This window comes from Tasmannia lanceolata, unplaced genomic scaffold, assembly GCF_043159265.1.
Source record: "Tasmannia lanceolata isolate RefF3 unplaced genomic scaffold, GAP_Taslan_0.1 ptg000011l, whole genome shotgun sequence".
Classification (NCBI taxonomy): Eukaryota; Viridiplantae; Streptophyta; class Magnoliopsida; order Canellales; family Winteraceae; genus Tasmannia; species Tasmannia lanceolata.
The window spans coordinates 5,294,626-5,438,804 of NW_027518688.1; the positions used below are offsets into that span (position 1 = coordinate 5,294,626).

The following is a 144,179-nucleotide window of genomic DNA, read 5'->3' on the forward strand; positions in this document are numbered from 1 at the left end:
CACTTCTCCCCCTTTTGTCATCGACAGAAAATGGTGTAAAAAATAAAGCAATTTAGGAGTAGATAAAGATTGAGTTAGGTACTCCCCCTAAATCAATGCTTATGGTATAAAAATATATAAAAATATATATAACCAAGTAATGCACATATACTTGTTCATGATCGAGATGTTGACATATGTCAAAATGTTAGGTATTTTAATTAAAGTGAAAGTACCTCTCCAACTTAGAAAACTAAGAAGGCTAAGAGTACCAATTGAGTGATTTTTAAGATTAATATTTGACATCTCATTCATGCAGATACTACCAAACAAAGATGATATATATAAATACTATATAGATAAGCTGGTAAAAGGCACAAAGTATTTATTTGGCAATTTCTTTGACTTGATCCGCACTCCAAATGTTTAAGGCACTTCGGATATAACAAATTCTATCATCACTAAGGGGTTTTGTAAAGATATCCGCTAATTGATCTTCAGTGTTGATATACTTTAAGCAAATATCCCCTTTTTGTGAGTGATCTCTAATGAAGTGGTGCCTAATCTCAATGTGTTTTGTTCTTGAGTGTTGTATGGGGTTCTTTGTTAAGCTTATAGCACTAGTGTTGTCACATTGGATGAGAATATTTTCCATTTTAATGCAATAGTCCTTCAATGTGCTTTTCATCCATAGGACTTGAACACAACAAGCTCCAGCTGCCACATATTCTGCTTCTGTTGTGGACAGAGCTACTGAATTTTGCTTCTTGCTAAACCATGAAACAAGTGATTTGCCCAAGAATTGGCAAGTCCTACTAGTGCTTTTCCTATCTACTCTACATCCGGCGAAGTCTGCATCTGAATATCCGATGAGAGTAAATGAAGATGATCTTTCATACCATAGTCCTAGACTTTGGGTTCCTCTTAAGTACTTGAAGATCTTCTTGACTGCCGATAGGTGAGAGTCCTTTGGATCTGATTGAAATCGAGCACAGAGACAGACAGTAAACATAATGTCTAGTCTGCTGGCTGTCAAATAGAGTAAGCTACCTATCATACCCCTATACATCTTCTGATCCACAGATTTGCCAAATTCATCCTTTTCTAGCTTAGCAGTAGTACTCATGGGAATTCTTGATGTCTTACTGCTATCCATGCCATACTTCTTTAATAACTCCTTTGTATATTTTTCTTGATTTAAAAATATTCCATTTTTGTATTGTTTAATTTGGAGTCCTAAGAAATAGGTTAACTCACCAATCATGCTCATTTCAAATTTATTTTTCATTAAAGTTGCAAATTCATCACATAATTTTTGATTAGTTGAGCCACATATGGTATCATCCACATATATCTGGACAAGGAGAATATCTTGATTTTCTCTTTTGATAAATAATGTTTTATCCACCTTTCTCATCTCAAATCCTTTTTCAACCAAGAAAGTGCAAAGCCTCTCATACCAAGCTCTAGGAGCTTGCTTTAACCCATACAAAGCTTTATCAAGCCTGAAGACATGATTTGGATGTTTGAAGTCTTCAAAACCTGGAGGTTGCTCAACATACACTTCCTCTTGGATATTGCCATTTAGGAAGGCACTTTTGACATCCATTTGATATAATTTAAATCCTTTATGAGATGCATATGCCAAGAGTATCCTAATAGCCTCCATACGGGCAACAGGAGCAAATGTCTCATCATAGTCTATTCCCTCCTCCTGATTGTACCCTTGGGCTACAAGCCTAGCTTTGTTTCTAGTGATAATTCCATTTTCATCCAACTTGTTTCTATACACCCATCTCGTGCCAATGACTGGATGATCACTAGGTCTAGGCACTAGCCTCCACACCTTGTTCCTTTCAAATTGACTCAACTCTTCTTGCATAGCCATCAACCAATATTCATCATTTTCGGCTTCCTTGATGGTTTTAGGTTCTAATTCGGATAGGAACGCCAAATTGTTACTCACACTACGATAGTATGATCTAGTTCTTACCGGCGATGTGGCATCACCTAAGATTTGGGATTCAGGATGATCTACCAATGTTCTCATATCCCTAGGCAATGAGTTATCATCTACATTTTCTGCTTCCTCACTAGGTAATGTATGACTTGTAGATGCATGAGGAGGAGCACTTAACTTAGGTAAGAGATTTTCATTGGGTTCATCCTCATCATGTGGCATTTCTTGAGGTGTTGGCTCTCTCTCATCAAATGTCACATGCATGGATTCTTCGACAACTAGGGTTCTTCTATTAAATACTCTATATGCCTTGCTATGTGAAGAGTACCCTAAGAATATTCCATCATCCGACTTCTTATCAAATTTGTGTAAGTTATCTTTAATGTTTAAAATGAAGCATTTACATCCAAACACTCTAAAATAGCTTATATTTGGTTTCAAGTATTTCCAAAGCTCATAAGGTGTTTTCTTAGGAATTGGCCTTAAATATACCCTGTTTATGATATAGCAAGCGGTGCTAACCGCTTCCGCCCAAAAATATCTAGGGAGATCATTTTCATGCAACATAGTTCTAGCCATTTCTTGGAGAGTACGATTCTTTCTTTCTACAACTCCATTTTGTTGAGGTGTTCTAGGTGCGGAAAAATTATGTTTTATGCCATGTTCATTACAGTAAGTGTCAAAATGTACATTTTCAAATTCCGTTCCATGATCACTTCTAATGTAAGAGATAGCAACACCTTTTTCATTTTGTATTTGATTGCACAATGTAAGGAAGTTTTCATAAGTTTCATCTTTGTGTGCTAGAAATATGACCCATGTAAATCGTGAGTAGTCATCCACAACTACAAACACGTACCTCTTTCCACCTAGGCTACTTGTCTTCATTGGTCCAAAAAGATCCATATGAAGTAGCTCCAAGGGGTAGGAAGTTGAAATCATATTTTTAGGTGCAAATGAGCTCTTCAATTGTTTTCCTAATTGACAAGTTCTACAAATGTGATCTTTGGTGTATTTGAACTTAGGCAATCCTCTAACAATTTCTTTTGAGGAGAGGGTCGAAATGAGTTCCATTCCGGCATGACCCAACCTCCTATGCCATAGCCAAGAATCCTCACTAATGGCATTAAGACAAGTCACATTTTGGAGTCTAAGATCATCTAGTCCAATTGTGTAAATGTTATTGTCTCTAGAACCTATGAATTTTACTTTTCCATCTATCTTATTTTTAACAATGCATTTATCGGGACTGAAGACTACTTCAAACCCATTATCACATAATTGACTAATGCTAATAAGATTATGGGACAAGCCATCAACAAATAGTACATCATGTATGGGAGAGGTAGAGTTACCTATGGTGCCTTCACCTTTGACTTTTCATTTCTTATCATCTCCAAAGATAACGTCTCCACCATCCTTGAGTGATAGGGATGCGAATTGAGTAAGGTCTCCTGTCATGTGTCTAGAGCATCCACTATCAAGGTACCATGTGTTCTTCTTGTTATGGCTTTTAAGACATACCTACATATGAATAGGCAAGTGAGATCCCTTAGGTACCCAAATCTTCCTAATCTTGCTATGTTCATTTATTTTCACTTTAGAGTTCAATTTGATTTTATCTTGTTTAGCATGCAGGCAAGAAACCTTGTAATGACCTTCTAGACCACAATAAAAACAAATCTTGGTACTACTAGAAGAAGCATTTTCAAGTTTGTTTTTATAGTTAGATATTGTAGTATTCCATTTATGTCCAAGTCCACTTTTGTCACTTGACATTCTTTGTATACTAACAAGCTTATCCAATTTCAATGAACTATTTTCAAATTTTTCAAAAAGTTTCTTTAGTTCATCATATTCAAAAGATAGTTTACCATTTTCATGATGTAGCTTGTTGTTTTCATTAGAAAGTTCTTGTCGGTTTTCATTTAAGGTTTTGATAGAAGCATTTAACTCATGAATTTCTACTTTGTATTTTTCATTTTTATCATCTAAAAATTCATGATCTTTCTTTAACCAACCAAATTCTTTTGTCATGTTAGCAAGAGAATTTTCAAGTGATGCAATTTTATCAAATTGAATTTCAAGTTCATCATTTGCATTTTGTAAGGAATTTAGAACTTCTTTTAAGACAATGACATCATTTAAAGTGTTTACCTCGTTATTGTCGTTTGTTGAGGCCATGAAGCACACGTTCCTTGCTATCAAGCAATCTTCGTCATCATTTTGTTCGCCTTCGCTTTCAATTTTCTCATCCCAAGTGGCGGTCATTCCTTTCTTGCCTTCTCTTCTCTTGAAGCGGTTGGTTGAAGAAGGCTCATTATTGAGTAGACAATCCGGGCGAATGTGTCCAAGCTTCTTGCAACCGTAGCATCGGGGTTGAGAAGATCCATCACCAAGTTCTTCTTTCTTCTTGAATGGAGGATTGGTCCTTCTATTTCTCATGCCTCCCATATTCCTTTGCAAGAATTTGATCCTTCTTGTTAGGAGGGCAACTTCATCTTCCATGTCTTCCTTTGCATCTTCATTTTCACCTACATTACAAGCAAAAGCAATTCCTTTTCCTTTTTCAATTTTAGTTTCAATTTCGGGTGCTTTTGTTTTGAAAATCATCTCATGGGTGATCAAGGACCCTATTAGTTCATCTAGGTTTAATGTACTCATGTCCTTGGCTTCCGTGATTGCGGAGGTTTTGGATTCCCATGACAAAGGTAGGGACCTAAGGATTTTGGTCACTAAATCTCTATTAGAAAATTATTTTCCAAGACCCCTTAGTCCATTTACAAGATTGGTGAATCTAGTGTACATGTCGGCAATTGTTTCATCGGGTGTCATTTGAAAGAGTTCATATTGCCGAAAAAGATGATTCATTTTAAATTCTTTGACTTGATTGGTTCCTTCATGGGTGACCTCTAAGGTATCACAAATTTCCTTAGCCGAATTCAAATTTGATACTCTATTGAATTCTCCGGGAGATAGAGCACAAATAAGGGAATTCATAGCTTTGGCATTATAATTTGAAGCTTGTTGTTCGGCTTCGGTCCAATCATTTAGATTTCTTGTGGGTAATGTGTATTCATTATTAATTGCTCTCCACATTTGATAATCTTGGGTTAAAAAGATTTTCATTTTAGTTTTCCAAAAACCATAGTTTGTTCCATCAAAATAGGGTGGCCTAGTGTTTGAGTAACCTTCATGGTGTTGAGGATGGTTTGCCATTTTAGAATCTTTACTCTAGACCGGTTAGGGTTTTTTTTTAAAATTAGAGACGAGGCTCTGATACCAATTGAAATAAACAAGAGGGGGGTGAATTGAATATTAACACAAAATTATCCCTTTTGAAAATTACTTGTGAACCTAGTTAGAATTTTTCTTCTTTAAATTAGGTTTTTGGTTAGTGCAAGTAAGATTGAAAACAAAAGATATACCAAACCAAAAACAAGAATTGAAAGTACAAAAATGAGAGATGACACACCGATATATAGTGGTTCGGGCAAAACCCTACTCCACTCTTCTTAAGATCGTCCTTAAGGATTTCCACTATTGGAGACCTCCACGATGCCCGGCTCCGAGGCGGTTACACTTCCAAGGGATATTAAATAAGGATGCCTTTACACCTTTACAAAAGACTCTCATTCTCCGCCGAGTTCTAAGCGGTGCTCCCTAGGGTATTAAAGTAGGATGCCCTAGCAACCTTTGCAAGAAATGAAGATTGAATAGCTTGGCTTCTTCTTGAAAGCTTGATGCTCTTTGTAGACCCTTGATTGCTCTTCAATGATGGTAGTTGCAAGTGAAAGCTCTAAATATCCCAACTCAAGAAATTTGCAAGTGCAAGGCAAGTGTGGGAAGAAAAACAAAATCTTAAGCAAAAATGGATTGCAAGTTTTCTTTAATGCTCAAGGAGGTTTTCAAATCATCAAGAGAGAGGAAATGAATCCTCTAGATGTTGTATATATAGCCTCTCCAAATAATATGACCGTTTGGGGGTGGCAATAACAAAAATCACAAATTTATTCAAATCCCAACGGCTATATTCTCACCTGTCGCGAGGTTCTCGGAGCTCCGAGAACCATTCTCGGAGCTCCGAGAAATTCTCGGAGTTCTGAGAAATATTCTCGGAGTTCCGAGAGAACGGCCAGAAGAACAAAATATTCTACTGGACCATTTCTCGGAGTTCCGAGAAAATGGCCAGAAGCTACTGGACCATTTCTCGGAGTTCCGAGAGAACTCTCGGAGTTCCGAGCTCGGAGCTCCGAGAAAAATCTCGGAGTTCCGAGAAGCCTAAAAAATCAGCAGTTTTTGTATTTTTTGCTTATTTGATTTTTTGGCGTTTGGAACTCAACTCCTATGATAATTATGGAATGTTTATGAGGATCCCAACATGTTGGTCCACCACATAATCATTCACTAAACCTTTAAAGTTCTTTAAGTGTTCTTTGAAAAACATTTTGAAAATACTTTGCCTTGACTTGAAAATCTAAAGAGAGGATATGTACAATGATACCTATGCAACCTTCAATTTCTCTTTAGCTTTGGTCTTCAAGTTGATCTTCCATCTTTGTATGCTTGCTTGAGAGATGATGTGAGCTCCACTTAGCTCCTTTGACTCTTGTTGGGTACATCTTCAAGCATGACCATGTTGTGTGTTGGTTTCTTCAATGATCAATCCTATCTTAAACACAACACTTCAAAGCAAATTGATTAGTATTCAAAAACACAATCAATTATGTTTAGAATCATCAAAACAAGATAGGAGAGTAGACCCTTGGGCTTACATAGACAAAAAATGAGAGACTCGCCAACAGACCAATGTCTCCCCTCAGGTCAAAGGACATGTAAAGGGTCCTGTGTGGTATAATAGCTCAATTATCTTCTGTCCACAAGCTATTCTAATATGATCCTATTCAGTACACAATCTCATTGTCGTACCCATTCTATCTTGTTAGGGTCCACTACTCGAGTGATTGAGATAAGTCACTCCACATCTCGTGCATGTTGGTTAAATAGATGCTAGTTGTATACAGGAGGAGGTGTCCAACCTCAACCCCAACTAGGAATTATTAAGATCTGCAAAGAACCGGAATCCCAGATCTCCTTGCTCCCTAGGATCTATGAATCCATGAGCATGGGTTTCCTACTTTGCTACCTAAGGCCAAATATGTGTCAATGATAAGTAACATGTCACACATATTTAACTTTTAGTACCCATTAATTGTCATGAAAAGAAACTTTTATGCAAAATATACTCGGTTTTAGGGCACCAACTCTAACAATTCATAGATGACATCTTAGTATATTCTAAGAGTCAGGAGGAACACGAGCACAATCTTAGAGCAGTTTTGCAAATCTTGAGACATGAGAAGTTGTTTGGTAAATTGAAGAAATGTGAATTTTGGCGAGACAGTATATCTTTTCTAGGCCATTTAGTATCGAAAGATGGTAATTCTATAGATCCAAAGAAAATCGAGGCAGTTGGGCAGTGGGACAGGCCTAATAGTGTAGCTGAAGTTAGAAGCTTTCTGGGGTTAGCAGGGTACTACAGAAGATTTGTTGAGGATTTCTCATGTCTAGCTGCCCTTTTACCCAATTGACTCGAAAGGAAGTACGCTTTTCATGGACAAATGATTGTGAGAAAAGTTTTCAAGAACTAAAACAACGATTACTGTCTTCACCCATCCTTACCCTGCCAGTTAGAAATAAGGGATTTATTGTGTATAGTGATGCTTCTAAGAATGGATTGGTGTGTACTGATGCAGGATGGGAAAGTGGTTGCTTATGCATTGTGCCAACTTAAACCATATGAAGAGAACTATCCCACCCATGATCTAGAGCTGGGAGCTGTAGTTTTTGGCTAAAAATTTGGAGGCACTATCCCTATGGTGAGACGTGCAAAATTTTCACTCACCATAGAGTCTAAAGTATTTATTTACTCAAAAGGAATTGAATATGAGACAATGCAGATGGTTGAAACTTCTTAAGGATTATGATTTAACCATTAGCTATCACTCTGGAAAAGATAATTTCGTGGCTGATGGCTTAAGCAGAAAATCTCCTAGAAATATAGTCGCCTTGATCACTTCGCAGACACACATTCTAGAGGATTTAAGACGGTTGGATATTGGGATTTTTCATTCGAACAAGCATGCCCAAATTTCAGGTCTACAAGTACAACCAACTCTATTGGAAAGAATCTAAATTGCCCAAATTGAGGACCCACAGTTACAGAAAATCAGAGATAGATTGGAAACTTGGCCAGAGTCAGAGTTTTGAATTCATTCAGATGGTTCCCTCGGATATGGTAATTGCATCTATGAACCAAACAATTCTGAATTGAAACTGGAAATTTTGAAGGAAGCACATAGTTCGAACTATTCAGTTTATCCGGGAAGCACAAAAATGTACTGGGATTTAAGAGGAAACTTTTGGTGGAACAATATGAAAAGGGAAATAGCCAAGAACATGTCTCAGTGTTTAACTTGTCAGCAAGTCAAAGGGCAACATCAGAGACCCACTGGGTCATTGAAGCCTTTACTCATTCCAAAAATGGAAGTGGGATAGAATTACTATAGATTTTGTTTTCGGACTTCCAAAAACGCCTAGTGGCTATGATACAGTGTGGGTAATTGTTGACCGATTACCTAAGTCAAGCTCATTTCTTACCCATTAAGACTGGTACGACCATAGACGAGTTGGCCAAGTTTTATGTTAAGGAAATTGTTAAGTTGCATGGAACACCGGTATCCATTGTATTAGACACTCCGAAAGAACAATACAAATTCTAGAAGATATGCTTTGAGCGTGGGCTCTTGATATGAAGGGTTCTTGGGATCGTCACTTACCCTTGGTAGAATTTTTCGGAACTGGTGCAGCAAGCAGTGGATAAAATTTGAATCATCCGAGAGTGCCTCTCAGTCGGCAAAAGAGGTCAGCAAAAGAGGTATGCCGATGTTAGAAGAAGGGAATTGGAGTTTCAGGTTGGAGATAAATTTTTCCTATAAGTGTCACCTACCAAAGGAGTGATGCAGTTTGGAATTCCAGGGAAGTTAAGCCAGAGGTACATTGGACCTTACGACATTCTTGATAAAGTGGGGACTTTTGCTTATAGACTTACTCTGCCGCCTTCATTAGCAAATCTTCACACTGTGTTCCACATATCCATGTTACAAAAATGTGTGACAGATCCCAATCACATTGTTGAGCTACAAACCATTCAATTACAAGAAGATCTATCTTTTGAAGAACGACCGTAAGGATAGTAGACAGCAAAATCGGTTCTCAGACGGCGTACCATTCCTTACGTCAAACTCCAATGGCAAATCAGTCGGAACGTGAGGCCACCTGGGAGCGAGATGAGAAAATGAGGACCAAATATCCTTTTTTGTTCGATGACGCAGGTACGTTATAGATCAAATTTCGAGGGCGAAATTTTTGTAAGGGGGTAGAATGAAATATCCCAAAAAGACCCCTGTATATATTCATCCCCCTTCGAATAAATGATGGCATTTTTGTTCTATATTATTAGAAGTGGAATAGGGTTTTTTTTTTTTTAAAGCCTATAATTTCTACTTTAAGGGTTTTGGGAGACTAAACTAAACCCTAAACACGTTTCTGCATCCCTAGGAGGAGGTTTTCGAGGAGAAAGAAGAGAAAAGCAAAATCGAGGTTCGGAAAACGTGAATCGAGGTAAGATTTTGTTTCATGGATGATTGATGTGTATTAAAGAAACATAAAACAAGGATTACTGTAGTTGGAATATGTGATTTGATGTTAGACTTTGCTCAAGATGAACTCCATTCTTGATCTTGGATTTCTTGTGGTTTACCTTTTTCGCGGATGTCCAACGAACCCAAGATCAATCTGTTTAGACTAAGGGTGTCAATTTTGGCTCGGGCTCGGAAGCTCGCTCGAGCTCGGCTCGAATCCTTAACGAGCCGAGCCTAAGCTTAACTAGCCGAGCCCGATTTAGGCCAGGCTCGGCTCGGCTCGTTAAGGCTCGTTAAGAATTTAATATATTTAAATATATATATATATATATATATATACATATATATATATATATATATATATATATATATATACACTAAAAGGGTTATCCAGGGAGGGAAAGGGGGAGGCAAAATATGTCACTTCATTTTTTGGAACCCCATTTGTTACTTGGACCACCCCCCATAGTGTAAAAAAAGTAGTCAAATTACACTAGATAGGGCTGTCCAGGGAAGATGAGGGGTGTGAACTTAATATAACCCGAGCTCGGTAAGGCTCGCGAGCCGCTCGCGAGCCTGGCCGAGCCTGACCTAGCCGAGCCTGGTTCGAGCCCGAGCCGAGCTTTTGAGCTTAACGAGCCGAGCCGAGCTTGGCCAAGCTCGGCTCGGCTCAGCTCGTTTACACCCCTAGTTTAGACTATTAGAATTGGATTTATGTGATTTTTGACATAAACCCTAGATCTAAGTTCCTCCTCCGATCGTTGTCGAGGAGGATTCTGGCAAGGTATTCAACCTCTTCTAAAGTTCCTCACTCTAAGCTTTCCAACGAGCCTGGCCATGCCCAATTCCGCCGAACAACGAATGAGTTATGGTCGTTTTAGTACTACAACTGTGAAAAAATTGTGTTTCAGGGAAACTGGGTCCGCGTAGGGGACGACGTCCGGAGAAACAGCGGTCTTCCATAAAAGCGGTGGGTCTGATCTCAAGCAGATGCCCTGCAAAAATCCCAGACGTATGGCAAAAAACCCCGGACATCCGCACGTCAGTTTTTCCTCCCAACAACTCAACTTCGGAAATTCATAACTTCTTCATTTCTCGTCCGTTTTTTATGCTCTTGTAGTCTACAGACATGCCAAAAAATGTGTAATTTCTCTTAAAATTAGTTTTAAAAATATTTGAAAATTATATAATGATGATAATTCTAAAATACTGAAAAGAACCCTAGGACTATTTACCGTTTCTTTTCCGATTGGGCATCAAAGGGTGTCTTGTGTTAGTGGGAGGATGTATATATGCCTAATAGGATTGAGATTAATGATGGAACTCATGGGGAATATTCGTACTATTGATTGCAGGTGACCAAGGCGTACTGTGAAAAGGATTTCGAACTTCAATCGAGGTGAGTAATAGGGAATCTAATGTGTTTCCTTGGAAATTTGATATAAGCCCAACTTTGTTGTAATGGTTGCATGACTCCATCTTCTATTGGTTTAGGAGATTGTATTAGCACAACCATGTCTTATTATGCGCATGGTTCTAGGCCATCCTTTCTTATCATTTGGTGCACAGGAAATGATGTCAATCCGACCATATTTTAACATAGGTGCAACCCAGCTTGTCTTCCCCTTTTGATGAGTTGGCAAAAGCCTTTTGAGAACTGTAATGGACTCTTGATAGCTCTTTGAATGATGTCAGATTAGATGTTTTAGTGCAACTATCAGAGCATACAAAGTTGATGACATTTTCCATTCAGTTCAGTTATGTTTTGATTATTACTTGCTCCAGGCTTATATTCTTTTGTTTTCATATTGCTTAATTCTTTCCTTATGGAACATACCGATCGAGATACTTCATATGTTACTTTGTTGGATTGACTTCGTTTCTTATGAAATAAGTTGATCGAAATGATTGATCCATCTTGGTTGAGTCGAGTTTGTCTCACATAGAACAAGTCAACAACAAACCCCTTACCATTTACCCCTCATTGATCCTTCAGATTTGCGTCAGTGTTCGATACTATTGAAGGGTTTCTATGACCTTCATTGATTCATAGTTTCTCTAAGGTTTTCAGGATCTACTCTATCTATTGAGAACTATTTCAGTTCTTCAGGATTGCTCTTTACACACTTTCCAGGATTCTCTCTTTCGAGTCTAGGGATTCCATCGATTTTGGGAACATTTTGCCAGGTTAAGGTGATGACAGACGGAAACCTCTTGAGTCAAAACCCCTTTTCAAAGCAAAAGGGTTAAAAACATAAAATAAACTAAAATAAATAAAAATAAAAAAGGGCAAGGATGGTGATCACCATGTCATCCGGAGCCCAATTTTCCATCCATCTTCAATTTTGATCGTGGTTTTTCGCTGGTTTTGGGCGACATCGTGGTGAGTTCGGCACCCGATGTAGGGATCGTTCTCATTCAACCCATAGGCGAGGACCTTGCGGGACTGTTTCATGTTTTCAGGATTACTCTTGTCGAGCCCAGGTAATAGGTGATGGCGATGCCTTCCCGAGCCTATCGTTCCTTCTCTTTTCTTCTTTTTCCTCTTTCATTTGTTTTCTCACATATAAGTGATTTCTCGATATCTTTCCTTTATTACATATTGTGACTTATTGTTTTTCAACTTTTAGTTAGTTTGTGTGTGTTTACTTTTCAGCATGTGATTGGTTACTACTGTTTTAGCACTGTATCTTGCTTAGTTGTAGTCGGAGACAGGTATTAGAGTCATGCAACGTTGGAGTTGCACTAGCTCCTCCCGCCTCCCCACCTATTTGAGAGATTACTTGAGAGTTATTTATGTATCATTTGAGTGATGTACTATATAAAGTTGGGAGACGGCGGATTCTAGTGTTCCATCTAGGGTTGGATGATGATACAGTACATCACTCAAATGGGACGGCGAATTCGCACAATGAGACGGCGAATTCAAGTTCTCTTTGTAGGGATTGTTAATGGTATCTCTCAAGGACTGAGAGGTACTTCTGAAAGGCTTACAGACCACACAGGTCTCATTTGCCACAACCCCCGAGCAGTTTATAAATTTGGCATCAACAGTCAGAGCATCTACCGCCTTGTCATTTTTTGAGCAAGATCTGACATCTGAGGGAAGAAACCATTCTAGACCTCTCCTCATCACAGTATAGTGCAATGAAAGGAAGTTACCAGCCACTCTATTAGATAATGGATTATCACTGAATGTTTGCCCCTTGAACACAGCAACAACAATTGGGTTCAACCCAGGTGACTTTACTCCGTCCAATCAAGGCATCATGGCACATGACAATTCATGCCGCGATGTGGTCAGAACTCTTGCTACAACTATCTGTCTCGGAGGCGAAGACTTCGAGGTCGAATTCCAAGTACTAGACATCAAATCCTCTCCCTTTACCAAAAGCTCAAGTTCATGAAAAAATAAGGTTTTCACTGTCAGAGGTGATGTTGGTTTAGAAGTTGCTTCCATCGCTCCAGATCCGAAGGGGAAATCCGTAGAAGGAGATGTGTATTTGAACTTGGATGTTACAATGATCAACTTGAAAGAAGCAAAGGAAAAGATGGTTCCTCTGTCGTACGACATCAACCCGGTTGTATCCAAGATGCTCAAAATCAATGGTTTTATTCCTGGAATGGGGTTAGGATAAAACAACAAGGGATCGCCTAGCGGGAAGAATAGCCAAGAGTCATTGGCACTTTCAGGTTAGGATACAAACCTACAAAATATGAATTCACTCAGATGAAGCTCAATATTAAACAGAGAAGAATAATCTGTCAGGAAGTAGGTGTAATGCCGATTCCACCTATCTGAGAAACTCTCAACGACCATTTCGTCAAGGGGAAGACTTTCCCTACTATGGTTTTCCAGAATGGTCCTACAACTATAAGATTAGAGAAACGGTACCCAGGTACCAAATTTTCTTTTCTATCGGCTGGTTTTATGAAGGAGAACTTCTGAACGACCAAGAGGTCTTCGCCAGGTCATACGAAGATATGCCAATGATAAGTGAGGGAATTGTACAATACTATATCTCTTTCTTTCCGGAAGTAAAGCCAAAAAAGCAGAAACTTAGAAGGATGAAGTCAGAATGGGTTCTCAAGATCAAAGAAGAAGTAACAAAGCAGCTAGACACAGGTTTCCTTGAAGTAGTAAGATACCCTGAATGGTTGGCAAACATCGTCCGGTTCCTAAGAAAGATGGAAAGGTGTGAATGTGCATTAACTTCAGAGATCTCCACAAATCCAGTCGGAAGGATGACTTTTCTCTGCCTCAGATTAACATTTTTGTCGATAATACAACGTGCCATACATTGCTCTCCTTCATGGATGGGTTCTCAGGTTACAATCAGATCAAGATGGCTCCCGAAGACAAAATCAAAACCGCATTCACCACGCAATGTAGCACTTATTGTTACAAAGTGATGCCATTCAATCTCAAGATTGCTGGACCAACTTATGTAAGGGCTATGACTACTCTCTTACACTACTTGATCCACAAGGAGGTAGAGGTGTACGTTGACGACATGATTGTCAAGACCAAGACTAGATAAGGACATGTCAAAGCTTTGAGGAAATTCTTCTTTGAAGTACCAACTCCATATGAATCCTAGCAAATGTGTATTCGGGGAGACTTTCGAGAAGCTGTTGGTTTTTTTTTTGTCAGCCAGAGGCATTGAGGTGGACCCCATCAAAATCAAGGCCATTCAAGAGATGCTGCCTCTTCTAGAGCTGAGAAAGAGATAAGAGGGTCCTTGGGAAGGGTCCAGTATATGAGCCATTTCATAGCACAACTTACGAATACTTACAAACCGATCTTCAAACTGTTAAAGAAGACCGAGTGTCAAGAAGCCTTATAAAAGATCAAAAAATGCATGTTGTCTCCTCCATTGTTACCACCAGCAGTAGTCGGACGGCCCTTCTTGGTTTATCTCTCAGCCTTCGATACAACTCTTGGATGTATGTTGGCTCAGGAAGACCTTGAAACATAGAAAGAAATGCTACTGTCTAAGCCGGAAGATGCTGGAATATGAGAAGAACTACACTCATCTGGAGAAGGCCTGTTTAGCATTAGTGTGGGTCAACCAAAGGCTTACGCACTATAAGCTATCAAAAAAATTCTCTTATCGTGAATGGATCAGCTGAAATATTTGTTTGAGAAACTAGCTCCCATCGACAGGACAACCCGTTGGCCCTTACTCTTGTCTGCATTCGACATCATCTATATCACTGGGAAATCCGTCAAAGGAAGAATCGTGGCAGAGCATTTGACCAAAGCATCCACTAAAGATACCCATCTGACTTAAGAGTTCCCAAACGAAGTGATCATTGCGATTGAAGACAAGCTTAAAGGTACCACTTGGATCATGTACTTCGATGATGCATCTAATGCCAGGGGCAGAGGAGTAGGTGTAGTGCTAATCTCACATCGGGAAGAGCATATACCAATCTCCATTAAGTTACAATTTGAATGCACCAACAATGTGGCCGAGTATGAAGAATGCATAGCTAGTCTTGAAGCTGCTCTGTCATTAAGAGTAATGAACATCAAAGTATACGGAGACTCACTCTTGATCATTTGACAAAAAAGTAGATTGGGAGACTAAGTAAGAGAGATTAACCCCGTATCATTCTTATCTCGGAAAGTTGGTAAGTGAATTTTGAACCATTAAATTCACGTATCGACTAAGAATAGATTTATTGTCGCTCTCGCAACACTAGCTTCCAAGGTTGATATCTCTACTGGTGTGAAAGTCAGACTTTTAACAGTCTAACAACAGTCAATTCCGGGATACGTACATGTGATCGAGATATTTGCTAAATGCCCAGACAGGTAGCCCTGGTATTATGACATCAAAAATCTTGTCTCTAGCAAGGGGCACCCCCCGAAGCATCTACAATAGTGACCTAACTTCATTTCTTTAATTCTTGGTGGGCGTGACTAATTCGGATCTTCTTGGTGGCTGTGGGCTATTGGAATTCTTTGGGTGGCCGAATTTTGTCCCTCTTATTCTCAAAGCCTGGTCGAATTTCTACTCCAATAAGGTATGTCTTTTATATGGTTCTAGAGTTTTAATCTTTGTTCTTACATGTTTTGGGTCATTATATTTGATTTCCACATTTAACAATGCCATGATCAAAATTACATTATCTAACAAACCCTAACTAGGAAACCTGTTAGGATGGAATTTGAATTCATATAGCTCTAGGAAATTTCGGACTTTTTAGGCAAAATCATTTAAAATTGGTTTTTAGTTATAAAATCCAATAAAAATTGAATTTTTATTATGAAAATCATTTAAAAATTGAATTTCCTTTATAATAATTAATTAAGAAATGAATTTTCTTAGTAAAAGACATTAAAATATTGGATTTTCTTAATTATAACTATAAAAGATTAATTTTGAAAGAGGGTTTCAATAAAAGTTGTAATAAAAACCAATAAAGATTTAAATTTCTTAAGGAAAAGCAATAAATAGAGCAGTTTTCTTAATAAAATAATTGAAAGATTAATTTTCCTTGTTAATTTCAATGAAAAATCAATTTTTCATGATAAATTCCAATTAAAAATCAAATTTTCATGCCAAATTCTAATTAAAGAAAATTTTCCATAATAAATCCTAATTAAACATTAATTTTCCATGTTAAAATAATTTAAAGATTATTTTATCATGAGGAAAATGATTTTTTTGAATTTTTAGTTACTGTAAATTAATTAAAAATAATTTTAATTGTTGAAAAATGAATTAAACATAATTTAATATTTCTGGAAATCAATTAAAACAATTAATAATGCTGAAAATTCTCCTTTTAGCAATTCTCAATGTTGGAAATTCAATTCTAATAAATTTTTAATGATGAAAATTCAATTTAAATATATTTTAATATTGGAAAATAATTACTTATGAGTGTTTAATGATGGAAATTCAATTTTCCTGAATTTTCATCATGGAAGATCAATTTTCATGAGTTAATGAACTCAACATTGAATTTTTAGGAATTTTAAGGCAAGAAATTAGAATTTCATAAGTTTTTAATGATGAAAATTAATTTTTGTAAGCCCAAGGGTTCTCATGGTTTCAATCATTCACCTTACCTTCTTGTTTTGATGCTAGCAAACTCAAATTGATTAGTATTAATGGACTAATGTGTTGCCTTGAGATGTTGTGTTCTATACAGGAATTTGATATGTTATATCGCCATTACACAACTCGTCCAACACATGGCTTGCAGATCCTCATACACAACGATCAAAGAGCTTGCACTCACAGTGAAGACATCATCATTTGGAGGATGTTCAAGCCAAGAAGCTCGAGATAAAGATCCCACAAGTGGCCTACTTAAGTGTCAAGTAAGAAGCTTGGAGATGAACATGTCATGATGACACCTCATGTACCTTTCAACATGCTTTGAAGATTGGAGGGAGACACAAGAGCCAAAACAAGTTCACGAAGTTCACTCACAAGCAAGGGAGTCCAAGAAAGTGCTAAGGAGTAAAAACATTCCAAGAAGACTCAAGGTTTACTCTTTTAGATTATATTTAGAGTCCTCTTGATTTTATGTAAATTGTACTTTCAATAGGTTTTCAAATGGTTTTCATACTTAAACTTTTACATCTTTGGAAACCATACACACACTCAAAAATGTGTATGAAAATCTAGGACTAAAGCCCAAAGACCATGGCCCAAAACTCCTGAATTTTCAATGTTAAAAATGAATTTCAAAGAGGGCCGGTCGACCGGGGTGTCCCGGGCGACCGCAGAAGCAGTTCTAGAAATCCAGCACTTATATTCCAAAGGCGGGCCGGTTGACCGAGGTAATCCGGACGACTGCGGAAATGGTTCTGTTGAAACAGAATCATTCCAACATGGTTTAGGGAGGGCGACCGCCATGGGCCGGTCGACCGCGGATAGTGTTTTGAGCAAAAATTTAATTCAAAGAGATTGCCCTCCCTGGGCGACCGCGACGGTTTGATTTTTGAAAATAAAAAAGGGAGCTTGATAAGGGCGGGCAACCGCCGTACCTCAGTTGACCACCGCGGCCTGGAAAACTAGCCGTTGGGGCTTGCGGGGATTGACTTTTTCAACCCAATTTTTTACAGTTTTACCCTGAAACAGTCATATTTCCTTATAGGCTATATATACATTATCCAAACCTTTCTAACTAAGATTTTGAACCTTTTGAAAGATCAAATCCCATCATTTTGAGCTAAAACTTTCGTATCAAAAGTTTAACCTCTTTGAACTTGTATTTTTACATTCTATCAAGAGGATCTTCATTAGGCTTTTACATTTTCTATCCTTGGAGAGTTTGTGAGCTACATTGGTTGTTCCGCCTATCAAGAGGCAAAGAGAGTTTTTATTTTTAGTCCTTCATTGTATTAAGGGTCTTGGATTCGGCCCGGTAACAAATGTGAATCCGGTGTAAGAGGGAGTGTCCCCTCACAAGGCTTCGTGCAGAAAGGGTTTGTTCCCTTTGGAGATTGGAGAATGTGGTGTACGGCTTGGAGATTCGCTATTGAAGAATCTCATCTTTTAGTAGAAGTTCCCAAGGAGATAAACTTGGAAGAGTGGAGTAGGTCTTATGATAGACGGAACCACTATAAATCTTATGTTCCTTATAGATGCCTCTTCTTCTCCTTCTCTTACTCTTGTGGTGATTGGTAAACTCTAACCCTAACTTGTATTTATGATTTAATAGAACAAGGGATTAATGAATGCATGATAAAGTAATGTCCAAACCCTAGATTTCATTATTATGCTTATTTGAACAAGGGTTAGACTAATAGTTACTTAATTAGTAAATTAATTTTAATAATCCACCTAATTAAGCCAAGACTTTTTAATTAGCCAATTCACCCCCCTCTTGGTTTGTCATACTTGCATTTCATTTGGTATCAGAGCTCAAGCTCTTAAAGAGATTTTTAATTTCAAAATCTACAAGAGAAAATATTCGTGACAATCCAAATGGATTTTGAGAAAGGCCGTGCCGCTCTAATTCCTCCATTTTTTTATGGAACGAATTATGGAGCTTGAAAAGTGCAAATGCTAGCCTATCTCAAGTTCAAAGATTATGACATGTTAGATGTCAATGAAAATGGGTTTTCTTTATCAAGGAAATGTACTAAAAAAGATTTAAATCTATTTTTCTTGAACTCAAAGGCAATGATTTTATTGTGTTGTGGTTTAACTCTAAATATTTTTTAGAAAATTTCTACATATAAAAATGCAAGCATTAGAAAATATTTTTGAGAAAAATATTTGTCTCTTTTCAAATGATAAAATTCTTGAACCAAAATAGACATCACAAAAATATTTTGCAAATGAAAACCTTTTCCAATATTCAATCTCCGATTTAGAAATTCAAATAGATAATTTGAAATTGGAAGTAAATAAAAGTTTGAAAAGAAATGAAAAATTAAGTTAATTGAGCAAAATTTTGATAAATAAAAATGATGACTTAATCCAAAGATACAATGCCTTTGATAAAGAAAATAAAAGCCTTGAAAACACAAACATGAAATTAAATAAAAAATATAAACGTGTTTGTGAAAATGAAGAACAATAAAAAATTAATTCTTCTAATCTAATAGATCATCTTAAGAATCAACTAAATGAGATTGAATTAATAAATGAAGAACTCTCTTTACAGAATCAAAGACTACAACAAGAAAAAGATAAACAGGTTTGTTTATTTTCAAAGATTCTATTTGCTCCTCATTTACCAAGTGTTACTCTTGTAATTATTGTGGTAGATTAGGGCAACACAAATCTAGGTGCAAACTTAGATTTGTAAAATCAAGCAAGTTTGTTTGGGTAAGAAATGACACTCCCGTAAACAAACTTGGTTGGAACCAAAGTAATTTGGGTTCCATAGTTCCCCATTCAAACTATTCATTGAATATGTTAATATAATGGGTTGTGCTTAATTGTAATATCATATAAATTTCTTCTAGATACTTCATTTTATTGCATAAATCTTTATATCTAGATTACATGAGCTTCATTGATATATCTTTTTATTCTTGAATATAGATACTCATAACTATATACTTTGAATAGAATGTATTTATGTTCATAGTACTTAATGATCACATCATATACTACTAATAGTCTGTAAAGATAACAAGAAAATGCATCTCTAGACTATTGTTGTGCTTAAATGTTTACATCATTTAAAAATTACTTGCTAGATATCATGTGTTTAATGTTTAAATATCATATACCTAGCCAATGTTTATTAGATACAACACATTACATGAATCTATGTTATTGTATCTAATCATATTGTACCTAAAGATCACTTCTTTTTTAAAAGTACACTATAGATACACACATGTCACCTTTGCTTGATTCATATGTATCTATATTTAGGTGTTCATACTATTGATAACATGATATACTATATTAATATCTAAAAGCTCATGTTATTATGCATAATAGATTACACACTCTTGTTTTGGTATGATTATGCTTATTGGTCTAAGTGTTGGTACCTCATTTGAAACCTCCTCATTCACTTAGTACCCTCATTAACCCATAGGAATAGCTTAGCTTGGTTCAAGCTAGATTCCTATGTATTATCTTGATAGTGCTAGAATTCACTATTTTAAAAAATTGTTAATCATGTAATTTTAGCAAACATAAAAGAAAAACAATAAAAATTCTAATTAAAAGAAATGTTGAAAAATTAAGAAAAATACATCAAAAGTAGGTCTAAGCAAAATCATTGTAAATTAACCCTTAAACCTCTTTAAACAAAAAAGATTAGGTCAAATCATAAAACTTAATGAATCTACATTCACTTGGTTAAAATCTTAAGGAGTTCATAAGTAAAAATGATTGTATTTGCCCAATGTCTTACTCCTTAGTGATCATTCTTGAAATTCCTTAGCCCTTAAGAATATTCTCTAGATCTTGAAGTTTCATTTGTGATAAGAGAAATTGCAAATGCAACTTAGTTCAATGAAGGAATCATGATTCATCCTAATTAAACTAAGTCATATGTAGCAAGTCCATAACCTTGACTTGTCATTCATCCTTAGCATGCAAATCAAATGAGAAAATCACTTGTTCAAAAGAACTCTAAGTGGAACCTCAAACAAACAAACAAGTGAAATTTAATTAAAGGATATGAAGTGCTAAGAAACTTTGATTATCTTAATGCCTTCACATCAAATCTATGCGCACTAGAAAACTAAAAATCTAGTTAAAATCTCTAAGCCACACATTAGAACACATTGTCATTATGGAGTGTGATATTTGGTTATCTATATCATCCATATGACATTAATGAGTTCACAAAGTAATTAAAACTTGAAACTCTCTAGATTTGTGAACTTAAAACTTAAGTGGAATCTTTAAATATTATGATTATTAAAATTCACTTAGTGAGAGGGATGTGTATACATAGATGGATGTGTATACATGCATATACACATTATGCCTAAGCATGTGATCTATGTACTTCAGAGTGAAGACTCCCTAGATAGATCACTATAAGTTTGCGCTATTTGAAAACATTTTCATCACTCACTCAAACTTATACCTCATGAGTTGATTGCAAATTGTGAACATTAGTAAAATTATGAGACTTTGACTAAAAAGCCACAAATATGCTTAAAATTGATATATGTATAAAATTAGCTTTAAAAGAGACAAATTGAGATAAAATGTGTTTTAGCAATCATGCTTAATCATTCACTTAAAGTTCAATCAATCAAAACACATCTAAAAGGCTAATAGGAAATAGAAAAATGAAAATGAAAATGAACATTCCCTAAAAGTTAAAAATTAATTTGTCTTTGCAAGAAAACTTAAAAGAACTAGTTGTCTTCACAATAGGATATGGTTGCTTATCCTATGATAGATTCTTAAATTCTTGTCATCATTAGCTATCCTTGGTATGTGTATAATTGTCTATTTGTATTGCACTCTATACATATGTGATATCCCCTTGTATGGTATCAGCTGCATGGTAAATATGGTAAACTTGAAGTTAAAAGCAACTCAATTGGTGCTTTTAGCCTTCTTACTCGTTAAGAGGGAGATTGTACCTTCACTTTAATTAATACATCTAATCTATTTGGCTTCTTGCCAGCATCTTAACCATGATAAGTCATATATGCTTTGAAGTGTTATATATATATATATATATATACCATATATGCACATAGTTAGGGGGAGCATGTGTTGCTAGGATACCTCACCATCTCATTTGATATCAATTGAGTATCCTTAGCAAACATGTAGTTGTAGCCCAAGGGTTGTTGTTCAATTATTCACCTCTCAAACCCTTGGTGACTCTGTTTTTGGACAGCCCTTTGGATTCATACTTTGTACGAGTCACTTACAAAGGGATAGCTATATATGTTATATCTGTCCTTCTTCCATCTTAACATATGTAGGTTGATATGGTTATTACATTACATATGATAAGTATACTCATTTGGAGCCCCATTGCTTCATTTGTGTGTGTTTAGGGCTTGTCTTATGCTTTCATTTTGAGATTATCTCTCATTTATGACAAGTACCTTAGCTTAAGTTGCAGTATTATATCCATCTTAGGCTTCAAACTTATCCTGTATGGCCTCATGATAGTTATCTCATTTGCCATTGATAAGTTTCTATTCCGTGTGCCTTATCCTATAAATCTATTAGAACTCTCATTCATAGAATAGTATTTGAGTTGATTATCTTATTGTATATGAATTCACCTCTTATCATGTGCTTTATAAGTCATTTACACTCACTCACCATGATAAGATCCATTGGCTATGCTCTTACTGTCATATCTGCAGCCATTCTGTACTGTCATGCCTTACCTTATAGGTTTTACCAAAGGCCAATGACAAATACTTAGGGGGAGAGCCAAATGGTTTCATATTTGTATTTATATGGACCATAGTGATATGATCACAATGTCCATTGCCCCATTTATTGTGCTTCACATGTATATCTTTAAGATCAAATCAAATAAAATATGGCTTTTCATAAACTTCCCTTTGTTTTTCTTCTAAAATCTCCTTGATAGGCATCATATAAGCTTCAATGTAATATCCTATACTAGGTACATAGCTTAGATAAGCTATTATTAACCTTGACATTCACTTTGCACTTTCATTATAAAATCCTTTCTTTTTGCTGTTGCTAAAAGGGAGAGAGTTTTTTGAATTGATTAGGCAGTCCATGTTTTATATGCACCTTATGCTTTATAGTCATACATTACAATTGTGCATATAGTGAGGGGGAGCATTGCTCTATTGTTTATGTTATTTCTATCTATCTCCTACCTCCATAATCAATTTGTTTGTCATCATAAAAAAGGAGGAGCATGTAAGCCCAAGGGTTCCTATGGGTTCAATCATTCACCTTACCTTCTTATTTTGATGCTAGCAAACCCAAATTGATTAGCTTTAATGGACTAGTGTGTTGCCTTGAGATGTTGTGTTCTATACATGAATTTGATATGTTATATTGCCATTACACAACTCATCCAACACATGGCTTGTGGATTCACATACACAACGATCAAAGAGCTTGCACTCACAGTGAAGACATCATCATGTAGAGGATATTCAAGTCAAGAAGCTCGAGATAAAGATCCCACAAGTGGCCTACTCAAGTGTCAAGTAAGAAGCTTGGAGATGAACATGCCATGATGACACCTCATGTATCTTTTAACATGCTTTGAAGATTGGAGGGAGTCACAAGAGCCAAAACAAGTTTAAGAAGTTCACTCACAAGCAAGGGAGTCCAAGAAAGTGCTAAGGAGCAAATACATTCCATGAAGACTCAATGTTTACTCTTTTAGATTGTATTTAGAGTCCTCTTGATTTTATGTAAATTGCACTTTTAATAGGTTTTCAAATGGTTTTCATACTTAAACTTTTACATCTTTGGAAACCATACACATACTCAAAAATGTGTGTGAAAACCTAGGACTAAAGCCCAAAGCCCTTGGATTTTCAATGTTAAAAAGGAATTTCAAACAAGGCCGGTCGACCTGGGTGTCTCGGGCGACCGCGGAAGCAGTGCTGGAAATCCAGCACTTGTATTCCAAAGGCGGGCCGGTCGACCGAGGTAATCTAGGCGACCGCGGAAATGGTTCTGTTGAAACAGAATCATTCCGACATGGTTAAGGGAGGGCGACCGCCATCGGTCGGTCGATCGGGCGACCGCCATGGTCCGGTCGACAGCGATAGTTTGATTTTTGAAAATAAAAAAGAGAGCCTGATAAGGGCGGGCGACCACCGTACCTCGGTCGACCGCCGCGACCTAGAAAATAAGCCGTTGGGGATTGACTTCTTCAACCCGGTTTTTTACAGTTTTACTCCGAAACGGTCATATTTCTTTATGGGCTATATATACACTATCCAAACCTTTCTAACTAACTTTGAACCTTTTAAAAGATCAAATCTCATCATTTTGAGCAAAAACTTTTGTACCAAAAGTCTAACCTCTTTGAACTTGTATTTTTACATTCTATCAAGAGGATCTCCATTAGGCTTTTACATTTTCTATCCTTGGAGAGTTTGTGAGCTACATTGGTTATAATCCGCCTATCAAGAGCCAAAAAGAGAGTTTTTATTTTTAGTTCTTCATTGTATTGAGGGTCTTGGATTCAGCCCTGTAACAAAGGTGAATCCGGTGTAAGGGGGAGTGTCCCCTCATAAGGCTTTGTGCAGAAAGGGTTTATTTTCCTTTGGAGATTGGAGAAGGTGGTGTACGACTTGGAGATTCACTATTGAAGAATCTCATCTTTTAGTGGAAGTTCCCAAGGAGATAAACTTGGAAGAGTGGAGTAGGTCTTGTGATAGACCGAACCACTATAATCTTGTGTTCCATGTGGATGCCTCTTCTTCTCCTACTTTTGTGGTTATTGGTAAACTCTAACCCTAACTTGTATTTATGATTTAATTGAACAAGGGATTAGTGAATGCATGATAAAGTAATATCCAAACCCTAGCTTTCATTATTATGCATATTTGAACAAGGGTTAGACTAATAGTTGCTTAATTAGTAAATTAATTTTAATAATTCACCTAATTAAGCCAAGATTTTTTAATTAGCCAATTCACCCCCCTCTCGGGTGGTCACACTCGCATTTCAATTTTTCATAATGAAATCGAATTAGGGATTCATTTTCCATGTTGAAAGAATATAAAAATGGTTTTTCCAATGTAAATTTGAATTAAAAATGAATTTTCAATGTTGAAATTACATTAAAGATGAATTTTCTATGCTAAAAACTAATTTTTCTTGAATTTTAAATTGCTGAAATTAGATAAAATAAACTAATTAAGTGCTGAAATTGAATTGTTCATGATTTATTGTTGCTGAAATCGAATTTTTCATAAATTATTATGATTGATGTTGAATTTTTCGTAAATTTTAATGATTATAATTGAATTTTCAGCCTTCTCAGGTGGGTTTTTGTGCGTGCAAGTTGACCTTCCAGAGGCAGCTCAACGTAGGTCCACTTCTGAAGTCCGTCCAGATTTTAGTGGTGTTACCACCGAATAAATTTTTACCGCTCGAATTTATTTTACCACTGGTATTTTTAGAAACTTATAAAAAATGGATTTGATAGGCAATTGTGCAAAAAGTCATTTCGATGTAACTTTTGCAAGTGAGAACAACCAACTAAGATAAATTAAATGAATAAGACAAAATCTGTCAAAAAGTGAACCATTGTGGCTGTTCTCACGTGCAAAAGCCAGCTGCAAAATGGCTTTCCGGGAAATTGCCTAGCAAATAAAAAAAGGAATTTCCAGGCAATTTCGCACAAAGCCATAAGCTAACTTTTGCATGTGAGAAAAACCAACTAAGATGATTTAAATGAATAGGATAAAATCTGTAAAAAAGGCAACCATTGTGGCTGTTCTCGCGTGCAAAAGCCATCTGCAAAATGGCTTTCAGTGAAATTGCCTAGCAAATCTCTACAAAGAAGCAAATTTGGTGGGAACAGTCAGTCCTCAATTGTGCTTAAATTCTGTTTTTCCAATGCCATTTCCAAAATTTGGAGAGAAAGAAATTCTCGAATCTTTGACGGTATAAGAAAGCACAAATCTCTCATCCTGAAAGAAATTCTCCTTGAAGCCAAACTTAAAATAAACTCTCTGAATATTATTGATACAGATACTATAGAAAACCAAAGAATAGCCTCCTTATTTGGGTATAGATTGAATTCGCCAAACCTGAGTAAAAAATGATGTTCCTGGATCCCTCCCTCTCTTGATGAACTGAAAATTAATGTGGATGCTTCTTTGGATGATGATGGAGGCGGAATCGGTGGGTTGATTCGAGATAACTCAGGTAAATGCATTTCTCTTTTCTCTCAAAATGTGGACAAAGAAGAAATTTTCGAGCTTGAACTTTATGCAATTGAAAAAGGTATTCATCTGGCTTCTGCCCTTAAAGCGAGAAATATTTGAGTGGAATCTGATTCCAAGTTTGCAGTTGATATCTTAAACGATTCCTCGGTGATCCCATAGAGACAGGTTAAAGAATCAGAAGAATTAAAGCAGCATTGTGTGCTTTTCTTCATCACAAGATTTCCCATATATGGAGGGAGGCAAACTCAGCGGCTGATTACCTCTCAAAGAGAAACTGCCCTTTAAAAGGTTGGAATTTGCCTGGTTCGGGATCCACTTATGAGCTTATCAACATTATTGATGAAGATGGTAAAGGATCTCAGTACCATCGTCTGTAACTTTCTCTTCATGCTAGCTCTTTATTTTCCTCTGTTGTTACTTCTTATGTGTTTGTGTTGCCCTTGTGGGGCCCCCTGTATCTCTTATCTCCATTTTTAATATATCTGGAGGGGTCATGCCTAACCCCAGCTTGCCAGTATAAAAAAAAAAGAAGGAAATTGTTGGCAATATCGTAGAAAGCCATTTCGCAAGTGGCTTTTAGTAGGTGAGAACAACCAACTCAAATGAATTAAATGAATAAGACAGGATCCATCTAAAAGTCAACCATTGTGGCTGTTCTCAAGTGCCAAAGGCAGCTGTGAAATGGCTTTCCGTGACATTGCATATCAAATCCTCAAATCCCTATTAAAAGTTTCTAAAAGCCTCTATGCCGTATGCATTTCCCAGTACAAATGTAGCGCCACAAATGTCCAAACCAAACACACAAACCAAAAAAAAAAAAGAACCAAAATAAAAATTAAAAAAGCGAAATGATATTCCCCCTTAACGGATAAAATCACCCTTTTAACGGTTTCTGTGAGAATGGTTCACTGCTTAAGGATAAATTCACCCCGTTTAACGTTTTTCGTTGGCGTTAAAACTAAACGAATAACGTTAAAGGGGGGGATTTTATCCGGGAGAAGGGGGGGGGGGGGATATCATTCCCCTAAAAAAACATTGTGTCTCGTTGAGAAGCATAGATCGTAGATGTGGAATTTCTCTATTTGGCGGTTATAACGAGTCAAGGATGTAGACGCGTGAAAAATTGAATGACTTACACCCATTTTGTTCTCCGCTGAATAGAGCGGTAGAGAGAGAAAATCGATCTGTATTGAATTTCTTCATTTCCCAATTTGCAGCTTTGGCTGTTAAGCCTACAAGCATGGCAAAAATCTCCGTACTAACACCTACACAAAAATACGCTGCGGGGGCTCTCCTCGCTCTTGGCCTTCGTCAGGCCCAAATCCACCAAACTCACCCTTTGGGCTCCAATTTCCCCCTTGAAGAACCTGAAACCGAAGACGGAAATGATAATGATGATGGCAGTGGTAGCGGCAGTGGCAGTGGCAGAGGCAGTGGGGTGAGCAGCGCGAGCGTAGAAGATTTTACTTCTGATGATGCCCACCTCTGGACTCACCCTCGTTGTGGCCTACTTCGACCTGTCTTTAGGTATCCTTTTTAGTCTCCCAATTGAAAAATTGAATGCATTGGTGAACTGATTTGAAAGTTTAGTACTTTAGATATACGGGAATTGAATGATTTCATTTGATGGTCATTTGTTGAATTTAGGGCATATGGTGAACTAGTATTGGTACTTTGAATATTTTAGAGATATGGGACTTTAATGATTTGATGTGATGTTCGAACTCATTTGTTGAATTTAGGACATATGCTCTAGGTGTCCTTTTTAGTCTCCCAATTGGAAAATTGAATGCATTGGTGAGGAAATTTTGGTACTTTAATAATTGAGCTAGATCCATGACATATATTAGAGCATTGGGAACCCATTGTTTTCCCCCTTTCCCCTAGTTATTGTCTCTAGGGTTAGTTCGAAGAATTTGGATCACCTGAGATCCTTTGGTTCCCCTTTCTTTAGTTATGGTCTCTAGGATAGGGGTGGTGCTTTGTGCCCTTGATTGTAATATTTTTTTTTTAATATTAATACACTTATGCCTAACCCTAGCTTACCTATCAAAAAAAGGGATTGAATGAATTGATGTGATGGTCGAAATAATTTGTTGCATTTAGGGCTTATGATACCGGTGTCCTTTTTAGTCTCCCATATGAAAGATTGAATGCAATGGTGAACTAGTATTGGTACTTGGATATTTTAGAGATATGGGATTTGAATGATTCGATTTGATGCTTGTATTCATTTGTTTAATTAAGGGCATATGTGATTCTGTTTAATTTTTGAGTCATTTGGCATGGAATCGGCATGGTTTACGCTTGGAAATGAGCTTACTTTATGTAGTCATTACCAGTGAATTGAGGGTAATTCTTTTTCTTGAAATTTGCAGGTTCCTGGAGATTGACTCTAAAGCCTGGCGCGGACTTGAGGAAACTGCATTGCTGGTTCCAGCCAAACATCACATTGGGGCTGTATGTCTCTTCTTAGTTCTTAAACATTTTATCAGCTCTATGAATTAACTGAGCCAGGAATTTTCCTTATACTAGCTTGTGAGATTGCTTCAGATAGAGTCTGATGGTTCTTTATTATAACTGAATTATTCATTGCATGTTGAGGAGTATCCTGTGAAGCTTGATCTTTTATTGCTCAAAGCTTGTAAACAATGTAATTTTAAAATTCAGATCTGAAAATAGCAATAATTTCTGTAAGATTTTCAAAGAACAAGCACTGGAATGCAATGATTTTTAGGACTGGTTTCCAAAAACAAAATCATAATTTTATTTCTCTCTTCAAACTAGAACTGAAAACGAGATATACAAACATCAACTTCATGATTCATACAGAAATTCACAAAATCTAAGGATAGGAAATGAAGAAACACAATGTATCTCAGAAGATCATTGCTGATATCTGAAGAATGGAAGGTGGAAATACAAAACCTTGCACTCGAGGCTCTGGGTCCCGCTCCTCGGCAAGCAAACCGTCACAATGGTGAGGCATCTGCACATCGCTCGACACGAGCAGTGTTCAAACTCCATTGGAGGATTCCTCTTCCCTTCTTGGATCTCCTCCAAGAAACTCCAAGGCTCCGTAAATTACAACTCAATCTCAACTCTCTTAAACTAAACTAACACTACCCCTAGCCCCCTATTTATAGAAAGAACTCCAGCCCCCTTAAGTGGATAACAACTCATCGTTATGGTGATGTGGCATTCCACTTAAGCGCGCGCGCGCACACACACACACACTTAAACTTTACATACAAGTAGTCACAATACATGCTCATCCATGGTACACCAATTACACCACATGCCTCACTTGCCCCCACGTCCACTCCAAATCACACTCTTACGTCCACGCCCAAGCTGATCTACATCAAAACTGTTGTCTTATAGTTATAGACATACCCCACTACTTAGATTCCTGAAGGGTTTCACTATCTCACATTTAAGTAGGCTGCTCCGTTTCAGACTTTGACATTGTGATTTCTACCTTGCTATTGCTTCTTGACGTTGCTCGATTTTAACCTTGCTGCTGCTTCTTGGCCCTAGGTATCACGTCCTAACTCCGACATAAAAGCATGACAATTATTGGGTCAGTAAACCTTGTGAATCTAATCAACATTTTCTTTTGACCACTTACGTATTGATTGACTTCTGTTGGAATATGTAACTTGCCTAAGGGCATTTAGGACTTTGTACATTCCTTTATGTTTTAGTATAAAGATATGAGTCAGGGGGAGATAACCCTAACTCATTTATTTTCTCTGTCTAAACTTTCGGCTAACATGGTATCAAAGTCTTAGGGTTTTCTAATCCCTAGGGTTCTCTATCAGCCTCCATCTTCTCCGCCACCCCCCACCCCTCTCGCTACGTTTCTCCTCCCCTGCGCATAGCTCCTGGTCCTGTACCCCCGCGCAGCAACCCCCCACACATTTTCTACCCAGGACGGAAATTATTTTCCAAGAACGAAATATTTTCTTCCCAGGTCCAAGGATTTGCACCAACCCAAAATTTTCCAAGAAAATATTTTCTCACCAACTCGGAAAACCTTTTCCAGGACCGAGGATTTGCACCCCCCCCCAAAAAATCACTTTCCTGGAAATAAGTTTCCAGGGCTGTGTTTCGCCTTGCATTGGAATTTTTTTTTTTCCAGCCCTCAATTCCTAGGTTTGTTGGTAAGCCTCACACCCCAAGTTTTTCAACCCACATTATTTTTCCTCCTCTTCCTTTCATCCCTTGGTAAACCCTACCACTCTTTTCTCCTTGTTATTATGTGTTAGATCTTCATCTCTTACCCTACTTTGATTCTAGTTTGTCTTTGCGACTCCCTTCTGTGCCTCATGCCTTCCTTCTTGTGAAGCTTCGTCGATGCCCGTCATTCTTGGAGCCGCGTCTAGCTTTCTTGGCGTATCCTAGTTTGTCCACCTATTCTGTTATCTCCTGTTATTCGTCTTGGTTTGGATTGTCTGTTTATTTCTGGCTCCTGTTGTTCGTCCGACACCCTCTTTGGCGTCTTCTTCGTCATCATCTCTCTCTGTGGATGGATCATTCCCACATATCACTACTATTAAGTTGGATGGGACAAACTACGTTACTTAGAAAGCAGCCGTCGAGAAGTATCTTATTGCCTGTGGGAAAGCCTACGTCATTCGTCCTGATCCTCCTCCTACGACGGATCCCACCTTTGATCGATGGGAACAGGAGGATGCTCTTGTTTGTACCCTTCTGTGGCAGAGTATGGCCCCTCACGTCTCTGGGTCCTTGATGCTTCTGCCTACTGCGAAACGGATCTGGGATTAGGTTACTCTTCTTTACTCTGGCGTGGCAAACATTAGTCGGATCTGCTCTACCTATTCTGAGTGGGTGCGTTTTCGCCATGGTGATCTTCCTCTTGCCACCCATTACAGCCAATTCGTTGGCCTCTATCAGCAGCTTGATGTTTACATGCCGCTTACCACGGATCTCACAGAGGCTGCCCGTCAGAGGGATCAGATCCGTGTTGTGCAGTACCTTGAGAGTTTGGGTCCAGAGTACATGCATCTTCGTCAGCAGATTATCGGTTTTGGCGCTATTCCTTCCCTTACTGGGGTTTACTCCCGCGTCCAACAGTGCTCTCCTGGTGATCCAGTGATATCTGTTCCTATTGATGATTCTTCTCTCGCGACCTATGATGGCAGTAGTCGCCCGCCTCGTGGTGGAGCCTCCTCTAGTCGTGGCTGTGGCCGTGGTGGTGGTCGTTCTGGTGGTGGCCGTGGCCGTTCTTTTTGCACTCATTATCAGCGCGAGGGACATTATATTGACCATTGCTATACCCTGCATCCTGAGCTTCGTCAAGCATGCTCGGCTCACATGGGTGCTACTACTGCTTCGGCTTCGGATTGTGCTCCCTCTGCTTCTGTTCCTGCACCAGCTGATTCCACCTATACATTATCCCGTGCCGATTATGAGGAGTTCCAGCGTCTGCGGCTCAGTTCTCGTCCTCCCTTTGCAGGTTTCGCCCAGCCAGGTAGTTCACCCACTACCCTTCTATCTAGCTCAGGGTCAGGGATCATTGACTCTGGCGCATCCAATCACCTGACTGGTAACTCTTCTCAGCTTCATTCTTTTCGCTCTTTCTCGTCTCCCTCTCAGTCTATCACCTTTGCTGATGGGTCCACTACACCTATTACTGGTGTTGGTCATATCTCCCCTCATCCTGCTCTTACCTTATCTTCTGTTTTATGTGTACCAAAATCACCATTTAGTTTACTTTCAGTTAGCCAAATTACTAAATCTCTTCATTGTTCTTTCTCATTTTTCCCATCTTACTGTTTGTTTCAGGATCTCTCGACTGGGAAGATGATTGGAACGGGTCGTGAGGTAGATGGACTCTATCGTCTTGACTGCCGGTCGCCGCCTACTGTCTTACATACCTCTGTGGATACATTTTAGTGGCATTGTCGCCTGGGGCATCTTTCACTTCAGCGGCTGCAGCAGACTTCTCTGGTTCCCGGACCTTTTTCTAGTTTTCAGTGCGAGTCCTATGAACTCGGGAAGCACCGTCGTGTGTCGTTTCCGTCCCGGATTATTAGTCGAGTGTCTAGTCCATTTGAATTAGTCCATTCTGATGTATGGGGACCCTCTAGGGTCGCGTCTAGTACTGGCTTTCGGTATTTTATTATGTTTATTGATGACTTCTCACGCATGACCTGGTTATATTTACTGAAGAGTCGATCCGACGTGTTCTTTGCTTTTCGCACATTTCATTCTGAAATTAAGAATCAATATAATTGCAATATTAAATGTCTTCGTACTGACAATGCTAGAGAATATTTTTCTGATACTAATGGCTTTCAATCCTATCTCTCCCAACATGGGATTTTACATCAGTCTTCATGTGCGTACACTTGTCAACAGAATGGTGTTGCTGAGAGGAAACTTCGTTATTTGCTTAAAGTAGGTCGCACTCTTCTTTTTCAGATGAGTGTTCCTAAGGCATACTGGAGTGATGCCCTTCTCACGGCGTCTTTCTTAGCAAATCGCCTTCCTTCCTCTGTCTTAGAAGGTGCCTCTTCTTTCGAGATTTTATCTCCTAGTAAGGAACAGTTTCCTCTGACACCTCGTGTATTTGGATGTGTTTGTTTTGTTCATCACCTTGGACCTGGCGGTGACAAACTTGATCCCCGGTCTGAGCTTTGTGTCTTTCTGGGGTATTCCCGTACGCAGAAAGGCTATCGTTGCTATAGCCCTCGTCTGCGTCGCTGGTTTGTCTCAGCCGATGTTACGTTCTTTGAGTCTGAGGCATTCTTCCAACATGGCGCAGCATCTTTCACCCCTTCTCTCGAGCCCGAGGTTTCGCTTCCCTTACCAGATCTACTTGCTTCTCTTCCGTCATCTCCTATTTCTGTGAGGCCAGCTTCTGCAACTTCTACTTCTTCTGCCACGTTGGAGAAGCCAGCTCCACCTAAAATTACACAGCAGTATCAGCGGCGCCAAGTTACAGATAGGTCTCTTCTACCTCCTCTCGCATAATCATCTTCTGAGCCGATGATCCCTCTCTCCCGCTCTCAGGTATCTTCTCTTCCGCCTTCCTCTGTTGTTTCTGATTCTCCTAATGCATCTCGTACGAGATCCCGTTCCACCGCACATCCTATTTCGAATTTTGTTTCTTATGATAAGCTCACCAGTACCTTCCAGAGCTTTGTTTCCTCCTTGTCTCATATGTCTTTACCACAGTCAGTGGCTGAGGCTCTTGACCATCCTGGTTGGCGTGATGCTATGAACCTAGAAATGAGCGCTCTTCATAGTAATGATACATGGGATCTGGTTTCCTACGCGCTGGTGCCCGTCCTGTTGGTTGTCGGTGGATTTTTTCCATCAAATACCTCTCTGATGGTACCGTCGAGCGCTTAAAAGCACGGTTAGTCGCGAAAGGATACACTCAGACTTTTGGTGTTGACTACACTGAGACCTTCAGTCCCGTTGCGAAAATTCCCTCTGTCCGTATGCTCCTGTCTCTTACTGTTAATCATAGCTGGCCCCTTCATCAGCTGGATGTGAAGAATGCCTTCTTCCATGGCGACCTGACTGAGGAGGTGTATATGGAGCAACCACCAGGGTTTGTTGCTCAGGGGGAGACTTCCTCCTACGTGTGTCGCCTACGCAAGTCACTCTATGGCCTCAAACAATCTCCGCGTGCGTGGTTTGGGAGATTCAGTGATGCAGTCATGCGCTTTGGCATGAAACAATGCGCAGTGGATCACTCAGTCTTCAGTTATCACTCTTCAGCTGGGTGTATTTTGTTGATAGTTTATGTGGATGACATAATCATCACAGGGAGCAATTCACAAAGTATACAACGTTTGAAAACCTTCTTGCAAAAGGAATTCTCTGCTAAGGATTTGGGTCAGCTCAGGTATTTCTTGGGGATAGAGGTTGCTCGTTCTTCTAGAGGCTTGTTTCTATCACAGAGAAAGTATGTCTTGGACTTGCTAAAAGAAACAGGCAATCTTGGAGTTAAACCAGCTTCTGCACCCATGGATCCTAATGTGAAACTCGTTCCAGAAGAAGGAGAGTTGTTGGAGGATCCTGGCAGGTATCGCAGGCTTGTCGGTAAACTTATATATATCTCACGCTTACTCGGCCAGATATTTCATATGCTGTTGGAGTTGTCAGTCAGTATATGAGCTCTCCACGTACTTCTCACTGGGCTGTGGTGACACAGATTCTCAAGTATTTGAAGGGGCTCCAGGGAAGGGATTGATGTTCAAAAGACATGGCCATATGAAAGTTGAAGGCTTCTCTGATGCAGATTGGGCTGGATCCCCAGCAGATAGACGGTCCACCACTGGGTATTGTACATTTGTAGGTGGCAATCTTGTTTCATGGAAGAGTAAGAAGCAGGATGTTATAGCTAAGTCCAGTGCAGAGGCTGAATACAGGGCAATGGCACAGACTAGCACGGAACTTATTTGGCTACATTCACTTCTTTCTGAAATTGGCTTCATTTCAGCTTCTCCTTCGCAACTTTATTGCGACAACAAAGCTGCAATATACATTGCCAACAATCCAGTCTTCCATGAGCGCACCAAGCATATTGAAGTGGATTGTCATTTTATCCGTCAAAGAATCCAGAAAAGAGAGATTTGCGCTGTGTTTACTCGGTCAGGGGACCAATTAGCTGATATGTTTACAAAGTCCTTAAATAAGTCAAAATTGAGTGATATATGTAACAAGCTAGGAATGTATGATATCTACATTCCAGCTTGAGGGGGAGTGTTGGAATATGTAACTTGCCTAAGGGCATTTAGGACTTTGTACATTCCTTTATGTTTTAGTATAAAGATATGAGTTAGGGGGAGATAACCCTAACTCATTTATTTTCTCTGTCTAAACTTTCGGCTAACAACTGCTAGCCATAAAATCCGCATGCAACACTTACCTACACCTTACTCGTGGCCTCTACAGGTTATACTGAAAAAACTCATCAGAAAGTGGGCAGGTTACACATTAGGGATCGTATTTGTTTTTACTCAATTATCAGGAGTAACTTTTAATCAAATCAATAACTCTCTTTCTGTTTAATATTGGGAGTTTTTTTTTATGTCGTACTGTTACTTATGTTCCTATTATTTTTGATATTAAGATAAACTCTCAATTTAATCAGTTTTGCCTATAATGTTAGGCAGAAATATTTAGGTCTCAAATTTGGAGGCAGTGTGCACTGTAGTTATGGACGCAATACAAGTCAGTCTTTATTTGAAAGATGTTTGTTTTGCATTCCAATGATGCAAAATAGTTTCTCATAATTCTTATCTGAAATTTCTATATGCCCCCCATCTTTAATCAGATTACTGTTAATGGGAAGAGTGATGGTCGCAGAGATTTTTATTGAATGCTCAAGTGTTTGTATCTCCTTTTGCAAAAACTTTTTTAATTAGTTTTCATTAGACCATAGTTGAGAGCAAGGTATTTCCAGCAAGAAGGAAACATTTCACCTCAGGTTGTTGCATCTATGATCCTAGGAATCATTATTATTATTATCTTTATTTGCACAAAGGCTCGACATCATCTATGATGGGTAGAACCATCCTGTTCTGAAAATCATGGAGCTTAGCATTGCCTCCCCACCATTTTTTAAAAATTTCGTCCGAAATCCGAAATCAATAAATTTCGGATTTTGGTTTCAATTTTGCCCGAAATTAGGTCTTTTTCACCAAAATTTGAAAAAAAAAAGGGGTTTCGGTAGGTGCCGAAACCGAAAACACATGCTCCCCACATATGTGTAACTTTATGATTTTTAAAAACTACAAATCTACAATGGCTTTCCCAAGTTGATATCTTAAAGTTACTGCCCATTTTCATCCTTTTACTTTCAATAAAGAATATTGATTCCTGTCTCAATTTTTTTATCTGTTTTACAGTTTTTGAGGATACTGTCAGAAGAAACTGACGAATCTTCTTCGGAAAGAATGGATCAGGAACTTGCTTTGGCAAAAGGTGTCGATGCTATGGCAATGAGTTTGGAATTTACTACTGTTTCACCTAAGGAATCCGAGGAGAAGCACCATGATAATGAACCTGAGAGCCATCAGAAAACTTCCACCAGTGAGATGCAATCAGTTTCTGAAGTAGGAGTTGTTCAGTCTGAAACATTTCAAGTGACAAATTCTACAACACAGTCCAACCTGGAATGTGATGAGAAATCTGTGCTAGATGGGATGCAGTTCACCTACCAGCGGAAAGTGGCAGTTTTGTTTGAGCTTCTTTCTGCCTGTTTAGCTGATGCACCTAAAGATGACAAAAAATCTTCTAAATCTTCTCGGCTGAGAAAAGGCTATGATGCTCGCCATCGTGTCTCTCTACGGTTGTTGGCGACATGGCTTGATATCAAGTGGATAAAAATGGTTTGTCTATTCAAACTGGTCGTTTTATGCAAGCTAAAATTTCTAATATACCGTTGTAGTTGCTCTTTAGTGTTGATTGATTGCTACACATGTTATGACAGTTAAACATGTTTAGTGTTCTTTTTCTTTATCATAGGATAGTGACATTAGATTGACTTAGTCTGTGTTACCATCTGTAACTCCTTAATATCCAACTTCCCAATACTTTTCTCGCTTATTCAATTTCATTCAAAGGATTTTATTTTATACAATTATAAATTCTATTAGTTTTCCATTTTCATTTTGAACATCAACGTTCCTTTCATTCAAGGTTACTTTTATTTATTTTATCCAGGATCTGTGCCTATTTCTTCGATGTTAATTTAATTAATATAATGTTTATTTATGCTGACCTTAATACAACAGGTTGAGGACATGAAAATATATCTGTTATTGTTGGTGTTAAAGGTGCATATGGACACATTATGTTTGTGGTATTTTTCTGTATTTGTCAAGGGTATACTTGTGATGTCCTCGGAGCATTCATATACCGATTGATCATACTGGTAGCATATGTGACGTCAGGACCAGTCAATGAAAAGTGTAGAAGGCGACCCACCAATCTCTGAAGCTGCCCATTATCTTGTAGCACCTCTCCATCAGTTTCACTTAGTTTATAATTAGGATCTATTAGAGTCTTTGTAGCCTTTGTTCCAAGTTTCACTGTCATTTAGAAGATAAAGAGGGTACTTTCTCTGCAAAATAAATGAGCCTTTGACCTCACTACTTCAATTCCAAGGAATGCGTTAGGCAAGGCCCTTTAAACTTGTCCCATACCAGGCTAGGTCCCACCCAGTCCCATACCTAGGCGGGCCTCCACTCAGGACCGTAACATATGTCTCCTATCCTACATGCCTGGTTTCAAATTTTGGCTGAGATGTCTCGTTTCGGCTGAAATCTGTTGATTTCGGTTGAAGCCGACATGGAATTTACATAGAACTGGAAATTTACAGGAGTTTGCCGAAATTTTGTTTTCACGCTTATTAACGAGATTTCCATCAAAATTTCAAAGATTTCCACCAAAATTGCTGAAATTTCTACCGAAATTTTTAAAACACAATTTTTTAACTGAATTTTACATTATTTCAACCGAAATTTCCACCGAAACCGAAATATTTCAATATCGGCAGTGGCCGAAACCGACACTGAAACCGAAATTAAAACCTTGCCTACTGTAGACACCCAATTTCCGGGAACTGGCTCCCACACCTACGTGTAGTGGATGGGGGCCATCAGTAACTTGGACTATGTCTCGTCCTAAAAGTAGTTGATACGAAGAAAAGAAAGGAAGAGATCCAGTCATATGATTAGAAGCTCTAGAGTCAATGACCTAGGAGGGAGAGTTGGTATGGTGTGCGGAGGCATGAATACCAGACTGAACATGTTCAGATGAGGCAGAGACAAGTGTGCGGAGGCATGAATATTTTTCTAAACATGAGCAGATAAGGTAGAGGCTGGTGTGCTTTCCATCTGAGATAGAAGGGGGCTCAGACACATACTCTCTGTCCTAACTGAAGCTAACATCTCAGGAGATGTGCGTGTTAAAGGTACTCGTCTGGACAAGTGGAGTGGTGGCTGCCATGTGTTGATTAGGTTTCTGAGACTAACCCCTTTTAGTTACCCACGTAGGCTTCCCAACCGCGCTACCGCGAGTCTCTTTTGTATGCCAGTCTTCCCACAGTGAGATCACCTCAGACTATCCTTTTCCTCCCCCCTTTTTTTGGTGCTGCCCCTACCACTTCTTCCTTGTGCAAAGGCTGTCCTATCACTAGGGGGTTGCTGCATCACAATCCTTCTACTTTCTTTACTCTGTATTAAGGACTAAACTTAACCCAGACCAAGAATATCTCAGCTAAGAATCTGAATCCTAGGGATTTAAACCTACCGTGAATTCATGTATCTGATTATGCTCAGTCAATTTTCTAAACTCTTCTCCTCCAGGCACATCCTTCCATTGTATATGGTCTGCTAGTGATCCAATTCTTCCCACTTCCTCTAAAGAAATGCAAAATACTTGGCAACATTTTTCTCCCCTTCGCAAAGAATCCCAATAGCTTGCCTGAGTTGATTAACTCTGGTAGGATTCTTTCTCTGGGAATAAAACTTGGTCACACGATCCCATATCAGTTTGGCAGTAGAAAGAAAATATCAGTGTGGTAGATAACTGCCTGGAACTAACAAGCATGACATGATCAAGTTCTCCTGTTCCCACATGGCATCAGTACACAGTTTCAGTATTTGCCCAGTCAAGTAGCCTAACCTTCCTCTCCTTGCGATCCTGGCGATTTACATTTTTTCCATCTAAGACCACTCCTAGTAGTTCGTTCCATCTAGTTTAACTGTTGTAATCATGGTATTGGGGGTATCACCCATCCCTTTTGCACCATATCCAATTCTTGGGACCTCGATTGGCCTACTGAACTCACTGGAGTTGGCATCTTGGCTGTCAGACAATTCAGCCAACCCTAGTTGAGAATTAAACAGTATCTGGTCACACCCTATACATGATCCAACCACCACTGGTCGCCTTACTGTGATCTACGAATGAAACACACAATGGGGCCATTAAATGGATGGAGAAAAAATCACATCTCCGACCATTAAAAAAATACAGCTCCCTCCACACATCTCCAAATCCAGTGAAATCACTTTTATTCTCTCAGGTTTTTTAGTCCCCTCAAAACTTCACCATTTTCGCTTGAAAAGTTCTTGATCAAGAAAATTACATCAATTTTTGTAAAAAGTTTTTGAGAAAATGTCAGAAACAAATATTTAAATGATCTAAAAAAATAACAGAAGTCTTGAAAAAACCTGTTTTGTCGACTTGTAGCATTGCTTGGCTTCAAGGCATTGCCTTCCGGCTATTGACATAAGTCTATATGATGATATCACTCTTTTGTGTGAGAAAGAAAATAAAAGAAAAATGGAAAATATGAGCGAAACCAGTTTTGATACCGCATAGAAATGATAAAAATCACTATTCAAAAAAGAAAAGAAAAAGAAATGATAAAACCAAATGTAGACGAGAACGACTCCCCGTCTATGACAAATTTTTATTAACATAAGAATGCTGATAATTACAAGTATACCCTTATGACCCTCATAATTACAATTATACCCTTCCACAGGTACTAAGCATGTTGATATGCCTATGGATCTGAATGTTAAGCTACCGAAGGATCAAGTAAAGATCTTTGAGGAGCCTAGCAGGTATAGATGTTTGGTTACTTGTAGCATTGTTTGGATTCAAGGCATTTCCTTCCGGCTATTGACGTAAGTGTACATGATGACCTCACTCTTTTGGTGCAAGGGAGAAAATAAAGAAAAAAAAATGAAAATATGAGGGAAACCAGCTTTGATACCATGTAGAAATGATAACAACCAATGTAGAGGAGAGCGACTCCCCCTCTAAGACGAACTTTTATTAACATAAGAATGCTCATAATTAGAAATATACACTTTTGACCCTCTTATTACAATTATACCCTTCAATAGGTACTAAGCATTGTTGATATGCCTATCGATCTGAATGTTAAGCTACCAAAGGATAAAGTAGAGTTCTTTGAGGAGCCTAGCACGTATAGATATTTGATTGGGAAGCTTATTTACTCGTACTAACATTGCCTTTGCAGTAGTGTGGCAAGTCATTTTATGTATTCTCCCATAATTTCTCACTAACAAGTAGTTCAGTGCATCTTACATTATTTCAATGGTGCTTCTGCTAATGGCTTTATTTTCAAGTGCAACTAGTTGTTTGGGTGTTGAGAGTTATTCTAATGATGATTGGACATTATATACCTCAGATAGTTGATCCACTAAAATATTTTACATTTGTTGAGGGGAACTTCTCATGGAAAACTAAAAGCAGAGTGTGGCTGCCAGGTCGAGTGCAGAGGTAGAGTATAGGAGCAATGGCTCATATTACTTGTCTGTTTTGATAACTCCGATGTTTGAGATGAGATTCAATGCTGAAGAGCTAATGAAGATGTTTTGTAACAACCGAGCAGCTACTTATATAGTAAGGAATTTAATATTTCATGAGATGACTAAACATATCGATGTAGGTTATCATTTTAATCGGGAAAAATTCTTAAGCAAATAAATATTTATTTCATATGTAAAGTCAAAATACCAGTTGGTAGCATAGTTATTGATTCTTTTTCGGTGGGCGTTTTGTTTTGCTCACTGGAATGGAACCTTCCAATACCTTGTCCATTCTGGGGTTTCTTTTGGAAAAGATGCTACAACCGGTGGAATCTTTTTTAAATAGTTCAAAATTTCAAAGAAATGGGCTTTGCAAAAGTGTGAAAATGAGAGGTTGTGATGTGTTTTTAACCTCCCATTCATTTGGGATGGTTAAAAGATATCAAATGCCTCTCAAATGTCTATAAAACTATCACCAAGTAGGATAAAAAGGAAATCCCCAAAAATACTACATTTATGATTTTTTGGCAAAATTCCTGGAACGAACCGTAATAAACCAGACTTACTAGAATTGACTGGAATCATGGTTTTAAATTTCCACCGAAACTGACATGAAACGCCCGAAATGTTTTTGTTTCCATCCTCTTCGAAATGATACCGAAACCAAAATAGTAAGTGCATTAGTAGGATATTATATCAGTACGTGTTACATAATTATTTTATGATGAATTTCTTGCGAAATGTGATTTATGTATTGTGTATAAATATTTATATGAATTATATGTGAAATGTGGTATGAATTGAATTACCTGACATGCGCAACTATGAATGTCACTAAGTGTTCGATGTTATTAAACCATTATGGATGCTTGTCTAGCTTATGTAGTGGTTTCGAAGTATATATTTGTGCTTATTCTATCATTACCTGAAGTTTCATCTTAAAATTGTATCATTTGCTTATGTTTCCACACGTTTCCGTAATTTTATAGTGCTTCCACTAAAGTTTCCAACCGTAACCAAACCCGAAATTGAGATTAAAAACCTTGAATTGAATAGGCTTGGACAGAACTAAACACAAATCCTAATGGTTTGTTCTGCATTCTATTCCGTTTTCCATTTCGAAACAGAATGTTCCAGGCGTAAGAGAACGACATTTATAACTACGACTTGATAGACATATTTACTAAAGCACTTGATGATGACCAGTTCTAGAAGATTTGATCCAAGCTAGGCGTGAGTGACTTTTATGCTCTATCTTCAGGGGGAGTGTTGAATTTTATTTTCATTTCTTTATCTTTATTACTTATGATATATGTTTAGATTAGTCATTTTCCTTTTTCACTTTTGAGAGTCCTAGTATGGAATTTCTCATTTGCTATATTAATAAAACATGAGAAAAGTTGTGAGGCTTGATTGAACATTTCCCTCAACCTCATGACTTTTCTCTTTTCCCTCTCTTCTCTTTGTTTTCTCTCCTCCTTCTCTCTTCTTGTCTTCCATTTGCAATGTTCATTTATTTTTCCTCTCTTCATATATTCTAACTTAAATAGGATATTTAAGAAATAGGTTTAATGTGAGAAAATGTCGAATATAGTTTTAGTGGATGAAAATTACTATCGATCCGTATTTAAAGTATAATGGAGTTACATTTTCTCTCTTCAAAACTCCTAAAGTGTAAGTCCTCAAACGTTATTACTTTTACTAAAAAGAAGGATACATAAGGAATATGGAGGGGTTGTTATGGCCAATAAAAAGAGAATGCAATGAAAAAAAAACGAACACATCACTAGGGAAACACCTCTCCTATATAAACATTTCCTACTAGTACCTTAAATTTCTTGAGAGTTCACTACATCATTAGTGCTTTGAGGCTTTGTGCATCAGCATTGAGGTTGTAAGTTCAGTGCCGGCTGACCTACCAAACAAATAATAGTTCGTCAAGGGATTTGCGCAAACCTGGGAGAGTTCCCGACTCAAGTCAAGTATCTCCACATTGAAATTTGCCCATCTGCAAGGGTCAAGTGATCTTTGATGCCCAAATGCTTGCCTCAGATGAGCTTATCACCAAACAAAAGACTTTGGAGAATTTTCTATAACTACACAAAGACCAAAAGGAGGGTGAAAACTTCTGCTTGAATTCAATATTCCAATGGGTGTAGGAGAAAACTTTGATGATTTCGAAAACAACATCCATAAAGGCACCGGCAGTGGCGGGGCTCAGATTGCCTTTAATGCTCTCGTCAGAATACGATTTGAGAATATTAGGTGGTTGCGAAGACCATGTGGCGATATTCTTGTTGGCATTTGGATGTCTGCACACAATTTCCTTTCATATGCATAATAGATCTACAGGTGACAACCCCCGAAATTCCTTTAAATAAAAGCCCAACTGGTCATGTATAACTCATTGTCTACAACCAAGTTCTATGGGGACTTCAAATATCAAATGAGAATTACTGTATTCCTGTCAATCCACTTAGTCTTAAACACCATAAACAGCGTGGTTCTCCAAAGAATTTTACCTTTGCCAATGAAATGGTCTTTGCTCCACCCTTGCCAATGAAAGTGTCTCTGCCCCAACTGACACGAAGATCTATGACGGATGCCGGGAACATCCAGGGTACAATAAAAAATATCTTCAAAGAGATTACTAAACCTTCACTGCAACCTTGTAATGAATAAAAGGATTAAAGAGTTACTCTTTATTCAAAGAAACAAAAAGGATTATCAAGTTACTCCTCTTTCCAACATAAGAAGCACATATTTGCAAGACAATTCTTTCTCTTTAAAACTTAATGCTATGAAGCACGGGTACGGGTACGGGGTGCGGGTACGACACGACACGGGTACGTGGGTACGTGATTTGCCAAAAAAACTGGGTGCGGGTACGTTCGGGTACGCCGAATATAATAATATATTTTAATATTTTATTATATATTTATAAATTAAAAAATAATAATTGTAGAGCAATCAAATAACAATAACATCACCAAAATATCTTCAAAGAGTTGACTAAACCTTCACTGCAACCTTCTAACGAATAAAAAGACTAAAGAGTTACTCTTTATTCAAAGAAAAAAAAAAGGATTATCAAGTTACTCCTCTTTCCAACATAAGAAGCACATATTTGCAAGACGATTCTTTCTCTTTAAAACCTCATTAATATTTATGCCTGACCTCCAATTTTTACTTGTAAATATAAAACTTTTACTGCCCACCATCGAAGAATATTCTAGCAGCTCTCTATTAGTTTTGTTTGGCTGTCCATCTGTTTACGATTTTATTGTTGGATCAGTATTAATCCATTACCTACGAGAAGAGGTTGGTTTTACCTCTACATAAGAAAAAATAATCTATACTATATATAATGGGAAAACATGGGTGACCCCCGAGATTATTTAGATCCTTATAAATGCAAAGTCTCCTTTAACTATTACAGACCTTATCAATGTAAATTTCTTTATCACTATTAAATATCGTATGCACGTAAATTTCTCTATAGCAATCAAATGTCTGAATAGTTGTTTAACACCTAAAACTTTTAAGCTCTAGATCTATTTTTACCTCCTAAGAATTTATTCTTTAAAGCTTTTAAGCTCTACTTCTATTTTTACCTCCTTAGAATTTACTCTTAAAATCATACATTTTTCACATGAATTGTGCATTGCACATGCTATTTTCCTGTAATAATGAGTCATTAATTTCATCTACCTCAAGTCTGGAAATTTAACTTTCTAAATGGCTTAATATCACCATTGAAATTCACCTGTATCACTCATACTTAAATGTTCTCACCAACATAAAAGAATGTGACAATATAGTAAGTAGTAACCCTTTTTTTTAGGAAGCTATGGAGGTAATGGTTGCTTGCTCTGCAATGGCTGTGGCAAAAGAAGAAGCTGGTGCAGAAGAAACTGAATCCACAAAAAGCACATGGTCGAATTGGAAACGTGGTGGCATCATTGGTGCAGCCGCATTGACCGGAGGAACATTGCTAGCCATTACTGGAGGTATTATATGTTTGAATTTTCTATCAAGATCTAGAAATCAGGTTTTACATCTCTTAAACAAATGCCTAATAATTGAGTGCTGCTATGGAGACCGAGAGTGGAGCCGGGAATGGAACCTAACAAATCCCTACATGCCACATGGCATGAGAAGGGTAGTTTTGTCATTTCAAGGGATAAAAAGCCAAAAATCAAGGAACAAGATTGCTAAAGTGTAAATAGGCTATTTGTTCGGTTCCACTCTCCGTCCCCTGCTCGGTTTCCATATCATCATTCCTAATAATATGATTTTTTTTTGAATGGTAATATGATTGGGTTAACCTTATAGTTTGCATTTTTTTCTTTGACAGGTTTAGCTGCCCCAGCAATTGCCGCAGGATTTAGTGCTTTAGCACCAACATTAGGCACCCTTGTCCCTGTCATTGGAGCAAGTGGGTTTGCGGCAGTAGCAACTGCTGCAGGATCAGTTGCTGGTTCAGTTGCTGTTGCTGCGTCATTTGGAGGTTAAGAATGCTTTACATTGATCTATTCTCTTATTTGAACTGTTTTTTTTAGCAAAGAACTCTCTACAGGCTTTTGAAACCCAAACCATGCTTGTCTAATCATGAAAAATCAATCACGATGTTTTTGAATGGAATTCTTTTAGATCAGATTGCTTAGCTACGTTGGAATCTGTAGCCTCACTGCCCGGATATTTGCTTCCATCAATTTGATGTATTTCTTATTAAACGAGGAGTCGTCATGAGATGGGAATTGGGTTGGGGGTGCCATAGAAATGTTATATGATGGTTTACTGTTTAATTACGAAGACATTTGTTGATTCAATATTTTCATGTGAGATGAATTGTAGTTTTCAAGAAAAATGGATGACATTTTCCTGATTTAAATTATCGAATAGCCTTTTTCCTTAAATAAATATGACTGTACTTCTCCTAGTAGGTAAAGTTCGTATGAAAAAAATATTTTTTGCAACTGAAGGAAGAATAGCTAGTCTCCATTGATTAAAGGTTTTAAAAGGTTATAGTACTATGGCTTCTGTGATACCTAATGCACATTGGCTCATCTTGGGGCTGAATCAGCCCACTTCAGGTGGCGAACCTGCTCTAGAACTCTAACAGAACTTGAGGGTGGATTCTTGTAGGTAGTGTACTTCACCTTCTGTAGGGAAAACGACCCATCACTGTTTGAAATAGTTGTTTTTATGCATTATGTTATACTTTGTACACACTCTTGGGGTATGGCATTTTGACCTTTCTGTTATTGTACTCATGTATGTGTTTGTATTTGTTTTTAAAATTTTGTTCTTTCATTTTGTGAAAAGTCCTTATTAAAGGAAAAACTAGAAAATACAAAGAGACAAAAAGATTACGAACTGATCTTGTATTGGGTGATTAAGATTTTTCCAAACAAGAGACTACTCAAGAATCAGCTTCTATGGCTGACCACTTGACGTCATGAGGCTAGATGACCTTGTAAACTGAACACAGTCTACCGTGATCTGTTCGTTTTTTTTTCTCTTCTTAACAATGGCTCCCTCCATCATACCGCAACCCAAATTGCTCTCGGTTTGCAAGCAGAAGCTCTTGGTCTGCTTGCAGCAGCTATTGATTTGTAGTCAAAGTGCTAAACAACTCTCGGGTCCACAATGATAAGCAACTCTCGTGTTTTTTTATAGCTTCAGGCACCAAGTCTTGGCTCTTGCAGAAAAAAACTCATGTCTGTAATCGTTTGGAAATGGGAGAGCTGCCTCCTTTCCCGTTTTTCATTTACTTGTAGCAAAAGTAGAACACATAAAACCAATAAAAAAGACACCTTTGTCCATGCGAACTAATGCCCATTTATACATCAACTTCTAAGAGAGAAAAAAAGGTCTAATATAAATCTATAAAAGACGTCTACTTGTTTTTCTGTTTTCTAGAAAATCCAATAAACGAACTAGACGTTTTCTCTTGAAGTGTTTCCCAAGGTGGGAAAACACCTTGCTAACCAATTTTAGACAGCTAGGAAACTATGTAGCCTTCCCTTATCCTTTTGGGGACTATTATACCAACGGTCGTATTTGGCCATAAACCTCATGGATCATGGCTCCTCCCCCCTTTGGGGAATTTTTCTACTGCAAAATTAGCAATTGAGATGGGGAGGCCTGTTGGCCCCACATATCTACATGCCTACCTTGCTTGGCTCGGTTGGGTCCCCCATTTCCCATCGCTTCACCTTCTGCTTAGGACCTTCTATCAGCCTTCTTTTGTTTGAATGCATCCAAGCTATTTCTTGCGTCTGAGAACTGCCTTTGACCCTACGTTGGTCATGGCTTTGCTTGTGCTTTCACCGAGTTTGTTCTCACTGTGTCTTGGCCAACGGTTACACTGCTCCACTAATCTCCTTGGAGTTACATCTCGGTCGGCGATGATGTTCCTTCCTGTCAACAATGTCACATGAGTTTCGGCTTTTAGCATCAGCAACGGAAATTTTCTTCAGGCATTGACCATCCTCTTATCCTGGGTTGCCGAGATAAGGTATTTCACATCTCCAATGATTCGGTTCGCTTTGATGATATACTCTTTTCCATCTTTCACGAGCTTTTAATTTTTCTCCCTTCAACACATAATCACTTCTCTACCCCACTGATACGGCCTACCGAGGATTACTTGGCAAACATCCAATGATACAGGCTACGGAGGTTTTTTCAAATCGCCGATGGGCTTAAAACAAGGAAACCCTCTCTCACCCTCCTCTTTGTTATTGTAGCTGAAACCTTGAGTAGTCTTATTGAGAAAGGAAAATCATGTGGCCTAATTGAAGGAATTAAGATCAGGGAGAATGGAACACAAGTTTCCCAACTTCAGTTTGCTGACCCAACTTCAGTTTGCTGACCATACCCTTTTGTTTAGCTCTTCTAATGTGATGAAAGTGATGAACATGAAAGCCATTTTACGATACTACGGGCGAATTTTCATAAATCCAGAGCATTTAGGATACACTTGGAGGAAGAAGTGTTGCATGGGTTGGCGTGTGTTATGGGGTGCAAGGTAGACTCTCTCCCCATTTCTTATCTTAGCTTACCTCTTGGGGTTGGCAAAGCCAAGAAGATGAGTTGGGATCACTTAGTGGAAAGGGTGGAAAGAAGACTTGACACATGGAAAAGAAATATGGTGTCTAGGGGAGGAAGGATTACCCTCATTAAAGCAGTGCTAGCGAATATTGCGATCTATCAATTGTTAGTTTTTAAATGCCACATCAGTGTGGTTAATAGAATAGAATAAATTCAGAGACATTTCTTTTGTGTGTGTGTGAATGTGTGTGTGTGTGGGGGGGGGTTCAGATGACAAGCGAGGTATTTCGTTGGTCAAGGCAGAGTCCTTGGAATAAGTTCAGAAATGGCTGTGGAGATTTGGTTTGGAGGAATTGAACCTTTGGGTTAGAGTAATTGAAGGTAAATATGGATCGTTACCAGGCAACTTGGGGATCAGTGGATAACTTTAGATATCATGGGCTGACAATATGTAGAGATATTTTGAAATTCAGTCACTTGTTTGAAGCTGGCATCAAATTTAGAGTTTACTTGGGGGATTTTTTTTTCTATTTTGGCTAGATAAATGGTGTTCAAATCATGGAAGCAGGATTCTTCCCTGGGAGCCTTTGATTCCCGCTTCGATTCCCGCTTTCAATTCCCGCTCTGGCAACCTTGAGTAGGATTTTTTCCTGGTAGCCTTCGATTCCCGCTTTCGATTCCCGTTTTGATTCCCGCTTTCGATTCCCGTTTTGATTCCCGCTTTCGATTCCCGCTCTGGCAACCTTGGTTCAAATCGGTCTCTTAAAGAAATGTTTTCGGTTTTGTTTTCTATTTCAAGGTAAAGGATGGATTGTGAAGGATAATATGGCGAGGAGGAATGTAGTAGTTTGGAAGCCTCTATTTAGAAGTAATTTCTTTGATCATGAACTCCAATCTATCGCCAGGATGTTGGAAATGCTTGAGAATGGCTACATTAAACAGAATGGGGAAGACAAAAGGATATGCATATGGAATACATCCTGGAGACTTTTCTGTAAAATCTTTTTATCATCATCTAGTGCCTCGTCCAGTATCCTTTAGAGCAGCTATAGTGTGGATATTCCAGGATCCTCCTCGGGTGTGCACTTTGGGTGGGTGGCTCTTCGCGAAAGAATTCAAGCGGTAGACTTCTTGTGCAAAAGAAGACTCTTATTATTTATCACTGTCCATTATGTATAGAAGCAAGAGAAAGCGTAAATCTTCTCCTAATGCATTGTAACGTTGAAAGAGATATTTTCGGAAAATTGCTTAGTAGATTTGGCATCAATTGGGTTTTTCTTGAAAAGCTCATTGACCTAATTCAGGGTTGGGCGGCAGCTACATGGAAGAAGAAGGGTAAGATCTTATGAAATGCTACAGTATTTAAGGGGAGTTCTAAAAGTTCCGCCTTTTTGTTTATAAAGGTAATTGCCCTTACGATATCTTAGGTAAAATCCCTTCCCGCTTATGGGTTTGTTTCAGCCTATGATCTATGGGAAGCGTGGAGTGAGGTGTGTAGCAGCGTGGAAATAAAACATAAGGTGGTTCAAGATTGGATTCCCCCTGTGCCAGGTCTTTTAAAACTCAATTTTGATTGCTCAAGCTTGGGGAATCCGGGGCTGGCCGGGGATTGGGGCCGTATTGCGAAATGAGCGAGGAGAGGTTATATGGACTTTTGTGGGGTCCCTTGGGGTGGAGGATTCATCGGAAGCTGAGGTGCACGCAATGCACCAAGGATTGAAGTTGATAGTGAGAGATAATCTGAACAAGGTGTTGTTGGAAGGGGGCTCTTTGAACGTTATTCGCTGGCTAAATGGGTTGCAAAAGCCGCCTTGGAGATTGATAAATTTTTTGATGAGAGGTTTGATTGGAAGAGTTTGTTATCCCCATCTTTTTGGCATGTCCGCTGATTAGCTAACTCAGTAGTGGAGAGAAATATTTTGCACGTTTTCATTGGGTTGATACAGGATAATGTAAATGATAAATTTCATTTCGAGGAAAATTTTGTTCTTGTTAGCAGACCAATTTTTGTGAATTCTCGAATTAATTTTTGGTTGTTATGTTCCAATTCAGTAGAGGTTTTGACTTTTATGCCCGCCCCTTCGCCGTTGACCCTGCAATACTTCTTGCACTCGACAAAATAAATGAATTATTTATTAATGGGGAGCAGCAATGATTACACTCTTGTTGGAGTCGAAATTTTACAAAGAGGGCATAATAGTAAAATCCCTTATTAAAATGAGAAGAGAGAGAAAAGGAGTGGTTATACATCATGTTATGCCTTAAAGTAAAAAGGATAAACATAGAAGTTAAAATAAAAAGGAGCCCACGACTAAAGGAAAAGAAATCCCTAAGTTTTAGGGAGCAAAATAACTTTCGCAAAAGGAAGAGATGAGTAATCCACTTTTTAAAAAGGAGAGAGTTACGTTAACTCCCCACAAAAGAGGAAGTGGAGATCGTGAAGTTCAGAGATAAGGGGTGATATGGCAATTGCCTAACTACTTCAAGAGAATTCTATAAATAGAGGGAAGATCCTTCAGCAAAGGATAGGATCTTTTGGGGAGAAAAAGCTACACGAAAGGAGAAACAGAAGAAAGAGAAGAGAGAAAGGTGAAAAGATTTGGCTAACAATTTCTTTTTTCCTCTTTCTTTTGCAGTCTTTTGGGGAGAAAATCCTATGCGAAAGGAGAAACAGAAGAAAGAGAAGAGAGAAAGGTGAGAAAAGATTTGGCTAACAATTTCTTTTTTTTTTCTTTCTTTCTTTTGCAGATTTTCTTTGGGGAAGAAGACCTTTCTCTTTCATGAGAATGATGAAGAAATCCCTTTAGAATCTCTCCCAGAGACTTTCTAAAGGTCCCTTTAGGATCTCTTCCTAGAGACTTTCTAAAGAGAGAAGACCTTTCTTTTGTGAGAGAAAAATGATAAAGATAAAGGGAGAAGACCTTTCTCTTCCAGGAGAAAGATGATAAAGACGGCGGTTTCCCCACAAAAGATAAAGACGGCGGTTTCCCAAAACGAAAGAAGACTTTTCTCCTTCGAGAGAAAGAAGAAAATCCGTTTAAAATATCTTTCCAGAGACTCTCTAAAGGTCCATTTAGGATCTCTTTCCAGAGACTCCCTAAAGTGAGAAGACCTTTCTCCTCCAGGAGAATGATGATAAAGATGACAGCTCCCCAAAGGGAAGATGAAGAAAGTTTGAAAAGATGAAGAAAGTCCTCAGGACACCGAAATTCCATTCGAAAGGATTTGTTGACAAAAATCAGATCTTTCTGTAGGATAATTAACTAAAAGTTGTATTTAGATAGGGAACCTCTTGATGGATAATCAGAGGTATTTTCTTTCTTCAAGAAATGTAATCAACGGCCAATAAAGCCGGAAGTGTACGATCCCTACCAAAATTATTAAAACCTCTTGTCGCAAGAGGGAAATTTGATCCCAATGCATTTTATGTGTGTGATTCTCATTTTCATGCATGTGAAATTTGTTGCGAACAACTCTTTTGCATTAGTCAATAAGCTTGCGAGAGATGCCGTGTTTAAGGAGGTATTGGCTTTGTTTGATTGTCTCCCTCCTTGAGCATTCCCCTGTTGTTTCTTTAAATTCATGTTGTTGTTTCTTTATATTCATGTTCTTTGTATTTCTTTCTTTCTTCTTCTTCATCATATCATGTACTGACCATCTCGGTCTTACTTTTTCTAATAAAGTTTGGCTACCATATTCAAAAAAATAAAAAAAATAAAAAGCCACCTCGCATGTCCCCTCATCCACCTATTGCTCAGTGACGGAGAACTTGAAGATGCATTGTTGAGTAATAATCTTCATATCCACATCCTTCTAGATCAGCCCAGAGGATATGGCCATGGGTGAGTAGTTGTCAGCCCCATGTTGTCCATCATTGCTTCAGAGATGAGACTCTTTTTTTTTTTTTTTTTTTATATAAGAGATCAGACTCTTTTGATTCCCTGAATCGATGATGGGACCCACCAGGCATTGCTTCACTTGGATCTGCACATAGAAAAGCTCCTTACATTCGTCTTGAATTGATGGTGCTTTGGTAGATCTGGCCATGGGTGCCAATTTCTCGTCTGCTGCAAGTAACTCTGGTAATTCTTCAGCTTCGACAGCATGTAGGGTTGCTTTGGATATTACCTCCATGTCCGTGTTTTGGCATCTCTTCGGTTGTGACTTGGACTGTAGTTTCCAACAGCATGTAGAGTTGCTTTGGATATTACCTCCATGTCCGTGTTTCGGCATCTCTTCGGTTGTAGCTTGGACTGTAGTTTCCAACACTCTTCAATCGTATGTCCAGTCTGTTTCCATTGATCACAATACGCCTTACAATTTGTGTTGGTGTATTTGGTCAGCTTTGGTTCATACATAGATTGCTTTCATCCGGCCATCGTTCTTCTTGCCCCTATGATCTTGATTGTCGATCACCATGGCTTTGATGCTGACCTCCTTGATGTTGTCGATGGGGAGGAGATTCAACTCTTCTCTGATGTACTCATGTTGTCTGCCTAGGAACTTCATAAAGGTACCCCCATTCCTCTAATGAGATCCCAAGCACTATAGCTTGTTTGTGGAATTCTGTAGTACACTCCTATACCGTCAGTTCGAATTGTTGTCGTAGGTACTGCCAGCGTAGCTATCGTTCCTTCTCGTATCCAAAAGGGTAGAAGTGCTTATGAATCATCACATGCACCTCCCTCCATGTCACGTCTGCCAATGCCCTTTTCCCGGCATAGGAATTCCACCATGTGAGGGTGTGGCTAGTCAGTTTCAGTTAGGCGAAGTCCACCTTCTAGTTGTATGTGTACTAGTAAATCGAGATAGCTTGTAGAGTTAATCGTCCAACTTTTCCTCATTTACTTTGCCATCTTACAATGGCATTTCAATCCTTGCCTCTACCTTCAAGTGCTAGACTGGTGTACTCTCACTGGAGCCAGATGTTTGCTGTGCCCGATCATTTGAGTGTCTGATGAACCAATTTAGGATGGTTATCTTTAAATACTTACCCTGAGATCAGAACAAATTCGCAGATGCACTCTCAACCTTGGCTTCCTTGATAGTGATCATGTGGGAAGGGGAGTTTAAGCCCATTGCCATAGGGTGTAGAGCCATCCTACATATGTTTGCAATACTTAAATCCTAGGCAGAGCTTTCAGCGGAGAGCCATGGTATCATGACATTCTAGAATTGATTGACAATCGTAATTACGAGTAGGAAGCTTCTGTAAAAGAAGGGAAGTGTTACAACGTCTAGCCTACCATATGTTGCGCGGGAAAGCTATATAGAATATCATTAAAATTATATGCAAATAGTTTTCAAAGGTATCCAAAGAGGACCTAAAGTTAAAGATGAAAATGAAAACCCCAAAATTGAGACAAAATTAAACATTTAAAATCTTTAAAACAGAAGTCTTTAAATAGAAAACTTTATAGCTCAACTTCAAAAGACAAAACAAATGACTTGTTAATCTCAGGAGCATACAATATAGTTTCCCTTGCAACTAGTTTTCTATAGGGTCATCCTTATGCGGTATTTCTACTCAATGGATGATAGCTGCATTGTCATGATTACATGATCCTGTAGCAACTGCTAATAGTGAGTAGAATTCAATTGCTAATACTAGGTCATGTAATATCGTTACCAGTTTCACAAGGAGATTAGTATGCAGAAATTTCTAGTTCCACAGCAATTCAGAATCCACTTTGTGATGCTTTTTTTCTCGTCAGTTTTTACTTTTTACAGGTCCGTCAATATTTCCTTGACGTTAAACTTTTCATATGGTATCCTTGGGGAGCTTGGTTCTTTAATTGTGTATGGTGGAAATAGCCTGAAATAGTTTTTCCATGATAGATCTACAAGCCAAACAACTTTTTCATTCATAGAAACTTGAAAACACGGTCATTTCCCTCTAAAGAAGATCTTATTTTCCTAATTGATTTTTGAAATGGAATCAATTAGGAAAATAAGATCTCCTTTAGAGGGAAATGACTGTTTTTTCAAGTTGATGCCAGCATCTATCTTGATTTTTTAACTTGTAATCAACTGTATTAGGGTGATGTGATAATACTATGTTTCTGTTCCAAAAATAAAATAAAATGCAAACATATACATACATAAATTATATCACCACTTAAAGCTTGGATTATATGCCTCTTTCATTTTTTCTACAGGTTTGTCTTGTCTATCAAATTTAACCGTGCTAATCCTTTGGTCGTAGTGGTGTGTAACTCAATTTAACTGCATTGTTTCCCATATATTGAGATCAATTTTGTTGATCTTATTACTAAGACTTTACTTTTGAAATTCAGCTGCCGGAGCTGGACTTTCAGGGACTAAAATGGCTCGTAGAATCGGAGGCATTGATGAATTTGAGTTCATTGCCATTGGAGAAAATCATAACCAAGGCGTGAGTTTCCTCCATTTATTGTTTTATTTGCTTTGCTAAAGAATAATGTGTTTTTAATATTACGTAAGTCAGATGGTTATGTACACCCAGTAAGTCACCAAAGCCATGGATCGTGACCTTTGTAAACCAGCACCGGATTTTCTAGCCACTTTCGTGGAAAGCCATTTCCTGCCTGGCTTTTGCATGTGATGACAGCCATGCCAGATGAATTAAATGACTAAGACAAAATCTGCCAAAAAGTCACCATTTGCGGCTGTCATCACATGCAAAAGCCGGGCGCGAAATGTCTTTCCACGAAAGTAGCGAGCAACTCCCAACCAGCACATAACCTTTTAATACTCTCACCTATTGCAATCAATGAATATTCTATTATACCAGCGTCTAGCAGTTGGCATCTCAGTCTCTGGGTTGGTTTTTGAGGAGGAAGATTTTGTGAGACCTTGGGAAGGACAAGAGTCTAACTTGGAGAGGTATACCACATTATGTTACCATCTTGTTTATATTGGAAACTTCAAATGTTTATGATGATTTTCTCCAGCTGTCTCCTGTTGTATAATTTTCATCTTTATTTGTTTCATGTATTTAGCATACATTAGTAATTAACTTTTTTGCATTAAGCATTTGTATTTTAATAATATGCTGTTTTTTTTACTACGGTCTTATCTCATTTCGTCTTCATTATGTCAGTTTTGTGTCTGGATAGAAACATTATGTGAAAGCTAACTATTTCCTCCGGTTTCTGTATCCCTGCTTTTTCATCAGTTGCACATCGGCTGAGCTAAGTACGATTGTCATTCTACTTTTAACACATGATAGTTATTGGTTTTTAAATCTAGTGGAGAGAGTGATGTAGATTTTTTTAAAAATTTCTGTGGCTAAAATAGCTTGTAAGGCAAATCAAATAATGGGCATAGGAATGTACAAAATGAGATGGCCTAATCTAGCTGAGCAAGCTTTCCAACAAGGATTCAAACATCAGTTTCAGTCCGGACTTCGGTCTCCACCGAAGTGGAAGCAGTTTGTGGAAGCTTATGGAAGCCCATGGAAATCTTGTAAATACCATAGATGTTTATGGGAACGATGGAAATTTAAAATACATCTTCAGGAAATACTAGAACAGGCACAAATACACACTTAGAAACCTTCACATACGCAAGACAGCCATCAATATTGTTTAACAAGATTGAACACCTAGTAAAATTCGTTGCCACACATATCTGAAACCGAAACAGCAAGGCTCATTTTAACCATAGTTATTTTACGTGTTTTGATTGTTGATGATCATACCATTTCTTTTATTTTTCAAGCTCATTCAACTAGGATGTTAATAGCTATAAAAAAAATCTATGATCCAACTGGCACTTTGAAATTATTGCAACACACGTGTCCTGCCTTGTCCGACACGACACGCTTGTCCACACGCGTCGACAGTCCTTTGGACACTTTAAGATATTGCTAGAAGTGTTAGACATAATGTGGGCGTGCAGGCATGTTTTTGTACCGTGTCAAGTGTGAAATTCAGTTTTATTATTGAATATTCTGTTTACCTTTTTTAATATTATGTCTTCTTTTATTATAAACTCTTCTTTGAGCTCTTCTTTAACTAATATTTGCTGCTATATCCCCTCCCATAAACCTAAAACCCTAAACACACTCTTATTTCAATACTATATTCATGGTATCATATTGGTCTCCCTTTTCTCACTGTATACTGGGGACAGAAGAGATCTAGATTAAATTGATAAATGCGTTGTTATTTGATTATCTCATATTTGTTTTAGATTATACTTAATTGATTCTTTGCTTTTTGAAAATGAGTAATTGATTGATTCTAAAATTTATTAGTTTTTAAATGAATATCATACATATCTTGTTATAAATTATGATAGTAATCAATAATTTTATATGTATGTACAGGTCACCATTTTTAGATTTTTAGATGTTGCCATGTCAGACAACTTGTATCCGTGTCGAAACTCAACACACGAATCCGTATCTACATATAATGATTATATATACTTTGTATTTTAGCTGTTTCCCCATTTCTACATTTTTGGGGTTTGCCGTGTCTGACTCTCCATGTCCATGTCGACGCGCAACACTCGTGTCCGTGTCCACAAATCATAGAAAAAATGCTTATATCTATGTTGTGTTCTATGTATACATGTAATGTGTCCAACATTTTAATCATTTTTTTTGTATTCTTATTTGGTATTTATAGTACATATCTATGCTCTGTATAAGCATAGATCCCCAAGAGGACCATTTTCTTGAAGACTGCTCTATTCATTTTTTTCTCTTAAAACTGTAATTTTATTTTTATTTTTATTTTTGAGGTATTTATTTATTTCTTTTAAAAAATAGCTGTTTTTGTTTGATGGTAATTATGGAATATGTATATATCTGTTATTTTTCCCTCTTACTATTTTGTCTTTTATCTCCAATTGTTTTTTTAGAAGGGTAGTTTAATCTTTCTCATTATGTAACCCTAGTTATATATATATATATATATATATATATATATATATATATATATATAGCTGTTTTTGTTTGATGATAATTACGGAATATCTATATATCTGTTATTTTTCCCTCTTACTATTTTGTCTATTATCTCCAGTTGTTTTTGTTAGAAGGGTATTTTAATCTTTCTCATTATGTAACCCTAGTTATATATATATATATATATATATATATATATATATATATATATATATATATATATTTTGAATGGTAGCCAAATTTTGAATGGTAGCCAAAAATTATATTAAAAAGAAAAACTGAGATGGTCGAAGTACAAAGAATTTAGAAGAATATAAAGAGCACATGGCTCAATCATAAATACAAAAATCAAGGTGGAAGGGCATCAAACAAGGCCAATGCTTCTTTAGAGATTCCTTCTCTAGCTAGCTTATCCGCCTTTGAATTAGCGGATTGACGAACATGATGGAACACTACAGGAGAACATCCAATTTTATCGAGCATCTCGTCAAAGAATCTACCAAATCTCCACGGGTGGTGTTGCGAATCTGTAACGACCCGAATTTTTACTGCACGGATCACTACGGGCAGCAAAACATATTTATTCCTGTAATTACGCAGCGGAAGGTTACAGTACATCCTGAATTTACAAAAATCCCAAGTATGACATATTTAAAATCTTTTTACATCTGAGGAGCTTGACTAGGTTCTTCATTTCCGTATTTCCTCAAGTGGCTTTTACACCTCATAACTAAGGTTCCTCATTGACAAATACTCTCGCATCCAAATTTTCAAATCCTGGTGGGAAAAAGTGGGTTAGGAGAGCAGGTATATAGAAGCTTCGACAAGTGGCTGAAATCATTAATAAGAGACAGTTCTATAAAAATATGCAGTATTTTGTCTAGAACATAATGAGTCAAAACTAATTCTAACAGTATATTTGGTAGAAACAATCAAACCAGATAGTGAAAAAAACAAACCAATTAAAAGCCAATAGTTTCCAACAGTTTCTATTTCCTAAGTTTCCTGTAACGATCAGCCTCCTCAACGTATTGTCTGCTTTGGCCTTTGCCCGCTTCCGCTTTTGGGTAAGTCGACGGCTCTGAGGTACAAACACGTCACACGAGAGATAGACTGTCGCACATTTACTTCTTCCATTTCTTTATTTTCTCATTTTCGTTCAAACTTTTCGCGCATATGAAATCCAATATTTCGTTTCATTTTTCAAGAACATTTCATCTTTTTGAATCAAACTTGATTTTACCAGAATCAAACAGTAAAACAGATAAGAAATATCAAAACAACATATAATCATATTCCCATCACTTTCATTGAGAAAAGATACAAGTCGAGTCTAGCTATCACCTGCCTTATCAAACCTGTGAAGTGGGAAATTGAAGATGCTTGACCTTGAAGATGACAATGATCAGAAAGAAGTGGGAATTTGAAGATGGCTGACCTTGAAGATAACAACGATCAGGGAAAGAAATGAGGGAAATAGTAACATGTGAATAGTTTTTATGCGTAATAACTGTTATTTTTACCCGGTATTACAGAATCCCTTATCCATCGATTGACATTAAGTGTATATATATATATATATATATATATATATATATATATATATATATATATTACTCTAGATGGTCGTAGTACAAAGAATTTAGAAGAATATAAAGAGCACATGGCTCAATCATAAATACAAAAATCAAAGCGGAAGGGCATCAAACAAGGCCAATGCTTCTTTAGAGATTCCTTCTCTAGCTAGCTTATCCGCCACTGAATTAGCGGATCGACGAACATGATGGAACACTATAGGAGAAGATCCAATTCTATCAAGCATCTCGTCAAAGAAACTACCAAATCTCCACGGGTGGTGTTGCGAATCTCTTATATATATATATATATATCAATATTCTGTGAGTTGTTAGATTTCAACTCTCACTTTTCTCCATCTCTCTTTCTCATATCTCTCTCACTTTTCTCTTTCTCCATCGTTAACATGGTATTAGAGCTTTAGGGAAAAGGATTCTCCGTTTTCTTGTTCACTTCTTCTTCACTTTTTCTCAAGAGTAGAAAGGAAAAGAGGGAAAATGGCCTAACCCTAGGGGAACCAGCCGAGCGCCCCTAGGGTCAGGTAGCCGCCCGTCGGATTTAGTTTGTTTAGTTCATCATAGGAACAATGTTAATAGTAACATGTGGGTTTAGTATGTTTTGTTGCTTAAAATAGTTCTAGTTCTGCTAGAGCTAGAAGCCTAGAACTCTTTTAGGGAAGTAAGGGAAGGTTATATGACTAGCTTTGTTTGGGGTATTTATTTATTGAAATAAAGTAGAAGTTTAGGGTTCTGTTTTTTGGAGAAACATCTTCAGGTTTTGTCGAGTAGTTGCTACAAGAACATATTTTTTGGATTTTTTCTTGGAAAGAAATTCCACTTTTGAGAGCTTAGCTTTAGATTTGGGCAAAATTTCTTTGGATTTTGATCTACATTTGTAATCAACCTAGATCTAATTTCTTTTCCTATAGTTCTTTATAATTCTGGTTTATGATCGAAGGAAAGGTCAATTATAAAATTTGTTATAGATATACTGAATTGCCAATCCAACCATCATACTTGATTGTGCATCCCGATTTTTTCCAGTCGAACTCTTCAATCAGAAGTGCATTATTTTCAACTTCTCTAGGTATTATATTCCTCATGTAAGGTAACTTGGGATCTTTAGTCTTTACCCTAGTTACTCATTGATTTAATCATTGAACAAAAAGGACTTTACAAGGTTAAATGCAAGTGCATTACCATAAGAAAAGTCTTGCAATATTGTTTAGAATATCCTTACTTTCAGGATTGGTTAAGTGTTGCTTGTTTTAGATTTCCTTTATGCTTTCCATAACAATGAAATCATCCATAGATATTCTCCCATTTTTCTTTAGCCGCATGTGCATACTCTTTGAGCTCTCTATATTAGTTCTAAACCTGGCCTCTCAAAAGTCATGCATGGCATCATATTTCCTTTCCTTTTTCTTATTTCCAATCCTCTAAGAGCACCTTGAATTTGTCAACCAAATTATCAGAAAATATCATGCATTCCATTTCATTACTCTTTGTTCAAGAAATTTGATGTTTCACCCAGAAAACTCCTCTCATTTATTTCTGTTGAGAAAAAGGAATGGAGAAAATGAATGAGTTGGAGAGACATCTTCCCCTCACCATCATATTTATATAATGAAGCAGGTACAATGACTATAGTGCCCTCAGGCTTACTACGTACATCTAACACTCCCCTCTAGCTGGAATGTAAAATATTATACATTCCTAGCTTGTTACAAATGTCATTGAGTTTAGCTTTGCTTAAGGGCTTGGTAAACACATCTGCTAGCTGATCTCCAGATCGAGTGAAGGCAACTTGAACTTCGCCCCTTTGTATCCTCTGGCGAATGAAATGACAATCCACATCGTTATGCTTAGTCCTCTCATGAAACACTGGATTGGTAGTAATGTAAATGGCAGCTTTACTATCATAATAAAGTTGTGATGGCGATGACGATGGAAATCCAATCTCATTTAGGAGAGGTCGTAGCCAAAGAAGCTCTCCACTCGTGTGTGACATAGCTCGATACTCTGCTTCTGCTCTAGACTTAGAAACCAGATCCTGCTTTTTAGTTCGTCATGATATATGGTTGCCCCCAACAAATGTACATCAGCCTGTGGTGGATCTCCTATCTACTGGAGATCCTGCCCAATCTGCATTACAAAATCCTTCCTCTCGAGTATGTCCATGTTTCTTGAACAGGAGACCTTTCTCTGGTGCCCCCTTTAGATAACAAAGGATCTGAACTACTGCTGCCCAGTGAGATGTGCGTTGTGCACTCATAAACTAACTAACCACCCTAACTACATACGAAATGTCTGGGCGAGTAACAGTGAGGTAGATAAGCTTCCCTACTAGTCGGCGATATCTACCAGGATCATCCATCAAGTCCCCTTCTTCGGCCATGAGTTTAGTGTTAGGGTCCATAGGTACAGTAGCTGGTCTCATCCCTGTGGAACCAATCTCCTCCAATAAATCTAGGACAAATTTCTTCTGTGAGAGAGATAAACTAGTACCAGAGTATGCAACCTCAATCCCCAGGAAATATCGAAGGCGTCCAAGATCCTTTGTAGCAAATTCTTTCTGAAGGAACACTTTCAACCTCTGTATGCCAGTAGAATCACTCCCTGTAATGATGATATCGTCTACATAAACAATGAGTAGAACATGTCCTCCAGAAATACAACCGAACACCGAGTGATCCACATCACACTGTCACATACCAAATCTCATAATCGCATCACTGAAGCGCCCAAACCATTTTTTTTGGGATTGTTTTAGTCCATACAAGGACTTATGAAGTCTGCAGGCTGAGGAGGGCATCTCCCCCCTGAGCAACATACCCAGGGGGTTGCTCCATATAAACCTCCTCAGTCAAGTGCCTATGAGGGAAAGCATTCTTGACATCTAGCTGATATAGGGGCCAGCCTCGATTGGCAGGGAGGGAGCTAAAAACTCTGACAGACAGAACTTTGGCCACTGGGGAGGTCTCTGTGTACTCCAGTCCATATGTCTGTGTGTAGCCCTTAGCAACAATGCGCTCCTTCAGTTGCTCAGTGGTCCCATTTGGCAAGTGTTTTATTGTAAATACCCAGTGACAACCAACGGCTTGACCTCCAGAAGGAAGAGCAAGCAAATGCTGCAAATCCCAGGTATAATTAGTCTGAAGACAAGTGCCTACTGGACATTCCTGGGTAAAGAGATAGAAGACAAGGAAGAGACAAAACTGTGAAAACAGAAGGTGAGATGCTGATAAGAAACAACATAGGAAATAGGATGAACAATCTGAAGAGATCTCGTACGAGTTGCAATAGGGGAATCAACTGAAGTAGTAGGATTAGAAACAATAGGTACCTGAGAGGTAGCAACTGGGATATCTGTACGGGAGGAAATCTGCTTGGGCACGATATCAATTGCCGTCTGTTTCGCTCGACAAATGTAGACCTTAATAATAGGTTGTGAAGGACACGGTGCTTCTGTCGGTGGAGGACGGAGGACTGGGGTGATCAACAGGATCTGGAAGGACAGGTATGGGAAGAGGAATCGGCGGCTCTGAAATGACAGAAGTATCCCCTGGAGATGAAAGAAAGAATGGCTCCGATTTGAAGTTGACATCAATTGATACAAACATCCATCGCAACCGTGGACTATAGCAACGCTAGCTTTTTTGGGTACGAGATTATCCAAAAAATACACACTTTTCTGCCTTTGGATCCAATTTATCAATATATGGAGTGAGATTATGAACAATACAGACACATCCGAACACTTGTAGACTCAGAGAAAATGGCTCACCCGTAGAGCCATCCAGAACGGATGATGGAAGACGGTTAGCCAAGAATCGGGCAGTGAGTACGGCATCACTCCAATAAGATTTAAGAATGCGCATCTGAAACAACATAGAACGAGTGATGTCAAGAAGGTATCACATCTTGCGCTCAGCCACACCATTTTGCTGTGACATATGTGGGCAGGAAGACTGTGCACAATACCACGATTGGAATAGAAGTCCTTGAAGTCAGTAGAGAAGTATTCCCAAGCGTTGTCAGTGCGCAAACATTTGATAGTACACATGTATTGGTTAGCGATTTCAGTATAAAATGTACGAAAAACACGAACAACCCTGAGAGCGATCCTTAGCAAATATAACCAAGTAACATGAGAATAATCATCCACAAACATAATAAAATATCTGTAACCAGAATATGACATAATCCGTGAAGGACCCCACACATCTAAATGTACTAAATCAAAATGACTCATAACACGACTAACAACTCTAGAGGGTAAAGACACACAACGATGCTTCTTGAGACGGCATTCCAAGAAGCAACTTCCTTAGGTATGGGATGGTCCCCTATTGATGAATCAAATCACTCGAAAGAAAGTAATTTCACCGCTCCGTGGGCCGGCTCTATTCTATTCCGCAAAACTCGTAATCAAGAGACTGAATAGTAGAAGACACAGCGGATGATTGGCGAAGTTTCTACAGAGAAGGGTGGCCTAAGCAACAATGCCACAATTAAGATCAGTAGAACTGTGCAAAATATGATGAGGCGAGCTACTGTCCAGTTGGTAGAGTCCATCGTGCTCACTATCCGAGCCAATCGTCCTCCTAGTCGAGAGATCTTGAAGGACACAATAAGATGGAAAGAATGAGACGGGGCAGTTTTGTAAGCCCAAGGGCTCCTCATACTTTCACCCATGTTTTGATGTTAATAAACGCAAATTGATTAGATTTAAAGGACTAATAAGTTGCCTTAAGTGTTGTGTTGAGACAGGAAAAGACTAGCATATTACATAACACAACACAATGCATGACTTGGAGATCCATGTGGATATTACATGTCAATCTTGATGGGAGCAAGCTCAAAAGGACATTTGATGGATGAACCTACAAGATGGAGTAAAGATTTGAAGATCTCAACCAAGTCAAGCACTGAACGGAGCTCATTGAAGATCATGTTCAAGATAAGACTCAAGAGATGCAAAATCCGATCATAGGTTGTATCTCTAACACTCTTGATGTTTTCTTTATCAAGGCATACTCTCTTGGACCCCCTAAAATTATGTTTCTAATGTCCAAGAGAGAACCCAAAAGGATTGCAAAAGAAACACTGAAAATCAACTAGAAAACACAATTTTTGCATCTTCGGCATAAAGTCACGGGTTTGCTCCCTGTTGACAAGTGTTCGAATCCCGCCCCCGACTTACCTGATACACGTGGTGAGTGGGTCGTTGCGTGTATCCGTAGGGACTAGTCCTACTCCCGAAGGGGGTGGGGACATCCTACGTCATCAAAAAAAAAACACAATTTTTGCAATCGGCGGTCGACCGACCCCATCACCCCTGTCGACCGGCCATTTTAAAGTGGTGAAAGTGAAACTGGTCAGAAACCATTTGGCGGGCGACTGTCCCCCACACGGGCGACACCTCGATCGACCGAGATAGTTTGAAATTCGGTTTTAAAATCTGACCAGTGCATGGCCCGCGGGCGACCGCCACACCCTCGGTCGACCGCGACCACGCGAAAATAGATAAGTGGGGCTTCGCGTGCTGTTTTCAAAATGACACAGTTTTTACCCTTTCGCCCTCCGACGGCTATATTCTTTCATGGCTATAAAAAGGAGATCCTAGCTTCCATTTTAACTCGATGAAATCATTTTTTAAATAGCCAATCATTTTTTAAATAGCCTAACACCCACTAATCTATTTGGTTTTCATTTTTGGGTCTTCAAACCTCTCACCAAACACTTGTGCCTTGATCTTGATTACATCCAAAGTGTTGGACTTAGAATTTCCTTGTATATATTTGAGAGAGCTTGCACTGAGCTTTGATTGTCTTATTTGCCTATTTAGAGGAGAGAGCTCAAATTTCTTTTATTATTCATTGTACTTGCGAAGAGGAGCTTTTCCCTTTGAGGCGGTTTGCAAAGAGGGATCACTACCTTGGAGGCGGTTTTGCGAAAAAGGATTGTTCCTTAGAGGTGGTTTGTACTAAGGAGGTTTGTCCCTTGAAGGAGTCAAGTTGTAAAGCCCGGAGATTCGGAGTGCGGAATCTCAAATAGTGAAAGAAAATCCCAAGGAAAGATCATGTACTTGGGTAGTGGAGTAGGTCCGGTTCTGACCGAACTAATGTACATGATTGCGTCTGTTGGACCCAAAATATTACAAAAAGGACATAATAGTAAAATTCCTTATTAAAATAAGGAAAATAAAAAGGAAATAAAAAGGAAAAGAGTGGTTACGCGTTACGTTATGCTATCCCTAAAATAAAGGAATATAAAAAAAAAACACTACTTTGAAAAGGAGAAAATTCCTAAATCCACTAAAGTTGAAACTTTCGCGAGAATCACCCTCGCTAAAAAAGAGGTTACGTAGCTTCCCATAAAATAGAGAAGTTGAAATCATGAAACTAAAAGATATGGGTGAGGTGGCATTCACAACGACTCCAAAAAGAGAAAGTGGAGATCGTGAAATTGAGGATAAGGGATGAGTTAGCAGTAACCAATTAGTATAAGGAATCTTTATAAATAGAAGAAAGGTCCTTTTGAAAAGGGATCCTGATCTGATCCAATCCTGGCGTGAAAAAGCTACGCAAAAGAGTTCGGATCTTTGCGAAAGAAAAGCGACGCGAAGAAAAGAAGGAGAAGAAAGAAAGGTGAGAAGAGATCACTCGCTAACAGGATTTTCCTTTTTTTTTCTCTTTGTAGGCTTCTCCCAAAAGGTTCCAGAAAGGAGACCAAGAAGAAGACCTTTTTCCTTTGGGAGAAAGAAGAAAATCCCTATAGAGAATCTCTCTCTAAAAGTCCCTTTAGGATCTCTTTCCAGAGACTCCCTAAAGGGAGAAGACCTTTTTCTTCTAGGAGAAAGATGATAAAGACAGCGGTTTTCCCCAAAAGATAAAGACGACGGCCCCCCCAAAAGAAAGAAAACCTTTCTCCTTCGGGAGAGAAGAAAATCCCTTTAGAATCTCTTTCCAAAGACTCTCTAGAGGTCCCTTTAGGATCTCTTCTTAGACACTCCCTAAAGGGAGAAGGCCTTTCTCTTTCGGGAGAAAGATGATAAAGACGGTGGTTTCCCCAGGAGATAAAGACGGCCGTTCCCTAAGAAGAAAGAAGACTTTTCTCCTTCGGGAGAAAGAAGAAAATTCCTTTAGAATCTCTTTCCAGAGACTCTCTAAAGGTCCCTTTAGGATCTCTTCTTAGAGACTCCCTAAAGGGAGAAGACCTTTATCTTCCGAGAGAAAGATGATAAAGACGGCGGTTCCCTTAGAAGAAAGAAGACCTTTCTCCTTCGGGAGAAAGAAGAAAATCCCTTTAGAATCTCTTTCCAGAGACTCTCTAAAGGTCCCTTTAGGATCTATTCTTAGAGACTCCCTAAAGGGAGAAGACCTTTTTCTTCCGAGAGAAAGATGATAAAGACGGCGGTTTCCCTCTCAAAAAAGATAAAGACGGCGGTACCCCCAGAAGAAAGAAGACCTTTCTCCTTCGGGAGAAAGAAAGAAGAAAATCCCTTTAGGATATCTTTCTAGAGACTCTCTAAAGGGAGAAGACTTTTCTCCTCTAGGAGAAGGATGATAAAGATGACGGCTCCCGAAAGGAAAGATGGAGAAAGTTTAGGGAATTGAAGAAAGTTACCAGGACAAAGAAACTCCACCAGAAAAGATCTGTTAATAAAAAATTAGATCTTTCTAGCGGATAATTAACAAAAGTTGTATTTAGATAAGGAACCTCTTGATGGATAATCAGAGGTGTTTTCTTCTTCAAGAAATGTAATTAACGGCCAATAGAGCCGGAAGTGTACGATCCCAACCAAAATTAATATAACCTCTTTTCGTAAGAGGAAAATTTGATCCCAATTTATTTTGTGTGTGATTCTCTTTTTCATGCATGTGAAATTTGTTGCGAACAACGTCGTCTCCTATCTTTTTCCTCCTTCATGTGGTGATTGGTAATATCTAAACCTTTCATTTATGTTTATGCTTAATTAAACAAGGGTTAGATCTATAAATGTTAAATTGGTAAAATTAGTTTTAATATTACATTTGATTAAGTTAAAATTTTTAATTACCCAATTCACCCCCCTCGTGTTGTCTATTGGGATTTCAAGTTTAAATGTTTTGTAATCAGACTAATAGAAATTAGATTAAAAGGAGATTTAGGAACACACAAAACATAAGATAAAGTAAGTCCAGAATGGGGTGAGAGAGTACTACTACCAATACCCGAGATAGGGTTGGACGTCCCATCAGCTAAAGTGACCGAGTGGAAATCAGAGGGAAAATGGCAAAAAGTAATGAGAGAAGAGGAATTACCAATGAGATGGTTGGAAGCCCTAGAATCAGATGGAACAGATAAAGACTCCTTTTATTTTATGCCGGAGAACTATCTGGCTGGGCAAAACCCGTAATGGCTGGACGGCTGCTCAAACGAAGATGTTGAAACCCATCATTATCGGCTCGTGAAATGGTAAGGGTATCAGTTTGAGGTGCAGTAGCCGAATCAGATGGAACAGATAAAGACTCCTTTTATTTTATTGAAATTTTATGTTACAGAATAAACCTAAATTAATACTGAATTAAACGATAAACATAGCTAAATCCACTGAAGTACTACAAAGAGGAATACGATGAATTGTATCAATATCCGTATTATTTTGTATATTGTATATATATGAAGTTAAGGATCGTTTTCTTGATTATCAGGTAGACTAGAAGCAGTAATGTGTGCCAAGCGAGGCGGTCGAAACTCGGCTACATGCTGAAAACAAATATCAATATGGTGGCCCTCTCACTAGCAATGAGTACAAAAGGAGCGACCAGGTCCGCCACCAAGATGACCACCACCACGGCCATGTCTGCGGCCAAAGGAGGCACCATCACGGCTCAAACGACTACTGCTGTCATAGGTTGCTAGAGCCGAGCCATCAACAGAAACAACTGCCGAAGAGTCACCAGGAGAGCACTGTTGAACATGGGAATAGACCTCTGTGAGTGAAGGAATGGATCCAGATCCAATAATCTGCTAAGGAAGATGGGTGTATTCAGGACCCAAACTCTTAAGATAATGAACTACATGCATCTGGTCCCTCTGGCGAACAACAACAGTAAGAGGGAGAAGTAGAAAACCTGTAAAGGGGAGAAGCCAATCAATCTTTAATCAATCTTTATTCATCCAAAGTTTTTTTCAATAGAGCTGTAAATTGGCCTATAAATAGGCTTTTAAGAATCCCTAGAAGACAAAGCTTCCTAATTCTAAATAACATGGAAAATAAAATCCTGGAAACTAAAATAACATGCAAATAAATATCTAGAAGTCCTATTGGGCAAATATGCCTCTTATTGGGCCTACAATCTGCATCATTCTCCCTCGCTTGAAAAGAACTCGTCCTCGAGTTCTAGTTCGCCTGGATCAAAGATGTAGATGATCAACTGAAGAAGCACAAGTCGCAATCCGTCGGAAGCGTGCTGGATGTCTAAAGTGAAGTATCAAGAAGAATTTTCATATCATATAACAATAAAGCACAATCCCATATATCAATAAATTCAAATAATGATTTGAGTGGGGGACTTTGGAACCCAAATTACTTTGGTTCCGACCAAGTTTGTTTGCAGGAGTATCTTTTCTAATCCAAACAAACTTGTTTGATTTCACAAATCTAAGCTTACACCTAGATTTGTGATGCCCTAATCTACCACAATATGAACATGAATGAGCATGGGTAGATGAGGGGCAAATAGAACCATGAGAATACATATGATGACAAACATGTTTGTCATTTTCTTCTTGTATTCTTTGGTTATTTATAGAGAGTTCTTTATTGACTAATTTAATCTTATTCAATAGATTTTCTAAGCAATTTATTTGTTGAGATAAATTAGCTTTTAATTTTTCTTCATTTCACAGACATGTTTATATTTTTCATTTAATTCCATGTTTGTGTTTTCAAGGCTTTTATTTTCTATTTCAAAGGCACTACATCTTTTAATTAATTCATCATTTTTATTTATCAAAATTTTGCTCAATTGACTTAATTTTTTATTACTTTTCAAACTTTTATTTACTTCCGATTTCAAATTGTCAATTTGATTTTTCAAATCGGAGATTGAATGTTTGAAAGAAGTTTCATTTGCAAAAGATTTTTGTGAAATATCTTTTTGTTCAAAAATTTTATCGTTTGAAAAGAGAACTATTTTTCTCAAAAATATCTTCTAGAGTTGTCCAAATATCTTTTGCATTATACATTTAGAAATTTTCTCAAAAATGTTTGGAGTTAAACCGCAACATAATAAGATCATTGCCTTCGAATTCAAGGAAAATTGTTTTAAATCATTTTTAGAACATTTCCTTGAAATAGAAAATCCCCTTTCAATGACATCTAACATGTCAAAGTCTATGAATTTGAGATAGGCTAGCATTTTAATTTTCCAAGCTCTAAAATTTGTTCCATCGAAAAATGGAGGAATAACAGCGGATTTGCCTAGCTCAAAATCCATTTGGATTGTCACGGATCTCTCTTGTAGATTTTTGAATTTAAAAATCTCTTTAAGAGCCTAAGCTTTGATACCAAATGAAGTGTAGGTGTGACAATCCGAGAGGGGGGGTGAATTGGTTAATTAAAAATTTTAGGCTTAATTGGTGGATTATTAAAGTTAATTTATTAATTAAGCACTAATTAATCTAACCCTTGTTTAAAAGATCAATATAATGAAAGCTAGGGTTTAGATATTACTTTAAGCCTATTTGCCCTAACCCTTGTTCAACAAAACATAAATATAAGAAAATGTTAGAGTTTACCAATCACCACAATGTGCAAAGGAAAGGAGGAGAGAAAGCATCCACGAGGCACACGATTTATAGTGGTTCGGTCTATCACAAGACCTACTCCACTCTTCCAAGTTTATCTCCTTGGGCGCTCCACTAAAACAATGAGATTCTTCAATAGGGCGAATCTCCAAGCCTTACACCCAACTCCTCCAATCTCCAAAGGGGACAAACCCTTTCTGCACGAAGTTTTGCGAGGAGACACTCCCTCTTACAACGTCTTCTCCTTTCTTAACGGGTTGAAGAGTAGACCCTCACAATGTCTTCACCTTTCTTAACGGGCCGAAGAGTAGACCCTCAAATACAATGAAAAAAATAATAGAACTTTCTTGCCTCTTGATAGGCGGATTACAACTCTTTCGCTCACAGTCACTCCAAGGAAGATAAAATGTAAAGCGAAGTCTTGTTTATAGAATTTCATTACATATTTAGAGCATTGCTCAGCCTGTCCTAAAATTTCTGATATCAGTGATGATTTTTCCTCCAATATCAAACTACGATGGAAATAGCATATTTAAAAACCTATTCCGAAAGATATCCTTGTTTCTTTTTCCTCCAGATTAGGAGTTTGAGAAACCCCAGCAACCTGTTTCCATAGCTTGTAAAATTAAAACATGACCCTATATTTAGTCAGAGAGAACTAACCCCTATCCTTAAATATAATTCAATTAAGAAATAAAACATTTTAAGCTCATTGTTTCACCTAATCATGGTTTGAAGCGTATGTTTCGAGCAAAGAGAACTAACCCATACCCTTAAATATAAATTCAATTATGGAATAAAATAATATTTTAACTATGATTTGTGGACACGGACACGTGTATCGCATGTCGACACTGACACGGAATGTCGGACACGGCAAACCCCCAAAATTTAGAAATGGGGACACGGCTAAAATAGAAAGTATATATGATCATAATTTGTCGATATTGATTAGTTTCGACTTGGATATGAGTTGTCTGACATGGCAACATCTAAAAATCTAGAAGTGGTGACACAAACTTATTGATTATTGCACAAATACGTCCCAACACACCCACATTAACTCTAACACTCCTAGCATTGCATTTAAAAGTGTCCAAAGGAATGTCGACACGTGTGGACATGTGTGTCGTGTCGGACATGGCACGACACGTGTGTCGGCAATAAATTCAAAGTGTCGGCTAAATCATAGCATCTTAACCACACCGTTTCTCCTAAACTTGGATCGAAGCATATGTTTCGAGCTATGATTCGTGGACATGGACACGAGTGTCGCGTGTCGACACAGACATGGAGTGTCGGACACGGCAAACCCTCAAACTTTAGAAACGGGGACACGGTTAAAATGGAAAGTATATGTAATCATAATTTGTGGATATGCACTTGTGTGTCCAGTTTCGACATGGATACGAGTTGTCCAAATGAGGTAAACCCAATATTCAATAAAAAAACAGAATGCCACACTTGTCACGATACAAAAACATATCCACACATCCACATTAAGTCTAACACTTCCAGCAATACAAGTAAAAGTGTCCAAAGGAGTGTCGACACGCGTGTCGTGTCGGACACGGCAGGACACGTGAGTTGGCAATAAATTCGAAGTGTAAGCCAAATCATAGGTTTTGAGCAAAATTCTTACGTTCTCAGAAAACAGTCATACGTTTAATTTTATCTCTTTTACATACAATTGTACGATTAGGTTCAATTGGCATAATTTAAATCATAATTTGTACGAATTTAAGAACTATAATCCAAAGGACATGCATTATCCCCACTTCTTCGTCATCTAAATAAGTTTTGATGAAACTATTTGGCTTATCACTATATTGGAATTCTTTTAGGGAAGCAATGGAGTGATAATGCCCACCTCCTCATCATCTAAATAAGCATGGACAGGCATTATCCCCATCTCCTTGTCTAAATTGGGCTTATCACTCAAAATTGGGCATTATCACTCCATTGGGCAATAAGATCTAAGTACCAAATTAGTTGTGACAGGCATTATCCCCACCTCCTTGTCTAAATTGGGCTTATCGCTCAAAATTGGGCATTATCACTCCATTGCGCAATAGGATCTAAGTACCAAATAAGCTGTGATAGGTGATAAATTCCATTGGAAATATTTTATACTTTTCCATGCTGTTGTTTCTGCTTAATCTGATTTTTAAATGGAGAGATTTGTCTTCATTCTATACTTTCATCAAATGATTATCACCTTAGGGGCCGTTTGGATATGCGGATTTTAGAATTTTGGATTTCTCAAAATCATAGATGGGAGACGATAGAAGGAGACCAGCCGACAGTCGTCGTTTTCTGAATTCTCGCCCTTCTTTCCATCAGCAAGAGAGTACGAGATCATCCCATGTTTCCAGGTTTTAGAAGTCTCGGGATGCGGGAGAGATTTCTAAAACTTGGATTTCTTACTAAAAATCTAAGATTCTAAAGAGAAGCGAAACAGATGGTCTCCTTCTTCTCTGGTCTTCCATCCAGGATTTTGAGGAAATCCAAGATTCTTAAATCTGCGTATCCAAACAGCCCCTAAGTATTGAACATTTGTTTTTCCACAATTTGCATGCAACCATGTGTCTTAAATCAAGAAACAGGAGCTTTATAGTTGCAACATATGCTTTTTGCTCGTTTTCAATATATATATATATATATATATATATATATATATATTCTTTTTCCTGTCATTTTGTACTTCCGATAATTTTTAGCAAGTCCTTAGGTATGCCCTGCAATGGGAGTCCAAGAATTTGATGGCAGTGAGCAACGCAATCCGGGACTGGCTGACTTCAAGTAATTGGCTTGGACTTCATAATTGCTACTATTTATTCATTAGGACTCTGCTACAATTTCTTGTGACGTTGAGAGTACTCATTCCGGTTGCAGAAATTACAATGGAGTTGATGAAGCAAGGTGCCATGATGACTGTACTAAGCTCACTCTTAGCAGCATTGGCCTGGCCTGCTACATTACTTGCGGCAACTGATTTCATAGACAGCAAATGGGCAATTGCCGTCGACAGGTATTTTTCACACTTGGCTGGAAAAAGAAATAGAACTTTATGGTTCACCAGTGATTGCTATATTAAATGTTGAGTTGGGTGTATTGAATTAAACCTGGTTGGAGTCCGAAATATTGCGTGCGACCCGGATGCCCGGCCTGTTTTTAAGTGATTTTGCCCCGATAAGAATAAGTGATGGCCCGCTTTATATAAAGGGGTTTTAGTGCTTATTTTCTTGTCTTGTCTTTGAGATGAGGGTTGAGAGCTCAAAAAGGGTGAAAAAGGGTGTGCTAGGGTTTCTTGGCGGGTTTGGTGTGAGATACTGTTTTTCTCTTGTAATCTCCAGTTCTTATAGTGAATTTTTCTTGTTGCCTCTGACGTGGATGTAGGCTTTCCCGAACCATGTATATCTTTGTGTCTTTGTGCGTTGCTTGTGTTTGGTTCTTTCATTTTGCTTTGCCATTGAAATCGGGACTCTATAGAGGGGTTTTTCACAAAATTAAAATCTCAGCAGGAGTGTTTTGTTAGATGGGTCATTATGCTAGATTTTGCAACTAATTTAATTTGGCATTATTCAGATCTGACAAAGCAGGGCAGCTCCTGGCTGAAGTATTATTGAAGGGATTGCAGGGAAACAGGCATGCCAATTAATGAACTCATTTTGTTTCCTTATGAACCATTTGAATCACATGAATTGATGGAATCATTTTCTAGGTTTTCTATGAATCTTTTAGGCCTGTGACCCTCGTTGGCTTTTCATTGGGAGCACGGGTGATATTCAAATGTCTGCAGCATCTAGCTGAAACAGGAGATAATGGTAGTTTATTCTAATCATGTTGTAACATAGTTGTATTTAGGCCGAATTGATCAGCCTTCCTGATGGATTCTACTCATTTTGGCAGCAGGGATTGTAGAAAGGGTGGTTCTCCTTGGAGCACCAATTTCAGTCAAAGACGAACTTTGGGAGACTGCTAGAAAGGTATTCATTATCTGAGATATGTATTATTTTCTTGATGATATTCACATGGAAGCAAAAGATTTGTTGAATTATCTCTTTTGCCACTCTTAATTGCTTTGCATCGCATTGGTTAGATTGTCAGTGCATATACATATGAGCATTTTGTTAGAATCATCCGTTTTTTAGTAGTATGTGTGTGCATGTGTGCTTGCAGGCCTGCATGAAGTCACATTATTCTCATTTATTCAGATTGTTGGATAAATATACTAGTTGAGTAAATGCCATGACGAATCTAAACCTTATGCAACATATAGTTTTGATAATCTTTTTGTGAGCTTCCAATTGTTTGAGAGAATCATAGACTTTGTTGTCATTCTTTACATCACATCATATGGTTTCTCTTCTTTTGCTATATAAAGGAGACTTTAATTTAAAAATACTCATGTTAGAGTCTCAGAAACTTATGTTTGTGTCCCTGATGGGGGACCATCCACGACAAGAGGGAGAAGACAAAGCAAAGAGCATTCATATGGGGACCACATGAAGCATGGGTCCACTTCTAGGCTAGGAATTGATGTCGCTAGGTTGGGGTTGGGGGGCGGAGGCACTTTGCGGCAAGGTTTGGTTTTATGTGTTTGTTTTTTAATTTTTTCAAGCGTTCACGTCTTTTTTATTTTTCCAAATGTTGAAGTTAGAATCTCTTGGTTATCAAGTTAAAAGTCAATTTCCCAATTAGTTGGCATAAGTTTAGACAGTCAAGTCTAGTCTTCTGTTAGAGTTAGATAATGAGAATGAAAGAGTTGGAGCCTTGCTTCCCCTTACTATGATATTTATATTATAAAGACAAGTACAATGACTATATTGCCCTCAGGCTTATTACATATATCTAACACTCCCCCTTAAGTTGGAATGTAGATATTATACATTCCTAGCACGCCAGCCAGGGTGAGCCTGTGCATCTTGGACATTCCTGGGCAAAGAGAAACAAGACAAGGAAGAGACAAAACTTCGAAAACAAGGGGTGAGATGCTCATAAGAAACAACTGAAGAAATAAGATGAGAAGTCTAATGAGATCTCGTACGAGATGCAATAGGTGAATCAATTGAAGTAACAGGACTAGAAACAACGGGTACCTGAGTGGCAGCAGCCGGGATCTCTGCCTGGGAGGAAACCTGCTCAGGCCTGACATTAGATGCTATCTCTTTTGCTCGTCGTCGGTAGACCTTAGTAACAGGCGGTGGGTGATGATCAACATGATTGACGTGATCCGACCGTTGGATCATCTTTTTCTTTATTCGATTTTTATTTATGTTGGACATTATTATATTGGACTTTGGTTTATTTTAGCCTATATGTGGGGGTTGTCCACATAATTTAGGGCCCACTCATACACATGCACCACTCATCATTCACCTGTTATTTCTGTTATTGCCCTCACTTATTTGTTTACACTCTTTGCAGCTTGGGGGCGAAGTGGTCCTTTCACATTTAATTAAGTCACTTAAGTGACTAACAGGCTATTGGTGACACAAGAGGGCCCACCACACCTCACAACTAATATAAGGGAGAAAGGGGAGAGAAAAAAAAACTAGATTTGGAATCGTTTGTGAAAACCCAACAAAGGAGCCGCAGCCTCCCCTCTCACAGACGTCATGAGCGTTCTTCCTTCCCTCCAAACGAGGTAGTCTCTCTCTATCCCTACATCTTTCTACCCTATCTCTCTATACTCCACCCTCTCATCTCTCAGTTCTCTCTCTCTCTAACCTATTTCTCTCTCTTCGTATCTCCATGTCCCTCTCTTGTTTCTCCCTCTTTCTCAGTCTCTCCCTACGTCTTTTCTCTCTCTTTCTCACTTGCAATCTCTCTTCTCTCTCTTTCTCGCACTCTCTCTTTCTCTTCCCTCTTGGTCTCTCTATTTCCCCCTGTATTTCACACACTTTCTTGATTCTTATCTCGTTACCTTCCTCTTCTTGATTTCCTTCTCTTATTCTCTTCTCTCATACTCATTCCATCCCTTACTTGGAGGCACACTGCTGTCCGGAATTTCGGAATGCGACCACGGGCTTCTCCCCCATTCTCTTGGTCTCTTTGCTAGCAAGATTCGAAGTGAAAGAACTGCTTTTTTCCTTGATTTCAGCCCTTTTAGGACCCCTTTCACCTTTGGAAACCCATAGGAACTTTACCTGTTACACTAGCATATTTTGAGCCTTTTGTCATTTTCTAATAAATTTTTGGGCCGTAGATCTTTCTTTTATGCTGTAGACAGCAATGAATCAACGAATAAAGTCAGTTATTTGAGCCTTAAAATCCTATCTTTGAGTCATTTATTTGATATGTTCAATAATTGCTTGAAGTAGAAGTATTTATCATTGATGGTCCATTGCTTATAGTTCATTTCATGCTTTATTTATGCTGAAATTTACCATTAAATGTTTCTCTATTTGTTTATGGGTTATGGATGGTTGTATGGATATGAAGATTTGGTCCCATTGAGCTCCTAAAATCCTAGTAGTCATTCGCGAGCCTCCGGGTTTGCACCAAAGTGGTATCAGAGCACAGGGCTCAAGTTTGTCAATGTTAGCACACCAAGTGTTCGTTGAAAGTCCTGAAAGAAATCTTCTTTAATTTCGAGTCCTAGTTAGCTTGTCTAGTGCACACCAAGTGTTAGGTTAAATTCCTGTTAGATTCTAGATTAGTCAGTCTTGTCTTGTAGGGCATATTTAGGTCATAGTGTCAGTGTAGGTCAGTTTCGTAGCCATCCAGTGTCTAGAGTTTTATTTCGTGTCACTTGAGTTTCACCTATTTCTTGCACTTCTGTCGTGTTTTCCCATGGCTTGTAGGGCTAATGCTTCACATCATGGGCAAAGCCGAGTCCAACCTCGAGGAGCCTAGGAACGGCACACTCAGTCTACGTTGGATCAACATTCGGACATGTTTGCCAGGATGAGAGTTACCCTGAATCGCATTAACCTACATCTTGGTATTAAGGCTTCCAAGGATGCCATGACTCCTAAGGATACTCTCCTAGCCACTCCACATGTGCAAGGCAAAGCGAGGTGAAAGGAAATTGACAGTGTCCCTTCTACCTCAACCAATAGAAGCTCAATGCCTAGTCGCTTGAACCCCACTCTTCATCTTAAGAGTACGACCATGAGGCGTGGACTTCTGAAACATGAACCACACGATACTACATTCAAATACTATACAAGTGGTGAACAAGATCATAGGTCATCAGATTGTCTTCCGCCTAGGACATTCAAACCTCAAACTAATATAGTAATACCCGTAGGTGATGAGGATAATGTGAGGACAATTTGTATGACCTAGTCCAGTGTAACTCAGTCCATAAAAACTCAAAGTCCAAGCATTGTCATGAATTTGCCTATCATTAAGGAGATGCGAGTTCATCTTTATTATTGTTGAGAGGTTCTTAGATGTGTCTTGTTTCATGTCGATTTGTGTCGCTAGGTTTTCAGATGTGTCTATTCTCTGGAGAACTTTATGGAGCAAAATGGGAACCAAACTTCAGTTCAGTAGTGTTTACCATCCCCAGACATATGGGCAAACATAAGTGCTTAATCGCAGTCTAGGGAATTTATTAAGATGTTTAGCTGGCGAGAGACCCCATCAATGGGATTTGATTCTACCTCAAGAAGAATTTGCGTATACCAGTTCCACTAGTAGATCCATAGGTAGATCCCCCTTTGAGACTATTTATGGTTATCCCATTCCCCACCTACTTGACCGTACCCTCATACCGTACCTTGGGCGTAACAGTGCTGAAGCCGAGGATCTCGTTCAGCACATAAAAGAGGTACAACAAGAGGTGTTGGAGCGGTTGCGTGAGAGCACTGAGAAGTACTAAGCAGCAGCAGATCAGCATCGTAGAGATCAGTCTTTCAGTGTGGGAGATTGGGTGATGGCTTACCTTCGTTGAGGGCGATTTCCAGTTGGAACCTACGGCAAGTTGAAGCGGAAGAAGTATGGACCTTATCGGATCCTCAAGAGGTTGGGTCCTAATGCTTACCTATTGGACTTCCCTGAGGATGTTGCGACTTCTCCAGTCTTCAACGCCGCCGACCTGTATCAATTTCATGGAGACCCGCCAAAGCATGCACCGGATGATGTCAGTACCTTGCCATTTCGAGCGACCACTTCTTCAGAGGATCAGATTGAGGATATTATGGATGTACGGACGACAAATACTCGCCATGGGTCACATCGAAGGTACCTTGTTCGTTGGAGAGGCCGCCCACTTACAGATTGCACCTGGATCGACGAGGCCGAGTTACGGAGACTCCGAGAGGACTTATTCCAGCGCCTTACTGATGTCTACTCGACGGAGTCGAGTTCTTCCCACCCGGGGAGAATCTGATGTGATCCGACCGTTGGATCATCTTTTTCTTCATTTGATTTTTATTTATGTTGGACATTATTATAGTTTATTTTAGCCTAGATGTGAGGGTTGTCCACATAATTTAGGGCCCACTCATGCACACACACTACTCATCATTCACCTGTTATTGGCTTATTTCCGTTGTTGCCCTCACTTATTTGTTTACTCTTTGCATCTTGGGGGCGAAGCGGTCCTTTCACATTTAATTAAGTCACTTAAGTGACTAAAAGGCTATTGGTAACACAAGAGGGCCCACCACACCTCACAACTAATATAAGGGAGAAAGGGGAGAGAAAAACCCCTAGATTTGGAATTGTTTGTGAAAACCCAACAAAGGAGCCGCAACCTCCCCTCTCATGCCATGGACATTCTTCCTCCCCTCCAAACGAGGTAGTCTCTCTCTATCCCTACCTCTTTCTACCCTATCTCTCTATTCTCCATCTTCTCATATCTCAGCTCTCTCTCTCTCTCTAACCTATTTCTCTCTCTACGTAACTCCATGCCCCTCTCTCGTTTCTCCCTCTTTCTCGATTCTCCCTACCTCTTTTCTCTCTCTTTCTCATTTGCAATCTCTCTTCTCTCTCTATCTCGCACTCTCTTTCTCTTCCCTCTTGGTCTCTCTATTTCCCCCTGTATTTCACACACTTTCTTGATTCTTATCTCGTTACCTTCCTCTTCTTGATTTCCTTCTCTTATTCTCTTTTCTCGTACTCATTCCATCCCTTACTTGGAGGCACACTGCTGTCCGGAATTTCGGAATGCGACCACGGGCTTCTCCCCCATTCTCTTGGTCTCTTTGCTAGCAAGATTCGAAGTGAAAGGACTGCTGGGTTTTATGGTGAGATTTTTCCTTGATTTCAGCCCTTTTAGGACCCCTTTTGCCTTTGGAAACTCATAGGAACCTTACCCATAAGTTACACTAGCATATTTTGAGCCTTTTGTCATTTTCTAATAAATTTTTGCGCCGTAGATCTTTCTTTTATGTTATAAACAGCAATGAATCAGCGAATAAAGTCAGTTATTTGAGCCTTAAAATCCTATCTTTGAGTCATTTATTTGATATGTTCAATAATTGCTTTAAGTAGAAGTATTTATCATTGATGGTCCATTGCTTATAGTTCATTTCATGCTTTATTTATGCTGAAATTTACCATTAAATGTTTCTTTATTTGTTTATGGGTTATGGATGGTTGTATGGATATGAAGATTTGGTCCCATTGAGCTCCTAAAATCCTAGTAGTCATTCGCGAACCCTCTCGGTTTGCACCAAGGATTGTGAAGAACAGGGATAGGAAGAGGAAGTGGCGGTGCTGAAATGACAGAAGCATCCCCTGGAAAGGGTGGAAAGAACGGCTCCGACTCAAAGAAAGTGACATCGGCTGCAACAAACATGCATCTCAACGGTGGGCTATAACAACGATAGCCTTTCTGGGTACTAGAGTATCCTAGAAAAACACATTTATCCGCCTTAGGATCCAACTTATCAGCATTTGGAGATAGATTATGGACAAAACAAACACATCCGAACACTCGCAGATTCAGAGGAAAGGGCTCATCCGTAAGATGAAGAAAGAAAAAAGGGATAGAGCCATCCTGAACGGAGGATGGAAGACGGTTAGCTAAGAAACAGGCAGTGAATACGGCATCACTCCAATAAGACTTAGGAACTCGCATTTGAAAAAGCATAGAGCGAGTGATATCGAGAAGGTAGCGCAGCTTGCGCTCAGCCTCACCATTTTCTCCGCCACATTACTTGTCAGGAGTGGTTCATTTCTTTATCGTTCTTCATGGATAATGTCTTCTCTATCACTACGCTCGCATTCCATACCACTTTCACAGACATCACGAGCGTTGTATGGCATTCTTGAGTTCGACGGATTACGACTCATACTACTTCAGTGGATGGTCTACATATTTGATCCAGGTGGGGACTAGAACTCGAGGTTGAAGTACGTACTGAAGAGGGTGTCGCACGGACCTCATGGGTCACACCGGAGGATGGATTCTCAATAACGGGATCCATAAAGACAAACAAAAGAGGAAAGAGACAACCCTGGCGTAGACACCCCATTTTGACCGTGCCCTAAACCTCCATATTTGTGCAAAACCCCATCAAATTAATGAGATAGGACCCCAAATTGCACCCTAAGCTAGGTTAGGGTCTCACCAAGGTCCCTGCAAAATTTCAGCCTGATCCGAGCAAAATTACCAAATAAGACAAAGCGAGTAAAGTACGCAGTGTAAGCAGAAGGGGGTGGATTATCCTGGAGAGGGCCGAACAGGGGCCATATAGGACACGCAAAACCGCGTGCCTATTAACTTTTGCGCAAACCGTACGCTTATCAAATTCGGTAGTGCCGATATCAACACCCATAAAAGCTATAAATACCAATTTAAACCATTAGTTTTGGGGATCTGATTTTTTTTTTAAGAAATTAGAGAGAGAGAGACAGAGAAATCTAGGGTTTTTCCTCGCCCTTCATCTTCTCCGGCTACATTTTTTCATCGGAAATCCGGTCGGCCATTAGCAACCTTCGAACGTCTCTTCTGCTGATTTTCTTCTTTTTTAAGCTTGTCCCACTCTCAGCCATGGCAAACCTAGCAAAGCTTCAAAAGGGGGAAAAATGTATTGTGTGAAACCCTTGCTCTAGATCCAAACCTGAGCTTTTATCTGAGTAGCATGACCAAGATCTAAAACATTTTTTTTTTAAATCTGACTACTCTAATCACTTGATCTGGCTCCCAGTCTGACTTCTAACCCTGAGATTTGTAAAGAGAAAATCATAGAAAGAGGCAAGGAGAAATTAATTAGGGGTTTTCTACTAATCTTTAGAGAAAGAAAGAGTGGGAAAACCAGAGAGAGAAAGTAGATCTAGAGCCTAAACCATAACCGATTGGTCATCTTCCCCAAGATTCCGATCAAACTCCGGCAAAAATCCGGATAAGTTCTGGTTTTCCGTCCGGCGAATCAGGAAAGAACAAGTTCAGATTCAAGGTTAAAATCTTTAGTCCTACAAGCTTGAATTGTTCATTCTCTTCAAACAGGTACGTTGATTTTTTTTTTAAAGATCCATTTTCCAGTAAAGTAAATAATGAGCAAGAAGATTAGTCTTTTTACTATCTGTGATTTTTAATATCTTGATGCTCGTTTTTCTGAACTAAACGAGTGATCTGCTCGGAATTGTTTTTTAGGACTTTGTTGTTAGTTGAATTTCAGAGATTCTATGCAAAATATGTAGGAATGCTCATCAGAATTGTGTTGAAAATATTTCGAAATTAAAAACTTTGTGATTAAATTCTTATATATATGATTCTAGTTGATGTGATCAAATGTTGCTTTCATTTTTTTTTTTAACCTGTCATTGTCATATAGGCTTGTAGAAAATTTATGAAGTGTTTGTGATTCCTCGTCCTGTACATTTGAACATATAATCTCTTTGAATTACCCTCATCCTTATGTGTAGGGTAATCGTTTGTAATGCACTTTTGAGGTCTAATTCATTTATCTATATTTGCATGGCTGAGATATCACATATTCCATGTCATGAATGAGTTCAAATCCTTTGGAGTGTTTGAAAATATTGAGACTTCTCTCTTAGGTGTATGGATGTTTGTTATGGGGATCTCTTTTTTTTTTTTTCCATGGTATATACAAGTTCAAGTCATTTTGAATACTTACGAAGTAACTGAGATTCCTCCTTTATATGACTTGAATATATGGCTTTGGAATTGTTCCCTCATGGTATATAGGAGTTCAAAATAGATGGGTATTTGTTCTCTGTGCACTTCTCTTTGTGATTTTATTTCTACAATTGTGTAATGAAAGTCTGTTATGATTAGAATATTAGATAAGATAAATCTTTTGGTTTGGCCATGAGAGCTTGTACTGTTGGGTAATGTGTGACTACCTTGTTATGATCATTTAACAAAATGAGTTCATTTTGTGTTGATTTTTTTTTTTAACAATATGATTCCCATCTTTGAAATGGTAGATATATCATCCAAATGTTTATTCTGTTCTCAAATTGTCAGATTGAGTCCCAATTTTCTTCGTATAGCGAGTACTTTAGCAATGTGTTCGTTCTCTTTGGGAATACTCATCCTCAATTTCTTAAGGAAATGAACTTGGGACTTCCATTTTCGCTCCATTTACATTGATATATTTCTAGCCATATCAGTTTGAAGTAATGTTCTAATCCCTGGATTTGTTCATCTTATGCTATGCTGGCTCATATTTGGACATAAATTTAGGTTGGGGGAGCATAAGTTTGTAGTTGTGAATATGTTTTCTTTGGGGCTTACATCCGAGAGTAAGCAGCCTATAGACATAGCTTAGTTAGGTTGGGTGTTATACATGTATCCTCTTATGTTTAATAAGATTTGTTTAATTTCTTAGATATTACTTTTTTGGCATTAACTGTTGTCCTTATTCATCGCAAGGGCGATGAAGACGTTAGTCCGAACCCATCTTTTAGGGAACTTGCTTAGTCCATATAGCAACCTCTATTCCCTCCTCTCGTCCCTTATATAGAGACTAATTTAGTCTTTTAGATGTTTTCCCTTGTTATTCATTAGCCTATTCATCGCAAGAGTGATAAAATGAAAGAGTTATCTAAAGCCCATGTAGAAGACGAGCTATGTCTCAGTAGAAGGGTCATATCCTCATAGGAGACAAACTTTATCTCATTAGGGGGAGTCAACCTTTTAGGAGACTATCAAAGTCTCACGAGTTGTACTCCTTATTAGTTGAAGACCAACTCGGTCCATTAGTTGCGTAATCCTTCCATCATTGCATGGGCAATGATAAGGTTACTTGGAACCCTCATAGGAAACATGCTTTGTCTCACTAGAGTTAGTTGTTCTTCCTATAGGAGACAGGCTTTGTCTCATTGGTCATAGTTGTCCTCTCTTTTAGGACTCGCTCAGTTTCATTCTCTTGTCGATTCTTCTCTTTTATGAGACAGGCTATGTCTTATTGATCCTAATGGCCCTTTTCATTTGAGGCACAGGCTTTGTCTCATCTGTACTTTCTTTCAGAGATGAGCAGTTCAAGACTTCATTTCTGATTTAGTTCTTCTCTCTTCTCTTAGGGTCTAACTCAGTCTTCTTAGGTTTTCACACCTTCTTGGGATTCCTTCCATTCTATCATCTATTTGAGACACCGATTTGCTTGTTTAGGACAACCCTTAGGTTAAAAGGGTTCTGTCTTTTCATCTGACACTTCTCCAGGCTATGGATCGCAGGAGTGTTCTTCTCCTTCTAATTGTCTCTTTGTTTCCCCTTTGGCTAGAAGGGAGAATCCTTTAAAAATTCAAAAACATTGAAACATTTCAAAACAACAAAAACACTTGGAAAACTTCAGATCATCTCAAAAGTCTTGAGTCATTAGGAGTAGCTAGGAAGCTATGTTTCCGAACTACGTTGGCTTGATCCCTTTCCACAGGATATGTAGGCAGTTTGTGATTCTTATCCTAAGTTCAGTCAAACTTTTCAAAATAAACATGTTCAAATCATTTCAAACCTTTTGAAAAACACAAAAAGCTTTCAAACAAATCTTGCAAACTGTTTTCGAAAAGATTTTCCCCTAGAGTTAGGAGTTTGTCCTAGTTGAAAAACACAAAAAGCTTTCAAACAAATCTTGAAAACTGTTTTCGAAAAGATCTTCCCCTAGAGTTAGGAGTTTGTCCTAGATGTTTTGGGTGTCTTAGAGTTAGGAGTCTGTCCTGATTGTGTTTGTTCTAGAGTTAGGAGTCTGTCCTAGCTAGGAGTAGGTTACCCCTCTGTCCGGTCAGTTGGCGATACTTTTCGCCAACTGATGATTGGACTATGATGCGTTAGTGAACCCATTGTTTTCCTTAGGGACACAGCCTAGTTATACATAGGATGTAGGGCTTACCTGCATTAGACTAGGTTAACTTGCATCTAGTTAGGGCATATAGCGTGTACTAAAATCCACAATCCACTGAAATATAAATAATCGCACAAGAAGCTTTAATAACTAGTCCAGTCTTTTAGGTAGAGTCTAGGATAGAGGTCTAGATGTCGTAGGCATCATAGTTTAGAATATGTGCGAAGAACTACGTCGCCTTGATTCCTGTAAGAGGCCGGGATACGTAGGCTTCTTTAGAGTCTTAGGGTTTGTTGTTAGTACTTTAGGGTTTGTGTGTGTACATTGATGATGATTTTTGCATAGGATCACGATAGTGTGTGTTTATTACTTGTTTTACTTAAATGCTTAGCTGTAGCATTTATTTGCTTATTCGTTTTACTTACATGCTTAGCTGTAGCACTTAACTGCTTTGATTATCAGTTAGCTGTAGGGCTTTATTGTTTTATTGCTTATCATATCTACCATTTACTGCTTTCTATATGGGATGTGTCAGGTTTTTATATTATATTAAGCGCTATGTGTTCGCCCTCATGTTTTTATTTCATTACTGCTTATCATATCTATCATTTACTGCTTTCTAGATGGGATGTGTTAGGATTTTATATTATATTAGGCGCTATGTATTCGCCCTAATGTAGATAGGCGCTGTGTTCAACCTAAGTTTTTATTTCATTACTGTTTATCATATTTGTCATTTACTGCTTTCTAGATGGGATGTGTTAGGTTTTTATATTATAGTAGGCGCTATGTGTTCGTCTTAATGTAGATAGGCGCTATGTGTTCGCCCTAGGTTTTATTTTATTGTTTATTCTTTATTTCGTTTACTGTATTCTTAATTCATTTCACGATTAACTGCTAGTTTTAGATTTCTCATCCTGTACAGACCTTATACCTTTAGCTGTAGCATGCATGTGTTTGTCTATCAGAACTTAGACACCAATTAGGTATGACACTCATAACCTAGTTATTCTTAGGTGACATTTATTTCATTTATTTTGTGTGTGCTTATTATTCATCTTCGAGACATGCATGCTAGATAGACGTCTTATCGGAGATATATATGTTCTCATTTCACTTGATTTTCGCCTAAAACTCTTCAAAATTAATAAATAAATGACGTAAGAGACCAGGTGCTTGCACTTGGGCAGATGAGTTGCTCTTCGGACCTTCCAAATTCGTAACCAGGCACGAACCTTTTGTATCTCTGGTTATCCATTGCAACGGAGCATAGTATGGGATCCAGGGCCAACTTCCTTGGATGACGACTCTTCTTTGTTTAAGGTACGTCTCGAATCTGGGCTTGTCCCCGAATCGAGAGATTCCATCTAGCTCATCTCTAATCATCCAATCCTTTCCCATCCATATTTTGACTCCGACCTTCCATAGAAGTCCTACATCAAAGCCCAGGAAATGACTCCTTGATCACCAACACATCGTTCGATATTAGATCTATTAACTTTGTCAATAATTTATAAAATCGGGTCACGATTTTCAATGTGTCTCAGAAGATCTGTTATACTTGGTTCTTTTTGCAGATGGTGGCTGGGAGATTCGTGAACGCCTATTCTACAAGTGATTGGACACTTGCTGTTGCTTTTCGTGCAAGGTATGTGATCAAAGGGAAGAAATATTGCGCCTGCATGTTCTATTGATGTTTAACAGTTTCTCTTTTGCAGCCTACTTACCCAAGGATTAGCTGGAATTCAACCTGTTGATGTTCCTGGGATTGAGAATGTAAGTAAATGCTTAGAGATATTCAGTTTGTTGATGTTCTTCATATCAAACGGATTTTCTTTCCTTTTCCTTTCCAGGTTGATGTAACAGAACTCATCGAAGGTCACTCGTCATATCTTTGGACCACACGACAAATCCTGGAGCAACTTGAACTGGATACCTATTATCCCGTTTTCTCAAGCTCTCGTCCCAAACCCCAATAAGGTATGCTTAACTGGATACCTATACCTATTATCCTGTTTCACTCAGTCCTTTCTGGCATTAATAGTGAAAGAAAATAAGTATTCTTCATCGAACCCGACACTGGTACTTCTTTCTTGTGAATGGAACTCGGCGCAAGCAGTCATGGTTAAGCAAATCAGTTCAAATTTTCAGCTTGAAGTGGGCATGGTTAAGTTCAAGTCGATGTTGACATTGGTTTAAGATTTCTTTCAATTTGCTCTTGGTAATTTTTTTTCGTTCTTGTATTAGAATTGAACAAATTCCTATTTCTTCTGGAAATATTGTCTCTCATCATAGAATTTTGAAAGGTCAATGTACATTCGACACAGCCACCACATTGCTGTATTAGTTTCTTTGTCGAACCTGGCCAGCTTGTTTTCAGCTTGTTTTATTGAGTCAGTCTATGAATGGCATGTTTTTTTTTTTGAATGATAAGAATGGCATGTAGATAACTTGTGTGGGTTTGCATTGCAGTTTTTTGCGGCTGTGACGAGACTAAATTATTCCATGTTCGATGTTTAAAAATTATGAGTGCAACTCGGTTTTTTCAGAATTTTAGTTGAGCTTTTAAAATTGGGTCGGGTTCCGGTTGATTCCAATTCATTTTTCGCAAAAGCTCAACCCGACCCGATCTCAAATCGCACCCATAAGAAATATCTGCTCACACGGGTCAAAACCAGCACAAACAAACATGTATCCTGAAGGATCTTATTCCATGTTACCTACAATTTTTGGATTAAAATGATGCCTGACTAATTCAATATGGAATTTTTTCTCTTTTGGGCTCTCCATACATATGACAATACAGTGGTCAACCGTTTTTTTTAGGGAGGTTATAAACCATGAAGAACTCTTTGGTAGGGTTCGCCTTCATTATAGTTAAAGTGGATTTAGCTTCATTTTTTTTGTTTAGGTTAGTATTAATTTAAGTTTATTCGGTAAACTAAAATTTCAAAGAAGTAAGCAATCTTTGTCTGGGGTAGGTAAGCCGGCATCGAACCTGCCACCTCAATCTGTCTTGTTAACAAGGGCCTCTTATTAAAAATAAAATATGACGTCTTAGGGGCATGATATATTCGCCCCCTTTTTCCAAAGCCACCCCTTGTAGAGTTGTAGTGTGAAAAGAGTAACCATTAATAATTTAATATACTAGAAAGGGGTGGCCTGGGGAAGAAAAGAGGGCGAATATATCATGTCCCAACAAATATCTTTTTTGTTCTCCCCACTGACTGAAACAGTGGAGTGATGATGATGGTGTGTGAATTAGATGGACTTGAATTTTAGACTTATCCATCCCCAACGCATCCGAACAAATTATCTTGTTCATATTCAATAACAAAAAATACATACAATTTGATGTCATGCTTACATGATTGGCGTGGTTTTCAGACCATGGGAGATACAAGGCAAGGTCTCTCAAATTAACAGTTTGAATCATTCAAAGGTGGGACCTACTACCTACTGAAGATTTCTCTTTAAAAGCATATTATTTTTAGAAGACTTCTATCCATTTAATGTGAATCATTGACAAGTTTTATTTCTAGTCATCCATTTGAAGGTCCTTATCAGAACAGTTTTGTATTATATGTGATTTTTGTAGTATGGTTCATTCATGCCAGTTGGTTTATTCACTATTGATCTTTAACAAACTCAAAAGGTATGGTAATTTATTGCCCGGAGCAAACTAATAATAAATTTTGTGCGTGAATAATTAGATGCAACAATTGGTTGAATTTGGGTTTTGTTTCTCTCAAACAATGAAGGGAAAGACTTATAAAAATGTGGTTCAATTTTGGCAATAAAAAATTGCCACTACAATCTTTTGATAATGAGATGAACTCACCTTGTCTTATATTATTTAATCAGCTTTCAAAAGCAATTGCAGTTTCCAAAAAGCGCTCAGCAGCCAATTAAAAAGGAAAAGATAAGTTAAGTTCGTCCAACTATCAAAACATGGTAGTGCAAATATCAATTACTAAAAATTGATTGATAAAAGTGATAAAATTACCCTTATTTGAGTGTTAACTTTTAAAACACATGACATCACTAATAAAGGCGTCACCTGTGGCTGGATGTAACCAATGCTAACCGGGGTCTCTTGATGCAGCCAATATGAGAGTCCAGCCGTTGAAAGGTGGTCTGTTTGCACTAACAAAAATGATCCAACTAATATTACTAGCCATTGATTTGACAATTTACTAATGAAATAAATTACTTTAGTCATTTTGTTTGAAGCTGAATTCGATTTGATGAGTTTGAGGCCGTTCCTGTCTCCACATAAATACGTTCCCCTTTTCTTGAGCATTAATGGTCTACTTCCCTCTCTTGAGTCTCTAACATGTAAGAAATCTCTGCGTGGAGTTGAAAATTGAATAGTTGAACAAGTATCTATACACCATCTGATTTTGGGAGCATCTATTAAAATGTGGAAAACAAAGATTCAATTTCTACCTTTCTTTCCCTTGCACTCCTAACACTTTTGACATTCTTTTTTGTGTTCTCTTTTCTTGCAAAAAAGAAACTCGATGCATACTTTTTCTCATAAGATTGACCATATTGGGTCACCATGTCTGCAAGTCTCTTCTTGCTGCATTGTCCAAAAAACCTTCTTTTAACTTTTATTAAAGTTTTGCGAACCATTAGTGGTGAAATTAGTATTTTCTGGTCTTTTGTCCTAAGTGTCGCTTCTTCCTAGACACACATGCCAATCTAGTCGCTCACTTACCACTTCTCTTTCTGTCTAATGTATTTAATATTGAAAAAAAATCAAGCAACATACGCACGTGCAATGAGCGATACAAGACAGATTAAGACGAATGTTTTTTGGTGGGTAAGGTGGGGTTTGGCCGGACCCCTGTCAGTGTATTAATAGAATAAGAGAATTACAATCTTGTGCAAGCCGGGATTAGGACAAATGGTTTTGTCAAAATCCTTAAGCAATTACTAATTGGTTTTCTAGAACCTTCATATGTAAGTAATGAATGGTTTTAGAGCAAATAATGGAACCATAGAATCATGTGTCTTCCTTGATGACACATGGTACCACTCAAGGTCTTTTCAGACTTACCCTGAAAGCCTTCAATGTTTATAGATTCAAAACTGTTGGATGTCAACCACTAAGTACTTCAAATCAGTTCCAAGAAAAATGCAAAAAATACATGAAATCACTATATGCTGTTTCACGAAGGCTTCCAATCGTGAAATGAAACTCAAACTAGTTCAAAAATGGCTTAAAATCATGGAAAACCCTACCTAGGTACGGAACAGATCATTGAATGATCCAAACCGTCCAGAAGACAGAACACAATGCAAATAGGTTGTTCGCTAAAAATCATTTCCATAGGATGATCCTAGCCCTCCGATCTATAGAGGTTTCTATAATATGCAATTCTTTATAGATCGGAGGGTTGGGATTATCCAATGGAAATGTTGTCTGGGGAATAACCTATTTACATTGCGTTCCATCTTATTGACGGTTTGGATCATCCTATCATGTGGTCCGTATAATACTTTAAAAAAAATAAGGGACTATAAGGGCTTACATCATATAATATCTCTCTCGCGAAAGAGATCCTTCCATATGGATCTTGGTTGAGCCGAGCTGAGCTGAGCCGAGCGGCCAGATTTGACAAGGCCTTACGGTTTTCGTCTCAACCCAGCAAACCCCTAGACTAAAATGTATCTACTAGAATCCAATCAAACTTTTCTTAGTTAACCAATAGTATATTCTTGTGCCTTAAATAGATTTTAATTTTTTCTTTTACACGTTTTACCCTTCATTATGTTAGGCTCAGTTATTAGTTATAGATAATGCAGAAATCCCTAAAATCTATCTCTTGATCAACAAAAGCAAAATCTGGTTTAAAGGACACATCCCCAAAATGAGGTTCACGGCTTGGTTAGCCCTTCACCAAAAACTAAGCACTAGGGACAGGCTAACCTTCCTTGGGCAAAATAGGATACCAGATGTCCATTGTGCTCAGGTGAATCTGAAAGTATAGATCATTTATTTTTCCAGTGTTCGTATTCGGCCTGGATCCAGAGATCTGTGATATGGCGATTCAATATTAGAAGGAAACCAAAAAGGAAGCTACTGCGGGAAGAGGAATGGATGAGACTACTTTTCTTGGTTCTAATCAACTGCCCACCGCTATCCGTATAGCATTTACTTCCTCAGTCTATCTCATTTGGCTGGAAAGAAACAACAGGATACATGGAGCAGATAATTTACACAAGAAAGTGATCCTGAGTAATATCATCCACACTATCAGAAGCAGATGTATCTTCCTTAGATTATTAGATAACCAAAATAGTAGCAGAGATCTGGCATTTTGAAAGGCCTTTGATTTGCCCCTGTTCAGGTCCCAGAAACCCTCCAAAAGCTGTAAATGGGTCCACCCAGAACCTGGATGTGTCAAGCTGAATTGTGATGCATCTTTGGCGAGCTCATCAGCTTCCATTGGGGTCTTTTGCGTACCTCTGATAGTTCAGTTCTAGCCATGTATTCTCAGGACAAGATTCAAATGACCATCCAGGAATTGGAGCTTGAAGCGATTTGTCATGGAGCCTCCCTGGCCTCCTCCCTTAATATTGATCATCATTGGATTGAGTCAGACTCTCTTTTGGCAGTGAATGTAATCAAAGGCTCATTCCCATGCCCGTAGAAGAGAAGACCATCATTAGCTCATCTAAAAAACACTCTCTCTAAATTCGATTCTTAGAGGGTGACCCACATCTGGAAGAAAGCAAATCGACCTGCAGATTTTCTTTCAAAAGCTGACTGCCCTATAAAAGGTTCTTGTATTCAAGGGGTGTCCCTCCCTCATCCTCTAAATGACTATGTCAAAGAGGATGATGAAGGAACCCTCTATTATAGATTTTAATATCTTTTCATCTCTATTTTCTGGTCTTGGGGTCTGCCTAACCCCACTTACTAATCAAAAAAGAAGAAGCAAAATCTCTCTCTCCTCTCTCTCTCTCTCTCTCTCTCTCTCTCTCTCTCTCTCTCTCTCTCTCAGGGCTGCTTATTCGGTTATAACCAAACCGAATTGCCCTTATTTTACTAACCGAAATAATTTCAGTTAGTTAAAATCACTAACTGAAACCGAAACCGATTTTTCCCCGGACCAAAAGTAACCGAACCGAAATAAACTTTCGGTTAATCGGTTACTTCGGTTATAACCGAATTAGGCACAGTTGCACACAATGTCTATATGGTCTCACTAGTGTACCTAAAATATACACAATTTATATACACAAGCCTTCAAACAGCAGCTCCTCAAATATATACAATTTGAAGAGTTTTTATACGACGAAGGGCCGTGGGAAAACTTGAACCCCATCCTCAAAAAGTGAGCCGCTATTGGAGGCCCTCCATATTTTGATCCAACAGCAGGTCCTGGTAAAAAAGGGGTCATCATTTCCCTTTAAAAACTAACAAAGTTAAAATTTCACTCTTTTTTTCCTCGGCACAACCCCATATGTGAGTCAATGAATGAGTATTGAGTGTGCGGGCTATCCCGGGTAAAAAAAGGGGGTCATCATTTCCCTTTAAAAACTAACAAAGTTAATGACTTAAATGATAATTCGGTTAGTTCGGTTAAACCGTATTAATTCCCTTACTAACCGTAACCGAAACCGAAAACCGAATTATATTATTTTCCAAAACCGAAACCGAACCAAAATGGGAAGAAACCGAACCGAACCGATCAAAATAATTTGGTTCGGTTCGGCTATTCGGTTATTACCGAATAATGCATACCCCTACTCTCTCTCTCTCTCTCTCTCTCTCTCTCTCTCTCTCTCTCTCTCTCTTATGTATGCATTTAACAAGGCATAACAAGGCAACTATGAATAACAAGGCAACTTGTATAGCACCTATTTAGATGAATAATCTATTTGAAATTTCTTTTTTTTATTTAATGTCAGGTTGATAATGACTTTGTAACTTATGCTGATTTTTTCAAAATAAATCCATCAGGTTAATATGGTAGGGTCTGTTAGGGTTGAGAGGTTTAAGCAAGGATTGCTTAAAGCATTACACCCTAGGTATCAAGTTTGGAATACCTAGACTGCTGCCTCCAGCAAGCATATATAGTGATATGCTAGGTTTATAACAGGTTAATGGGCTCTAGCCCATGTAGGCCCACTACACCGGTCCACTATCCAATTGGGCTTATATTAGAACATACAGTTGTGGTATACTATATACCCAACAGAGTCCACTTGCTAAGATTATCTCAACCATTCATTTAATGAGCCACAACTAAAATACATCAATTGTGTATGCATCCTTGTTTAAGAGAGAGAGAGAGAGAGAGAGAGAGAGAGAGAGATTTTCACTGTTCTACCGATGCCTATATTGATGGATGGAAAGATTTTAGGGAATATACATTATTATGTTGGGTAAAATGGGTAAAAGAAAAATCCAAAAGCTATTTTAGGCACATAAACATAATCTTGAAAATTAAGAAAATTTCGGATGATTCTTGTAGGTACGTTTTGATTTAGGGGGTTTCTAGTAGGTTTTTATTTATTTATTGGAACCGAACCTAGTTACAAGTGGCAATTTTTGAAGTATTATAATTAAATAGCACCAACCCTAACAGCTTAAGCTTTTGGAGTAATTGGTTCTTTCACATGATATCAAAGCAATTGCTAGGTTATAAACCCAACAATTCCTTTATATTGAAGTATTAACAAGCAAATAACACCAACGCTAAAGCATTTGGAGTAATTGATAGTTTCACATGGTATCAGAGTGATCTTCTCGTCGTTGTTTGGAAAGGTTCTTCAGGTCCCGCAATCACAACCATGCTTTCCGATCGCCGTTTCTAGCCACGGATCACCAGTCGTGACTGAATTTATTGTTGTGGACCCCGATCCGAGAGAGAGGCGGGGGACGAGCCCCCAGAAAGTCTCTAGATCATCCACAATGTGAAGAGCTCCACCAAGGAACTCTCGAAAGAGTGCGCTCACAGCATGAGTGGCGATGAAAAGTGAGATACCTCCCGATTCGGGGACTAACCCGGATTTGAGACATACCTTAAACAAAGAAAGAGGTTCGTGATATACCCGGATCCAAGGAAGTAGGCCCTGGATCCCATACTATGCTCTGTCGCAACGGATAACCAGAGATACAAAAGGTTCGTGCCTGATGACGAATGGGGAAGGGGTTAGGCGCCCCCAATTCGCCCAAGTGCAAGCACCTGGCCTCTTATGCCATTTATTATTAACCTTGAAGAGCTTTGGGCAAAAATCATGCGAAATGGGAACAAATATCCACGAGATAACGTCTATCTAATCATGCATGTCTCGGAGATGAATAATAAGAACAAAAAAAAATGAAAGATATGCCACCTAAGAATAGCTAGGTTATGAGTGTCATGCCTAATTGGTATCTAAGTTCTGATGGGCAAACACATGCATGCTAAAACTAAAGGTATAGGGTATGTACATGAAAGTAAGAAAACACAACAAAACATACAGCACAACCCATGACTCGACACGACAAACCCTAAACTCTAAGGTGATACTTGACTCGGACCAAGATGGCCATCCATCCTGGCTGCTCTACGTATCCCGGCCTCAGGAAGAATCAGAGTCAACATAGTTCGGCGACCTATGCTAAACTACGATGCCTAACCCTCTAGGACCGCTATCCTAAACTCTATCAACTAGACTCGACTAGTTTTTAAAGCTTAGTGTGTGATTGCTTAAATTCAAGTGACTTGTGATTTTTAAGACTCCCTATGTGCCCTAACTATTACAAGCTTTTAGCCTTAAACTAATGCACGTGGACCCTACACCCTATGCGTGACTAGGCTATGTGTCCTAAGAAAAACCATGGGCTAACTAAGTGCATCCTAGTCTAGCCATCGGCTCAACTAAGTATCTAACCGACCACGACTCGAGGCCTCCCAACTCTAGGGACACTCACGCGACAAGACACAGCATATTAACACAAAATCAGGACAGACTCCTAACTCTAAGGACACCTTTTGAAAAGGGTTTTGTGGGACCCCGATCCAGCGAGAGGGGTGGGGCGCGAGCCGCCATGCTCTCTCTTGGTCTCTCGTATCCACGCGATTGCCGTGTGCTCTTTTATTATTGATTTTAATTCATCTTTTATATGAACTTGGGATCACTAAAGCAATCCGAATTCCACACAAAAGAGAGTGACAGAGTCGCCACCTAGATGTGGGATCTATGACCCATAATTAACCAGAAATCTAGACTCGTTACCTGGTTACAAGAATGGAAGGTATGGGGAGTTATCCACCACATGCACCATTCCTGCCCGATAATCGGTCTTCAATTCCAAAAGTTAACTCTTTTGAATTTCTTTTAAATGGCTCATTTAACTCTATGTTAGTGTGCTAACTACGTGACATGCATCCTATGATCTAATTTCAATGAAGATCCTAAATGTGTATCTTGATTTCTTAATTTGTTTGAATTCAATCTAAGTGAAAGTTCTCCTAAAATTCTAATTTCATGGAAGGTCCTAAATGATTTAATTAAGAATTTACAAGAAAATTAATATAAAAAACCCCACAATTTGTTGTGGAGCCGACTCGTGATTGGTATGCCATCAGACATCCAAGCTGCCTACGTACCCAAGCCTCACTGGGATCAGAGTCGACGTAGTTCGGTGCACCTAAGCTAAGCTACTTATGCCTAACTCAACTAAGACACCGATCTAGACTGGATTGACTGTTTCAACAGTTTTAAGAGAAGTTATTTAATTCAAGTTGAAGATTTTATTATCCTAGGATTTCATCTAAGATGCTATATGATCCTATCTAAGTGCAAGTTGTCCCTTAGACTAATGCAGGTTAACCTACATCCTAGGTAACTAGGCTTGTCCTAGGGAAAATTTGGGTGACTAGTGTAACTAGACCTATGGCACGGTTGCTATCCATAGCAAACGTCCGTGATGAGGCTGGACTCCTAACTCTAGGACTCCCTAAAACCTAAGACTCCCTAAGACCTAGGACACGACCTGACATAAGTGTTCCTAAGTTGGGCTCTAATGGTTCTTATATCGGAAACCATAATCCAATGGTTCCGAAAGACATGAGATAAATTGATTCAAGTTCTTGAAGTTAATTAATTTCAGATTTCAAGGATTTTCGGTTTCTGGACATTTAAGGAATACCAAAGGTTCTAGGGTTCTCCAATTTCGGCCTCGAATGGCATCCAAGGAAGGGAATCGTGCGCTCTTTCCTTGTGTAATTTAATACTTAGGTTATAGCACCTTTTTGCCTGGCATATCTCAGGATTTTCGTGGACAGTAACCTCGGAGCCAATAACATGCTATAGCTTAAATATTCAAATTGTCAAAGATCGGTTGCAATTGGGATACGATTATGGATGCACTGGCCATTTTACCAGGGAAATCTTAAGATCCTATGATTTCTGTTTCAATGGATTAAAGAATTAATATGTAACAAAAATTTAAGGTTCTTTAGAAATTTTGATAATGATTTTTAATTAATTTTAATTTTGAGTGGATTTTATCAATTTTAAACCGCATGAGTGATTTTACAAGTGAATTTATTGCAAACGAATTCGAAATGGATTGAAATTTCTACAGCAGCAAGATGGGAATGTATGTAGCTTAGTGGAAAAGCTTTGCAGATTTTTACATTAAGTTCCTATTTAATTTTGATTTAACAATAATATGACCAAATTGTTAAAATAACACAGAAACTACTAGAAATAGAAATCTAAATTTATTGAAATTTCTACAGAAATAAGATATGGGTAAACATAGCATGCTGTGATATTTTCATGAATTTTACAAACTACTTACTACCAATTTCGGATTTTTCAATTTTAAGACCAGATTATGGATTTACACTGCAACCCTTAGGCAAAAATATCCAAATCACTTGAAAATTTTACAGCAGCAAGAAATATAAAATATAAGACTACTGTAAAAATTTTGGGAATTTTAATTGTGATCTGATGTCTGTAAAAGTCTCACAAAATCTGATAATTTTCAAAGAAAACATTAAATAATATATCAAACAAAATCCAAAAATTCTCAAAACTTCATGGTAGAGTGTATCAGTATCATATTGTTTTTTTCAGGAAATTTCATTAATTTTGGAATCTGTTTAGTATATATTTTATTTTTCTTCGTCAAAAATATATTTTTGAAGAGTTTTCTATTTTTAAAACACGATTTTCGAGAAAATTACAACTCCGGAAAATGGCCTTTAACCTTGTTCTGATGTGATGAACACAAGAAAAATTTGAAATTCCACAAAACAAATCATCCTGAGATAGCTATTTTTTCAACTTTTGTAATTTCTCAGCCATTATTTTAAATGAAATTCCACTCTTCACTCAAATTTTCAAAATCCTTTGATTTAATGTCCGATCCGATCTAATGGTTATTTTAGTCTATTTAAATAGATCAGTGTATTAAATTTCGAGACGAATCGGAATTGAAACACTCATGTAGATCATGATTTTGAGCACACACATATAATATCGAATTAAATGCTAAAAACCATGCAAAAATATATAAAGAATACCAAATAATCCTGGAAAAATCTGAGAATAGTGCACCTACCTGTGATGGAGATCCTCGCCGAATCCAAAAGCCGAAAATTCCGAAAAATCTCGCCGACGCTCAATCCTGCGTCCTTTCTTCCCTTTCTTTCTTTGCTTTTTTTTTATTTCCACCACGTTGATCGCGCTCATTGTCTTTAGGGTGCGTAGATCCCAGGTATACGCTTTGTCGCACCCTTTTTTATGATGAAGAAGACCCAAAGAACCCTCCAATAATTCTTGATTGTATGATGCCTTGGAGAAGAAGAAGGAATTCAAGAATTCCTTTTTTGAAGAACACTTAGAGAGAGATCACACTTCAAGGGAGAAAAGAAAAAAAAATTTCTTAGGAGGAGAGAGAAAATGGACGAATTTGGATTTTTCCCCCTTTTCTGGATTATTTGCTTTGATTTTTATATAAAAAAAGTTAGGGTTAAGAGAGAAATAACAATTTCCAATGTGAGAGCTCACTTTTTGGCTTGTTTCCAATTTTCCCCTCTTGCTTTCTTTCTTTCTTGTTTCCAGATTGGATTTGATTCCAATCTTAATTTCTTGTCAATCAAGACATGTATTCTCATTCCACATTGCTTCTTTGGAAGAAAACCTTTTTAAGCAATCATTCATCTTTTCATTCTTTCCTTCTTTTCATTTTTTATTCTTTTTATTTTTCTTTTAACAAATATGATGTCACCATTGTGACATCATCAAGGTGGGTGCTCAACTCATGTGGGTCAACAATGTGGGCCGCCCACCATGGTGGTTGACCCATATGGGTGAACCCACATGAGCTCCATCTTTGCGGGCTTTAGCCTAATGGGCCATTTCACACGGGTTTCGGGTTTTTTCGTAAAAAATTAATTAAATCTTTCTAAATTCAACATTCTATATATGGACCCAACCCATTTGACATTTATGGTGCATCCCTCACACATGATCGGACCATCTTTTTTGGGAATAACTTTTCGGACCAAAATGCCCCTACTTGACTGTTAGACATCCAAATGTGACCAAAATACCCTCAGATTGGTTCACCCCTAAAGGGAAAAATTAAAAATGGAAAGTCTTTCTGGTCAAACTTCAAAAATGGAAACTTTTAAAATTGGGTCCTTTCGGTGAGCAATATTAAACAGAATCATTTGGTATCCCCTGAAAATACCCAAAATGCCCTCAACACTTGAAATTTCCAAATTAAGCGAAATTCCTGAGAAATTCTAAATTTAGCAGGTTTTTCAAAATTCAGGAAATCATTCATAATCTCTCAGACATATTTCGGGGATCAAAAGAATTACACAGGAAAAGACCAAATTACCCCAAGGTGCTAGAATTTTGGCGAAACTAGGAAAAACCCAGAGAAATTCTAAAAATAGCAGATTTTCAAAAATTTATGAACGGACTCAAGATTTGTTAGACACAACTTAGGGACCAAATATGATATGTTTGGAAATGTCTAAAATACCCCCGAAGTGCAAGACTAAGAGAAAATCTTGAGAGATCTAAATTTAGCAGGTTTCCCAAAGCTTACGAAATTACTCATAATACATGAGCCGTACCCTCGAGATGGTTTTGGACATATGAGAAATAATTGAAATATCCATAAGATTGTGAAGATGTGGAAGCCCCATGAGTTTCTAAAAATAGCAGCTTTTTCAAAATTTGTAAAATCACTCAAGATTTCTCAAATATAACTTGGGGGTCAAACGAGACACATCGGGAATGACCAAAATACCCCTGCAGTGCAAAATAGGCAAAAATGAGGGAAACCCTGAAAATTCTAAAAATTGCAGGTTTTTTTATTTGCTTGGAAACTTGAATTTTCATCTTTCAGAGGCCAAAGGAACCCCCTAGAGACCTTCAGGATTGCGAATCAACTTCAAAACTCTCATAATGAAATGAAATCTATCCTAAAATGCACGGATGCCTAATCTAATGCTGAATACGGATATAAAAATTGATGATACTACCGAATCTTTTGCTTTTTAAAGCCTAGCAAAATGGGGGTGTCTACAGATGCCCCTCTTTGGTAGAGATGACATAGTCATCGAACACCAAAGCAAAAGTGACAGTGCCATTTTGCGTAGCTTTGATCGACAAAGGACTCTCTAGACACAATGCAACCTAACATAATGCAAGACCCTAGATGAAATCCTAGAATTTGAACATATATCAAAATCATTTACTCTAAACACCATGAGATGGCAGTTTAGAATAACAGAGAATCGGATTTATTCTGGGTGCAAAAATCTTGCAATCCAGAACAAAAGATGATTATGATGCGGCGCCGTTTTCGAACGGGCAATGAAGGAATGGGATACCATTTTCAAACGGATTTTCGGAGGAAAAAAGGAATACCGTTTTTGAACGGTTTCCGAGGAAATGAGACGCCATTCCCAAATGGTCTTAGAGAGAATAATGGATGACTTTCGAAAGATTTTTAATGAAAACGAAGTATCATTTTTGAATGAGCTCAAACATATTTATATGGATTCAAAAGACACTAGATATCATTTCGAATGGATTCAACAAGAATGAGGCCTCGTATTTGTACAGGCCCACAAGGAATGAGATATCAGAATGAGACACCGACTTTGTATGGTTCCCCAAAGAATGAACAACCATATTTTTATGGATCCCAAAGAAGAATAAGAGACTATTTTTTAATAGACTAAGAAAGAATGAGATATTGTATTTGTACGGTGCTCAAGAGAGTAAGAGACCATTTTCGAATGGACCGGGAGAGAATGAATCAACGCATTTATACGAATTCCACGGAAATGAGACATCACATTTATATGATGTCCAAAGATAACTCAGAGATAATGGAACATCGTATTTATACGAATGCCAAGGAAAATGAGACACCATATTCATATGATACTCAAAGATAACTTAGAGATAATGGAATATCGTATTTATACGAATTCCAAGGAAAAGAGACATCATATTCGTATGATGTTTAAAGAGAAAAGACCACTTTCAAATGGACTCATGGAGAATGAAATGACGTATTTATACGGATTTCCAGAAAACGAGACACCATATTCATATGATGCTCAAAGATAACTCAGGGACAATGGAATATTGTATTTATACGAATTCCAAGGAATGAGACATCACATTTATATGATGTTCAAAGAGAAAAGATCATTTTCAAATGGACTCAGGGAGAATGAAATGACGTATTTATACGGATTTCCAGAAAACGAGACACCATATTCATATGATGCTCAAAGATAACTCAGGGACAATGGAATATCGCATTTATACGAATTCCAAGGAATGAGACATCACATTTATATGATGTTCAAAGAGAAAAGACCATTTTCAAATGGACTCAGGGAGAATGAAATGACGTATTTATACGGATTTCCAGAAAACGAGACACCATATTCATATGATGCTCAAGGATAACTCAGGGACAATGGAATATCGTATTTATACGAATTCCAAGGAATGAGACATCACATTTATATGATGTTCAAAGAGAAAATACCATTTTCAAATGGACTCAGACAATGAGACACATCGGGAATGACTAAAATACCCCTGCAGTGCAAAATAGGCAAAAATGAGGGAAACCTTGAAAATTCTAAAAATAGCAGGTTTTTTCATTTGCTTGGAAACTTGAACTTTCATCTTTCAGAGGCCAAAGGAACCCCCTAGAGACCTTCAAGATTGCGAATCAACTTCAAAACTCTCATAATGAAATGAAATCTACCCTAAAATGCATGGATGCCTAATCTAATGCTGAATACGGATATAAAAATTGATGATACTACCGAATCTTTTGCTTTTTAAAGCCTAGCAAAATGGGGGTGTCTACAGGTTTGCAAGCTTATTTTGAAGAATTTTGGTTTATTTACTTACAAAATAGTGAGAAATACTTATAAAATGGTGACTGGACGCAGAATGCCTGCTGCATACTTGAGCTGCCTACGCACCCCTCAACCAGGGATCAAGGCATCCGTAGTTCGGAATTTTTCTAAACTACGAAGCCTAGGAACATGCAAAGACTGACCCTGAAAGATGGAAGGACGGAATCCTAAACTCTATGAAGGTTGGACAGACTCCTATACTCTATGGAGGGTAAGACAGACTTTTAGACTTTTTAATGGGTAGGACAGACTCCTAAACTTTAAAAGGGGGTAGGACAGACTCCTAAACTCTATAAGGGTAGGACAGACTCCTAAACACTATGACAGACCCCAAGAGAGGACGAAATCCCGTAACCTGCGAAAAACTCTAAGGCAGGAAGGGAAGGGGTTCGCTCAAGATATATTCCGTCATAGCCCAAACCCAACAAAGAAGTTCACGAAAACTGCTGGAAAGATCAAGCACTAGTGACGGTCCCAATCATTAATGTAAAACCTAAAAATATGAGGAAGCTCTAGAAATCAAAGACAAAACCCAAAGATCGGCCCAAAATCTGGAGAAGACAGAGAGAAGAAGAGACGAGGGGCTCCGAGTAGCCTCATCATGAAATCAGCCATAAGAATTGATGTTACCTTACTCAGGAATTAATAGAAACATCTACCCTCATATTTAGACATATTATTGTGATGCTTTGAATCTATGAATTTCATCAAATGGGCAAACTGATTAGATGCAACTATTAAATTCTAGTATATTTCTCAAAACCAAGGACGGTGTAATTCTAAACACAAACATCAAAGGATAGGGATAATCCGCGAATCAAACCAAAAGGCTTTTGGCATTTTAATTAAAGATCAAAGGATTATGCTCACTCATCATAGCAAGGTAATGGCAGTATTGCTAATAAGAATGCTGTTGTAGGAAGAGAAAATGAGAGGTTTCAATGCATTAAAAAGTCTTCTGATCATGCCTAATAAAACAACAATGCCTTCGATACCAATCACGAAAGGGGCGGACAAAAAAATATCATGCAAAATCACTGCTACCAACAAGACAATTGAAGGCTAACACAAGCTTCATTCTTATACATTATTTGATTTAAGACCAAGAAGAACAAAGAGAATTGCAAAAATGACTGGTTTCAGATCAAATATCCAAGTACACAACAATTCGTTTTGCATTTAAAAAAAAAGGAACAAAAGAGGCTATGTAAGCCTATGTACTTTCTCACACTGATATCAATCCTTCAAAGCATGTTAAGATTTGCCCTCCCATTTATCAAGGCTCCAACCAGACATCAATTCACCTCTTCCAATCACACTACCTTCGTTAACCAATGATTGCTACAGGTCCCAAAATGAATTTACACAAGAGAATCTAATGGCATTAGAAGGGATAAGCTAGGTAAAGGCATGACAAACATGGTTTTGTTTATGTCATAATGTCAGTAACAGCACCATCATGTTCGAACAATTATATTTGACCCATCTTATCTCCTTTAACAGATAACGAATTTTCTCAACAGAGACCAGAAAAAACAGCTTAAATAGCAAAGACAAAAGTGAATGATACAACTAGCATCCACACCTACTAACACCTTATTCTGATAAATCCACTACGCATAAGGTAAAACTAGCTGAACCCAAATGGACATTTGGATAAAGCAATTCAAACAGATCTTGTTCTAAGAGGTCAATTAATGTGCAACAACTAATTTCATGCAGTTTTCAAGGGCATATTAACATTAATATCAGAGAAGGATAGAATATTGCCTGTATAGAGTGAAATTGCAGAAACGAGCCTGATTTGGATCTTGAAATAGGAAGGGGTAAAAGATGATGCCGAAGATGGCGAAACTCTGGCGAGATTACCGAAGAGGGAGCTCGGTCTCTCTCTCTCTACTCTATTGTGTATTTAGCTCTGACAAAAAAAAAAACAATCGCAAGAAGAAAAAAAAGCTCCGGATTTGCTTGGGGACGACAATCGGATTCCCGCGAGGACTATCGAAAAAATTGGATTTCGGTCCAGATCTGGGATTGCTGCATATAGCAGTGTTGGAATCCGCGGCTTGGCGATGTGGCGAAGGTGATGAGGGTGGAGATGAAATAGAGGGTTAGATTTGATGGGAGTAGAGGGGTTCTAAATCTAGAAAATGATGGAGGAAATGTGGGTTTTGATGGTGGCTGAAAGGAGGTTTTGAAACTTTGTGAAGAGTTTGAAGAGGATCCAAGGGTTTTAGGTAGCTGAAATGGTGGAGAGGGTTTGAGGAAGATGGTGGTGAGGGTGGAGGTGAAGAGGTCGGAGGAAATGGAGTGGTGGTGGTGTTAGAAAGGGGTTTGGCCGGATGGTGGAGATGCTGGCAATGGCGCAGCAAATCCCTCTCTCTCTCTCTCTCTCTTATCTTTGTTGAATGAAGAAATGGAAAAGAGGAAAATGGTGGTGGTGGTTATTGAGATCTATGGGGTTTGTAGAGGTGATGGCGATGGTAGATCCGGCCTTTAGAGATGGGGGTTTGGGCGGATTCCTGTAGCTTGGCCGGAGAAAATGGTGAATGAAATAAAGAGGGTTTCGATGGATGAAAAATGATGGATGGATTGGAGGTTGGTCGGAGTTGGAGAGGTTGTGGTGGCTGGGTTTTTAGAAACAAGCTTATGGGAAATGATGTGGGTTTGATGGGGGAGATGGGGTTCGATGGTGATGATCGGGGTAAGGGCGATTGGCCGGCGGCTCAAGCTTCTCTTCTCCTCCTCCCTACTTCTCTCTCTATAGCTATTCTCTTCCCCTCTCTGCTATTTTTCTTCGAAAATGAGAGACCCCTTTGGTGGGCTCCTTCGATGGGTTTTGTAGAGATGAGATGATATATTCAGCATCCCCTCATCTCCCAGGGACAGCCACCTCCTATGCATTTATCAGTACTCTTTTTATACTAGCAGGGGGTGGCTCGGGAAAGAAAAGGGAGAAATAAAAGGGAGGATTCCTTTCACCCTACACAATCCTAGCCTTCTAATTTGATCTAATGGCTCTTAAGGGTTGTTTGCAACCAAAGTAATACCAGACTTACAAAATTACCCTTGTAAAGATGGCAAACCCCCTTTTCGCCCTGAAGAAGGAAAATGATATCAACACACCAAATTTTGATATTTGCACAACTCAACTTGTCTCTTCTTCTTCCCTTATGATTTTTGCAGGGTATTTTATAAAATGACATTGATCACTGATGACCCCTTAAACACCTAAAGAAGATAAGCTATCTAACATGTCATTCGGAGCTCAGGGGTACGAATAGAGGAGTGATAATATCAAAACTCACAGGCATTTCACAATTTTTTTGCAAATTTCAGGAACACAGGTACGAGGACCAAGGTCGGCGATTCTAGGGTACAAATGCGATTTTGGGTTTTCCTGGGTTGTGAAACATATTCAATGGGCTAGGCAACAACAATATTTCTCAAAATTTTCGAGTTTATTTCGCACTTCCGGACATTGTCCAACCTCGGGATTTCATTTGAATACGCGGGTTTAGGGCCTTGTCAAAATGGGGTGTCTACGATTGTCATTGCCGAAAAACTACCAAAAATTCAAAAAATGATTTTTACTTTTAATGACCAATGGGCTTTGTCACCACGGGTAATCGTCTTTACACTTATGAAGATTGTAAAAGGCAGATCTAGGACATGAACAAGAAGCAAAATATAATTAATTTTATTGGGTTTTTGTTATTCAACCTACTTTTTGCGATTATCGATAGCTGGCAGTAATATCATTGCTCTAGTTGCCTCCATTTTTTTTCTCCAAATACTTTGCATATCTCATAAAAAGACAAAAATATTTCCCATAAAAACAGCCAAGATACCCTATCTCATAAAATGATAAAAAATACAATATCTCATGAATAATGACAAAAATTATCTCTACTAGAAAATTACCAAAATACTCCTATTTCATATTTAAAATGATAAAAATGCCCATATCTGATGGAAATAACAAAAATACTTATATCTTATGAAAATGACAAAAGTACTTGCTCATGGTAAATAACACATATACCATATCTAATGAAAAAGACCAAATTATTTTGGCCATTTCCTAATCATGAAAAATATTACCCTTATATCATGAAAAATAAATAAAATGGCCTTTTCTCATTTTCCACTGAGATATGATTATTTTGGTCATTTCCTAATGAAGGGCATGTTGTTTAATTAGGCCCGATTATATTGAGGCAAAGAAATAATAACAAATGGGGCGTAAAATTTTACAATGAAAAGTTTTGCCAGGGCAATCATCTTCATTCTTTTTATGCTCATTTTAGAGACTAAACAAACCAGACCTAATGTAAAAGGCAGCCCCCATGATAAAAAAAGGGGAATTCATTGTGTCTGAAACTATTAGTTTAAAATGAAATGTCACTAATGGGCCTGACCGTCAAGTCCCAAAGGTGGGACCGCCCTTGATATTTGATCCAACGGCAGCCCATTTTATAAGAGGCTGATGTTGGATCAAATATCAAGGGCGTTACTTTTATCGTTCCGCCTTCACGGGTATTGATGCTAGGGCACCATATAATTTTTCGGGTTTCAGAAACCCTAAAAACTTGTGTATACAAGCCGACACCATTTCTCCTTTGCTGTTACACCTACTACGGCAATGAAAATGGGCTCACCTTATCCACACAGAACTTACATCAGGTCCCTTGTCTTTTATATATATTTGGGAAATAAAATAATAGTTTGATGATAATAACAAGTGGGTCTTACTTTTGACCTTTCAGCCATAGAGAGAACATTTGATGGCCCCTTGTTATCACTCTCATATCACCTAAGCTCAGTGTTTTCATTGGAGTTTCACAAGTCAGTCACAAGATAAGGCAGCATATTAAAGTAAGCATTTATTTAGGTTTATTGCAGAAGCAATAAGAGGATCGCTATTAAAGAGTGTGAAATGATCCTTTGGTTTTCTCTTAGTCTGTTTTCACACATTGCTTGTCAAACATGCTACTGTAAATTTTTATTTATTTATTTATTTTTTTTGTATTTTTTTTTGAAATGGTTAGATTCAATTAAAAAGAAATACCACCACGGTATCCATGAAAAAGAAATACCAACATGCTACTATAAATTAAGTTCAAGCAGTTTTCAATGTTGGAGTTAGTGTAAATTGGACTGAAGTCTAATTGGATGCAAAATTTATAATTTTTATAATTTTTTTTTTTGATGAGTTAATTTTTTAATTTTATTAGATGATCGGTAGATTCAAAATTTATCTACCGACATTCTGCAAAATTTTTAAGTAGAAGAAAGAAAGATAAAGAGTTTCTCGTCACAATCACACCATTTAAGAGGTAATGGATAGTGGGTCACAATTGAATCCCACTTGTGGTGAGGGGAAAATTGAACTAATTTGTAGTGGCTTTGGATAGTGGCCCGGATAGTAGGCCGCAGTTGAATCCCACTTGTGATGAGGGGAAAATTGAACAAATTTTTAGTGGCTTTCCTATTCACACACTTTTAAAAGAGATTTATGCCTATGGATTTCTTTTTGTGGGTTTCAGAACTTCAACCTTGAGTCTCACATAGCCACGTGTTTGCCTTCTACACGGAGCAAACCCCATTTATAGTAACAGTACCTACAAAGGTATAGTGTTTCTAGGCAGGCCAACTGTAGGTGTCATTTTGATATGCATGGCCATAGATGCACTTTCTATTGTTTTCTAGTCTTTTATTTATGTCCATAGACAACTTAGTTTGTAATAATATATACATTCCCTTAGGGCTCGTTTGGATGCCGAGAAGATTTTGATTTGGACTTCTCACATTTGCAGCCCTTTTTGCATTGTGAATTTGATCTGGATCAAATTCTTGGATTTCCAATTTAGCGACTGACAGCGGAAAAAAATCAGATTTCGAAAGATGCTGTAAAAATAAGTAATTGGAAATCCACAAACCTGCCTGTTTCCTTCACCCTCTTTGCTCCTCAACCTCTCCCCTCCAGTAGGAAGTACCCCCTTCCCTCTGTGTCTCCCTCAACATGAGCTGGCACATCTATTCATTTTGTATTCAAAAGTCAATTCCAAATCCAAATACAAAATATGAAATATCCAAACGGGCCCTTAGGGTGTTTTTTAGTGAGGGTAAATAGGAGAGGGTATGCATTTCCGGGGAAATCATTTTAGAGGAATCTATTTACACTCGATTTGGTTTAGCCTTGAATTAATTTTCATTGTTCCAATATGCAGGGTAAACTGATGTATTTGATTTTCAGTGGTTGTAAGTTGTACATAGTACCAAATATATTAGAGGGTCAAAATCATCTATTCAATGAGAGTTTTCTGTCGCAACCTATTTAGGGTGACTAATATGAGAGACATTAATTTAATGGTGATGATAAATTCGCAACCCCTGTAGGATAATTCGCACCCCTTTAATGGAGGGTATGTAATGCCTTTTAACGTCAAATTACGTTAAAGAGGTGCGAATTATCCAACAGGGGGTGTGAATTTATCATTGCCCTAATTTAATCACCCTTTATATGTGCCACAAGCACAATAGGCAACACTTAAGGTGACCCCACTAAATTAATAGACCTATGCATCAAACACATTTTGGTGGACCCATATGGCGATGATGACAGTTATATAGAGCCCCACCCCCCACCCCCCCACCCCGCAAGAGACATGCAAAGAATCAACAACTTGGAGAGAACAACATGTCCTGTTCATCACTCTTAGCAAGCACCGATGATAGATCTTTCTCATTAAAAGACAAAAACAAAAGATTTTTCCCTCATGGGTATAGAGTGATCAGCAATATCTCATGATAATTCACAAGATCTCCAGAATCTTCACTATATTTTTTTATTTTGCTAATAGATGTTGGACGTTTTCCAACTTTAGAGTTTCTAAAGTTGTTGAATTTCCATGATTTAAACTTTCTAAATCATGGATTTCCAAGTTTAGAGCTGCTAAACATGTGTGGCCTTTCATTCTAAGCAACCTTTTATTAAATAAGTTAATCTCCTTGACTTGGAAATCTTTCGGAAGGCAAGTTAGCTTTAATAACACTTGCTAAACTTGTGCCTAAGAATCCACAAACAAATTTCCTATCTTTGGAAGTTCTATGGGAGCTTCATTGCCTATAAAAGGAAACTAGCGGTCCCTCTTCCTCTCGTCATTAAGTGTTCCATCTCTTTCTTGAGAAAACGCATCAAACAAGAGGTTTCCGATAAGCCTAGTGATGAGGATGAGGAATAGAAGAGCAACGAGCGTTTTCGAGTCATCACCATGCTCGGAAAAGTACAAAGGTTTTGTCGGATTTCAAGCTTCAAAGCGGCCGCCATGGTGAAAAGTGCCTCTAAGCCATCTCATTAAATTCGATTTTTTCTTTTATTTTCAATGCCAAAGATCATAGGGATCACTAAAGTTAATGTTTAGAATAAAATTTGGTATCAGAGCTTAGGTGGTAGGCTTTGTAATCAATTTAAGGGTGATGATTAATTCGCACCCCTTTTATGGAGGGTAATAAACGCTTTTTAACGTCAATTCACGTTAAAGGGGTGCGAATTATCTAACAGGGTGTACGAATTTATCATTGCCCTAAGTTAATCACCCTTTATATGTGCCACATGCACAATAGGCAACACTCAAGGTGACCCACTAAATTAATAGACCTATGCATCAAACACATTTTAGTGCACGCATATGGATTGTGTGCCCATGATGACGGTTATATAGAGACCCCCCCCCCCCCCCCCCCCCCCCCAATGCAAAGAATCAACAACTTGGAGAGAACAACATGTCCTTTTCAACACTCTTATCAAGCACCTATGATAGATCTTTCTCATTAAAAGACAAAAACAAAAGATTTTTCCTTCATGGGTATAGAGTGATCAACAATATCTAATGATAATTCACAAGATCACTAGAATCTTCACTATATTTCTATATTTTACTTATAGATGTTGGACGTTTTCCAACTTTAGAGTTTCTAAAGTTGTTGAATTTTCATGATTTAGACATTCTAGATCATGGATTTCCAAGTTTAGAGTTGCTAAACATGCGTGGCCTTTCATTCTAAGCAACCTTTCCTTAAATAAGTTAATCTCCTTGATTTGGAAATGTTTTTGGAAGGCAAGTTAGCTTTAATAACATTTACTAAACTTGTGCCTAAGAATCCGAACAAATTTCCTATCTTTGGAAGTTCTAAGGGAGCATCATTGCCTATAAAAGGAGACCTAGGTCTCTCTTCCTCTCGCCATTGAGTGTTCCATCTCTTCCTTGGGAAAACACATCAAAAGAAAGGTTTCCCATAAGCCTAGTGATAGGGATGAGGAAGAGAAGAGCAAGGGGCATTTTCGAGTCATCACCATGCTCGGAAAAGTACAAAAGCTTCGTCAGATTTCGAGCTTCAAAGTGGTAGCCATGGTGAAAGGTACCTCTAACCCTTCTCATTAAATTCAGATTTTTCTTTGATTTTTAATGCCAATGATCATAGGGATCATTAAAGTTAATGTTTAGAATTACATTTGGTATCAGAGCTTAGGTTGTAGGCTTTGGAATTAAAGGAAATTAAAATTTTGAGTTATTTGGGTTGATTCGGAGGCCACCGGAAAACTCATTGTCGCCGGCAACTGGAGAAGTTTTCTTGCGATCGGCCTACACCATTTTCTTCACCTCCGATTGGGTATTATTTCCCTAAAGTTTAGTTTTGATCCAATGGTTTCTAACAGACTATTTCCTTTAAATACTTTTGAATTAACATGGGAGTCACAGTGACAGTGCCATGTGTCACAGTGATGCGCGGGTCATGGAACGAACCGGTCGAAACCATTCCAGGGGCAGGATCACCCCTTTTCATCTGATTCTTTGCCCACCGAAAACAGTTCCGGGATCCTCTATGTCCTCGCTGAAATCCCAGTTGGGCAACCAAGAGGGGGGTGAATTAGTTGTCTTATAAAATTTTACCTTTTAAAAAATTTTGCTACTAAGATTTCTAGTGTTGCTTTTAATAGCTTAAACAATGGTAGATTTGCAAGATTAGTTTTGAAAAGTTTAAATGAATATTCCCTCTTAGACCTTTTGACAAACACTTGTTAGGTGACTTTTGAAAACCCAAGTTAATTATTTTCTTTTTAATATTTTATCAAATTTCAAAAGTTTCAAAAGTTTGTAAACTTTGGTTAGCACTTGGGCTTTGCGTCTACTTGGTTTTGGGCCTGTTTCGAAAACATTTTGGATTTATTTTAAGTTAATTTTGAGTGTGCCTTGACCAAGAATAAATCCAAGAGAGAGGAATACTTTCTACCATTTTTGAATACTCCCTTGAATGACTCTTGTGCTAGCCATTACTTGATCTTCTATTCAATGTATGGCTTGCCTTTGGGATCTTTATCTTGAGCTTCATTGCTTGATATCTTTCATTCTTCAAGGTCTTCTCTTGTGATATGACGTCACCAATGTGTTCAAGCTTCTTTGTCCTTTGTGCACGTTGATCATCAACTTTGGCCTTCATTGATCTTTCTTTGATTCTTCAAATGCTTGAGATGGTTGAGATAGAGCTCCTCCTTGGTTGTACCTCCAAGGCATGATGAATCATGTTTGTTCTAGCTCCTTTGACTTATGTTTGTTCATTCTCAAGCATAGGTCATGTATGGTGATGTGCTAGAATATATCAACCTGTGAAACCCTGTCTATAGCACAACACTCAAGGCAACTTATTAGTCCATAAAACACTAATCAATTTGTGTTTGTAAATCATCAAAACATGGTGATTGATTGAACCCATGAGAACCCTTGGGCTTACAAGAGTACAATAGTTTAGCCTCTTGAAGGCTTGATGGCACAAAGAAGAACAAAAGAGAATCTCTCAAAGATTACAAGATAAAGCGTAAACCAAACTCTCAAAGAATTTCTCCAAATTGTAGCACAAGAGGTTTGGGTGAGATTTTTTAGCCAAAAATGTGTTTACAAGTTAAATAAAAGGCTTAGGAAAGATATTTTGTCATCAAGAGTTGTTTTAAAACCATACCCAACTTGTATATATATATATATATATATATATATATATATATATATATATATATATATATGAGGAAAGTGAAGCTACACCGCCGGTGTAGCTAACTTAGCTACACCGCCGGCTTAAAATACAATGGGCCCACATTGTTTTGGTGATCCAAACCATTCATTTGATTGGCCCTCACATAGATAGGGTGTCCACCAAAAATCAGCTCAATAGGATCATCCCAACCCTTCAAACTGTGGAGGCAAAAATGGACAAATTTGTGAAGGTTTTTACACGTTCATTTTTGCCTCCACAAATCGTAGGGTTGGGATTATCCTATGGAGCTGATTTTTGGTGGACACCCTATCTATGTGAGGGCCAATCAAATGAATGGTTTGGATCACCAAAACAATGTGGGCCCATTGTATTTTAAGCCGGCGGTGTAGCTTCACTTTCCTCAATATATATATATATATATATATATATATATATAACCAAGACCCAAAACTAGCCGGTATTGGGTTCCCAATGGCTAGTACGGAGGCTACCCGTGTAGTTCCGCTGTACCAGTTGGACCTTTTTTATTATTTTTGGACAAAACCCTTCACGGAGGTCCGTGATATACCACGGAGTTCCATGAACGGAGCTCCGTGGAGTACCATGGAGGTCCACACAGGAAAAATTATTTTTCACAGTAATCTTCCGAAAATCATATCTCTCCCATTTCTTGTCGGATTTCAACCTTCTTGTGCTCTACGAACATTAAAAGTACGAGAGGAATCTGTTAAAAATATTTAAAAACGTTATGGACCATTTATGATAGTATTTCTGTTCAATAATCAATGAAGTGCCAATTTGATGCTTGTTCATGTTTGAGCTCACTTTGGCACTTTGGGCTTTGGGTCCAATTTGTTTTGGGTTTATTTTTTAAATCATTTGGTGTCTTTTGAGTGCCATAGTGCTGGAGAAAGACTAGAGAGTTAGGATATACACTCTAAACCTTTCCTCTCTCACACTTTGTCTTCAAATTTGAATCTTCTTGAATTTTTCCTAGCTTTAGGTCTCTTCAAACTTAGGCACTCCTTGGAACTTTAGCCTTTGCTTCTTTGGTCTTCAATTACTTGCATTTGCTTCGGCTTGGTTTCTTGATTATGCTCTTTGACTTTAGCCTTTAATGATCTTTTAATTTGAATTTTTGCCTTGAGCTTTCACAACTTCTTAGGTCTTCCTTGATTGATCACTTTGAGCACTCCTAGGACCAAGTATGAATTGATTAGATGTTGAGGTGCATTGGTCCAGGTATGGAATTCCTTATTTGTTGATGACTTTGTATTGATGCTAGGATCTTCAATACATGCACCCATCTTACACACAAAAGTCATTAGTATACAAATGAATCAATTTGTGTTTGGAATCATCAAAACAAGATGGAAGCTATCCAAGGGTTGAACCATTAGGCTAGCAATCTCCCCCTTTTTTATGATGACAAGACACAAGGTCATCCAATAAGCTCTACATAAATGAATGTTTTAATGCAAAGAATAATCAATGTAAAGTATAATGTTTTTAAGACTTAACTACAAATGTCTCTCCCCCTAAGTATGTGATTTCTCTTCCCCAATATACGTTCCCGTAAATGTATGTTTTAAAGCAAATGAAAATCCATTAAATACGTGGACTTTAAAACAGATCACTCTAACTTTCTCTCCCCCTTTGTCATCAAGAAAAAGTGGGGCATGGAGAGATTTTTTTTAAAGAATGTATGGGGATTAATTAGTAAAATCAACTTTTCTCTTCCCCTTTAGTAAAGAGTAGTTCAAAACATGATTCTATGGGGGCAGGTTTTTTCCCGCGCGCGCGGGGGACGCCGAGGGATCACCACATCGGGCTTTCCGGGAGTGTAAGTTGATCTGCGTTTCTTGCGGACTCGGGACCGTGATCCAGACTCCGCAAGAAAGAGAAACTCAGAGTCGCCACCTAGGTTAGGGCCTAGGACCCATGCCTGTTCTTCCGATTAAAAGGGGATAAGTATTCGAGTTTCATTGGAGGAACAGTAACCAAAGGGGTTCTTTTGCTCTGGGCCTAGAACCTTTAATTTTGCTATGTTTTTTAAGGCATGGTCCTACAGATATCTGAGTAAGGGTTATTGTTACAATTGGGGAAGGTGTTAGGCACCCCTCTTGCCCGGATGAATCCGGTCTCTTGACTTGATTTGTCATTTCTGAAAAAATTAATCAGGATAACTTATCATTTTATCCTTTATTTGGATTACACTTAATTCCAGAATGTAAATAAAATGGATTTATAAATGAAAGAAAATAAGTGATAGTTATCCTGATTGAGATCGTATGTTGTGGTATCAGTCCCGAAAGATCTCGGAGCTGACCACAATCAGGTTAACTTATATCAAACGGAAAAGGACAATACTAAAAGTAAAAGAAAATCTAGATTTATGATTCCCTCTTTTTGTCAAACACTGTGGAGCGTCAGGGCTCTCATCTCTGTCTCGTTTGTCTATGGTAGGACCAGAGACAGAGTGGTGGGATTAGGAGAGGGAACCTAGCCCTATTCACAGAGATGAGAGGGATTTACATTACAGGATTTAGGGCAAAAGGAGCCCTAAACCCTGTAACTACCCTGCACCGATTTTGTAAAAGAAGTGCAGAAAGCTGGAAAATAAATATAAATTTACCAAAGGAGTGTGAGAGCTTGTTGAGAAACCGGCGGCGTAACGACGTTGATTAGACGAAAGGACTTCGGGTTCGCCAAGATTTTGGCAGAACAACGGCGCTGTTTGGACGAAGGAACTTCAGGTTTGCCGAGATTTCAGCAAAACAACGACGCTATTTAGATAATAAGGCCTCGCGTTCTCCGAAATTCAGCAGCACAACGGCGCTGTTTGGACGAAGGGATTTCGGCAGAAAAACGACGCTATTTGTATAATAGGACCTTACGTTCTTTGAAATTCAGCAGCAGAACGACGCTATTTGGACAAGGGGACTTCGGTATTGCCGAGATTTCGGCAGAACAATGACACTATTATAGAAAAATAACTCGTAGTTCTGTGAAATTCGACAGAATAACGGCTCTATTTGAAGGATGTCGCTATGAGTTTGAGTAACCTATGAATTTCTCTACTTTCTCTCTTCTAAAGCAAAGAAACTAGGATTTTCTGATATTCAGAAGGGGTTTTTGAACTGAAAAACCAAAAAACGGGGGAAAACCAGAGGATAAAAACTAACCAGAGAGATTTTTAAATCTTTTAAATCTGATTTTACTCTTACTCCCCTATTTATAGGGGGGCGGATCCCAAATTAGCAGAGTGTGAAAATTTCGCACTCTGCAAGTTGGGGTTTGTCCCAATTCGCAACCTGTGAATTGGGACCTGACAATGACATGTCAGTGTCAGGTCAGCAAGATTTTGAAAATGTTATTTTTCGTCCTTTTTGGCTTCGAAAAACGTGATTCTTCGACTCTTGTGATGGGTTTTCAGGAAGTTTCAGCGGACCGTAACTCCTTTGTTTGGACTCCGAATCGCACACGGTCAGATCCGTTGAATTCCTCGTTCCAAGGAGATTCCAATGAAACTAATATCTGTGGTTTTTAGAATACAAAGTGTTTTTTGGTAAAAACGAATGCTTTTAACCCAAAGCTAACTTCTCGGTTGAAAGACTGTGTGGAAACAGACTTTTTGGCCGTGCCGTGAAAGGCGGGAATACCATGTAAAGACGGGACTTTGTTTCACCTCCGGGGTAAAGTTCATTTTTGTAAAATTATCCTAATTCATAACCTAGAGAGAGATTGAGAGAAAGACTACAGGTGCTCTGGGACTTGTCATGAGACTGTTCCTCGCGACAACCTTTCATTAGTTTTATCTTGACAAAATTGGGTGTCCACAGATGCCCCTCTTTGGTAGAGGGTGCAAGGCACCTGAATGCCAAAGTAAGAAGATAATAAAATTTTGTCACTGGGGACAAATGATAGGCTTGCAAGATTCATATCGGGTCCTTAGGTGTAAAGCCTTCACCGAGGAATCTTGTTGTTGGTCCTTGAGTAGAAACCTCTCGCTGATGGTTTTTGGGTTTTAAAATACAACTCTTGGAACGAGTCTTGGGTCCATCGTTTCCAACAACCGGGAAGGTCACCAGAAGTTAGGTTTAGAGCCTAACTTGGGGAGGGACTTTGAGGGATGTCGTTCTGACATCCAATGCTTGACACTGATAACAGAGATGCTGAAGTGGGATCCGATGATTGGTACGACGGATCATACACAAGGTTTGATTTGAGTAGAACGAACACATGATTGTTATTTGCTCTTTGGTTTGGTTGAATGATTTGATGTAATGTGATACTGTATTTTAACAGTTTCGATTTTGAAAAGATGTTTCTTTGACATCTCAAAGTTGATTTGTCTTACGGGTTGGCCAAAAGACTAGTGTTTGTATGGATACAAACACTTACAGGGGTTATTGATTTTGATGAGTTATCGCGTATAGACGAACTTACTCAGATTTGATTTGATACGGAGGGTTACCGCGTACAAACGGACTTACCTTGGTTTGGAGGGTTACAGTGTACAAACGAACTTACCCTGAAAAACTACCGTGTGGTGACAGCTTTACTTTATTTCGGAGGGTTACTGCGTAGAAACAGACTTACCCTGGAGAGAGCTACCGCGTGGTGACAGATTTGCTCTTATTTGGGCTACCTAAGCGAGCTTTCATAGCTTGAAAGACTCTGGGCATGTGCTCTCTACAAGCTCTTATATGTGCTCAAGACTGGCTTCCATCATCATCAAATCCGCTTAACATTGAAGAAGCCATTGAGGATCTTGAATCTGTTGAAAATGGTAAATTGTTTTCTTCATTGTTTAGAATTTTTGAGTATGTACTTTTATCTATGTCAAGTGACTTGAAATTTGATATTTGCTTTTATTTGTATTCCTTTTTTTTCCAGAGTTCAAAAATTTTAGAGATGTTTCTTCAAATATTGATCTTTGAGGAGTGGAGCATTGGCAATTTGGTCGTGGATTTCGTTGTTGGTTTGGACCGTTTGGTGGTGGATTGGTGGCTATGCCTATGTTGGTGGTTTTGGTTTTCATATTGGTTTGAGACTTTGAGACATTGACTACTTGATATTTGTATTATTGCTGGATTTGGTTTATATTGGTTTTCATGTTGGTTTTGATAGATTGTGTTCTAGTCCTCTGGATGTTGGATGATGATGTGTAGAAATTGGACCGTGTTTATGGATGTTGGATGATGATGTTCAGGTGAATTGAACCTGTTGTTGGTTTGGACCGTTTTCATGTTGTGGATGTTGGATGATGATGATGTGTATGGATTGGATGATTTCTGTGTGTATTACTTTATTCTTATTTAGAATGATCGTCGTAAATGTAATTATTTTTAGTTGTAGTATAATTCTTTTGGTATGTCAAGTTTAAGTTACATATCTATTACCTTTCCTTTTCAACGTTTTTATCAGGTAAGTCAATGGGTAAGAAGTTTTATGCCGTTTTTAAGGGAAGGCAGGTGGGCATTTTTTAGAGTGGCCAGAATCCCAATTGCAAGTCAATGTGTATAGTGGATCATGCCACAGGTCCTACAAAAGTAGGGAGGAGGCGAAAGAGGATTTGAATGTATTCTTACAACGCAATGTTGAGCGCCAAGCACTAACAGCATGAGTTACTCGTGAGGATCTCAAATAAGACCGTAATGAGGAGTTCCATGCTCGTGAGGATCGCCAACCCTCAAAATCTACTTTCCCATTTGTTCTTATGGTTGGCATTATTCTTGTTTGCATCAGTATTGGTATGAAAGTAGCAATGTAGCATTTTAAACTTATGTGGCTATGTCTAATTGTTGTCTATCAAACTTCATTTTGGAACACTTCTTTTAGGGATTTCCCTTCTGTGTAGTAACTAGTGTATTGCTAAATGCTAATTGCTAATTATGTTATGAGTCTCTATATGGTTTTATCTTTTCTAGTGTCAAAAAATGCACTTCTTTTGGGGATTTCCCTTCTTTTCCTCTTTTTATTTGTTTTTATGAACTTGATTCTTGACTAAAAGATAGAGATTCATTATTCATTCATGGCAGTGCCCACTGGCACACACAAAAAAAGAACAACAGACAAGATAGAGATTCATCATTCATCATTTCATGATCGTATTTTGCTTGATTGCTTATTTTCTTCTTCAACAGCTCACTTTCAGTCATTGTTTTGTGTTTTTCATTGGTGGCGTAGTTACAAGAAGTGAAATCCCAATGGTTAACACACAAGACGGGGTGAATTGGGTGTTTTAAAATATTTCTATTCCAAAAGTTAGGGCTTATGAAATTAACCTAGTTAGTTCTAATCCTTGTTCAACATTATATTCAAATAAAAAATGGAAAGAGATTACCAATCAAATTACAAGAGAGATGAGATAGGGCAAGGAGACCACACGGCGATTTTATAGTGGTTCGGTCACAACTTGACCTACTCCATTCCTTGGAATTTTCTCCACTACGGTAAGGCTCCTCAACACCGCCTCACAAAGCGTTACAAGTACACTCCACCTCCACAAGGGGACACACCCTTGTATTACAACTCCGCCTCCAAGGATGTTCTTCTTTGTTGTACCGCGGCTTTGAAGCAAGAAACTCCTCTTTGCGATTCCAAATACAAATAGAAGAAGGAAGAAAGAAAATGAAAAACTCTTAAGCCTCTTTACGGCGAATACAACTCTCAAAGCTCACAAGACTCCCAATGAATGAAACTAAATGCTTTGGGGAGGTCCTCTTGATAAGAAATGAATGCAAGTATTGAATGCACAAGAGGTTTGAAGAATGATCCTTTTCATTTTCAAAGAAGAAAGCTCTAGGGTTTGATATTTTCTCAAAAGGTATAAATGAGGGTCTTTTATGGGGTTTAAATAGCCCTAGTTCATTTTAGAAGAATAAAGGGCAAAACTGTAATAAAACTGGGTGGTTGCACCTACCCTCTACACACCCCAATGGCTCTTTTGCGATACCGGCGCGGTCAACCGAGCCACCACAGTCGCCCACCCTTATCGAGCGCCTCTTTTTTATTTTCAAATTCTAAATCGCCGTGGTCGCCCACCGAGGGCTACCTGTTCAAAAAATAATTGTGCTCGAAAACAATATCGCGGTCGACCAAACCCTCGCGGTCTTCTGCCCTGGGCTAATTCAAGATTTGAAAGTTTAAGTTCAAAAATATTAAGCGGTCGACCGAGGGGGTAGCGATCGACCTCTGAGACCAACATGGATGATTTCTCAAAATTGAGAAATCATTCTGCGGTCGACTGGTATTGGCACGGTCGACCGGCCTGATAAAATTCGAGATGCCCTGACATTCCAGGTAGTATCATGCGGTTGCCTGGCATTGCCCTGTCTACCGGCCCTGCTTTAAAATCTTGTTTTAAAATAATTATTGAAGGAACTTTTAGGCCTTGGTCTTTGGACTTTAAACATGTGTTTTCAAATACATTAGTGCAGTTAGAAAAATGGTTTTAAAGATGATTTGAAAACATCAAAACATACAAACATTTAATGCCAAGAAGACTCCTATGCATTATAAACATATGAACCTTGAGTCTTCTTGATCTTTAATCTTCTTGGGTGCTTGCATGAGCTTCTTCTTATCTTGAGATAGTCTTTGAACATGTTCTTGCACTTGTGGATCCCTTGATTCTTCAATATACCGTACGGCTTGCAGGATGACCACCAAGACTTGACTTTCTCCAAGACTAGCCCTTGTTCTTCTAGCTTCAAGTGTTGACATGAATGAAACCTGTCTAAATCACAGCACTTGAGAAGCCATTAGCAAACTACCATCAATTTGGATTTGTTGATCATCAAAACAAGAGAGGGATGTGCCCTTCGGCTTACATTCTCTCCATTTTTTATGATGACAAACCTAAATTGATTATGGGGTTGGAGGCTCCCCCTTAATAAAATATTTATGCAAATTTTGCCTCCCCCTCAATATATGCTTATCATAGATATGAAAATTAAAATATTATGACACCATTTAGAACAAATGACAATGAGCACAAGATAAGCATAAGTAGAGCTAATATGGTGACTCATAAAATCATATGCATGGAATACAAAAGTGAAACAAGTGAGAGCATACATGCATACATAATCAATTTACCATTCTTCTCTCCCTTTCGTCACATAAAAAAAAGGGGGAAAGATAAAATAATTGAAAATCCCCCAAATATTCTTTTTGTTTGCTTTTTAAAAGGAAACTTTTGTAGAAAATATTTTCTCCCTTGTTTTATAGAATACATGCCTAAGTAAATATAGTACTAATCAAGCAAATAGACATGTTCATGGTCTTGATGAGACATGAAGCCAAATGATTAGATGTCTTAGTTAGAAGGTGAGGGTACACTCTCTATCTTACGGTGTAAGAGGACTAAGAGTACCAATTGAGTATATTTCAAAATTAAATTGGCATCATGACCATGCATTCAATAGCACACAACCATTTAAGTACATAGAATATATGTATATGCTTGCTAGTTCAAAATTCTTTTGCCTGTTGAAGTGATCACATATTCAAACCACTTCTAAGATCACAAAATCTTTCTTCACTTAGAGGTTTAGTGAATATATCTGCAAGTTGAGCATCAGTGTGAATGTATTCAATTGATATGTCACCTTTCTGTGAATGATCTCTAAGAAAATGATGTCTTATCTCTATATGCTTTGTTCTTCATCCAAAGGACTTGTGCACAATAAGCTCCTGCAGAAATATATTCGGCTCTGTAGTGGATAAGGAGACTGAATTTTGCTTCTTACTAAATCAAGAAATAAGGGATCTACCTAGGAACTGACAAGTGCTGCTTGTACTTTTTTAATCCACTCTACATCCGGCAAAGTCAGCATCCGAATACCCTATTAGGTTAAAATCATTGGAATTTTCATACCATAAACCTTGACTAGGAGTCCCCTTGAGATATTTGAATATTCTCTTGACACCTCGCAAATGGGATTCCTTAAGGTCTGACTGAAATCTACCACATAAACAAACACTAAACATAATGTCCGGTCGGCTAGCGGTCAAATATAGTAGACTTCCTATCATACCCCTATACTTCTTTTGATCAATAGATGGGCCAAGATCATCTTTGCTTAGTTTAGTGGATGTACTCATAGGAGTAGGCTTCATTGTAGAGCTATCCATCACAAACTTTTTAAGCAATTTTCTTATATATTTTTCTTGATTAATGAATATGACATTTTTCAATTGATGAATTTGTAGACCTATAAAATATTTGAGTTCTCCCATCTTGCTCATTTCAAATTCATCTTGCATGCATTGAGCAAACTCTTTACACATACTCTCATTTGTTGATCCAAAGATGGTATCATCAACCTATACTTGTACAATGAGTATGTCATTTTATTGACGTTTGATGAAAAGGATTTTAACTACCTTACCCATATCAAAGCCCTTATCTAATAAGAATGGACTAAGCATATCATACCAAGCTCTAGAAGCTTGCTTTGCTTTAGTCCATATAAGGCTTTGTCCAACTTATAAGCATGGTTAGGAAATTTGAAATCTTCAAATCTGGGAGGTTGTTCAACATAAACTTCTTCCATTATACATCCATTTAGGAATGCACTCTTGACATCCATTTGATATAGCTTAAATCTTCTATGTCAAGCAAATGCAAGAAGCATCCTAATGGCCTCTAACCGGGCTACGGGTGCAAAGGTTTCATCATAGTCGAGTCTTTCTTCTTGATTGTAACCTTGGGCTACCAATCGAGCAATGTTACTTTGAATCTCCACTTGTTCATCCCAGTTATTTCTATAGACCCATCTAGTGCCAATCACAGGATGATTTCTAGGTCTAGGAACTAATTTCCAAACTTTATTTCTTTCGAATTGATTTAGCTCCTCTTGCATGGCAATAATCCAAAAATCATCTTTCTCCTCCTCATCTATGCTCTTAGGTTCTATATGTGACAAAAAAGCAGCAAACTCACACACATTTCTATAATGAGACCTTGTTTTGACTCCTTGAGATGTATCACCGACGATTTTGAAACTTGGGTGACCAGATAGAATCCGTTTTTCTTTCCCTTGATCATCAACCTCTTTAGGGGGACTTTCTAGCTCTAGTTGTCTCTAAGGTTTCACTAATATTATCAACAGGCACTTTATTTTTAATTTCGTTTTGGTTTGTGTTTTGGGGGGTAATCTCATAATGTTCATCATCATGTGATCTTTTCATTTATTCACTAAGTTCATTAAATTTCACATGCATGACTTCTTCAACACATAGTGTTCTTCTATTGAATACTCTATATGATTTACTTCTAGTAGAGTATCCAAGGAAAACACCTTCATCGGATTTGGCATAAAATTTGTGAAGGTTATCTTTTCTATTCAAAATATAACAGTTACATCCAAACACCTTAAAATATTTAATATTGGGATTTCTATCATTCCAAAGCTCATAAGGTGTTTTGTGAGTGTGAGGCCTAATCATGACTCTATTAATGACATAGCAAGCCGTGTTAACAGCTTTTGCCCAAAATATTCTAGGAACGTTCTTGTCAGGAAGCATAGACCTAGCCATTTCCTGAAGAACCCTATTTTTCCTCTCCACTACACCATTTTATTGTGGGGTTCTAGGTGTTGAAAAGTTGTGATCAATTCCATGTTCTTTGCAATATGAACTAAAGTGAATGTTTTCAAATTCAGTTCCATAATCACTCCTAATTTTTGAAATCTTGTAATCTTTTTCAACTTATAATCTATTGCATAAAGTATAAAATTTTTCAAACGTTTCATCTTTTGATGCAAGAAAACAAACCCAAGTAAATCTAGAGAAATCATCAATAATCACAAACACATATCTTCTAACATTAAGACTACATGTTTTCATGGGACCAAATAAATCCATATGTAATAATTGTAATGGTCTAGAAGTAGATATGATATGCTTGGGTTTGAAAGAGTCTTTATGTTGTTTACCAAGTTGACAACCTCTACAAACTAGATCATTTTCATATTCCAATTTTGGTAAACCTTTCACAATCTCTTTTGAAGCAAGCCTCGACATTAGATCCATATTCGCATGCTCTAGCCTTTTATGCTAAATCCATGAATTGTCTTCCACAGAGGAGAGAAATTTCACGTCTTGGTCATCTAGCTCTTCTAGGACCAATGAATATAGATTTTCATCTCTAGCCGCTACAAATTGATTTTACTTTCTTTTTCTTTCTTAACTATGCATTTGTTATTTTTAAATAAAACTTCACAATCAACATCACATAGTTGGCTAATACTTAGCAAGTTTTGGTGTAGGCCTTCAACAAGAAAAATATTTTTTTATATTAAGGCCTTTAAATTTAATAGTACATTCCCCAATGATTTTTCCTTTGCCATTGTCTCCAAAAGTGACATGTCCTTGGTCTCCCATGGCAATGCTTGAGAATTTGGTGGGGTCTCCGGTCATGTGCCTTGAGCATCTATTGTCCAAGTACCATCTATCCATTGTGGCTCTTGAGCTCAAGCACCCATACAAAAAGGATTTAAGTCTTGCCCTTAGCTACCCAAGCTATGTTGGGTCCTCCATTGTTAGTGTCAAAAGACTTATCATTTCTTACCCAAACAAGGTTAGATGATTTTCTCAATCTACATTGATAATTATAATGTCCAAGTTTTCCACAATAATAACATGTAGGAGAATAAGTGTTAAAATTCTTGTAAGGGGTTTTAGACTTAACAAACTTGGTTTTATGAGCAACTTTCTTTTGGGAATCTTGGTAACCAAGACCTTGTTTCCCAATAGAGACGTTGCTTGCTAAAATCTCATCAAGTTTGTCCTTTCCACAAGCATGTCTAAGAACAAGTTTATCATTTTCACTAGTAAGTCTTTTGTTCTCAACATACAATTTTTCAATGTCAACATATAATTTTTCATTTTCTTCTTTTAAATGATCAAACTTACACTTTAGATTTTCATATTTTCCTTTAAGCAAGGTGTTTTCCATAAAAAGTATATCATTTATAGAAGATTTTTCATCAAGCTCATTCTTCAAGTTTCCAAAATCCTTGGTTATCATTTCAAGAGATATTTAAAAATTTTGATTTTTGGAAACTTCAAGAACCAATGCTTTCTTGACTTCTTGACATATGTCAATTAGTTCATTTATGGTAGGTTGGTCATTTTCATTATCATTTTCACTACCACTACTACTATCACTATCACTATTTGGAAGAAAAGAGTCTAGAATTTGGCTTACATTGAGTTGAGATGGACCGCTTGCCAGGTAACATACAAAGTTTGATTTTTTATCTCCACTCGATTTGCTCTGTGATGTGTCGCTTAAGCCATCACAATTGGCGCTGAAACTCTTCTTGTCATCTTTTCCTTTCTTTTTATCAGAATCCTTCTTGAATAATGGGCAATTGGGACGGATGTGTCCCTTTTTGCCACACTCAAAGCATCGAATTGGATCATCACATCATTATCTTTTCTTCTTCTGTCTTTATCTCTCTTTGGAGAGGTGCTTCTTCTTGAGCTCCTATTTTTCGATTGAATCTCCCAAACCTAGAGATTCTTTTGGAGAGAAGAGCCATCTCCGAGGTTAAGTTTTCCATACTTAACTCTTTATCACTGTCATCTTCATCACTGTGAACTTTGGCTTTGAAAGCCACATCCTTGTTCTTTAATTCTTCCTTCTTTCCTTTTCTTTTGCTTTCCCTCTTCTTCATCTTCATTTCATGGGTGATTAGATTTCCCATGAGATTGTCAAGTTGAGGGGTATCCAAGTCTTTTGATTGTTCAACCGCTGTGATCATTGGATCCTAAGAATCCGGGAAGCATCTCAAGAGCCTTTGGACCAATTCATAATTTATATATGTCTTTCCTATGGCATTCAACTCATTTACAATATTAGTAAACCTTGTGAACATGTTGGAGATAGACTCTCCTTCATGCATCTCAAAGGCCTCAAAATCCCTTATCTATTGTGGGTTCAATGTACCATCTTGGACTAGCTCCCAAATTTTAAAATCTACGGATTTTAAATAAAAGGCCATTCTAATTTTTCAATATCCGTAGTTTAGTCCATTAAAATACGGTGGTCTATTTGAGGCATGACCCTTAATATACCCGGAGGGAGCTACTGAAGGAGGAAGGGGATTAGATGATGACGGAGGAGGATCGGTTGCCATGGATCTTTCTCTTGTAGATTCTAGGATCTAAAATCTCTATGAGAGCCTTTAGCTTTGATACCAAGTGAAATCCCAATGAGCAACACACAAGAGGGGGTGAATTGGGTATTTAAAAATTTTTCTATTCCAAAAGTTAGGGCTTATGAAATTAACTTACTTAGTTCTAACTCTTGTTCAAAAATATATTCAAATATAAAATGGAAAGAGATTACCAATCAAACCATAAGAGAGATGAGAGAGGGCAAGGAGATTACACGGCGATTTTATAGTGGTTCGGTCACAACTTGACTTACTCCACTATCCAAGTACTTTGTCTTTCCTTGGGATTTTCTCCACTACGGTAAGGCTCCTCACGCCGCCTCACAAAGCGTTACAAGCACACTCCACCTCCATAATGGGACACAACCTTATATTACAACTCCGCCTCCAAGGACGTTCTTCTTCGTTGCACCGCGGCCTTGAAGCAAGAAACTTCTCTTTGCGATTCCAAATACAAATAGAAGAAGGAAGAAAGAAAATAAAAAACTCTCAAGCCTCTTTAAGGCGAATACAACTCTCAAAGCTCACAAGACTTCCAATGAATGAAACTAAATGCTTTGGGGAGTTCCTCTTGACAAGAAATGAATGCAAGTATTGAATGCACAAGAAGTTTGAAGAATGATCATTTTGATTTTCAAAGAAGAAAGCTCTAGGGTTTGATATTTTCTCAAAAGGTATAAATGAGGGTCTTTTATGAGGTTTAAATAGCCCTAGTTCATTTTAGAAGAATAAAGGAAAAAATTGTAATAAAACTGGGTGGTTGCACCTACCCTCTGCAGACCCCAACGACTCTTTCGTGATACCGGCGCGGTCGACCGAGCCACCATGGTCGCTCGCCCTTATCGAGCGCTTCTTTTTTATTTTCAAATTCTAAACTGCCGCGGTCGACCGGGGTCACCGCGGTCGCCCGCCGAGGGCTACCTGTTCGAAAAATAATTTGGCTCGAAAACAATATCGCGGTCGACCGAACCCTCACAGTAGTCCACCCTGGGCTAATTCAAGATTTGAAAGTTCAAGGTCAAAAATATTAAGTGGTCGACCGAGAGGGTAGCGGTCGACCTCTGAGACCAACCTGGATGATTTCTCAAAATTGAGAAATCATTCTGCGATCGACCGGTATTGGCACGGTCGACCGGCCCGATTAAAATTCGAGATGCCATGTTATTCCAGGTAGCATCCCGTGGTCTTTGGACTTTAAACATGTGTTTTCAAATACATTAATGCATTCTAAGCATATGAACCTTGAGTCTTCTTGATCTTTAATCCTCTTGGGTGCTTGCATGAGATCTAAGGCGTCCATTTGATAGGCCACATTTTAAATTGGTTGAGTCCCAAAAAACCATTTCCATATGATGATCCTAACCCTCTGATATAAAGAGAAACTGCTTATTATGGAAACCTCTATAGATTGGAGGGTTGCGATCATCCTACGCAAATTATAATTTGGGGCACTACCTATTTACATTGTGGCCCATCAAATGGATGGTTCGGATCATTCTGTGGTCTGGACCATACACTTCATTTTCAAAAATATGGGTGGGGCCTACAATTGGGCCTTAATGTTACTATACGAACCACACTATAGGATGATCCAAACCATGGACGGTGGATCATCCTATGGTGTGGACCATACACTTCATTTTGAAAAATATGGGTCGGGCCTACGATTGGGCCGTATTGTTATTGTATGACCAACTCCATACGATGATCCAAACCATCCATTTGATGGGCCACAATGTAAAAAGGGTTTGCCCCAAAATTCATTTCCATAGGATGATCGCAACCCTCCAATCTATAGAGGTTGCATAATATGTAGTTTCTATTTAGATCGGAGGGCTAGGATCAGCCTATGGAAATTATATCTTAGGACGGAACCTATTTACGTTGTAGCCCATCAAATGGACGGTTTGGATTGTCGTATGGTGTGATGGTCATTTTGAAAAGTATGGGCAGGGCACGTTTCCTGTTGGGCCCACCAACTGTTCCTGTTGGAAAGAGATAGAGAGAGAGAGAGAGAGGTTGGGAAACGCGCCATATACCTTAAGTCTAACGTTTAGATGTTTGAGTTTTCAAATTGAGGGCATTTTCGTCCTAAACCCACCCAAACCTGTCAACATCAATTCAAATTGGTAATTTAGAAAACACCCCCTGCCACGTCATAGTCAGTACAAAGCCATTTTTTTTTAGTCAGTTTGTTATGTGCTTATGTTGTGAGTAGTTTTAATGTAGTAGTTACGTAGATAATGATATGTAGTTTAGGGTGGTGGGGTTAGCTATTTGTGATGTGTCTTGTTAGTGGGTAAGTGTGCTTGTGATGTGCAACTCTCTCTTGCTTGTATTTATGTAGTAGTAATCCAATGAAATAAAAGAAGAAAAGAATTCTATAGGCCAGGGGCGATGCCAGAAATTTTTCACAAGGGGGGCAAAAATTATAGTAATTTTTTATCTATCTTAAAATTAAGATAGAAAAAATTTCTATCTGAAATTTTGCACAAATTTTGCACAATGGGGCAAAAATTATAGTAAATTTTGCACAAAAAAGGGAGATAAAAATGGTAAAATTAAAATTTTAAACTTATTTTCTATCTTAGGGATGATTGGAAAGGGGGGGGGATATTTTTTTAAAAAGGGGGTAAGTATAAAAAAAGTATTAAAAAATAAAGGTATATTTTTTTTTCCAAAACATTAAGGGGGGCAATTGTCCCCCTTTCCTCTCATGTGGCATCGCCCCTGTCTACAACAAAGGAAACTTTGTAGGAGAGTCATGGTTCCTCTCAATTTGAGCCATTAGGAGGTCTGGTTGCCTCGAATCAACCTCTCTTCCCCCTCTTTTCTATTTTCTTTTTGTTTATTTTCGTTACAGCTAATTAGGCACGTAACAAGTGGTATCAAAGTTGTCGATCCTGCGCCATGGCAATGTCGTTGGAGTTCTGAAAATCGATACGTGAAGATCTGCAAGAAATTAAAGCATTGGTTTTGAAAATGAATGAAGGACAAAAACAATTTAAGGAGGGCTTGGAAGAAATCCGCAAAAAAGTAAATTAAGGAAATGCAAAAAGGAGATCAAAAGTTAAAACTTGAGCAACCTATTGTTCATATAGAGAAAAGTTCAAGATTTGATGGTGACAAAGATAGTTTTGCTGAATGTTTTTCCAAGAATCTTAATGATTTTTTCCAGCCATTCGATCATTTCATTATTTCGATGCGGTGTCTTGAAAGATCAAATTTTTGTTTGAGTTTGATTGCAATGAATTTTGAAGCCGAGGTTAAATTGATCGTGACCATTAAGATTTGGGACCCCAGCGGACTCCAATATTTTCTTCAATATTTGGACCTTGAGGACAAGGTCGATTCCATGGGGGAAGGAATGTTATGTGCTTATGTTGTGCGTAGTTTTAATGTAGTAGTTATGTAGATAATGGTATGCAGTTTAGGGTGGTGGGGTTAGTTATTTGTGATGTGTCTTGTTAGTGGGTAGGTGTGCTTGTAATGTGGCACTCTCTCTTGCTTGTATTTATGTAGTAGTAATCCATTGAAATAAAAGAAGAAAAGAATTCTACAGCAAAGGAAACTTTGTAGGAGAGTCATGGTTCCTCTCAATTTGAGCCATTAGGAGGTCCGGTTGGCTCGAATCAACCTCTCTTCCCCCTCTTCTCCATTTTCTTTTTGTTTATTTCCGTTACGGCCGATTAGGCACGTAACACATTTTCCCTTTAAATAATGCATTTAAACACACAGAGGAATGCTATACTTACATTCATACATTTGCGCACCGAAAAATGTAGAAGTCAAAGAACACTAAATGAACTTCGGTGACATTCAACCAATGGGGCCCCTTGATCTGATATTTATAAAGGCGCCCAACTTTAGCATCTCTCTCTGTATCTTAAAGGAGCCCGAGTTTAGCATTCCTGTCTGTCTAACACACATATGAGATTTGCTAGCGACTTTCGTAGAAAGGCATTTGCATGTGAGAGGCTTGCAACAGCCAACCACGAAAGGCAGCTACCTCATATGAATTAAATGAATAAGAAAAATCTGCTGAAAAGTGAGTTTATTTGACTGCTCTCAGGTGCAACAGCCAACCGCGAAATGCAGGTGAGAGGTAGCCACCTCATATGAATTAAATGTATTAGACAAAATCTGCTGAAAAGTGAGCCTATGTGACTACTCTCACGTGCAACAACCAACCGCGAAATGCCTTTTTGCGAAAGTTGATAGCAAATCACACACATATATATATGGGATTTGCTAGGGTCCATCGCAAAAGGCATTTTGCGGAACGTCTGTTGCATGTGAGAGCAGCCACATAGGCTCACTTTCCAACAGATTTAGTCATTATTCATGAGGTGGCTGCTCTGATCACATGCAACAAATGTTTCGCGACATGCCTTTTGCGATGGACGCTAGCAAATCACTGTATGTATTTGCATGCATGCACTTGTTATGTGCCTGAGCGGCTGTAACAAAATTAAACAAAGAAAAAATATAGAAAGAGATGGGGGGATGGTTGATTCGAGGCAACCAGACCTCCTAATGGTTCAAATCGAGAGGAACCATGACTCTCCTAAACAAAGTCTCCTTTGCTGTAAAATTTTCTTCTCCCTCATTACATTGAAATACATAAACTTAAATACAACCATAATGAGATTGCCACATCATCAACCCACTTACCACTAACATGACACATAATAAAAACTAACACCCATGACTCTAAAACACATACCCACAAACTTAAAATGCAAATCCCTACAATAACTACCTCGCAACTACCTCCTATATACCATACATATACGTATCATTCCTTCCCCCTTACAGACGACCTTGTCCTCAAGGTCGAAAAATTAAATAAAATACTTCACTCTGTAGGGGTCCCAAATCTTAATGGTCACGATCAATTTAACCTCACCTTCAAAATTCGATGCAATCAAACTCAAACAAAAATATGATATTTCATGACACCACATTGAAATAATGGAATGATTGAAGGGCTGGAAAAAATCATTAAGATCCTCAGCAGAACGTTCAACAAAACTATCTTTGTCGCGATCAAATCTCGAACTTTTCTCTACACGAACAATAGCTTTCTCAAGTGTCAACTTTTGATATTCTTTTTGCATTTCCTTAATCGCTTTGCTGATTTCTTCCAAGCTCTCCACAAATCGTGCATGTATATAGTGTTGACTTTTTATGTGGAAAAAGTATTTTTGTAATTCAAACTTACAATGTGGTGTTTTTAGTCATTATATGTTTCTCTTGCTTTATGCTTTTGGGCTTCCCTCCAAAAAGAGTAAAGTCATGAAAAAACTTTAGTCCTAGATGGGAAGTATGAGAGGGTGAGAGTGGCCATATATATACTTTCACTCTCTTAGCCTTGTGAATGAGTAAGAGCTTATGGGGATCCTACGCGCACGGATCGCCCACTTGAGTCCGGCGGGCTTTTGGTTTTACCACACACAGGCGCTGCCGGGCCCTGCTCGGCTCGGCCAACCGCGCGCGTGGGCCCAAAGCCTTTAAATTTTCTCTTATTTCTTTTCTCTTGGTTTACTAATTATTTAATTAGTTTTACCGTTTAAGAAAACGCGTAATCGTGGTTTGGTGACCGTTGGGAAACGTTTCTCACGCACTAAATGAGTGCGACGTTTCAACCTAACGTGTCTCTTAGTTTTCTATTTATTCAGATTTGTGGAAAACATAAAGACATTTTTTTGGAACGACTTTCTGTTTTCTAGTGTTCTTCTCTCTGTTTTCTGGAACTTCTATTTCTCCCCTAAACTTTCCGATCAAGGCGATTTGGCTCATATAAGTAAGTTCTAAGGCATCCGGGCTGCGTGAGTGCACACCCCTGGAGCGAGAGTTGTTGAATCCTGGAGGCATACGCCACGACGCCCATCTGCACCATTGATTCGTCATAGTGGGGGCGAGATTTGCCTTAAGGACAGCGAAGATCCTTCGTGCCTCAACTCGATAAGTGATCTAACGACTTTTGTTTATTTGTTTACAATTAATTCTGCCAGAATAGTTACTGTTGATTTCTGACTGCACAAGGTAGGAGATTAATTCTATTCAAGGTATTCTCGAATCCTAAATTACAGATTTGCACATCATTTTTTTTTCTAACATATAGTCTTTCTGCAAAAAACATAAATTTTTTACTAGAATTTTTTCTGTGGTTATTTTTTGCGCACCTCATGCATCGAATGGGAGGGCCAGTAACTCCATCCAAACAATGCATAATCTAGGGCTGATCATTTTACACCTCATTTTTATGCCATTTTAAATTTTAGAATATTCCGGATATGTCAGCTGACTTATTGGTATCATGTTTAATATGGGCCTGATATATAGATATATAATGTGTAAAAATAGCTCGATTGCTATCTTGGGGAATTAATAATCCAGTGGATTGCAGTTCAAGAGACTGGTGACAATGAAACTTCTTCAAATCCTAGTTGTCTTAGTAATGGAAGTCACGAATTTGAAAATTAATTGACATGACTTCTTGAAGGTCTTAGTAATGGAAGTCACGAATTTGAAAATTAATTGACATGACTTCTTGAAGGCATGGATGCTTTTTTATTGTAGTAACAAAGACTGCTAACCTTACACTCTTTTCCCTTGATAAGATACAGGCCCAAGTTGCGTGGCAAAATAGAAATACATAAAAAACAAAAAACATCCGCACGGTTATTGAATGCACCCTTGACCCTTGTCACCATATCCGTCACACTGACGCAAGTCTTCAATGACCACTTTGACATTCTCTCGCGCGTTATTTTGTTTTTGGACTCACCGCTACCAAAGCAGATCGTCACAAAGATTTCCTCTATAAAATTCTTCTTATATACACCAAAACATTTACACATACCCAAACAAAAAACATTTACACATAGAAACAGTCTTAGGAAAGCTGTGTGAAACGAAGCATCTGAATTCGGCAAGCAATCCACTCATATATATGAACTCACACTTCGATCATAACGAACAAATTTTTTTTTTTTCTGTATCTGCAAAGAAAAAATGGTCATATAAAGAAAAAGAAGATTTATTCATAATCCATGTATATTGGAAATCCAGGGATTTGTTGGGGGTGATCGCAGAAGGCATTTCGTGAAACAACTGTTGCAAGAGAGTGCAACTACCACAGGTGAATTAAACGAATAAGACAAAATCTGAGCCCATGTGGCTGCGCTCTCATGCTACAGTCGTTATGCGAAATGCCATTTGTGATGGTCCCTAGCAAATTCCGGAAATCCATATGAAATCGAATTTAAAAGATGGACAAAAGATAAAGAAAAAAAACCTTTATTAGTTATTTGTTTGAGTGGTTTTAAGCTCAAAATAACAGTTGAATTAGTGTATTTCAGTAAAAAGGAAGTTTTATTATCTAGCTAGAATGGTTTTTCAGCATTTATGTTTGCTGCTGCTTTTCCTTTTCTATTGGGTGAAATTATATTGTATACACGCATAGCTGCTCATGATAGGCGTGCTGACATAAGTGTTGCCGTTGATGTTTGATCCAACGACTGCTTCTTATAAAGTAGGCTGTGGTTGGATCCAAGGCAGTCCCGCTTACAGACTACAAAATAAATTTAAAAAAAACTCTTCCACGGGGCTTGTTAGATGATACTTTCACCTTTTTTGTACTTAAAAAAACATCAGAATTTTGTTCAACTACTTACTTTTTTAGGAAGACAACAAGTTAAAGGGTGACAACTATAAAATTAGTTATGCCAAACTACATAAATACCAACATATATCGAGATGCATATTAGCTTCTGTTAGGTGTCTGTATTCATCGGCAAGTACTTTTAAAATAATATAGTGAACCCTACCATATTAGACGATCCAAACCATTCAATATGTTGAGCCCCAACTTAAATAAGTTTTGCCTCGAAATTCATCTCCATCAGATAATCCTAACCCTCCGATCTGTAGAGGTTTCTATAATGTGACATCCCTCTAAATGAATGGTTAGCAACATCCGATGAAGATAGTTTGGAGCATGACCCATTTAAGTTGGGTCCCAATAAATGAAATGTTTAAATGCTCAAATTATATTGTTCTTGCTATATTTACTTAACTCATGCAAGTATGTAAGGACACTACACACACATACACATATACACACACACACACACACACACACACACACACACACACATATATATATATATATATATATATATATTGGGAAAAGGTTTTTGAACTTGAGCTCAGCCTGAGCTAGAGTTAAGAAAGAAAAGGTTTCTAAGCTCGAGCTTAGCCTGAGCTAGAGTTCAGAAACCGTATCTCCCACTGTTGGTTGACTCATCCAACTCATTAGTTCTATAGGTTATAGTTATGGTTAGGGTTATGGGTTATGGTTAGGGTTATGATTAGTGGATGTTTAGAATGGATGGCTACAAATTAGGATCCTATAGATTGGATGGTTAGGATTATGGTATGGAGCTGGCTTGTTAGGGACACCCAATTTATGTGAGGTAGTGTAAAATGGATGGGTTGGATGACTCAACCAACTATGAGAGATGGTGTATTCTAAGCTCTAGTGCTGCCTCCACTGGAGCTCAGAAACCACGTCCTCCATATATATATATATATATATATATATATATATATATATATATATATATATATATATATATATATATATATATATATAAGCACATCAATTTTTGTCATGGCGCGGTTCTAGCTTGTCTTCTCGTTTTTAATTGGCTTGTGAGAGTTTTTGGGAACCATAATAACCTTTTGACAGCTCTTTAAACACTAGTGTGTGTACACACATATATATTTATATATATACACATATAAATAATCGAATTTGCTAGAGTCCTTCGCGGAACGTCTGTTGCATGAGAGAGCTGCCACACAGGCTCACTTTCCAACAGATTTTGTCATTATTCATGAGGTGGCTGCCCTCTCATGCAATAGATGTTCCGTGAAATGCCTTTTGCGATGGACTGTAACAAATCCCATATAATTAAAATATGTGTGGGTGTGATATTTCATTCGTGTAGTATATTTCAAGGACCTTTTACAACCGTTCCTCTCTTTCATACCCGTTCCCACCGTCTTGCTTTTGGTTTTTAAGAAGGTTGGAACAATTATGAAAATGGGTAGAAATATCCTATTTATGGATGGATGGATTAATTAAGGTGGGTGGGAAATAGGAGAACAAGAACCTTGAGAATTAAAAAAGAGGGCAGTGCAAACGAAGAGTCGGAACTGCTACGAGGCGTTGGGCCTTTGGCGCTGTGAGGCCAAACACATCCCCCATGTCAAGTTCCCAAGGTTTCATACCATCAGGCAGCTCCCATGTAAAGCAATGTAGAAGTTGCCCTACAGCCATTTCCAAAGCATACAAACCCAATTGCATTCCAGGACAAGAACGACGCCCCGAACCAAATGGTATAAGCTCAAAATAATTCCCTTTAAAATCGGCGGCCCCTTCTTTTTTGAACCTAGATGGCTTGAACGTCTCTGCATCCTCCCAAGCCGTTTTATCCCTCCCTATTGCCCACGCATTTACCTGTAAAGTATTAAAGATTAAATAAGGCCTTCTCCAACGGCCCAAGCTTTTTGAGTAATTGGTTGTTTCACATTGTATCATAGCAAAAGTCCTGGGTTCAAAACTCCTTGATATTAAAAATATTACTTATAATAGCTGGGCTATCCTAAAAAGAGGGGCCATACGTGAGAGGGAGTGTTAAAGTATAAAAGATAAATTAAAGCCTTCAAACGGCTTAAGCTTTTGGAGTACTTTGTTGTTTCACATTACCATGACTCGTGACCCGGCTGGGACTGAGTAGCCAGAGAGTTGGCATTCATCAGCTGTTTCGTGAAGGAGGAGTGGAATCGGTGGGTGGAGTCGGAGTGTTTCTTTTATCGTGCATTTTAGATATGAAAGCTTCTCAAGGTCGCTCTCTTGCAGTTTCCTATCTAATCCCACCACTTTCACGAGTTCTTCTTGAACATTTTTCAATTCTTCTGGATTCTTCATCAGCTCAGCCATCGCCCATTCGATCGCGGATGCTACTGTTTCTGTGCCACCAAACATCACATCCTGTAAAATAATAACATTGGAAGATCATTGATAAGGAAAACAATGAGGCAACGACCAATTTTCACATGGGGTGAATATTATCTTATGAGATTTTATATGATGTCGGACCTAAACAACGTCCACACCATAGGATGATCCAAACCATCCATTTGGATAGGCACAATTTAAATAGGGAGTGACCCAAAAATCATTTCGATAGGATGATCCTAAGTTTCCATAATGTGCAGTCCCTCTATAGATCGGAGAGTTAGGATCATATTATGGGAATGATTTTAGGGGCACCACCTATTTACATATCGTGGTGATCCAAATGGAGAGCTTGAAACATCCTATGGTGTGGGCCATACCGTATAAGTTTTTTAAAAGAAACAGGTTTATGCTGCCACACATCATATAAATTCTCATTAAATTATACACATAAAATAAATGGATTCGTAAATTAAATTTTATGCTTTTCTGCTCAGCTAAGTTTGGTAGGGTGGCTTATTGCCACGATCCACTGAGATTTAGTCTAGATTCATAAAAATAAAAAAGTTTCAAGCGAGTCAACTGGTATGAGTTTGGAGTTGCCTTGCCGAGTTAGAATAAGACTAGAACACGCAAAACACACAATAGCAATATTATTACCATGATGATTGCTTTGAGGTTATCTTTTGTTAGATTGAGGGAGTTATGAAGATCGTCAGACTCAGCGTTCTCTCGACTGCCATTACCGAGGAAGACAAGGAGATCATCCACCATGTCTCTATCTTCCTCTTTCTTCCCCTTGTGTTTCGCCATGTGATCATCTATGATGTTATCAATAAATCTATCAAGCGATTCCCGAGCCCTCTTCAGCCTCTGATTGAATCCTTGTAGGTCCAAAAACCGGAACCAAGGAATGAAATCAGCAATATTAAAGGCCCCGAATAGCTTAGAAAACTCCTGCAAGATGGACACAAACTCGTCCTGTCCATCTTCCGAGTCAGATCCGAACGCGGCCCGGTAAATTATATTTCTTGTGAGCCCAAACACAAGCTCTCCGAGGTTGACAGGCGAGCCAGCCTTATTGGCGACTGAGCGGAGAGTCAAATCGACCGAGTCACGGACTGAGGCCCATGACTCAGCCCGTTTCCGACTAAAGAGCTTGATGACACAAAGCTTCCTCATCTGACGCCAGAATGGGCCATAGTGCGCAAAGGCCATATCGGCTCGATCGTAGGTCAGATATTGGACTGCAATTGTGGCGGGACGATTTGAAAAGTGGTTGTCTTGCACTTGAAGAACCTCTCTAGCCATCTCAGGCGTAGAAACTGCGAAGGTATGGAGGACGCCGAGTCGGAGATAGACTAACCCACCATAAATCTGAGCGAGTTTGGCGAGTCCCCTATGAGTCAATTGATCCATTATAAGCATGTTACCAATTATTGGTAATGGGGTTGGGCCTGGAGGGAAGGGGAGTTTTCTTCTTTTGGCTAAGGCACGAATGAAAAAATGCAAAGAAAGAAATAAGAGAAGCAAAGGGAGAGGTTGCATAAGAGACTGTAGAAGGGGTGGTTCCATGGCTTTGAGCTTTCTCGCTCTCTTTTTTTCTTGTCCTCAAAAAAGCGTGCAGTTGTATTTATAAAGGTTTGTTCACGTTAGTGAATAGGAGGTGAAAGAGATATCTTTGTTTTGTTTTGATCTCTTTTTCTTCCTTGTAATTAACACATCTTTCATTGGATTATGGAATCTTGCCTTCTACTCTGCTCCTAACCCCTAATTTCTATATTGATGTAACTTAAAACTTAATTAGTAATTTAAAAATATGGCTCTTCACCTTCTTTCGAAACCGAAAAAAGTTGGGCAGTCCATTTTCACACTGCAATGGAGTTTTCATGTAAGGTGAGTATATATATAGTGGTGAGATTTTCTTCACAAATTGTTGGAATATGCCTCCTATCTCTTACATTGTGTATTTGTGGGACACACCCCACCACATATATAGCACAGTTACAAGGTTTGGATTCGTGCAGTAATCAGAGAAGGCAAATGTTTGGAGAAAAATGAGTAAAAGTTTGGGAAGAGTTGGGGTAGGATTCAGAAATTATTGGCATCTATTTTTAGTGGAATACTAAACGAAAAGGCGGGCTTACCAAAACCCAACAGCAAGGGTGCCCTGTTGGATGAATATCGTGGGCCATCACAAGTTTGGCCACTTACGGTTGTTCCTATCCTCATCAAATAATTATAGACCTTTAATACAGTATGAATAATCTTCACGCAATTAATTTTTACACGTCTCAATCTTGCAAATGAAATATCTAATTGGCATGTAAACTAGAACTAGCCTTGTGATTATCCCATCAAATAAACAGTCCCAATCAGCAAACACATACGCAACGTGTGCGTATGCACTGAGTCATCGTTATAGTGTTCATCAATACTAAATAATAGATAGTCTTACTAGTTCACTCTTATTTTAATTACATAATTTATAAAGGGAAGTGGTAGATTCACCGCTTCATTTTCTTGGGAGAGCTCCCTGTGGTCTATTTATATGACCAGTCATTTACACTAGGGGGGCTGTCCCAAGTAAGAAAAGGGGTGAATATACAATTTCCCACCTATAAAACTTGTGTGATCAGATTATGGGCCCACTCAGAAGAAGATAAAACATCTTAGATAATGGTAGCTTGTTCTCTTTGATTTGGGGCTACGTGTTTGTCGCAAATTATTATTTTGGGATCATATATGGTTTTCTTCCTTCATTTACAATAAGATATGTAGAAGAAGCTTTAAGTTGTGCTATTTAAACTCCAAAATTATGGAGTGGTTATTTTTGTTCATCAATACTTAGATTGTCTTATTTCTTGACTCTTAAGATAATATGTAAAACTTGTATGGTCAGAATACGGGCTTCCCCAAAAGAAGATAAAACATCTTAGATCATGGTAGCTTGCTCTCTTTGGAATGCGGATCTACATGTTAATTTGTAGCAAATTATCATTTTGGTGCCATATTTTCTCGTCCCCCTTAATTTACTTTGAGAGGTGTAGAAGAAGCCTTAAGTTGTGATATTTTAGCTCCAAAATTATGGAGTATAATCCACTCCTCAGGGCGTACCAAGTGGGAAAACTATGACTCTTCTAACCAACTCCATGGAAATAGTCACATGGAACACCTTTCGATCTGCTTAAACCCAACTTATCTACCAAAATAATATATAGATTATCCTTCACTATCCTTAAAAATATAACATAGTTTATTGAAATATATATATTATACACTGCAAAAACAGTGTGCCCTAACTGTATCAGACCAATAACATATAATTTATGGATCCAGTCGTAGCTTAAAACTAGCTAGCAAAATCGAGACGCACTGCTTTAGCTATAACATATAGTTGGGCTTTAGCTCGGTGGTTCGTGTCACAACAACGGCCTTGTTGCATCAAGTCAATTCAACTTATCTACCAAGTAATGAAAAAACTTAGTTTAATCACACGTTATGCGCGAACGTAATTCATGCGTAGTAGGGATTTCTAGGAGCTTTCGCATAAAGGATTTCGCCGCTGGCTGTTGCATAAGAGAGCAGCCACCTCAGAAAAATCAAATGAATAAGACAGATTTCGCTGAAAAGTGAGCTTGTGTGGCTGCTCTGTGGTGCAACAGCCAGCCTCAAAATGCCTTTCCGAAAAAGTCCCTAGCAAATCCCAAAAAACAAGTACTTTTGGGACAGATGTTTTTAGGGCAGTATTAAATTAATAAATTCACTCCCTAAAAGGATGAATTCACTCCTTTGTACCGGCTGTGAAGCCACAACCAGTACAACACGCTGACATCATCTCTCTCTCTCTCTCTCTCTCTCTCTCTAGAGTGTACAACCATCACATGCGCTCCCTCATTTTTTCTTTTTCAATGTGAACTTTTGGTGGGGCCTAACCCCACTTGTAAGTACTCTAGACCCGGCAAACGGGTAACCCGGGCGGGTACGGGTAGTTTTTACCCGTGATTCTACGGGTAGCCATTTTATGTACCCAGATCCCACCCGAGCGGGCACGGGTATACCCGCGGGTAACCCGGCAACTGAAACAAGTAGGATAGTTGCTCAGTGTAATTTTGTACTTCTACAAATGCATGTGATTCTTGAGCTTGTTTGGCTCATATATGAAAATTAGTGTATATGCAACCAGTGGTCATGGAAGTTCAGTTTCAGGGTAATTAAATAAAGGCACATTGATTTGAACTCATAAACTCCAAATACAAGATTCAGCACCTAATACAGAGCTTGATAGTAAAACTTGGGTGGTTTCTAGCTACTTGATAATGAGATAAAAACCAGTTTGAAATGGCTGGACCTTTCAGATTTCTTCAGGATAGAGAGGGAGAAGGCCTAATAGCCACCCTCCGAATATTGTGTTGATTAGAGATACAACCATGCTTTTCATTAGCCAATCAATGATTGTTCTCTTAGCCATTTGCCTCCACTGTTTGTATTTGATCTGAAGCTTCTGAAGTTTTCCACCATTAGATTTTTTACTTCAAGCCTTCATCTGATCAAACTATAGCCCAAGAGCAAGCTTGAAGAAGCATACAAGACTTAATTAGAAGTAAAATACCATTACACAGCACCTAACCATGCTCATAGTTTGATGGATCCCAAGACCATGCAATGCAACCAACTTTAAGAAGCATCTACAAGCAGATTAATTTGGTCCTTTTGATCATTTAGTGCTTAGGCCTTAAGAATAAAAAGTCGAAAACCGAATGGCGGGTAACCCGCGGGCACTAGCGCCCAACCCAGACCCACCCGTGGGTCACGGGTATGGGTTTTTTTTTGCGGGTAATGAAATTGGTACCAGTACCCCTGCGGGCCGGGTGTACCCGCGGGTACGGGTCCCATTCTGCCAGGTCTAAAGTACTCTCTCTTCTCTCCTCTCTCTTTCAGGGCAAACCCTTAGTGGGCCCATCCATAAATGGTTTAGATCGTTGGAGAAGCGGACCCCTTCAAAGTATATGAAATATCCAAACCATTCATCTGTTGGATCCCAACGTAAAGAGGCCTCACCCATTGAATCAGCTCCATAGATGATCCAAACCCTCCGATCATACTATACGAATTGGAGAGTTAGGATCATCATATGGAGATGATATTTCAGGAAGGGCCTATTTACAATGGGGCCCATCAAATGAATGATATATATGGATATTGGAAGAATGTGGGCCGCAATGAATCTTTTAATCAATAGGCGTTCATGTAGACCCACATTGTTCAAAGATCTAAACCATTCAGCTATAAGACCCCAACGTAAATAAGTCGTAACAAAAACATCAACTCTATTGTAAGCCCAAGGGTTCCCATGGGTCGAATCATTCACCTTACCTCTCATTTTGATGCCAGTAAACTCAAATTGATTAGCATTTATGAACTGATGTGTTGCTTTGAGGTGTTGTGTTCTATACGGAATTTGGTATGTCATATCGCCATTACACAACTCATCTCAACACATGGCTTGTGGATCAAGGATCAAAGGAACCAAGAGCTTACACCTACAGTGAAGACATCCTCAATTGAAGATTTTCAAGTCAAGAAAGCTCAACATGAAGATCCCACAAGTTCCTAGCAAGTGTCAAAAAGGAGCTTGGAGTTGAACATGCTATGGTGACACCTCATGTACCTTTCAACATTGATTGAAGATTGGAGGAGAAGTTACAAGAGCCGAATCAAGGTCAAGATGTTCACTCAAGCCAAAGAAGTCCAAGAAAGTGCGAAGGAGCCAATACATTCCAAGAAGACTCAAGGTTCTTATTTTTAGAATGTATTTAGAGTCCTCTTGATTTTATGTTTAAATGCACTTTCAAAAGGTTTTCAAATAATTTTTATACTTAACATTTTACATCTTTAAAAATCATCAACACACCCAAAAATGTGTTTGAAAACCTAGGACTAAAGCCCAAAGACAATGGCCCAAAAGCCCCTAAGCTTTAAAGTAAAAATAGAATTTTAACCAGGGCCGGTCGACCGGGGGTACCCCGGGCGACCGCGGCAAGCTTGCTGGAATTCCAGCACTTGCGGAAAAATAGCAGGGTGGTCGACCGGGTCAAGCTGGACGACCGCGGGATGGGTTTTGTTTAAACAGAAATATTATGTCATGGGTTTGGGCGGGCGACCGCCATGGGTCGGTCGACTGAGATAGGTTTTTGAACAAAATTTTTGAGCGAATAGGTTGTTCTCGCCGGGCGACCGCGTTGGGGTCTGTCGACCGCGACGGTAAGAAATTTGAAAATAAAAAAGGGCGCCCGATAGAGGCGGACGACTGCGGTAGCTCGGTCGACCGCGACGGTCGGGCAAACTAGCCGTTGGGGCTTTCGCAGGTTGATTTTTTCAACCCAGTTTTTTACAGTTTTACCCCAAACGGTCATATTTTCAAATACACTATATATACATGATTAAAACCTATCTACACAAGCTTTTGAACATTTAAGAAAGATCAAAACCCATTTTCCTTGAGCTAAAACCTTATATTAAAAGCTAAACCTCTTTGATCTTGTATTTGCACATTTTATCAAGGGGAACTCCATAGGCTTTACATTTTATCTTTCCATGGAGTATTGGTGAGCTATCAAAGTTTGTAATCCGCCTATCTAAGAGGCAAGAAAGTTTTTCTTTTATTTTTTTCATTTGTATGTGAGGATCTTCTCTTCGGCCTGGTAACAAAGGTGAAGACGTTGTGGGGGTCTACTCTTCGGCCCGTTAAGAAATGAGAAGGCATTGTAAGAGAGTGTGTCCCCTTGTCAAGGCCTCATGCAGAAAGGGTTTGTTCCCTTTGGAGTTGGAGGAGTCGGATGTACGGCTTGGAGATTCGCCCTAATGAAGAATCTCATTGTTACAGTGGAGCGCCACAAGGAGGTAAACTTGGAAGAGTGGAGTAGGTCTTGTGATAGACCAAACCACTATAAATCTTGTGCCTTGTGGATGCTTTCTCTCCTCCTTTTCTTTACACTTTGTGGTGATTGGTAAACTCTACCCTTTCTTGTATTTATGTTTTATTAAAACAAGGGTTAGGGCAAATAGGCTTAAAGTATTATCTTAACCCTAAATTTTATTATCTTGAATATTTGAACAAGGGTTAGATTAATAAGTGCTTAATTAGTAAATTAATTTTAATAATCCATTTAATTAAGCCTAAAATTTTTAATTTACCAATTCACCCCCCTCTTGGGTTGTCACACTCGTATTTCATTTGGTATCAGAGCTTAGGCTCTTAAAGATATTTTTAAATTTAAAATCTACAAGAGAAAGATCCGTGACAATCCAAATGGATTTTGAGAGAGGCCGATCCTCCATAATTCCTCCATTTCTTATTGGAACGAATTATTGAGCCTAGAAAGTGCAAATGCTTGCTTATCTCAAATCCATAGATTATGACATCTTAGATGTCATTGAAAGGGAATTTTCTATTTCAGGAAAAAGTACTAAAAATGATTTAAAATTATTTTTCTTGAATTCAAAGGCATTGATTACTTTGTGTTGTGGTATAAATCCAAACATTTTTGAGAAAATTTCAACATGCATCAATGCAAAAGATATTTGGACTTCATTAGAAAATATTTTTGAGAAAAATGTTTGTCTCTTTTCAAATGATAAAATTTTTGGACAAAATGAGACTTTACAAAAATCTTTTGCAAATGAAAATTGTTTCAAACATTTAATCTCCGATTTAGAAAGTCAAATTGACAATTTGAAATCGGAAGTAAATGAAAGTTTGAAAAGAAATGAAAAATTAAGTCAACTGAGCAAGATTTTGATAAATAAAAATGATTACTTAATTAAAAGATGCAATTACCTTGAAATAAAAAATAAAAGCTTTGAAAACACAAACAAGGATTTACATAAAAAATATATACTTGTTTGTGAAAATGAAGAAAAATTGAATGCTAATTTATCTCAACAAATAAATTGCCTTGAAAAGAAGTAAATGAGATAAAATTAGTAAATGCAGAACTCTCCATAAAGAACCAAAGATTATAAGAAGAGAAAGACAGACATATTTGTCATGATGTGCATTCTTGTGGTTCTTCATGTTCCTCATTTACCAATCATTACTCATGTACTTATTGTGGTAGATTAGGACATCATAAATCTAGGTGTAGGCTTAGATTTGTGAAGTTAAACAAGTTTATTTGGGTAAGAAAAGATACACTCCTGTAAACAAACTTGATCAAAACCAAAGTAATTTGGGTTCCAAAATCTCCCACTCAAATCATCATTTGAATATATTAATATATGGGGTTGTGCTTAATTGATATATCATATGATTTCTCTCTAGATGCTTTACTTCAATATTACATTCTTTGCATCTAGTTTACATGTGATTAAATGACATCAGTCTATATTTATGCTTAGATACATATCTTTACACACGATTTAATAGAGTGTATCTTTGCCCATAGTGCTTCAATGATCACATCATATCTATGCTATAGTCTATAAGCAAAACAATGCTATACATGTTGTAGACTATATCTTTGTACTTTATTGAATATCATTCTAGAATTTTTAATCTAAGTGCACACACTTTTTCTCATATCTTCTTGCATTTAGTATTCATCCACAAGAAAATCCACAATAGAAAATTTAATGTGAAAACTATGTGTGTGCTTCTATGAAAATCAACCACTCCATTGCCCTTGAGTTCAACTTGATCTATTAAGTCCATTTCCTCCATATTTGAACTCTATCTAGGACAATTTTGGCATTTGCTAGATCTTAGAATATTCAACTTGGTTTGAATATCATTTCTAGCTAGATTAAGAAGTTTAAAGCTATGCCTAAGAAAATCTACTCAAATCCTTTCCTAGACATCTCTTGTGCCCTGGGTAAGGAGTCATGTCTATTACTTTGCACCTAGTTGTCGTTCAAATCCATTCTTGTGTGCTTAATAATTATTATTAAATGCATAATAAATCTTAATGGGTTAAAATAGATATGTTCCAAAAGTTTAAAATGAATATCCTCTCATGACTAAGATAAAATTATCTAGTCATAGTAGTTTATTTTGGAATGCACTTGCCCAAGGTGTTCAACTCTTGATATACTCTAAAAGTATCCTTGGATCTCCCCCTAAATTCATATAAGAATATATTATATATGGAAGTTGAAAATGAGTCTAGATTCAATGTATGAAACTCATATTGAGTAAAATTGAAAATGCCATAGGAATCTAGTATCATTGTTGGGCACTCACACATTATGATGGTTGTCATGCAATACATTGTGATGGGAACACTTATCTCCCTCACATTTTTATTTTTTAATGGGCTTATGCACTTTGTGCTTAATGCCTTACCCTTTCATTAGTGGTGTGTGGATGTAGATGTAGATGTTTGGACCATGAACCCTATGTGTCATGTTACTTGTGTCCAATCTCCATAGACTATCCATGGAGGCTTAAAATGCCATATCTTGCTCATGTTTACCCCTAAGTGATATATTATCACTTGCATGAGCCATGGATGTCTCTCTTAGACTTAATCCTTTATAGTCTACTTGTCATTTGTCTAGGTCCTATAGATTTGTGCTAAATAGACATATGTATATAATCTATAGTTAATTCTCCTTGTGTGGTATTAGCTACATGGTAAAGATGGTAACTTAAAATTAAAAGCTACTCAATTGGTACTCTTAGTCCTCTTACCTTGTAAGATGGAGAGTGTACACTCACTTTAATTAAAACATCTAATCTGTTTGGCTTCTAGCCAACATCTTCACCATGACAAGTCATATGTGCATTGAAGTGTAACTTATATATATATATATATATATATATATATATATATATATATATGCACTTAATTAAGGGGTGCATGATCTGCTAGGCTGTCATTTCTTTTGGTTTTACTTGATTACTCCTAGCAATCATGCATTAGTGGCCCAAGGGTGGTTTGAAAATCATTCACCTTTAAATCCCTTGGTGTCTCTGTGGTTGGTCAGCCCTTTGGATTCATACACTGTATGAGTCTTTTACAAAGGGAGAGTTATACGTCCTCAATGTCTGTTCATCCATCTTATCATATGATGTTTGATGTGCATTACATATGATAAATACACTCATGTGGAGCCATAGTGCTCCATATGTGTTGTAGTTGGGTCTTGTCCTATTCTTTATATTTGAGATCGTCTCTCATCTTCTGACAAGTTCCCTTGGCTTAAAGCCTTAGTGCCATATCCTTTTAGGCCTTATACTTATCTTGGATAGACTTATATGTTTCTATCTCTGCCAATGATAAGTTTCTTGTTCTAGAGTTTGAAAAATCTCTAGAACCCTTCTTCATTGGACAGTGCTTAAGATGATCATCTCATTGTCTATGAAGTAATCTTTTATCATGTGCTCTTGAAAGTAAATTCATTTTTCATCATGATAAGATCCGATGGCTATACATCTACATTCATATCATTAGCCATTGTATATTGTCATGCCTTGCCTCGCCTCATAGGTGTTATCAAAGGCCACTGACAATCTCTTGGGAGAGAATTGATTTTGTGAGCTTGTCATGTCCCATCATCTCTTCCAAGATTTTAGCTTCCGAGGACTCAAGTTGACTGATTTCAAATAATCAGTCATTCGCAGCTTGTTTATGGTACTTGTCTCCTTCTATCATGCCAGATGTAATAAGATGGTCATGACTAAAGGCTGGCATGTGCACTTCTTGAGCATCCTCCCAAGGATGACCTTTTGGTGAAGGAGAAGAGTTAAAACAAGTACCTCGTCTCTCAATCTGGGAAGAACTTTTAAAGATGCTACCCTTACATGGAAGAAAGGGTCAAGCATTGATCTAAGCTCTTCTAAACATTCATCAGTAGAATAGTTTCGGATAGAAGAATGCAAAGTTCAATTTTGCTGCTTTCGAGAGATTTCCAAATACCACTTCTATCATTCAAGGAATATTAATTGAAATATGGTATCAATCTTCCATGCAAGGTATATACTTAACATTCATTATACCTATTTTTTTAAGTATATCCTTTGCAGTTTCATGGGTCATAGGAGTGCTTTACAGTAATTCACCTTATCTATGCCCATCCTCAAATATAGATGTGCCTCATATTGTCATTCTACATGTCTATGTTTGATTGCTCTTATCATGTGTGCTTTCAATTTAGACATCTCATACACATGATAGGTTCTTCGGGAGAGTAATCATGCTATTATACCTTGAGCGTTAATTGTTAAATCTCTTCCATTTTTGGTTCATGTATATGGAACTTCATCTTGTTCTATCATATGTATACATGACATCTTCTTGCCATGGATGAGTCTTGGACATAAATTTTCTATTCTTATATCCATGTGCATTTTTGTATCAGACTATATTTTCTTCACTTCCATATCTTTTGTCTTATATTCCTCCATTCGCATTCTAAAAATGCAAATTTCTTTTGAATGGATCAATAATAAATGGTTAAAGGTGTTAGCCCAAATCAATTATCCTATGTGCCTTACACCACTTTATTTAGTATTCTTACACATAGTCAGGGGGAGCTCTTGCATGCTAGGGATAAGCGACTTGCAAACTTGAAAGTTATATTATAGTTCAGAGTATATTCATACTCTGGAAGAAAC

At 38.1% G+C, this 144,179-nt stretch overlaps 2 protein-coding genes and 1 long non-coding RNA gene across 6 annotated transcripts; 2 read left to right on the forward strand and 1 right to left on the reverse strand.

The window, feature by feature from the left end:
* The first annotated feature begins 26,982 nt into the window (after nt 1–26,982).
* Nucleotides 26,983–85,297, forward strand: LOC143886382 (transmembrane/coiled-coil protein (DUF726)). 4 transcript variants are annotated; one of them, XM_077390331.1, is made up of 15 exons: nt 26,986–27,493; nt 28,345–28,426; nt 35,860–36,342; nt 44,150–44,315; nt 44,663–44,815; nt 53,661–53,758; nt 54,137–54,228; nt 71,366–71,436; nt 71,530–71,665; nt 72,223–72,282; nt 72,379–72,461; nt 72,550–72,623; nt 84,425–84,495; nt 84,566–84,623; nt 84,701–85,297. In XM_077390331.1, the coding sequence occupies exons 1-15, from the start codon at nt 27,207–27,209 to the stop codon at nt 84,824–84,826; spliced, it is 2,040 nt and encodes a 679-aa protein (XP_077246446.1). In that variant the 5' UTR covers nt 26,986–27,206; the 3' UTR covers nt 84,827–85,297. The 4 variants fall into 4 exon arrangements, 2 of the variants coding, with proteins under 2 accessions (XP_077246446.1, XP_077246445.1); XM_077390330.1 differs by having other exon boundaries at nt 26,987–27,493; nt 72,547–72,623; XR_013253762.1 differs by lacking the exons at nt 84,425–84,495; nt 84,566–84,623; nt 84,701–85,297 and having other exon boundaries at nt 26,983–27,493; nt 72,359–72,461; nt 72,550–72,615.
* A 22,247-nt stretch (nt 85,298–107,544) lies between these two features.
* LOC143886119 (uncharacterized) lies at nt 107,545–114,432 on the forward strand. Its single transcript, XR_013253684.1, has 2 exons — nt 107,545–107,704; nt 114,233–114,432. It is a non-coding gene; the product is annotated as an uncharacterized LOC143886119 (long non-coding RNA).
* Nucleotides 114,433–131,714: 17,282 nt separating this feature from the next.
* On the reverse strand, nt 131,715–134,181 carry LOC143886383 (cytochrome P450 84A1-like). The gene is made up of 3 exons (XM_077390332.1): nt 133,223–134,181; nt 132,311–132,595; nt 131,715–132,061 (listed from the first exon to the last, which is right to left on the reverse strand). The coding sequence occupies exons 1-3, from the start codon at nt 134,135–134,137 to the stop codon at nt 131,723–131,725; spliced, it is 1,539 nt and encodes a 512-aa protein (XP_077246447.1). The 5' UTR covers nt 134,138–134,181; the 3' UTR covers nt 131,715–131,722.
* Nucleotides 134,182–144,179: the final 9,998 nt, after the last annotated feature.

Bases quoted from the DNA above. Each gene is read 5' to 3' on its own strand.
- LOC143886382 (XM_077390330.1), top strand. From the start codon at position 27,207: ATGGCAAAAATCTCCGTACTAACACCTACACAAAAATACGCTGCGGGG. The intron at 28,427-35,859 runs GTATGTCTCTTC...TCTGTTTTACAG, and splicing joins CCAAACATCACATTGGGGCT to TTTTTGAGGATACTGTCAGA. The intron at 84,624-84,700 runs GTAAGTAAATGC...TTTCCTTTCCAG, and splicing joins ATGTTCCTGGGATTGAGAAT to GTTGATGTAACAGAACTCAT.
- LOC143886383 (XM_077390332.1), bottom strand. From the start codon at position 134,137: ATGGAACCACCCCTTCTACAGTCTCTTATGCAACCTCTCCCTTTGCTT. The intron at 132,596-133,222 runs GTAATAATATTG...ATTATTTTACAG, and splicing joins ACCTCAAAGCAATCATCATG to GATGTGATGTTTGGTGGCAC. The intron at 132,062-132,310 runs GTAATGTGAAAC...AATACTTTACAG, and splicing joins CAGCCGGGTCACGAGTCATG to GTAAATGCGTGGGCAATAGG.